The 121,896-nt window shown below is 39.7% G+C and overlaps 2 protein-coding genes across 2 annotated transcripts; one reads left to right on the forward strand and one right to left on the reverse strand.

Annotated features, from left to right (window-relative positions):
- The first annotated feature begins 1,832 nt into the window (after positions 1-1,832).
- Positions 1,833-57,833, forward strand: GAS6 (growth arrest specific 6). Its single transcript, XM_081326751.1, has 15 exons — positions 1,833-2,078; positions 2,936-3,108; positions 13,261-13,285; positions 15,153-15,215; positions 26,715-26,837; positions 27,701-27,823; positions 34,693-34,818; positions 38,920-39,041; positions 40,683-40,801; positions 46,754-46,943; positions 50,427-50,591; positions 52,827-52,995; positions 54,185-54,357; positions 54,659-54,887; positions 57,608-57,833. The coding sequence occupies exons 1-15, from the start codon at positions 2,012-2,014 to the stop codon at positions 57,754-57,756; spliced, it is 2,016 nt and encodes a 671-aa protein (XP_081182877.1). The 5' UTR covers positions 1,833-2,011; the 3' UTR covers positions 57,757-57,833.
- TMEM255B (transmembrane protein 255B) lies at positions 57,547-114,726 on the reverse strand. Its single transcript, XM_081326758.1, has 11 exons — positions 114,582-114,726; positions 105,562-105,704; positions 101,100-101,162; positions 93,838-93,927; positions 72,720-72,800; positions 69,299-69,384; positions 67,276-67,435; positions 64,236-64,379; positions 63,204-63,358; positions 62,057-62,136; positions 57,547-57,765 (listed from the first exon to the last, which is right to left on the reverse strand). The coding sequence occupies exons 1-11, from the start codon at positions 114,637-114,639 to the stop codon at positions 57,719-57,721; spliced, it is 1,107 nt and encodes a 368-aa protein (XP_081182884.1). The 5' UTR covers positions 114,640-114,726; the 3' UTR covers positions 57,547-57,718.
- Between the last annotated feature and the right edge of the window lie 7,170 nt (positions 114,727-121,896).

Consider the following 121,896-nt stretch of genomic DNA (forward strand, 5'->3'; position numbering starts at 1 on the left):
ATGTAGGATTTCCTGGCACCTGGATAGGAAATGCAATTAAAAAAACCAAAGTAACAAGATCCAGATTGGAATGTTTCTAAAGCAAATTGTGATTCTTTCCCAAAATGTGTTGCAATTGGCATTGCATTTTTTTAAAAAATAGTTTAGAGAACTCTCAAATAAGTCAATATATGGTCAGTATATGCAGTACCATTTAAAATTCCTTTTTAAAGAATTATTCTTATTGGATTGCTTTTCCACCAGTTTAGGATAAACAAACTAGACCAAGTACAAATGATTATTAAAGTGAATTGTTCAACTTGAGTGAATGTTTTTTGCAGAATCCCCAAAAGGACATGCAAGTCAATTCTTTATTCTGAAGCAAGTCCAGTTAAGTAAAAGCAGAACCAAAATAAGTATACAACCACTCAACTATAATGCTAAAAACTAGAACAATGACAATCTGCCTCACAAAAATGGCTACATAGTTGATTAAAGATTGTAAAGAATTTGCAGAACAACTTTATCATCCTTCAATGCTTGTGTTGGTTGTCTGCCATTTACATTGTTTTGCAAAACTGGCATGCCTTTCAAATTGAGATCCATCCCATTGCAAATAACTACATATGCCTGGAGGGCACATTTAACTAAAAGAAAGATCTCTTTCTTCTCAAACCTTGCAGAAGAAGCAAGTGGGTACTACTAAACTACAGAGGAGTCTACCAAAAAAATTGTCACATTCCATAGGCCAGTAAAATTCCATTGATAATATCTTGCTCCAAGCCATTTTTGAGAAGTGGTATTTATGAACATAACTTTGCTCAATAAATCAAATATAAAAGCTTTATTTGAAGCATAGTCTCATTATGTTCAAAACATTAAAAATGCTTATCACTGAGGAACTAGATAAAACATTTCTTTTATTGTTTACAAAGAACACCCTGTAATATTCATAGACATAACTGTTTGTTACATTTACATCCTGATTTTCACTAGGATCTCAAAATGATTTACACTGTGATGTCTTTTCTGTTCATCCCTGCAACAACCCCTGCAACAACCCCACAACGTAAATTGAGCTGACAGAACAATTGTCCCAAAGTCCCTCAGCAAGTTCTCATGGCTGAAGGTGGACTTGAACCCAGGTCTTCCCCAACCTATTTAACACTTTAATCATGACCGAAGGGGTGAGGGATGAGATTCTGTTGTGAAGCACTATTATGTCTCAAATATCTCAAAACTCCATCTATAGAGGCCAGGGATTGACTGAGTGAAGTGAGATGACTAAGTGAAATGACCATTCCAATTTTGGGTGGTAACATGGATAAGGGTTGGAAAGCTGCCCTCCATCAGCTACATTAATCTGCCATCAGGTGTGGTGATAGGTGTCTTATTGTTACCCTAGGGATATAATGGGGAGATGCATATTCTTTCCGAACAGAATTATGCAAAGTGGCATAATTTTCCCTGCATGCTCATAATTGGGATTTTCAGGCAGAAGAATCCCTACATTCGAGGGCATTTGCTCCATGCATGGAATTGCATCCATGCATGATTATCAGGTAGCAAGTAACAGCTGTCAAACACGTCGAGGCAGCAAGCAACGTCTGTGTGCACACCCTTTACATACAATAAATAACCCTTTACAGGAATTTGGGAGGTGCAGATGTGTGTGGTTGCTTTCAGAGAGTTTCGGCCCCGGAGGGCACGGCCGTCGCTGGGTTCGTCCTTCAACGTCCCTCCGGGGCCTGCCTCTCTCTTCCTCTGACCTCCATCCTCGCCGCGTTCAGCAGCCAGCCAGTTCTCGGGCGCTGAGGGCGCGGGAAGCACTAGGTGTGTCGCTGGAGCTCCAAGCCTGCGAACTTTCCGCCTTGATTGGCTCAACAGCACAAGCGACTCCCCCACGGGGTTCGGCAGAAGCCGCGCTGCCTCCAACAGGAGCGGCGCTCCCTCCTCCGCTACCAGACCGCCCCGCTCCTCTCGGCCAGTCAGAGGGCGCAGCCCGAGGCTCGGCCGCCGCCGCCGCCGCATCATGCAGCTGCCGCCGGCTGCCGCTGCTGCCCTCTTGCTCGTCCTGCTGGCTGCGGACTCCTCGCAGAGTGAGTAGTGGGGCTTCCTCCGCTGGCTGCTTTTCCCTCCTCTTCTTTCCCCTCCCCGAGGAAGGAAACCCCTCTCCGCTGCCCTTCCTCGTAGTCGCGGAGGAGTTCGCCCTCTTCCCCTGAATGGATGGAGAGGCGCGTTAAAATACCCCAAAGCCCACGAGGATAACATCGCGTTTGCGTTTCTGTGGGCCGGGAAAGAGCCCGCCGACAGCCCCCTTGGCGCTCCCCAGCCTTTGCCTCTTAAGGTCAGGGCGTCCTAAAGCCCGTTTTCCCGCGGGCGACCAACCGGCAGCTTCCCGTCCAGGGCACCTGCCTCGTGGCGCTACTTTTCGGCCAAAGGTTCTCTGTCTCCCCGCTCCCAGACCCCTTTTCCCGGCAAGCTTTCCCGCTTTTCTCTTTGCCCGCCCAAGGGTCGGGGGCGACCTTCGTCTCCCTCGCTCTTCGGCTTCTGCAGCTTTGTTCTTGGCAGCGGGCGGGCGAGAGGCGCGGGGATGCCCTTGTTTGCGAGGTAAACGGCGGCGGCGGCGGCGGCGCCGCGGCGGCGGCATTGTTTGGCTTCTCTTGTGGCGGGCGCGGAAATGGTGTGGGGAAGCCGCGGAGCTGAAGATGGAACCCAGAGCCGGAGGGTTTCAAAGCGGTCCGAGGATTTTACGGACGGCGGAGTTCGTGACGGCCCCGGAGGACTCTTTGAAAGGGGAAATATCCGCGCACGCTGACAGGAGGGCGAGGGAGGGAGGGAGGGAGCCGGCGACTTTGCCGGGGAGGCGCGCGGCCGCGTCCTTCTGCCAAGGGAGCCCAGGATTAATGGCTTCCCCCCCCCTCTTCCCCTCCTATTTCTTTGGGGGCTCCTCCAGCTGTGGTGTTCGACAAAAGCCGGGAAGAGGCTTCCCAGTTCCTTCGCCAGAGGCACCGCCGAGCCTATCAGATCTTCGAGGAGACCAAGCAAGGCCATCTGGAGAGAGAGTGCGTGGAGGAACTCTGCAACCATGAAGAAGCCCGAGAAGTGTTTGAGAACGACCCTGAGACGGTGAGAGAAGTCCAAAAAAGTGTCGGGGATCATTGTTGGTTTTTTTTTAAAGGAAGAACAGCGTGAAGTCATCCTAAACTAAAGCATCAGAATGGGAATGAGGACGCCAGGTGTTTGCACAGCTGGAGAAGTTGCTTGGATGAACAGTCATTAGACAAATAACTTAAACCACGCCCTTCCCTTGACAAATCCATTCTATTTGGATTGTGAGGCCGAGCAAACGAGAATAGTGAAATGCTGGGAGGGGAATAGCTTATATGGAGATAAGTCAGGATCCTTCTCTTAGAAAAGATCCCTTGGGTGTTTGATGTGTGTTTGTGCACGTGCTTTCTTTTGTGGACAAGTTAAATCCTACCGCAGAAAAAATACATTTACTAGATTCAGGGTTATTGGATAACTAAGGAGAATCTGAAATTTACACAGCTCAATTTGAATATTCTTTGGTGCCTGACAGTTCACTGATTTTTTAAAACTCTTGCAAGCAAGGTTTTGTTGAATAAATCACTTGAATAAACAGTATAAAGCCATCTTATTTAGAAGAGTATTCAATGTGCTTATTTAATTAGAAAATTATGCTAACTTGGATCAGCGGTTTTATTGGTTGATAAATGTAAACAGTTTCTGAGTTAACTCATATCAGCAAATGAATACTTTTTAAAAACTACTGTGTTTAGTGAGAGGATAATATTTATCTAAGTCTACAGCTGTTTTGTGCTAGAAGTCTTGGTAGCATAAAAGTAATTATAAATAAACATTTCATTTTATGTATTCTAGTTTTCTGATGTTTGCAACTTTGGGATGTATTATTCTGAAAAGACTCTTATAGACAAGGATTATCTGGTATTAGTTTAGGGAATAAATGTTTTGAGAGAAAGACAGACCAGTTATTTTTCAACAGGGCTGCATTCATGTTAATGATTTGAATGGGGTGGACAGGTTGAGAGTTATGTAGGTCAAAAGTACTGAAAATGAGAGGGACTTGGCTTTTTTTCTCTTAGAAGAGTTAATTTTATATATTTAAGGAAATACATGCCTTAACATATTCCCTGATTAAGTTCACAGCATAGTGTACCCTTTTACCAGCATAGCAAATAGTTGCAAAGTAGTAGCAAATTTTGGTTGGTGATATCTCTTTTAAACTTTTGGCTTATAGCTTCAGATAAAGTCAAGGATGTTTGGGAAGAACAAAAATGAACAAGTTGTTCTCTCCAATTCTCTATTGTTTAAAGCTTATAAACAGCAAACAGCATTCCATATTCCAGTTGTTTAAACTGATAGGTTCTCATAGATGTTCTCATAAATTATTATTACTCCTTTTAAATATTAATATTAAATGTATTCACATTTAATCAATATAAGCTTTGCTGAAATGATTTCTTGCCAGTGGAGAAGTTCCCCCAAAGTGAAAAAGATAATCCAAGGTCACCAGAGGGTTATATATAAAGTTTTAGTAAAACTTTTTCTTTTAATCCAAAAGTGAGCCTGCCGAAAAAGTATGTGACTGGATTGTGTTGTTACACTGCAAATAGGGAAGAAATGTTTTATCTTCTGCAGTGTCATTTATCTAAAGTGTTACTATGGAATGTTTGATTTTTCTGTGACAGGTTTTTTTTATAAATGCTGTTTTATATTTGTGCTCTTACTTTCCTCCAGTTTTGAAAAATCTCTGTAAAGTTGTATAGTTTATGAAGACGAATGGAGTGGGGAAAAAAGTGATGGTTTTCTGAGGAAGAAGAAAGGGTAGTGGCGGGCCAAGATAAAGGATCTTTCAAATATGGTGATCAGATGGTGATGTAGCATACCTGAAGCAATAGTGATTTTGTCTAATGTAAACAGATCTCTGTTTGCATAATGGGGTTTCCCTTTGTTCTCCATCTCTTCCTGCCCTGCACTATATGTCATCTAGCCAAAAGAGATTAGCAATGGACAGGTTTCATACATAAATCTATAGACCAATAATACTATTCATCTAAAAAGGATATTGGAATTCCATGTAATTATCACAACACTAACCTTGCTGAGTACAGTACTAGATAGGAACTCTCCTTGGAAGGTCACAAAAAATATCAAGATAAAACTGGTGGAAATATCCTGGAATTTATTTCTAGTATCTGGAGATATGTTGGACATTTCATTCATCATTTGAATTTTAGTAGCTACATTCGTAGCAGAAAGATCTATTAAAAACAATAGTAAAAATATTGCTAGTTTTCTATCAGTAAAATTTATTTTTAATTTAAGTTATTTTTTTAAAAAATAATGTGAAATATGGTGCCCTAGACATCAAGAATATTGCTGGGATGTTTGCAGTATAAACACTGCAATACCTGGGCAGGCATGGTTATTTCATTTCTCTCAGCTAATCGGGTTTGTGAATGATTTTCAAATATGGTTTAACAAAGAGATGAGCAATACAATAATTCCTAAGATCTCCTGGTAGCCTTCTTTAGTTTCTCCAGGGTCCAACTGATTATCATTACCATATGGTCAAAAAGAAAGAAATCACACATTTTATGCTGCCATTAATGGAATGAATTTAAACTGGCCATTGATAACAATAGGAGGAAGTTAATTATCTGCATTAGATTGCTGGAAGATGGAGAAAGATGTGGAGGTATACATGTGAATATAAATTGCTATGTGTTCATTTATGGCTTGACCTTGCAACATAAATTTATTGCTGCAAGAAACTGAACTAATTCTGTTTGACTGGGCTTATCTTAGTATTCCCAGGATCTCATTTGGGGTCAAAATTAATATGTAGAAATATATAAGAAATAACAAAAAAATTGGATTATGTGTGATTCTAACATTGGTCCACATTTTTGGTAGTTATGGAGGATGTAAGCTTGTAGCTTTATTTTTTGTCTTGACTCAAGACAGTTTTTCCAGGTGTTGTTAAACAGTTCCAGAGAGATTAGTTAATAATATTGGAATTATAGCTGAGTAACATCTGCAGGTCTGTTCCTCACTCTTGTTTTATAGCACTTAAATGTTCTTATTTTAAAGCAGAAATGGCATTTTAAAATAATCTCTGTGTAAATATGTAGTTTTGTCTATGCTTGATCAAAATGTAGAATGTTAGCTTTTACCTTATCATACAAACAATATGTACAGGGGTTGAAGAATTTATATTTGCTGTGTGATTGTACAAAAGAGATTTGTTTGTGACTTTAAAATTCTGATGAGAATTTTGAAAAGCCATGACATATGTACAGTGTAGTCTGTATATGCCATGTTGTATAAATGTACAAAGCAGGTGTACACAGCAAATATTAGGGTTCAGGCCATTGGGAAATTTTAAGAGATCACTAGACAACCTGTGACCCATTGGATCATTCTTCTTTACACATATAAAAGAGAGCCCTGGTGAAGCCTTCCCCCCCCCCCCTAAAGCAGGCATCCAGGTTGCTGCCTCAGTTTTCCCTCACTGGCCACCATTGTTAAAAGAATTCAAATTTTGGCCTCAGTTCCAAAGCTGCCAATGGCCGCTCGCTAGTCGAGCCTTCCCTCCAGTTGATGCGGTGCAGAAGTTAGAGAGAGGTGGGAAAGAGGGTGGGGTGTTCTGTTCCCCTCTTCCATTCTGCCAAGCAACCCATGGTTTCTAGGAAGTATGGTCAGAAGGCCTGGTGGTGAAGCAGCCACAACTTTGCCAAATTTCAATTGCACAGGAGTCAGATTTTGGGTCCATTCTGTAAATTAGCCATTTAGATTCAAAAATTGTTGCTCTGTCATGTACCATTTTGCCCAGTTAAAAATTTCAAAATATCAAGAATTTTAATAGTGTATAGATTTTGATGTGACAAAAATATTTGTTTTCTGTCGCTTGATAGAGAACTTTTAGAGAGCTTTGAGAAGGAACAAGAAAATATGTTTGATGCAGTACAAATAACCCATAATTCAAAGTTCTATATTTAGAACTGTCATTTTAAAAGTGCTGAGTAACCTTCTTGTATTATTCAGCATCTACAGTAACTTTATATAAATGCTGGGTTAATTTATATAAGGTTCATGTCTATCCTCAGTCATAGAGGTTTACTGGATGGATTTTTGACCAGTCATGATCTCTCAGTGCAGCCTGCCTTATTGGGGGATTGTTCAGAAACAGGAGGGAATGCTATGTTTTTTATATTATTTTTTTTGCTCTTGGTGGGAATGTGGAATGTAGAACTAATAAGTATAATTTTGAGGAGTTTTGGTTGCTATCTTGCTATGATTAATGACGCTGTCCTTCTGGCACAGATTCAAGAGTTTTTTAATTGGTATTATTTTATATGCTTTGATCCTGTAGAGAAACTAGTTAAGTAAAAGACTCTAAAGAAAATGTAGCAAGAAATAATGCTAAAACAAAGATTGACTTTAAAAACATGATACCCCAGTCAAGGTCTACATAAGGAGTGAGATAGGAGAAAGAAAATTTAAGTTAATAAGAGATGTGCCTGTAAAGATGCAAATGCTTGAATTTCAGATATTAATTCATTTTAAATAAGCGACCAATTTGGCTATAGCTTCTACACGTATGTAATATTCCCTAGATGTGACACTGACACACACACACACACACACACACCTACCTACCTTTGAGTCAGTGTTGACTCCTGGTGACTGCCTGGACTAGTCCCTGCAATTTTCTTGACAAGATTTTTGGGAGTGGTTTGTCATTGCCTCCTTCAGGAAAGTGATTGGCCCAGGGTAACCTAGCTGGCTTTGGGCCTAGGGCAGGAACAGAACTCACCAATGTCTGGTTTTTAGCCCAGTGCCAGAGTTGCTTTGGAAAGTGAGTTGGATGGCACCTAGATTTAACAAAAAATAAATTGGTCTGTGACTGTAACTTGAAAAGTGTAATTATGATTTGTTAACTTTGTTCAGAAATCTTAGAATCCATTAGGATCTCTTAAACTGGCCACTTATATCAGTTTAATATGTTATCAGAAAGCTTGTGTATTTGGCACTGATTGATTATATTTTTCTTGCACAGATGTCTATTAGTAAGAACAGACTAGATTAAAATGTGTTTTTTGCTTAACATAGTTTGTGTGGCTCTGAAAATGAAAAATCTGCCTATGAAATGAAGATAATAGTTATCTATTATGACTCAGTAGTTGTTTCAGCCTACCAAACACAGTTGGATCATGAGAGAGTAGAAATGTCTTGGTTATAAAGCTGAATGTGATATGAACATAAACATTACTATAAACTAGGTCAGGTGAAGCTACAAACAAAATTGACTTTTCAATCTGATCTTGGAGGAATAGTTTGTTTTATAGTACATGCTGAAGTTCAGCAGTTCTTTTCCTGTGTTTGTCATTATTTTAGAACTCTTGCCATGTATTTTATTTGTGAGCCACCTAATGCTCAAAATCCAGCAATCTTAGTTAATCGAAGTTTCTAGTGTAGACTGGTCTTGACAACTTAGTTATGAATACTTCCTTGACATAAGCAACAAATCCTAAGCTTCTTTTTACAAATCTGATTTGGAAAAAAACTACAAGTAATCCTCACTTAATAACCATTAGTTCAGCAACCATTTAAAATTGTGAAGGCACTACATCTTTGGTGGCGAATCTATGGCACGCGTGCCACAGGTGGCACGCAGAGCCCTCTCTGTGAGCATGCACACCATCACCCCAGTCCTAGGCCTTCAGCTGGGTTTTATAAAACCTTTTTGCTTTAGGCCTCCACCACCATGTGCCAAAAAAAAAAGTTCAATCAATTTCAACTTCTTGCGGGGAAAAAAAGATCTCGCAAAGTTGGAGTTGATTGATTGAACTTTTTAGTACCACCTAGTCTGGCATTACTACCACAGCCATGCCCATACAATGGGCCACACCTACCCAATGGGCCACACCCACCAATGGGCCACGCCCACCAGGCACCCAACGATATATAAATGGGTTTTGGGTTGCAGTTTGGGCACTCAGTCTGTAAAACGTTCGCCATCACTGCACTACATGAATGGTAGATATGACCAGTTATATCCACTGCAGCATTCTCACAGTCATGTGATCAAAATGGATACTTAGCAACCAGACTGCATTTATGACCACAACATGTACTTCAACTTCCGCATCTGCCTATCTCCCCGCCCCGCTCCCCCCATAGCTGCCCTTTTGGCCACCTTGCATTTTGCTGCTGCTGCTACTAACTACACCTGCTAACCTTCCTCTGATTTCTCACCCTTGATCCAGGCAGTGGGCAAGGGCATGACCCCAGGATTAATGCACTGAGCATGAATGGTGGCAGGGCTTCATTTGCCAGGCCTGGCTAGAGAGGGGGCAGCAGGAATGAGGTGATGGAGAAGACGGGGCAGGTGGCGCTGTTGGCAGTGTGCAATGGCTCACAAAGGCCTTGTGACTTAGAATGCTCCTTAGAAATAGCATTCAGGGATGTCTAGGTAGCCAACCATGTGATTTTAAAAGAGAGACTCAAGCTGTTTAATTCTCTTTTTCAATATATAATTCTTTGCTTGTTTTAAATAAACGTAATTATTTAGAAAACATAAAAACTTAATTTAAGCATTTATAATTTCATTACTTTGTACAGGTAATGCTCGACTTACAACTGTTCATTTAGTGACAATTCAAAGTTACAATGGCACTGAAAAAAGTGACTTATGACCATTTTTCACACTTACAACCATTGCAGCATCCCCATGATCACGTGATCAAAATTCAGGCACTTGACAACCAGCTCATGTTTATGACGGTTCCAATGTCCCGAAGTCATGTGATCACCTTTTGTAGCTTTCTGAGAAGCAAAGTCAATAGAAAATCCAGATTCACTTAACAACCATATTGCTAACTTAACAACTGCAGTAGTTTACTTAACAACTGAGGCAAGAAGGGTCACAAAATGGAGCAAAATTCACTTTACAAATGTCTCACTTAACAACCAAAATTTTGGGTTAAATTGTCGTAAGTCAAGAACTACCTGTAACAGGAATTATATGTTAGAAAAAAAGTCAATTTATATATACATAATCTTTTGACAATCACTTGTGTTAGACTATATTTCCCATGACTTCCATCCAAATGGCCATTTGAAATGAGATTTATATTTGGTGGAGCAGTGGGCTAATGCCTCCTTAAGTAACACCAGCTGCCTGCAATTAGTGCAGGTTCGCATCCCACCAGGCTCAAGGTTGACTCAGCCTTCCATCCTTCCGAGGTAGGTAAAATGAGGACCCAGATTGTTGGGGGCAATAAGCTGACTTTGTAATAATGCCGCTGGGGGGGGCGAAAGCCCTAATAAGCAGGCATATACATAGAATGAAGGCTATTGCTAAGCACATTGATTTGTGCTTAGAGTGTAAGCCGCCCTGAGTCTTCGGAGAAGGGCGGGATATAAATGGGATTAAAATAAAATAAATAAAATAAATAAATAATGCAAAATATCTGGAAAACGCCTTTATGAAATATATGCTTTGGGGTACATAGATTAGATCATGAACATAAATTATTGACTGTACGTATACTTCTACTTTTATTAATTATATTTATCTAAATTGAAATTATAGCCTATCTTCTTATATTAGAATTTGACTCCTGTCTTTTTTATTTGTGGTTAAAATCTATGGAGGCTGTTTGTAATTGGAAAAAAACCCATTTAGAATAAGTTATAAATTTTTGCACATAACTTCCAGTTTGCCTTCATAGATTGGCTACCTTTCTGGTACTCAGGACAGCTCTAACCTATAAATAAACTACATATTTATGTTTTGGGAAAATGCACTTTCTTCAAAATCTTTGGAAACTAAATAATAAGCTTTATTATTTGATCTTGCTTGATTTCATATTTATAAATGTTGGGTTGGTTGTAGAACACTTAATTTAAAATGAACATAGGATAAAATTAAATCCTCCTTCCCTCCAACTTCTGATTTTTTTTCAAATATTCGGCCAAAATAATGGATAATCTTGTAATGTTAAATGTTAGCACTTCTGTTTCATGTCAGTAAGTACTTGGTTCCTTTTGTGTAAACGAAATAGAAACATTAATGCATTGACCTTCTGAAGCTTGAGTAAATGGAAATATATAAGCAGAAAAGGCCTGTTTCTATTTCCAAGTCTTTTTCTTCTTTTTCTGCTAAACTAAATAAGATCTGTTTTAATATGCAAAAAATTTATACCTACAAATGAAGTTCTTTGGAAATGATTAATGGACTGAAGGAAAAGAAGTAATCAGATGTATTAAATACCATAATGTATGCATGTGCAGAATATCCATTCTATCTTGATTTTTTTCTTTGAGGGACATTGGTAGTTGTCCTGTGTACCACTATATGTTACCCCCCGTCAATAGGGCTCGCAACTTGGGCGTCCTCTTGGATTCATGGCTCAATTTTGAAGATCATATAGGAGCCGTGACCAGGGGGGGCTTTTGCCCAGCTTTGGTGCGCCAGTTGCGGCCCTATCTGGACCAAGATGCCCTACGCACAGTCACCCATGCGCTTGTGACCTCCCGGCTAGACTACTGCAACGCTCTCTACATGGGGCTGCCCTTGAGGACCACTCGGAGGCTTCAGCTGGTGCAGAATGTAGCTGCGCGAGTTGTTATGGGAGTTTCCCGATACTCCCGTGTAACACCTCTTCTCCATGAGCTGCATTGGCTTCCGGTTGCCCTCCAGGTGAGATTCAAGGTGCTGGTAATGACCTATAAAGCTCTAAATGGCTTGGGTCCGGATTATCTAAGGGAACACCTGCTGCCGGCATCAACTTCCCATCATCCTGTGCGCTCCCACAGGGAGGGCCTTCTTAGGGTACCGCCAGTTAAGGAATGCCGGCGGGTTATTCCCAGGGGAAGGGCATTCTCTGTGGGCGCGCCGGCCCTTTGGAACCAGCTTCCCACAGAGCTTAGGACCACCCCCGACCTTCGCTCATTTCGTAGGGACTTGAAAACTTGGTTTTTTGAGCTGTCTGGCCCAGACTGAGGGGTTTTAATTATTTAATTAATGGGGTTTTAGTTAAGTTCAGGGATTAATTTAATCTTAGTTTTAATCGATTTTAATTGTATGTGATGTATTTTAACTTTTAATTTTCCCTGTAAACCGCCCTGAGTCCTACGGGAATAGGGCGGTATATAAATTTAAATAATTAATAAATAAATAAATAAATAAATAAATAAATAAATACCACAATTGTCTATCTATCACCAATTCCTTACTACCTAGTTTTCTACTCTCATTTACAGTGTAGCATCTATCTGGCATGACACCCATGACACGGTGTTAAGTATTGCGATAGTAATTCTGTCACATGCAGGTTCACATTGTGAAAGTCATTATGTGCAGTTGTTTTTATTGCTAGTGCGATCCTATATCTTTTTAATTTCCAAAAGAGAAAAATAATGTACAAGTTGGGTTTTGAATTTATCAGAACTTTGTTCCACGATCAGTTCTACATTCCTTAAAGGCATGGGCATTTCATCTTTTTTGCTTATTTGGTCTGTTATTTGGAATCATTACTCACTGTAAGGTGCATTACTTTTAGTATCAGCTTCTTTCCTGGGATGTATTCTGGGAGCTGTTATTAACATTAATAACAGTCTTCAGTGGAATCAGTGATTTGCCCCAAAGTTTGAACTAAGAATTACAGTATAAACCCATATTTTAAGGAAGAACTCAACTGTCCTAATGATGGTAACATATGCTGACTTAAGCATTTATAATTTTGCTTAAAAACTGAAACTTAACTTTCTTTTCCTAACTATGGGGATTGTTCCAGATTTTGCAGCTGGAGAATTTAAGGTCAAATAGCAGAACGAGAAACTGAATTTTGACTACTCACTTCCTTCCTCTAATATTGCTGTTGTCACCAATATGTTTTTGAAACTGCAGTGGATCACTCATAACCTCTGTTTTCAAGCGGGCAGCTCAAGTTTCCTTAATCAGCAGATTTACTGATGAGTAAGCAGTATAAACCTGGATGTTTACTTATGAGTATTCAGCCGTTAACCTTCAGTAATGTGACTCAGGGCTCTATAAAAGAAAAAATACTTTGTTTAATGATAAAGGGATCAATAGGATGAGCAAGTACTAAACAACACATTCAAATTGTATTGCTCCATTATTAAACTGTTAGCCTTTATTTTGATCTTGTCATTTTAGATTAAATGTGTCTTTTGAATAAATATTTGCTTTTGTTTTTCTCACAGGATTATTTTTACCCGAAATATTTGGGTGAGTTGCAGTTACACTCTATTTATGTATGATAATGTTGTTTTGCTTTCAGGGATAATCTGTATGCATGTTAATCTGCCATAGAGATCAGCTTTTACATGATCTTTAGCAATGACCCGGACAGCATTCCCCTTCTTTAAAAAAATAAAGAAATCTTGTAAGATTGTCATATTTCATGCAACTTCAATGACTTTTTAAATTGTGTTTACTTGGATCCTCATAAAATATATAGCATCATGGTGTCCTAGACACTCCCTGATTTTCTAAGAATCACTTGAAAGCTTGAAAATTATCAAAACACACTATTTGATTAGTCACTTCCATAGTTTGGTTATTTTTAAAAATTCCTTCAAACATATTCTATAATTTTTCATTTCAAAAAATCATACAAGTATCACAGATACCCTGGTGCGTGTAGCATTGTTGATCCTTGCTTTCTTCAACAGTCTTGATTTTCTTATTATAAAAGCAAGTGCATTCCATATATTCAGAAAGAAAGCAATTTTATTTGGATATAATCCTAACCATTAACTGTAATTCAAATACCTATGTCTTAAAACAGGAATGTCAAGTGATGTGTCACGACGTATCGTGACTTTTTTGCCATTGCCGGCAATGGGGTGGGCGTGGTTTCACTATGATGCATCCGGCCCGCAGGCTGGCAGTTTGACACCCCTGTCTTAAAATATATACTAGAATGGTTACTTGTAAATCTTCTTTATCTCTATATAGTACATTTTAAGTGTTCCTGTCTTGCTCAGTCCTTCTTTAACTCGACATAAAGCATGTTTGTTTGTTTATTTAGAAAATTTGTAACTCATTCACATTGACTCCTAGTGGCTTATGAAATAAATAAATAAATGAAACGTTCCTGAAAGGGAATTTTTGTAAGTGTTTGCTTAGTAGTAGAATGCTTACTATGCTGAAAAATTGAAGTGGGAAAGAAGGGAAAAGGTATAATTCACGCATTATTTTCATAGAAATATGAAATAAATATTTCATTACAGTGAAACCACTTTTTAACATACTTACTTAGCGAAGGTGTTGATAGTAAATTTTATGCCTGCATATTTTTCATATCCTAATCAAATTTATTAAAATAGGAATATATAGTCTGAATAATTTCTTAGGTTTTGTGGAAACATATCTGATCTTTACAAATCTGTTTTTTTAATTTTATGAAAATATTTAAGGTGAATAAAATATTCAGTTTTGATAATCCATATGACTCTTCCAAGTGAATTCTTAGTTTTGCTTTTTCTGAGCTGGACAACTCTTTAAATACCAAGTATACAACATCTGATAAAAGAATAATATGTCAAGTGCCGGGGAAATCAGAAGATAAAGGCAGTTCAAATGAATATAATGATTTATTGCAAGCTTAAGTTCTCTACAAAAATCTGAACTACTAACAGTCAAGGGAAATGAGCAGGAATAAGAAGGCATTCAAATGGGCTGGATTGAGATCTCTTGCGGGTGTGCAGGAACTTATGACTTATGACCAGTGGTGGGATTCAAATATATGAACAACCAGTTCTCTGTGTGGATGTTGTTTCCGGAAGTCCATTCTGGGCCTGGGCAACAAAAAATTAGCTACGGGTTCTGCTGAAGTGGTGCAAACTGGCTGAATCCCACCACTGCTTATGACGCATTTGATCCCTCCCTCGTGCTCTGCCTGGTAATCTCCTACATAATATTAGAGAATAGAATTATATTCTAAATTAAAAGTATATTTTAGATGTATAGATATATTTATACGAATATGAATAATTCAGTAGAAAAGCAAACATGCTGAGTATAGAATGGGGGATTAGAAATCAATCCATTTTGGCATATGGCTTAATAATACTTTTTGCATTTTCTTTAGACTGTATTCGGGACTATGGGTCACCAGCTGCAAGAAATCCAAGTTTGCATACATGTGTGCATAGTAAGCATTTTTCATCTTTCTACCTTTTAGGCATTTGTAACATCTCTGTGTGGGTCTAGCATGGATTTGCTCGAGCCCACTTTTAATAATTTATAGTATCTGTTCTTCCTGCCATTTTCACTTAGGAGAGTTTGTACGTGATGCTAAATACAGTAGTGGACAAATTGTACAAGAATTGTACAAGAGTGAATCTTTTAACCCCTACTTTTCCCATTTTCTTTCCCTCAGTGGTACCTGCTACATCCGTACACAATGCTAAACTGTGATTTTAAAATATTTTGCTAGAATTTCAAAAGAAACAGTAAAATATAAATGTAAACGAATAACATTGTGGCTTACCCCCCATTTTAAGTTGAGCATTGTATTTCAGAGGCACTAGATGCTCTATTTTATTAAGCTTAATATACTGTATTTCAGTGTTTGATATAAACTATGAATTATTATTTTCTTAATCATGGTTTGCAGTTGGATGTTACAAAAGACTACAGCTTAGATCAGTGTTTCTCAACCTTCACAACTTTAATATCTTAAAGTTGCCATGGATGAGTTAGATTAATTAGATGGTTTTGGACAACTTGGTGAATCATAATATAATGCACAGCAAGACCCTTGTGTATAATATTACATTTCAGGACCATTGTGTATAATATTACTTAAATGTTTAGATGCTGAAATAAAAGATTCAGGGACATGGTGTACAATAACAGTATGAATCACAGAAGAGTGCAGAATGTCTTAAATAGTAATTGGTGATTGTGCTAACTGACAGTCTGTATATGCTTCTGTACAAGCAAAGTTGTAAAGCTTGTGTGAAGATAATCCAAGCTAGAGTGTCAGGAAAAGACATGCAGAGTGGGTATTATACAAGGCAAAAAACAGAGTAGACCTATGGGAAGCCAAGGAAGTAATAGCAGAGGAAAGAACTAGGGAAGACACTAGTGAAAGTAAAGTTAAACGAATTCCCTGTTGTGGAAATTTGAAACAGAAATGCAGAGATGCACCAAAGAAAAGTCTAAAATCAATTTCAAAATGTGAATGGAAATATATAATTTATTTATAAAAGACTCATAATATTTCAAAGTAAATGGTTTTGAGTGTAGATTTCAGTTCTCTTGAGCAGGGCTTTTCAACTGGTTGTATGTGTACCACCTGTGGTACTTTGTCATGTGGCAGGTGATACTCGACTGCTAGCCAAGTGTAGCAGGGGAGGGGAATGAGCCCAAGCGACCCAAGCCTGAGGGAGAGGCAGCTGCAGCTGCAGGACTGTCTGGACTCGGCAGAAGCCCTAGGAGCCGGCAGGGCTCCAGCTGATTGGCTCCAGCTGACTGGCGCTTCTGGAAGCAGCATGGAGGTGAACTGAAGAAAAAGGGGGAGGGTGGAGAGGAGAGGCTATAAAAGGAGGTGGTTTGGGCAGGAAAGGGAAAAAAAAGACAACAGGGAAAAAGAATGAGAAGTCAGCCGGCAGGGAGGAAACAGGGACAGAGAAGAAACAGCAACTATTGTTGGAAGAAAAGGTCGCCTGGTTCATTTTCTCCAGCCAGGAGAATGCAAACAGTGCTGATGAAATGAAAAGCTGGCATGTTGGAAAGGAGGTGGGTTTATTTAGTTCTGGATCACCTGGCAGCTTGATTGGGTTACCATAAGGATTTTTGTACAGTTTTTACAACATTTTGTAATTCAGAGGCTCCTTTGTGTGCTTTGGTTATTGGAATATTTTAGTCTGTATTTTAGGCTAGCAATGAGTCCAAAGTGTTGACTTCCGTAGGTTTAATCCCTTTAAACAAGTGTAATTAGTTTTACCCCATTATCTTGAGTTTGTCTATGGCAGACATGTCAAATGTATCAAGCCGCTTTTGCCATTGCCGGCAGTGGGGTGGGCGCAACCTCTGGATGACGCATCCGGCCCATGGGCTGGCAGTTTGACACCCCTGGTTTATGGCTTTTAGAAAGTTTTCTTTGAAGGTAAACAGGTTTAATTTTAAAGCTAAAGCTTTTCACAATTGCTGGAGCCTTTCAGTCTATGATTGCAACATTGTGACACGTGACATGCCTGAGGCAGCTTAAAGAGAAAAAAAAAACCTGGAGTTTATGTGTTTATTTTGTGAGCCTTTCTTGCTTTGCACTTGATTCCTGTGTCTTTAAGGGTACAGGGAAGGGATGGGTGTGTGTGCATTCTTACTACACTGTGGAAGGAGAGCTAAGAAGGGCCAATAAGCTAGCTCAGGGGTTTACAAATTTAGCTAAGACCTGTGGACTTCAACTCCCAGAATTCTTCATCCAGCCATGGTGGCTGAGGAATTCTGGGAGTTGAAGTTCACAAGTCTTAAAAGTGCGAAGTCTGAAGACCCATGAGCTAGCTGGTAGTGGTGCGTATTAATAAACATGGATAAATTCATCATACATTTGTCAGTGCAAAGGGAAAGTGATTCAGCAAAGGAACAGCCACCGAAGAAATGAACACTGGTATTTTTTTACTTTTTTCCTACAGTTTGTAATAGTTTATTAGATTATAGAATAAAATACAAAAATACAAAAGCAAATAGTAGGGCACAGTGGGGAAGAAAAAGTGGGGGAAAGTGAGGGGGAGTAGGGAAAAAGAACAGAGTTCCTCTGTTGCAGTAGAAGGAATCATTAACATTGAACCTCAACTTTTTACTTTTCCATAATATTATAAACTAGCCATTTCTATAACAACAAATGAATCTAATCAGTAAAACCCCAAATCCAGCCCCCCCTTTTTTTTAGTCATCAAGTTTTTGACACCTTGCTAAGCTGTGGTGGTACTCAAATATTGTCATGTCCTAAAAGTGGTACAATCTGTGAAAAGGTTGAAAAGCCCTGAGTCTTTGAGTCTTGAGTGTCCTTTCAGGATTAAAGAATTCAGAGCCATTGTGAATATTAAAAGAAGATTGTTTTGAAGAGAGGGAAGGACTTCAGTCCTCTGAGTACTTATTTGAAATATCAAATTGAATTTTGTAGGACATCACTTTGAACACAAGGTTGTGAGCTCAAAACAGGTAAAACATGAACAGAAAGTAAAATAGAGAAGTGATACAGTAGTTCTATCATGAGTTTTAAATACTATTTTAAAAGAGGAAACTGATAGATAATATTAGATAATTAGATAATTCAATGGAAATAATGGAAATTCCTTTTTTAAATCGACACACATTTTAGTATCAAAATTAAGTAGACTTGAAGAAAAAGATTGGAAATTGTGTAAAACTTTAAAATGGAAACATACAATAGAACATTTTAAAGCTATTATTTATAAGACATGGTACATGCTTCAAAAGTGTCCCAAGGTTCTATAATTGCTGGATACAAAACCATTTTAGTCCAGTGTAGAAATTCCAAGTTCAGATTTCTGCAAACCTCAGAGTGACCTAGGTTGTTCCCTATTCTGTCTTTTATCGGTTTAGTATTGGCAAAAGCTAATGCTAGTTCTCCTTGCCATTATTTCACTTACTACTGTTCAAAAAAATTGAACTCAGAAGGAGAAATACATAATAATAATAAACCTTTATTGTCAAAGTACAACATGTGTACATTGAGATTAGCTGAGCCTCCCCCCCGTGCTCCCTCCCCCAACACACAGTGACAACAAACCCTCCATCTACCACACCATGTGAACCAACTACACCACACACCAGCCTCCCAAGTCAATTCTGCATAAGTTCACAGAGATAATATCCCATTCAAACAGCCCACAGATAAAAGCTGTTTTTCAGCCTGTTGGTACAGCTGGCTATACTCCTATATCTCCTACCCGATGGTAGGAGAGTAAAGAGATACCGTCCAGGGTGTGAGTCATCCCTGAGAATTTTCCTCACTCTTCCAAGGCAACGAGCCCTAGCGATGTCATCCAGTGGTGTCAGGGGACAGCCTACAATGTCTTGTGCTGTGCTCACTACCCTCTGTAATACTTTCCTGTCCACGGCTGTCAGACCAGCATACCAAATCACAATACCATATGAGAGGACGCTCTCTATGGTAGACCGGTAAAAGAGGGTCATAAGGCGTTGTTCTACCCTGTTCTTCCGCAAGACCCTAAGAAAGTGAAGCCTCTGTTGGGCTTTTCTAGCCACCTGGGTTGTGTTAACTTTCCAGGTCAGATCTTCACAGAGGTAGACTCCCAGAAATTTAAAGGAGGAAACAGTCCTCCCCGATGTAAAGTGGGGCAGGTTCCTCCTTTTTTCTCTGGAAGTCTAACACCATCTCTTTCGTCTTGCCGATGTTTAGGTGCAAGTTGTTGTTACTACACCATATGGATAGTTTTTGTACTTCCACCCTGTATGCTGTCTCATCCCCACCTGTAATAAGACCCACCACAGTTGTATCATCTGTGAACTTGATTATCGCAGTGGATGGGTCAAATGATACACAATCATATGTGTATAAAGAGTACAGGTAGGGGCTAAGCACACAGCCCTGTGGCGTGCCGGTGCAAAGCTTCAGGGAGGTAGACAAAGCAGACCCGACCCTCACTGTTTGTAACCGGTCCCTAAGAAAGTCTTGAATCCAATCGCAGATGGCGGGGGAGAATTTCAAGTCAGTCAGCTTCTCGATGAGAATGCTCGGCAAAATGGTGTTGAAAGCCGAGCTGTAGTCAACAAAAAGCATCCTGACATAACTTTCAGGTTTTCGAGATGACTTGCTACAGAGCGTAAAGCAGTAGCTATGGCATCGTCTGTCAACCTATTTCCCCTGTAGGCAAATTGATGTTTATCAAGGTCCAGTGGGAGGCATGTCCTAAGATGTTGGAGAACCAATCTTTCGAAGCATTTCATGACTACAGACGTTAATGCAATAGGTCTGTAGTCATTCAGGCACTCAACTGCAGTTTTCTTGGGGACTGGGACAATGGTAGCTGCTTTCAAGCATGATGGTACACATGCCATTTGCAAGGAGATGTTAAAAATCCTTGTCAGGACCCCTGCTAATTGGTCGGCACAATTCCTGACCACTATCCCCAGCACCCCGTCTGGCCTGCGGCTTTGCTGGGATTCACAGCCTTCAATACAGCTCTCACTTGGTGTTCACACAGGGTGAGTGGCTGAGAGTCAGAAAGCCGGCCAGCAGAGGCTACGGGGTCTGGTCTTTTAACCTCATAGCGGGTGAAGAAGGTATTCAGCTCCTCAGCCAACGAGGCATCGGTGTTTGCCATGCTCCTCGTGCTGCCCTTATAGTTGGTTAAGTGCTGCAGTCCGTGCCATACTTGCCTCGGATCGTTATCTGCTAAGTGGTTCTTCACCTTTTGTTTGTATTGTTTTGCCATCCTAATGCCTCTTCTGAGGTTTGCCCTGGCCTCTCTGTATGCGTCCCTGTCCCCTGCCTTAAAGGCAGAATCCCGGGCTCTCAGGAGTGTTCGTATCTCTGTAGTCATCCAGGGTTTACACTTCCTGTAAACTCTAATGCACTTATCCGTTGTTACACTATCAGTGCATGTTCTAATATAAGCGAGTACAGCATCTGTATATGAATTTAGATCTTGTTCTTCAAATTAACAACTAATTTCAGATGTTGCAAATGTTATGTGTGATAATCTGTGATTATCAGCAATCAGTGAATTAATAAAGGAGAATATTTGTAGCATAGGATTGAAATGAGTGGTTTTTGGTGTTCTTTGAGCTTGCTTTTTTCTTGCAGACATTTCATTACTAAACTAGGTAACATCATCAGTAGAGGAGTTAGTAAGGAGTGAGATTTGCTCTCAGTTTATGTTGCCCTGTCAGTGTTGGTGGGGGTGGTTTTAGAGGCTCTTTGGTTGAGCTGTGTACTATTGGCTTGTTTGGCTGTTTCTTGATTGGGGTATTATTTACTTTATTTGTTAGAGTGATGTTAATCTTGGAGTTAATCTATGAACAACAGAAAAAGGAAACAGAGCATCTATACAACACATTCTAACAAAATGGATATCCACACAACTTTATCAAAAAGTGCCTCACCACTCAACCCAATACAGCACAACTAACTCAGACCCTAAAAAGAATAACACTACCACAAGCCACAACAGACTACTACAGCCACATAGAATCAGCGTAGCACGCAAGCCAACTAAAGTCCTTCCAAACATCCTAACCAAACTGAAAGACCCAGCAGCCCCAGAATTGAAAAAACAGGATCATCTACAACATACAGTGTAATGACTGCAACAACCACTATGTAGGACAAGCAGGCAGAATACTGGCAAAACGCATCCATGAATACCAACTAGTAGTTAGAAGACATGATGAAAACTCTTTTAATTTTACAACATATGGACAGACTTAACTATAGTTTCAGTTGTGAAACTATGACTATTCTAGTCCAAATGAAGTCCAAAAACACCAGGGAATTTCTATAAGCCTGGCACTCTGACCGATTAGCCATCAATAGACAAATAGACATAAATAATATCTATAGACTATGCAAAAAAAGACAATAAGCCAAAAGGGGAACAAAGAGACCTAAGTACCTGTCTACCAGCAGTCAGCACCCAGGTGAGCAAGATTAACATCAAATAAACAATATCCCAATCAAGAAATTGCCAAACAAGCCAACAGCAACAACCTCTAAGAGCACCCCCACTAACCCTGACAGGGTAAACCAGTAGAATATAAACTGAGAGCAAACTCCACTCTTTACTAGCTAGCATTAATATGTTACCTAGTTTGGGTAATGAAATGTTTGCAAGAAAACAACCAAGCTGAGAGAGAACCAAAGACCCCTCAATCTGTAAATTATTGAGTTGGTTTGAAAGTGTAGCAAACACCTGTGATGGGAACCTGTAAGGACCATTACATGAGATGTTGAACAATGGCTCCCTTGCACAATTAAAAGAGCATTTCAGTCAATCTGTATTACTTGATTCCTTTATCATAGATATCATTTCTTGGTACGTTTCTGCACAAGATCAAGGTACTGCATGGCATCTCCAATTTTTTCTGGTTGACAATGAAACTCTACTACATACAAGTGTTATACAATTAAATTTCTTCATCTGATTTTTTGTTTATGTCGATGCAATTAACACCCTAAACCTATCCTAAGACATTATTTATTATGTTGCACATTATATTTATTTCACCAGTTGTACAGTGCATCATATTCAAAGGCAACAAAGGAATTCTTCAGGTAACACCTACCTACCCATCTGTGGTGGGGTGGCAAATGATGACTTGCCCATTCTGACATCATCACACAACACTGCAAATATATGCATGTATTCAAGACATGAAGATGCAAGTATGTAGAGGCGATATTGGCTTGATGACATCTTGTGCAGGTTATGATTTTGTATCATTGCATTTTGCCACCTTGTTTCTCTGCATGTCTAAAGTAGATGCACAGGGATTGCCTAGCTTTTCTTTGCAGCTGTTGTGTGTTTCCATGAAAAAACATGTTTGGTTTAAGCAGTTGTAGACTGGTGCTTGTACTGTATGCCCATTTGCATTCTGAAGTACCCCTTTGCCTTCAAATCTACAGCGCTATGCAACTTTTCCATTATTGGCATATGGAGGCCAGGTGGAATATGCAATTCTTATAATGATCTTGTGAGGTACTTAGGCTGGGAGAATGTGGCTTGACTCCACGGTATGGGGAAAAAATGGGTTCAATATTCCAAATGCATCACAGAGTACACTGGATTTCATTTAAGGTTATACAAATATTGTAAACCACTCCATCCCACCCCAACTCATACTAAATGTTTGTATGATCATGCAAACCCATTCTGAATTGTGCCTTGGTCCCAAAGCTGTTTACTGAGAAACAAATCTTCATATTTGGGGGCAACTGCTGCTGATACACTTTGGAATATATTTCCCTGTAATTGAAGATGTTAGAAAGCACTGTAGAAGCATTATATAATTAAGCACAGGACAGCCAGATTTTCAGTAAAATGATCAGGAAGTTGTATGTTTCAAGATGTGAATAGTTGACAATGATTTCCAGTATTTTTGTTTATGGAGGACATTCAAGATCCTAGTATGATGAACATGATATGGGTTTGCTTATGATAATTATTTCCATCTGAAGAATAAACAATATCAAATGTTTCTGATGCATTGTCTGAACAAACTAGAGAAAAGTCAGTAAGGCAACTGGGGATGATATAGTACATCTCTAATTTTCCACTTTCTGGATCTTTCTTTACAAAATTTTGCAGGCAGAAATATTGTTTGAAACTTTTGCTTATATGAGACTGAAAAACAGAACCAAAAGGATACTTGAAAGACAAAGTATATCTAAAAGTTGTCAAATGAAATGTATAATATTTATACTGCTTTTCCTGAGTGTTCCGTTGTTTCACATGTTTTGGTAATCTTAACAACACCCTGCAAAGATTTTCCTATGAAAACAGTCTTGGGAAGGCTATATTCCTGAAAGGTGGATTAGAATAGAACAGAAAAGAATAGAATTAAAGCCATGCTCAGTTGCCTTAAGCAAGCTACTATCTCAATCTGTTACAGAAGTATATGTCTTACTCAGTGCTTTTTTTGTAAAAGAAAAAGGTGCCGGAACTCACACATGTCATACAACCCACTTTGCCTAGCCTACAAGGTTCCATCCCAAAAAGGTGCCGGAACTCCGTTCTGGGCGTTCTATGACAAAAAAAGCCCTGGTCTTACTTAGAACTTTAAACGTAACAGCTTGCCCACAGCAGTGTTGTAATTTCCTGGATACTTTTGAATCTAACTGAGAAAAATAGCAAAATGCATATTTAATATTTATATTATGAAAAGAGAAACACTGAAAGTCTGATTTGAACTTTATAATAACATAAAAATGAGAACTGCTTATTTACATGCAGAAAATATATCCTGTCTGCCCTGTATAGTGTGGTTCAAGTACTAGTTTTTTCTTAGATAGAATTGGCACTAGAGATTAGTTTTTTATTCAATATACTTTTGCCTCTTTAGGATGCATTACAACTAATGTAATAATTTGAGATGTTTTGTAATGTTCCATGACCAGTCTATATTTTGCTAATATGGATACTTGGGAACATAATTCACTAAAGGAGAAAGCAAATAATAGTTATTATAAAATTATTGTGTTAATTGACTTCATTTCCTGTTTGAAACATGAACACTAAACAACAATATGCAGTGTGGAAATATACTGCATAATATAACATTATAGTTTTCAGGAAAAATCATTCTTTTTCCCCAGTAGTTGGTTTGCCTGCAGAGCAAAAATATCAAATGCATCAAAAAATTGAAAGCCCCATCAGGCCTGTTCTCATATTGAGTACGAGAATAAAAAATAATTGCATTTGAAGGAAAAATGCTCTCATTTACTTTCCTCTTATATAGCATTTACCACCCTTAGCAATTTAAAGATATGTGGACTTCACCTCTCAGAATTCCTTAGCCAGTATTACAATCTTTAATTGAGAAACACTGCTCTTTTGCAGGAACAGTGTTAATTTGCCAAGTCACCAATATAAGGCAATACCTACCATCAGTGCTTTTTTTGTAAAAGAAAAAGGTGCCGGAACTCACACACGTCATACAACCTGCCTTGCCTACCCTACAAGGTTCCATCCAAAAAAGGTGCCGGAACTCCGTTCTGAGCGTTCTGTGAGAAAAAAAGCCCTGCCTACCATTGATCTATTGTTTTCTACCAACAAACAAAAATCTCAGCAACTACAAAATAAAATTCTACCCGCTAAGCAAGATTTTCAGGCAGGATTTTTAAATGGTATTTTCTTGGTGAGTGTGATCTATAATGGGATCACAGGAATGGTTTATGTATACATCTGGTTCACCTTCACAATGTTAAATGTTCTTTTATTCAGTTTTTGCCAGCTTCTTTTTCATGAGCTTGCTTACTTCAGAAAGAGAAAGGACAATGTATTTTGTTACCTTGTCTTTATGTTAGCTTTTATTAGTACTTAGCATTTATATTGACCTTATCAAGCAGTACTATTTCTGGGTTTCAAGATAAAAATATTGTAGTTGTGCTGCTTTTGGTAGAGGGTACTAACGCAGCATTCTTAAGAATTATGAGTTTTGCCTTGCTCAACATCAGAATGTTTTGCTATGATAGAAGATGGCTGCTTTACTCCAGAATAAGGATTCCAAGTCTGATCAGACTTGGGGAGTATAAACTGACCATCTTCTTTGAGGTAGCCATATGATAGTTAAATTCAAAAAGAAATTTTTGAAAAAGAAGTGTAAATAGCTATTCTAATGTTCATCTTGCTGCCCTTATTATTTATCAGGCAATCACCATGTATAAGTAAAAAATAAAATGTTGGGATATCTCTATGTGTGCAGACATAATGGTATGTGAGAAGGACACTGGGAAGCAAGGGGAACAGATGCTACCTAGAGAACAATCAGATGGGGATGGGGGGAGTGCATTTTCAGGCATCCCCAAAGAGCTTTTTCCCAAAAGGCAACTGGACTTTGTTTTTTCCTTGAAGACGTTTTGTTTCTCATCCAAGAAGCTTCTTCAGCTCTGAAGAAGACATTTTCAGGCATCATTATTGATAAAGAATTTCCTCAATAATTTTCCCTCAGAAATTGTCTTTCTTTTTCTGTCTGCTATGCCTATCTTAGCCAAATCTTTATTATGATCATAGATCAGCATAGCGAGGGTGGAATATAAACAGTTGATCATAATGTTTTATTGCTTTAGCAAAAAGATATGTAAGAATTAGCTAGCTTGTTTAGGAAAGATTTATGGGTTGGGAGTAAAGAGCCTAGTACACTATTATATATTTTGTGCATTTACCTGTTTTAACATATGTTTGTATATGCCATACAGTCAGATCTGTTTTAGCATATGTTTATGCCTGCCATACATGCAGTCATGAGGGAGAAAAGGGTGCTTTTATGTATCTATGCAGGCACTTGGGAATCTCTGCATTTTTTGATGTATATGTGGATGTATAGTCATTCAGTGGGCTAATCTGCACCTCTGTGAAACATATAGACTTAGTGCAAAAAGGGTCATTGTCCTGTGTTAAATATCATTCTCTTTTATTTATCAAATTTAACATTCGATTGGCACGTATGTATGTATAGAGTTCAACATGTTGGACCCCTATACAAACAAAATATATAATAGCTTTAGGGGGTTCTAGTAAGATAGTAACTTTAGCTGTGTTGATAGTGTTTTTCTCTTGCCTAAAATTAACAATTGTAGTCTCAGGGTTTCGTTTCTTTTTTTGGAGGGGGAAAAAACCAGAAAACTGTTTCTTAGAAAGCTGGTTTCAAAGTTAAAATGAGGAAGGTAAATTGAGAAATATTTTCCATTCTTTTTTTTTTAAATGCACAATGGTCTCCAGAACAAAAATTCATTTATCTTGCTAAGTTAGACCTTTTCTGTAATTGGGCACATAGCCTAGAAAACAACATTATAGAATGATACAATTCTACCAATGTTATTCCTCCTATATAAGAGAATAATGCCTTCTCAGGATTACTTTGAAGAGTAATGCCAATCTCATTGTTCTGAACAATATGATTCAAGATAAACATTTTACAAGGTTTTTTTCTGCCCTAGATTTACCAGATCAATGTTCTCCTGACCCGTGTCACAGAGATGGTACTATAAAATGTGAAGATCTGAAAGGTGGATATCTTTGCCACTGCAAGAGGGGCTGGGAAGGCGAGACATGTGATAAAGGTAAGTCTAGGTCTGAGCTGCTTGTACCAGTAAATCTCACCTTACAATCACATTTGAGCCCAAAATTTCTGTTGCTAAGCAAGACAGTTGTTAAGTGAGTTTTTCCTCATTTTACGACTTTTGTTACCATAATTGTTAAATGAATCACTGCAGTTCTTAAGTTAGTAACATTGTTAAGTGCATCTGGCTTCCCCAATGACTTTGTGTGTCAGAAAGTTGCAAAAGGTGATCACATGAGCCTGGGACACTGCAACCGTCATGAATGTGAGTCAGTTGCCAAGCATCTGAATTTTGGTCACATGAGCTGGGTATGTTGCAATGATCATAAGTGTGAAAAACAGTAATAAGTCACTTTTTTCAATGCCATTATAACTTTGAACAGTCACTAAACAAACTGTTGTAAGTTGAGGACGACCTGTACGTCTATAATTCTGACTGTTGGATGGAGAAAAATATAGTTTATTTAGAGAACACTGATTTTTTATATATATAAAAGGTTCAATCTTTGTAATCTCCAGATGGAGATTGACAGAGTTATTCTATGAACTCTTGCTGCTCACCATAACAGAGACTGTAAGTAGTAAATGGGCCTATTAAAATAGAATAACATAAGGCTTGATTGAAAGAGATTCTGCGTAGCTTATTGCTCGGGTCAGCCTAAAAAGAAGCTTGCAAATAACTGCATAAATAAGTAAATTTAAACATTATATACTGACTTGAAAATTAAACCAGAGATGATAAAATCTTGCATATACAACATGTGTAATTTAATAAAATGATACATACGAAGAGATGAATGTCTTGTTTCACATTCTTCTGTTGGAGTTTGTTTGGATACTGAAACTGTCTTTTTCCACTTCTAGATATTAATGAATGTGCAGATCACAATGGCGGATGTAAACAGATCTGTTATAACAAACCAGGCAGCTATCACTGCTCATGTTACACTGGCTATGCTCTTATGAGTGACAGTAAATCATGCGAAGGTAAGCTATGAAATACACAAGAATAATATGAAATCCAACTTTGGCATTCCATGAACTAGCCTGTTTTGAATCTAATTTGATCTGCTCCAGTTCTTTTTTCCTGCTTTCTCTTTCTCTTTTTTGGTCTTGATGCCAACCCCTAGTTTGCCAGTTGAAGCTCTGTGGCAAGTTATGATTGCTGGATCTTTTGACATGTTCTATCAACAACACTTTATGAGAAGGTTACTGCACAAATTCTGTAAGAGTGAGTGAAAGCTACATGCCTCTGCTGAGTCTATTGTTCCAATATTATATAAAAGGGTAGATATCTTGATGAAAGTAAATAATGGCATTTTGAGGATTAACATGTCTATTGTGGATATGTTCTAAGTGAATTTATGAGCCAGCAATCAAATTATTCTAATCTAGATAAAACTTATAAACCACAATAACCATGAGCTACTTGCTATCTTGATTAGCATAAATAACTCTGAATGCTAAACTGAGCAGTTGTTATTGCTTCTAACTTTCTCACAACTGCGGTTTAAGATTTCAATAGGAACAGCCAGGAATGCATGCCTAAGCATGTCTGCAGTCATACCACAGAACTATCCAACCCCATAGCAAAAGAGTGATTCACAAAGGATTGGCATATTATGCCAAAATGCTCCAGCCAACAGCCTCCTTCTTTAGCTAAAAAGCAATATTTGGCAAAGTAGCATATATAGTTTTTGTTAGTTTCATTACATTGCATTGTATTAGAGAATGACCTCGTGTATACAAGAAGTGTGCAGTCACCTGAGAGAAAATAATGTCTAGAGTTTATTCATCTCAGAAATGTTCTCATGACAAGTGGCCAATAACAATGGGTATGTTTTCTGTAATTTAAATTATAGTGCTTCAGCCTGTTGAACAGAATATTAATGTTCTGCATACTGGAAGTCAGTAAAGAATAAAATGACAATAATGCTGCCTGGACAGAGATTGTGGAGGGGAGAGAGAAAAGGTTAAAGGAAGAAAAGAGCTGTACAGTAGCGGCAAACTAACTGAAGCTGTTGCTGAGAAACCACATTCTGCAAAGGCTGAGATATGTGCTTGAGGCACCATTTTGTTTTGGGGCATCCAGCTTTTGGAGCTTGAAGTATTTGCAAGACAATTTTTTTGTTTCACATTTTCTTTTGAACATACCTCATTAGGGCTATTTTATCAGCAGGTTAAGCAGACTTGGCTGGATAGTTCCAGGAAGGATTGCATCCTTGCATTATACATGGTGTCTACTTTTTGTTCCATGGAATCTTCATTAGTGTCACCTAGTTATAAATATCCTCTTGTGAGACAATTTATTGCAATGTTTCTCAACTTGGCAGCTTTAAGATATGTGGACTTCAATTCCCAGAATTCCCCAGCCAGTAATTTTCTTTTTTTGTTTTTATCCTGCCTGTTATTTTTACAAATAACTCAAGGTGACGAACATACCCAGCACACATTTCTCCTCCTATTTTCCCCATAACAACAACCCTGTGAAGTGGGTTGGGTAAGAGAGTGACTGGCTCAAAGTCACCTAGCGGGCTTTCATGTGTAACGCAGGATTAGAACTCATTGTCTCCAATGGACCAAATTAGTTGTCAGTAATGTTGAAGTCCATACACTTTAAAGTTGCCAAGGTTGAGAAACACTGAGTTATTGAAAGAGTAATGACTCAACTGTAAACATTCCTGGAGGATACTGATTATCTACATCTATTTTAGTTTTGTTTTACAATGAGAAGCAGCATACCAACATTTTAACAATTAAAAAAAACAAATAGCAGTTTTTCATAATGTCAGCTAGCGTAGTTGCAATTCCAATACATCTGGAAAATTTTGGCTGTGATTTTTTTCTCCAAGCTTGTTTTAATATAATTCCTGAATGTTTGATTACCAAACTAAGTAACATCAGCAGCAGGATTTTCTTGTGCTATTCTCTTTAGCTCATTAAGTGTCTTGTATCTATATGGGGAGGGAGCTATAAACATATTTTATAGCTTATTTGTGGAAAAGCAGCTGGCAAAGGAGATTAAAATGGACAAACAGTGTGAGTAGAGAAAGAGATAGGCATTAAGGATGTGCAGCACTTTGGAAATAGTTTTAAAAATGTTCCTCACAACATGGGTATGAACATAATACATGTCTGTAGCACATGAAAGTAGCCTAGTCCTTTACTGGAATCAAGGATAAAATTTGCAGACAGATGCTATGGTTGCATCCCCATTACTTTGAATTACCTTTTATTAATTCTGAAGTGCTACCCAGGCCTACTGAGTATATCTCCTTTTGCAAATCCTCTCGTTTAAATTGCCCTTTCTCAAAATATTTTGTGGGGAGGAGAGGTGAAAAATGACACTTTCTTGTGTTGGTATAATTATTCATTTGTTTTCTAAATTTACATTCTGCCTTTCCTCCAAGTTTGCCGGGTGATGAGATGAGATGAGATAATAACCTTTATTGTCATTTTTTTTACTGTGAGCACACTGGCATAGATTAAAAATGAAATTCTGTTGCTTGCTCTCAATTGTAGCACTCTTGGCTATTGTTTTTCCATCACAATAACAGTTTGGGTTAAAAGAGAGCAATTGGCCCCATATTACCTAAAGAGCTTCCATAGCTGAGAGCAGACTAGGAAGCTGCATCCTGTTAGCTCTAATCCAACATTTTACTCTCAACACCATGATGAAATCCACTTAGAAATTCTGATTTGAATTTAGTAAACTGTTTTAACAAAGTGTATTCATGTTAAAAGGGACGCGGTGGCTCAATGGGTTAGGACGCTGAGCTTGTCGATCAGAAGGTCGGCAGTTTGGCGGGTTGAATCCTGAGTGCCGCGTAACAGAGTGAGCGCCTGTTACTCGTCCCAGCTTCTGCCAACCTAGCAGTTCGAAAGCACGTAAAAATGCAAGTAGAAAAATAGGGACCACTACGGTGGGAAGGTAACAGCGTTCCATGCACCTTTGGCGTCTAGTCATGCCGGCCACATGACCACGGAGACATCCTCAGACAAGCGCTGTCTCTTCGGCTTTGAAACGGAGATGAGCACCGGCCCCTAGAGTTGGAAACGACTAGCACGCATGTGCGGGGGAACGTTTACCTTTACCTTATTCATGTTAAACCTGAATTATAATGCACAAGTTGGACCTTAGTATTTCTGCTTCTGGAATTCTGATATTGTGCTTTCCAAGTATATCAAGGCAGAGCATTTTACATCTTCATTAACATGACTCTGTATCAAAGACTGAAGATCAAATTTCTACATTTTTTTACCTCCAAATAATCACACTGTTTTTAGGCATCTTGGAGGTACCTTCCATCTGAGGTGGAAAATTTCTTTTGTTTCTTATTATGCTTGCAAGATGCTCTTCTTTTAATAATTAGATAGGTTGAGAGCCCCCTGCTCCAAAATCACTGTAACTTCATGAACAATTAGAATCTGTATTTAGATAACTTGGAATAGAATCAGCATATTTGGGCAGATCCAGATGGGAAATACTCTTCAGGTAGTCCTCGACTTACAACAGTTCATTTAGTGACAATTCAAAGTTACAACGGCACTAAAAACAGTGACTTATGACCATTTGTCACACTTACAACCTTTGCAGTATCCCCATGATCATGTGATCAAAATTCGGATGCTTGGCAACTGACTGATATTTATGACAATTGCAGTGTCCTGGGGTCATATATTTAGTCTTTGTTACCATCTGACAAGCCAAGTCAGTGGAGAAGCCAGATTCACTTAACAACCATGTGACTAACTTAACAATTCCAGTGATCCACTTAACAATTTTGATGAGCAAGATCATAAAATGGGCATACTTAGCAGATGGCTCGCTTAGCAGCAGAAAGTTTAGGCTCAATTGTGGTCATAAGTCAAGGACTACCTGTACTATGTCTTTGTGTGCGTATGTGTGTGGTGTGTGTGTGCGTGTGTGTGTTTGTGCTTTGAGTAAGTCTTGACTCTGACAACTGCCTGAACTAGTTCCTGCAATTTTCTTGGAAAGATCTCCTTTCTATTGCTGAGAGAGAGATGACTCAAGGTCATCCTTTGTGTCTAAGGTAGGACTAGAAATCAGAGTCTCCTGGATTCTAGCTACTGCCCTAATTATTTCACACACCAGCTCTCTATGTCATATTTACTTACAATGTAAAAATTTGAAATTTAGAAAGTTCGATTTACCTCAAGGGGTGGAGGGCTGTTTCAATATGGCTACATTTCCTGCAACTGCTCAGTATCAAAAGCACATTTCTCCTAACCCAATTATATTGTCATTAAGAAAATTGTAAATATTTTTTTTTTTTTATTTTTTTTTTTAATTCCATTTATATCCCGCCCTTCTCCGAAGACTCAGGGCGGCTTACAAGCTTAGCAGTAGCCTTCATTCTATGTATACGCCTGCTTATTAGGGCTTTCACACACACCCCAAGCGGCATTATTACAAAGTCAGCTTAATTGCCCCCAACAATCTGGGTCCTCATTTTACCTACCTCGGAAGGATGGAAGGCTGAGTCAACCTTGAGCCTGGTGGGATGCGAACCTGCACTAATTGTAGGCAGCTGGTGTTACTTAAGGAGGCATTAGCCCACTGCTCCACCAAGGCTCTTTATTGCTTATGAAGACCTAAAACATAACTTGCTTGGGGGAGATGAATGTGTGTATGCCTCTGTATGAAGATGATATTGTGTGGCTGCCTGAAAATCCAAATCATTTGCAACCAATTGTATATTACAACTAAAAGAATGGAAATTAATGTAGCAAAGTTCAAGGATATTGCGTTCGATAAGGAACAATTGCAAATAATATATAAACGGTGAAAATAAAACAAGTAGATTAATTTCTGTATCTTGGTAGGTTTACTAAAGACCAGGAAAAGATACAGAAGTTTTAAGACATGCAAAAATTGGTAGAAAAAAAGCACATTACGAGGGAGGAATGTTTGTTAAAGTAAATGAAAATGTATAGAAGTGGAAAAATGCCTCTAGTAAGAGTGTGCTTCCACTCATTTTTGTTATTGAATTGAAAATTGGATGTTTCAGAAGAAACAGAAAAATTAAATGCATTGGGAATGGGGTGTTTAAGAAATAGCCTGCCATGCAGCATTCTAACCACTATGGCACCATGACTCAATGTGTGGTATAACAGGGAAAAATAGGATGAAGAATGAATAATTGTGAAAGGAATATGCACTGAATGCAAAACTGAATGATGAGTATAAAAAGAAGCAAAAGAGAGACAGGTAGTCTTTGACTCACAATCACTATTGAGCCCAAATTTTCTATTGCTAAGCAAAGCACTTGTTAAGTTAAGTTTTGCCCCACTTTACCACTTTTTTGCCACAGTTGTTAAGCAAATCACTGCAACCATTAAGCAAATCTGACTCCCTCCATTGACTTTGTCGAAAGCCAGCTGGGAAGGTTACAAATAGTGATTACATGGCCCTGGGCAACTGTCATAAAAAATTTCAAGCACCTGAATTTTATTCACGTGACCATGGGAATGCTGCAGGGGTCATAAATGTGAAAATTTTATTTATTTATTTATTTTAATTCCATTTATATCCCGCCCTTCTCCGAAGACTCAGGGCGGCTTACAAGCTTAGCAGTAGCCTTCATTCTATGTATATGCCTGCTTATTAGGGCTTTCACACACACCCCAAGCGGCATTATTACAAAGTCAGCTTAATTGCCCCCAACAATCTGGGTCCTCATTTTACCTACCTCGGAAGGATGGAAGGCTGAGTCAACCTTGAGCCTGGTGGGACGCGAACCTGCACTAATTGCAGGCAGCTGGTGTTACTTAAGGAGGCATCAGCCCACTGCTCCACCAAGGCTCTATTAAAAAGTCACTTTTTTCAATTCCATTGTAACTTCGAACAGTCACTAAAGGAATAGTTGTATTGATGTAGTTTGTCATACAGAGAATGAATGAAAATCAGAATTCCACAACCAACAGATGAAGGCAGTGTGAGTGAATGGGTTAAAAGGAAGGTGAAAGCTGAGAAAGTCACAGCAAGATAAAGTTGATGAGATCCTCAGAACATTCTTTAAGAAAACAGGCAGTATATGAAGCAGAGGACAAATCTGTCAGAAGCAAAGAGAATTTCTAAGTATAGAATGATATGGAATGATGTTGGTATCAACTAGTGTTGGTTATATTTCTTCTCTTTTTCTTCTCTGATGCCTTTAATTTCTTTGGTTTACTCCTTTTCTATGCTGTGCATAACATTGCTTAACCTAAAAGGGAATGGCCTGGTGGGTATGTATGGATGCAGCTATACTATTCTGCATGAAATTTGCTTTATACAGACTAGTTGCTGAAAAATGGGTGGTGCCATATGCTACTATCTACACTGCAAGATTTGACTGTGTATCCTCCATTCATTACATTTGATGCCTCATTTTCAGTATGCAGAAACAAATGTGCATGTAAACATGATCTATACACCTTGTTCCATTAAGGGAACTATGTACAAAAACCTCATTGTTGACTGAAATAAGCTTTTCCCAGCCAAACAGCTGGTAATTTCCTATCCTGTGATCCTTTTTGTCTCAAAACCCTGACCCCTTTCTAACATTGCTATCACACTTTTTCCTGTGATTCTCCTCCTTTCTGCTCCCATTCCCAGAGTTCATATTTTTAATAATTTTGTAGCATTTACCCAGAAGTGCTGTATATCTTGCAGAATACCAGCCTTTTGTTTCTGGGGAGGCTGAAGTCATTTCCTAATTCCATTATGCCATTATAACAATAGAAAGAGAATAAGTTGCAGACTTGGTATAACATGGAGGGACAGGCCTGTGAAACATTGTTGATAGTCTGATTATTATTGTTGATTGTCTTTACTTTTTGCTCTTTTTCAGATATAGATGAATGTGCTGCAACAGCAGGGATCTGTGGAGAAGCTCAGTGTAAAAATTTAGTAAGGTCTTATGCATGTGTTTGTGATACTGGTTATACTTATGATGAGGTCACGAAGACCTGCAAAGGTTAGTAGGTAGAATTAAATTCTATCATGAGAATTCTTACCCTCAATCAATGTATGCTGCTGCCTTCCCACTTTGCTGTTAATTTCCTATATACCTCTAGATGGCAAGTGGGTGTTGAAAAATGAGCAGATAGAATATTGAGTCAAGTTTGATGTTTTGAATGAAGATTGTATCAAGCATTATGATGAATATTTTTATAAGAATTTTTAAAAGGTACAATAAATGTATTGTCTAGCACTGATGATGTTACCTAGTTTGGGTAATGAAACATCTGCAAGAAAACAATCAAGTTCAGAGAGCATCAGAGGGGCCCCTCATTTCAACCCTGAGCTACAAATATTGTCCTTGAAATGTATTGTCATCCAATATATTTAAAAAATCATCTAATGACTGGGAAATTCACTAATTTCTTTATTTGCTTCTGGAGGCCAGCATTGAGAGAGCCCAACTTTATCAAAGGAAGGCATTCTTAAGTAGAAAATACAGTGCTCTGGTAATTGATTATTTTACTTAATCTGCTACCACTTTAGCTTTTTTGGCTATTGTAGTTCAGCAGTTTTAACTGAAGAGTTAAACTGTTTTAATAGAGCACAGAATAACTTGTCCCAGTAGACAGCATCTCTATAGGATTCCTGAACAGTTGAAAGGTGTGTTAAAATGGAATAGACAAGATGCTCCAGAAGTACCTGTAAGTGACTGGTGTTCTCCAGCCAGGATACGGGCGGCCTTGTCGATTTAATCTGGGAAGAGTTTGATCCTGTGACTCCTGAAGAAGTGGACAAGATCATGGGGAAGCTGAGCTCCACCACGTGTTTGTTGGACCCGTGTCCCTCCTGGCTGATTTATGCGGCTCGGGATGGGACACGAGGCTGGTTCCAGGCAGTGATTACTACTTCTTTGAGCGAGGGTAGCTTTCCCGCCGCCTTGAAGGAGGCGGTGGTGAGACCCCTCCTCAAGAAGCCTGCCTTGGACCCAGCAATATTAAACAACTTTCGTCCGGTCTCCAACCTTCGCTTCCTGGCGAAGGTTGTTGAGAGCGTGGTGGCGCAACAGCTCTCTTTGTTCTTGGACGAAGCTGATTATCTAGACCCGTTCCAATTGGGTTTCAGGCCCGGGTACAGCACGGAGACGGCATTGGTCGTGCTGGTGAATGATCTCTGGCGGGCTCGGGACAGGGGCTGCTCCTCTGTCCTAGTCCTTTTAGACCTCTCAGCGGCTTTTGATACCATCGACCATGGTATCCTGCTGCGACGTCTCAGGGGGTTGGGAGTGGGAGGCACAGTTCTCCAGTGGTTCTCCTCCTACCTCCTGGAACGTTCGCAGTCGGTGTTGGCAGGGGGGCAGAGATCGACCTTGAGACCTCTCACTTGTGGAGTTCCTCAGGGATCGGTTCTCTCGCCTCTCCTGTTCAACATCTACATGAAGCCGCTGGGTGAGATCATTCGTGGTTTTGGAGTTGGGTATCATCAATATGCTGATGATACCCAGCTTTTTATTTCGACCCCAAACCACCCCAGTGATGCCCTCGACGTGATGTCCCGTTGCCTGGAGGCGGTCCGGGTCTGGATGGGGAGGAACAGGCTTCGACTCAACCCTGACAAGACTGAGTGGCTGTTCGTGCCGGCATCCCGGGAAATTCCTATTATTCCATCTCTGGCCATGGGGGGTGAGCTATTACCCCCCGTAGATAGGGCTCGCAACTTGGGGGTCCTTCTAGATTCACAGCTCTCTTTGGAAGAGCATATTGGAGCTGTGACTAGGGGGGCCTTTGCCCAGGTTTGCCTGGTGCGCCAGTTGCGACCCTATCTAGACCGGGATGCCTTGCGTACAGTCACTCATGCGCTCGTGACCTCTCGTCTAGACTACTGTAATGCTCTCTACATGGGGCTGCCCTTGAGGTCCACCCGGAGACTTCAACTGGTGCAGAATGCAGCCGCGCGAGTTGTCTTGGGGGTTTCCCGATACTCCCATGTTACACCTTTGCTCCGCGAGCTGCATTGGTTACCAGTTGCTCTACGGGTGAAGTTCAAGGTGTTAGTGATGACTTACAAAGCCCTTCATGGCATGGGTCCGGATTACCTACGGCAGCACCTGGGGCTGGCGTCAACATCCCTCCGTCCAGTGCGCTCCCACAGAGAGGGCCTCCTCAGGGTGCCGCCGATCAAAGAATGCCGATTGGTGGCCCCCAGGGGGAGAGCGTTCTCTGTGGGCGCGCCAGACCTTTGGAACCGCTTACCGGTTGAGCTCCGGATGGCCCCCGAACTTCGCTCCTTCCGGCGCGATCTCAAAACCTTCTTTTTCGAACAAGCTGGCCTGGTCTGACGGGATGGGGTTGGGTTTTTATAAATAGTTTTAATTTTAATATGTATTAATTTTATGGGCATAATGGTTTAATGGCTTTTTAATTTTTGTATTCTGTTTTTATTATGTATTGCCCTGTTCACCGCCCTGAGTCCTTCGGGAGAAGGGCGGTATACAAATTAAATTATTAAATTATTAAATTAAATATTAATGCCAACTTCAAATGGGGGGAAACGGTGTTGCATAGACTTCCAGCAAATAAACCAAGTGGCAAAATTCAATGGGCATTCAATGCCCAGAGTTGATGCTTCTTGGATGGCCTAGATAGAGCCAAATATTTTTCACCTGCCAAAGGATATTGGCAAATTCCACTGGAACACCATTCAAAAAAGAAAACCACATTTGTTACTTCATAAGTTCACTTTTAATTAAGAGAATGTCATTTAATCTACATGGGGTACCCATTACTTTACAGTGTCTAGTGAACAAGATTTCATCGAGTCAAGGGGAATGATATGCTGCCTATCTAGATGATGACCTCATATACAGTACTGTGCAAAAGTGTTGGGCAGTTGTGCAAAAATGCTGTAAATTAAGAATGCTTTCAAAAATAGAAGTGTTAATAGTTTAGGATGGTCACACCAAATATTGATTTGATTTGGATTTCTTTTCTGTTCATTTACTTTCCATTTTGCTAATTGATAAAAATAAGCTGTTCAAAATTCTATTTCTGGAAGCATCCTTAATTTACAGCATTTTTTCACAATTCCCTGCACAGTACTGTATATCAGAACCTGGGAGGGACATCTTCAACATTTAAGGTTAATAATTGATAATTTAGGAAAACCTGGCCTAACCATAAACCCTGAAAAGTGCCATCTGGGATATCAAGAATCCTGATATAAGGAGTTTATGGTTGGAAACGGAGAAGTTAAACCAGAATATAGAAAGGCTGAAACCCTGAAACAAGTGGACGCCCCCAGAGCAAAGAAGTTTGTTCTAGCAGGGTATTGTCACAGGTTCATACCTCATTTTTCTATTGTGACTCAACTCCTCACAGACCTAATGAGAAACAACCCTCAAGGATAAAATTTCTAAACAGCACCAGGAAGTATTTGGAAAAATAAAAGACACATTGTGTGAGAAGCCAGTATTGAAAGGACAGGATTTTCCTCAACCCTCTGTTTTACAAATAGACATATCTAGCATAGGCTTAGGCACCATGCCACCCAAAATTATGAAGGAATGGACCACTCTATGATCTACCTCTCAAAGAAGCTCCTCCCCCCAAAACAAAAATATAACACCATTGAAAGAAAAGCCTATGCACTAAAACAGGCAATCAATGCTCTGCATGTATATTTGTGGGGTCAGGAATTCACCATAATGATTAACCACCAATCCCTCACGTGGCTGCAACAAATGAAATATGCCAATTCATGGTTAACCAGATGGTATCTCGCATTACAACCTTACCACTTCAGTATCATACATTGAGCAGAACAGCAAAATGTCATGACTGACTTCCTATTGTGGTGTGAGAAAAACACAGAAATGGCATTACTCTCATAAAAATAAAAAAACAATCAAAGATATTGATTATTTTTATTAAAAGGGATGAGGTAAGGGAGGAGAGAAGTGGCCCAGAAATGGAATGTTTTTTTGCAATGCCAAACTAAGTTCTCTAGAAAGAATAACATTTTGGATTTTTCTTCATGGTTGCTACTACTGTTTTAAAATATATCTAAGTCAAATACAGCAATTTAATTTTCTACTTTTCTTTTTATTGGTGTTGTATAGATGTGGATGAATGTGAACAGAACTTATGTGAGCAAACATGTGTTAATTCACAAGGAAGTTATACTTGCCACTGCAATGGAAAAGGCGGAATTAAACTCTCCAGTGATATGAATACTTGTGAGGTACTATTTTAATACTTCTATTCTGCAGGCAGATATACACAAATGGAGCCTCAAGTTTTATGGGATAGCAGTGTACAAAGTGAAAAGTTTAACTCATTCCCTTCTCTTGAGTCTGGAGAAGAATTTATTAAAATACTGTATGTCTATATAATAATACAAATTATAATACAAGACAGTGTTGCCTAACATGAATAGGGAAGATGCATGCTTAAAACTTTGGTTTTCAGTTCCATTCACACAGCATGTGTTGCTTGTTTATCTTGCCAAGTGAAATTTCTGATATGACCTTACAGGTTGCCTTCGACTTACAACTTACAACTTACAACAGCCTTAAAAACGATATTTTATAGCCTGTAAAGCACTTCTAGATGTTGTAAAAAGTCTCTCCACCCACCACTCCTTTGTCACATGATTACATTGGCAACCAGCTCGTATTTATGGTTGATTGTCAAGTGTCCCATGATTATGTAGGGAGAGGAAATCCTTCAGTGGGCTTCAGGAACAGATCTCAAATCCTGAAGATTCATTAGCTTCCTAGGGTAGAAAGCTAGTGAATGCCAGCATTCTGAAGGCTAGAAAGATTTGTGGGAAGGCTAGCAGATGTGATTGCTCTTGTATTTGTTGGAAGGCCCTTCTTCAATTTGTGCAGTTTGGAGAAAAAGTCTTCCAATGATCAACAGAATGGGACCCACTTGCAGGATGGTGCAAGGTGGTTTCAATAGGAAGGTTGTACCTTCATATCAACTGGGCAGGTCTACAGCTGCAGAAAAAGGCAATTTAATGACTCACATAAACACTTAACAACAGCAACTGGAAAACTGGGATTACGGGCATTGAGTGAAATGGTCACATAGTTGTCTCAGTTGATAACTGCTCTGCTCAGTTTCAATTGTGGTTTTAAGTCTAGGATTACCTACACAAAGTTGCCTTCAGTCAACAGACTCTCTGGGTCTTTCACTCCAAAGTTTTCTGTCTGCTGTTATTCAGCCTTTTTCACCAGAGATCCATCAAATGGACTAGTTTTATGGTCTTTTACATCAGAAAGATGTGCTATATGACTGAACAAAATAATAATATACAGATAACTCTTGGTTTACAACCACTCATTCAGCAACCATTCAAATTTGCAACAATGCTGAGTGAGTAGTATTACTTCTGGCCATTGCAGTGTCTCATAGTTATGTGGTTGCCATTTGTGACCTTTTTTGCCAACTGCCACAAGCAGAATTAATGGGGAAGCAGACGGGGTTGCAAAGGGTGACCATGTGACATTCTCACTTAATAACCCATACTGATTTTGCTTAACAGTGGCAATCAGGACTCCCAGAATTTCTATTGCTGTGGTGTGTAACATCTAAGTAGGGAAAAGATGGCTGTTTGATGGAGATGTTCACAGTGATGTTTTGGACACATCACTCATAGTAAAATGTGGTTGTGAAATCGACAGCTAAGCTGGATGCCTGGTTTACTATATCTGCTTTTCAGGACAGTTCAAAATCACTGAATGATGTAAATATAATTCATACACATATATGCACACACACATGCAAATACACACACACACACACACACACACATCTTTGTAATTGTTGATCTCAATCTAAGCAGAGTGTCTTGAAAAAACTTTTCTCCCTCCCCCAGGATATTCTGCCTTGTGTACCATTTGCTACTACAAAAAGTATTAAATCCCTCTATCTTGGAAGAATTTTTAGTGGGACACCTGTCATCAAACTATCCTTTAAAAGGAGACAACCCACAAGGTGAGAATTGCTTTTTAAAAGCAATTTAAATAATAATTTTCCCTCTTAAATGAATTTCATTTACCTTTCTTTGCAATTTGTCATCCTGGGCTGGAATTCTAAGATTTACTAAGGACCAATTGCCTAGTGATGCTTAGTTCTGAATAACAATTAAAATTATGCTCTTATTTTATGTCACTGGAATCCTTAAAGGAGTTCTTATGTATGCCAAGATGGGTAGTCTTTGGCTGCAGACCATTTGAGGTGTGAGAACTCTCCAGAGTTGCTGGGTTCAAATTTGGGGATTTGGGATTTTAAGAGCCATAGTAGGTATTCTTCATTTTGATCATCCTCCATGTCTTGAACTCCTCCCAGATAAGGAACTTTCCGTTTTGAGGCAGGGGTTGAAGGGTTAAAATACTGATTGTGTCTCTTATGTATGGGCACTAACTTTGCTAGTTGACGGTATAAAACATTGTTCATCAATGTACACATCTTTGAACATCAACATTGTCCTTTGTAAGTTCCAGGTTCTTCTTTTCATCTTTTCCTTTGTGCATATCAGAATCTTAACTAAGAAATACCAGAAAACCTCTTTACAAGCTCTTTCTGTATATAACACACATGACAGATAAGGGATAAAAGAACAATGCATCTGGCTTGGTCTGGTGCTGTGCACACTATTATCTATATCAGTGGCTTGCAATCCACTGAATACAGTTCTTATGAGAGGGACAGGAATAGGTTACTCCATGATCGGAAAACCTATAGTGCATGGTCAGCAATATATGTGCAAGCTTCCTTTCTGAAGGTTTCCTACAGCAAATAGTAATTGAAGAAATGTCAGCAGTCATATGAATGTTTCGGTGGCAGAAGCAGCAGGTCATGTGTCTTGTCAACAAATGGTTATAGTTCTTGGAAAAAAATAACACATTTTCCAGCGATGATAAGACAGTGTGTTGCGTAAGAATTGTTTGCAGAACAAGGAGAGATTGGGAACTCTCTCTCCCTTTTCAGCTACCTCTCTTGCCTACCAGGCTAACAACTTTCACTAGAACGCACAATAAGTGTGTCGTTCATTTTCTTGTTTCAGAGTAATTTCTTCTTCAAATGATGCCACAGACATCACAAGTACCGTATATACTTGAGTATAAGCCGACTCGAGTATAAGCCGAGACCCCCAATTTCACCCCCCAAAACTGGAAAAAGTTATTGACTCGAGTATAAGCCGATCCGCCGTTCTGCAAGCCTGAATACACAGGAATACCCTGTGTGGCCGCGGCTCGTCGGCAGGTCTCCGTTCCTCCTGCCGACCTTTGGGGAGGTTTGGGCGCCTCCCCAAACCTCCCCAAACGTCGGCAGGTCTCCGTTCCTCCTGCCGACCTTTGGGGAGGTTTGGGCGCCTCCCCAAACCTCCCCAAACCTCGGCAGGTCTCCGTTCCTCCTGCCGACCTTTGGGGAGGTTTGGGCGCCTCCCCAAACCTCCCCAAACCTCGGCAAGTCTCCGTTCCTCCTGCCGACCTTTGGGGAGGTTTGGGCGCCTCCCCAAACCTCGGCAGGTCTCCGTTCCTCCGCGCAGACCTGCCGACCTTTGGGGAGGTTTGGGCGCCTCCCCAAACGTCCCCAAACCTCGGCAGGTCTCCGTTCCTGTTTGGGGAGGTTTGGGCGCCTCCCCAAACCTCCCCAAACCTCGGCAGGTCTCCGTTCCTCCGCGCAGACCTGCCGACGTTTGGGGAGGTTTGGGCGCCTCCCCAAACCTCCCCAAACCTCGGCAGGTCTCCGTTCCTGTTTGGGGAGGTTTGGGCGCCTCCCCAAACCTCCCCAAACCTCGGCAGGTCTCCGTTCCTCCGCGCAGACCTGCCGACCTTTGGGGAGGTTTGGGCGCCTCCCCAAACGTCCCCAAACCTCGGCAGGTCTCCGTTCCTGTTTGGGGAGGTTTGGGCGCCTCCCCAAACCTCCCCAAACCTCGGCAGGTCTCCGTTCCTCCGCGCAGACCTGCCGACCTTTGGGGAGGTTTGGGCGCCTCCCCAAACGTCCCCAAACCTCGGCAGGTCTCCGTTCCTGTTTGGGGAGGTTTGGGCGCCTCCCCAAACCTCCCCAAACCTCGGCAGGTCTCCGTTCCTCCGCGCAGACCTGCCGACCTTTGGGGAGGTTTGGGCGCCTCCCCAAACGTCCCCAAACCTCGGCAGGTCTCCGTTCCTGTTTGGGGAGGTTTGGGCGCCTCCCCAAACCTCCCCAAACCTCGGCAGGTCTCCGTTCCTCCGCGCAGACCTGCCGACCTTTGGGGAGGTTTGGGCGCCTCCCCAAACGTCCCCAAACCTCGGCAGGTCTCCGTTCCTGTTTGGGGAGGTTTGGGCGCCTCCCCAAACCTCCCCAAACCTCGGCAGGTCTCCGTTCCTCCGCGCAGACCTGCCGACCTTTGGGGAGGTTTGGGCGCCTCCCCAAACGTCCCCAAACCTCGGCAGGTCTCCGTTCCTGTTTGGGGAGGTTTGGGCGCCTCCCCAAACCTCCCCAAACCTCGGCAGGTCTCCGTTCCTCCGCGCAGACCTGCCGACCTTTGGGGAGGTTTGGGCGCCTCCCCAAACGTCCCCAAACCTCGGCAGGTCTCCGTTCCTGTTTGGGGAGGTTTGGGCGCCTCCCCAAACCTCCCCAAACCTCGGCAGGTCTCCGTTCCTCCGCGCAGACCTGCCGACCTTTGGGGAGGTTTGGGCGCCTCCCCAAACGTCCCCAAACCTCGGCAGGTCTCCGTTCCTGTTTGGGGAGGTTTGGGCGCCTCCCCAAACCTCCCCAAACCTCGGCAGGTCTCCGTTCCTCCGCGCAGACCTGCCGACGTTTGGGGAGGTTTGGGGAGGCGCCCAAACCTCCCCAAAGGTCGGCAGGAAGAACGGAGACCTGCCGAGGTTTGGGGAGGTTTGGGGAGGCGCCCAAACCTCCCCAAAGGTCGGCAGGTCTGCGCGGAGGAACGGAGACCTGCCGAGGTTTGGGGACGTTTGGGGAGGCGCCCAAACCTCCCCAAACAGGAACGGAGACCTGCCGAGGTTTGGGGACGTTTGGGGAGGCGCCCAAACCTCCCCAAAGGTCGGCAGGTCTGCGCGGAGGAACGGAGACCTGCCGAGGTTTGGGGAGGTTTGGGGAGGCGCCCAAACCTCCCCAAACAGGAACGGAGACCTGCCGAGGTTTGGGGACGTTTGGGGAGGCGCCCAAACCTCCCCAAAGGTCGGCAGGTCTGCGCGGAGGAACGGAGACCTGCCGAGGTTTGGGGAGGCGCCCAAACCTCCCCAAACAGGAACGGAGACCTGCCGAGGTTTGGGGAGGTTTGGGGAGGCGCCCAAACCTCCCCAAAGGTCGGCAGGTCTGCGCGGAGGAACGGAGACCTGCCGAGGTTTGGGGACGTTTGGGGAGGCGCCCAAACCTCCCCAAACAGGAACGGAGACCTGCCGAGGTTTGGGGACGTTTGGGGAGGCGCCCAAACCTCCCCAAAGGTCGGCAGGTCTGCGCGGAGGAACGGAGACCTGCCGAGGTTTGGGGAGGTTTGGGGAGGCGCCCAAACCTCCCCAAACAGGAACGGAGACCTGCCGAGGTTTGGGGACGTTTGGGGAGGCGCCCAAACCTCCCCAAAGGTCGGCAGGTCTGCGCGGAGGAACGGAGACCTGCCGAGGTTTGGGGAGGTTTGGGGAGGCGCCCAAACCTCCCCAAACAGGAACGGAGACCTGCCGAGGTTTGGGGACGTTTGGGGAGGCGCCCAAACCTCCCCAAAGGTCGGCAGGTCTGCGCGGAGGAACGGAGACCTGCCGAGGTTTGGGGAGGCGCCCAAACCTCCCCAAACAGGAACGGAGACCTGCCGAGGTTTGGGGAGGCGCCCAAACCTCCCCAAAGGTCGGCAGGTCTGCGCGGAGGAACGGAGACCTGCCGAGGTTTGGGGAGGTTTGGGGAGGCGCCCAAACCTCCCCAAACAGGAACGGAGACCTGCCGAGGTTTGGGGACGTTTGGGGAGGCGCCCAAACCTCCCCAAAGGTCGGCAGGTCTGCGCGGAGGAACGGAGACCTGCCGAGGTTTGGGGAGGTTTGGGGAGGCGCCCAAACCTCCCCAAACAGGAACGGAGACCTGCCGAGGTTTGGGGAGGCGCCCAAACCTCCCCAAAGGTCGGCAGGAGGAACGGAAACCTGCCGAGGTTTGGGGAGGCGCCCAAACCTCCCCAAAGGTCGGCAGGAGGAACGGAGACCTGGGGAGGTTTGGGGAGGCGCCCAAACCTCCCCAAAGGTCGGCAGGAGGAACGGAGACCTGCCGAGGTTTGGGGAGGCGCCCAAACCTCCCCAAAGGTCGGCAGGAGGAACGGAGACCTGCCGAGGTTTGGGGAGGCGCCCAAACCTCCCCAAAGGTCGGCAGGAGGAACGGAGACCTGCCGACGTTTGGGGAGGTTTGGGGAGGCGCCCAAACCTCCCCAAACGTCGGCAGGTCTGCGCGGAGGAACGGAGACCTGCCGAGGTTTGGGGAGGCGCCCAAACCTCCCCAAACGTCGGCAAGTCTCCGTTCCTCCGCGCCCTGCCTGCCTGCTTCTTTCCGCTGCGGAAAGAAGCAGGCAGGCAAGGCGCGGAGTTTGGGGAGGTGCGCGCGCACCTCCCCAAACCTCCCCAAACTTCGGCAGGTCTCGGACGGCGGTGGCTTGGGAGAGGTGCGGGCGATCCCGGAAGCACCAAAGCCTCGGCCGCGCACAAGTCCTCGGTAAGTTTTTTTTGTTGACTGGAGTATAAGCCGAAGTGGAATTTTTCAGCCCAAAAAGTGGGCTGAAAAATTCGGCTTATACTCAAGTATATACGGTATACTAGCTTAGGAGTCAGTGAATTCTAGGGTTGGGATCAGCTAGAATGCAGTTATTGGGGAAGGAGGTATGGTGGTTGATTGAAATTTTCCATAATTTCCTGCCAAGACTATCGTCCTTAAAATATATCAATTTACACATGAAAATAATTGGTGCACCAAATGGCATCTATAGGTAGTCCTTGACTTACGACTAAATTGTGCCCAAAATTTCTGTTGCTCCACATGACAGTTGTTAAATGAGTTTTGCCCATTTTATGACCTTTGTTGCCACCATTGTTATGTGCAAGCTTCCTTTCTGAAGGTTTCCAACAGTAAAAAGTCATTGAAGAAATGTCAGCAGTCATATGAATGTTTTGGTGGCAGAAGCAGCAGGTCATGCAACAAAATCACTGCAGTTGTTAAGTTAGTAACATGGTTGTTAAGTGAATCTGGCTTCCCCATTGACTTTGGTAGTCAGAAGACCACAAAAAGTGAACATAGAACCCCAGGATACTGCAACCGTCATATATATGAACCAGTTGCCAAGCATCCAAATTTTGATCACGTGACCATAGGGATGCTGCAATGGTCATAAGTGAGAAAAATGGTCATAAGTCACTTTTTTCAGTGCCGTTGTAACTTCACAAAGTCACTAAACAAATGGTTGTAAGTGTAGGACTACCTATACTACAAACTATGGAGATGAAAAAAAAACACGACCAAATATACATCACTATATGAGAAGGAATAGCAGAGCCAGGGTGGGGTGAAAAGAAGGATCAGCCTAGAATCACTACTTGTCCACAGACGGAACTAAGTCCAACCCCCCTGGGCTGCCGTTGACTCTTACCTAACTCTAAGCAGGTGCGGACCTTAGTGGAGAAGATTCTTGTACATAGGCTTTTAGCCATAAATCAGTTAAATTGAAACATCACATGTGACATCACATGTAATCACAGTGCAAGACCTGACCTTTTGTACTTGCTGACTTTGAATGTTAATGCCCAATGCTTGGGGTTGGCCTGATGGTGTCCTGTTTCATCATCCCCAATGATTCTATGGCTGGTAGGTTTTTTTTAATCCTATGGTGGTAGTCTGAAAGTATAAGTGTCTGGAAAACAGGCTGTATTCCCTACTTAACTCTTTTTTTCCTTCTTATTCTCATGTGTCCAGACTTGAAGCTGAATTTGATTTTAGAACCTTCGATCCTGAAGGTATCCTTTTTTTTGCTGGAGGCCATCAAGACAGAACCTGGATAGTCTTGGCTTTGCGCAATGGACGGTTGGAGTTGCAACTCAAGTACAATGGAATCGGCCGGGTGACCAGCAGTGGCCCAATCATCAACCATGGCATGTGGCAGACAGTGGGTATAGTACAAGCTGTTATTCTCATGCCTTTAAGTCTCTTAAGCTAGACAAGTTCCATTGGTTTTAATTGGGTGGTAAACTTTATGCTGCATTGCTGGACTTTTTACTGCTTTTATTACAATTCTAAATTTTTTTTAAAATGATGCTAGTTGGGATTTTTATCTTGTCGACAATTTTATTTGTGATTCTAAATGGTACATCGCTTGGAATGATGTGTAGATATTTTTAAATAATACAATGACCTGTACTTTGCTCATAGTTAAAAATAGAATTCTTTATATTTAATAGAATAGAACGTTAGTTTTTAATTCTTAAATATATATTTTTATTTTTCTGCAATTTTGTGACATTAGTTAACTTTAAATTGTATTTGCCTCTGCAGTTGTCTTTAGAATTGTAGGTTAATGCTGAGGCAGGCAGGGTAGAGAGATGTAAAACTTGTCAAGCACCAATCCCATTATAGTGAATCTTTTTTAACTTATGAATTTTAGACGTGGAAAGGGAAAAGCCACTATCAGTTTAGCCAAATAATCAATTTACTTGCAAGAAGACGTAAATATGCCTTCCTACATAAAAGAAATAGCTATGATACTATCAAAGATACAATACTAAAGTCAAAACATGAATAATTGTAAGAGTTAAAATCCAGTTTAACTCTTTATATGTAGAAAAGCAGGAAAAGTGTAGGTTGATTTCAAATACATAATTTCCAACTAAGATGATTAAGAGGTTAGTAGTCTTGCAATTGTAGATACATCTGGAAGATACTGATTCCTCAACTGGAATTTGAAGCTGAGATTGCTTTTCTTGGCTTTATGGATGACTTATGTCAGGGATCCAAGAATGCACTCATCTAGTTCTCTTGGGTTACTTGAAAGCTTTTAATTCCCTATAGGATTGGGCCTTGAATTTAATAGTAATTGTGTTTGCTCCTGCCAGGACATGTTCAGAAAGTGATTTGGAAGACTACTGCCTATAGCAGTGGTGGCGAACCTATGGCACGGGTGCCAGAGGCGGCACTCAGAGTGCTCTCTGTGGGCACCCACGCCAAGCCCTGGAGGTGGCAACTGTCCCCCTTCAACCAGCTGCCTGCTAACTTGCCGAGGTCCCACGTGGCCGGATGCATCCCAGCATGGCTGGTTTCCCACCCCCCCTCCCTCCTGGCCTCACATGCTCTCCTTTTCCCAGGCACAACCCACTGCATTGCCTCCTCAGCTGTCGGCCGACATCCATCTTGGAGGCGGCTTCTTTGAACTGCTGGCAATGGGCTGCGGAGCCCCAGAGTGCGCCAGTCGAGGGGCCAGCAGGCTGTGGCTACTGACAGACACCGTCGGCCCCCATGTGCTCGCTGACTTCTATGTGTGAGGGCCGATGGTGTCAGGCAGCAGCCACCCCAGCTCTTGCCTTGCCCCATGGCAATGGCACCCCTGCCCTGCCTCGCCTTATCCCTCAGGACGAGACTCCTGCCTACCGCCACACCTACCAGAGACCCCCTGGATCTCCTCCAACCCTGCCCAACCCCCACAGTTGTCCCCACGAGCGGCACTGAGGTGACCATATCCACCTTGGCCACACCCACCCAATCTTCCATGACCACCACAGCCACACCCACCCAATAGGCCATGCCCACCTGGCACCCAGCAACAAATAAGTGGGTTTTGGGTTGCAGTTTGGGCACTCGGTCTCTAAAAGGTTTGCCATCACTGGCCTATAGTGACATACATCACTGTACAGATGACACTTCTCTAGTTTAGAGTGGGTTTTAATGTAATCTAATTTAAAATGTTTTATTCCCTTGACTGTCTTTGAGCCTGATAATGGGCTGGACGAATGCAGAGAAACTGAAATTAAATTCAGACAAAATGGAGAAGCCCTTGATTGATAGGCCTTCACATTCACCCTCTTGTAGATAAAATTGTATAGTTGTCCAAAAGAGCTGGAGTGCAAAAAGTGAAAGCTTCTTGATCTCCAGCTGTTTGTGAAATTTCAGATGATAAGGAATGTGCTTGAAGCTGGTGCATTAGTCATAATTGTTTGTAATGATTCTTGAACCAGTTCTGGTAGTAGTTTCCTGTGTTTTGGTAAGAATCATAAAATACTGTAATTGTACAAGCCTAATGACAACAGGCACAACAACCAGTCTTAGAATTGACAATGAAGATACTAAACTGGGAGACAGAGTCTGCCTTTCAAGATCTACTATCAATAGTAAAGAATAAGCAGTCAAGTCTTCTTGTTCTAGGCTATTTCTTGTATTTTTTCTTTATGATTACTTTTCATGAATTTCAGAATCTGATCTTTAATTATCAATATATGCAAAATAATGGATAACAAGAACTACTTGTACATATTTCAAAATTAATTTATTGCTATATGTGTATATGAACATTCTCTCTTGTAATCCTGTACATTTCTCAGAGAAATTCAAATGCGCACAATCTTAATCCCCCACCCTATCCATGGAAAGGATAAAAGAAGGGAGAATCCTTGTCTAAACATTATAAAAAGGTTTAAATTTACCAGGCAAACTGTTTCTGCAGAATATCCACTAATCTTTAAAAATATTCAAAGGCACCATTCTGTTCGCAGTCCTTTGCTTATTCCTTTCTGTATAATAGCTTCTTCTTATCAGCCATTCTCCTAGTTTTTAGGTAATTATTTAGGGGAAGATATTACTTGGGATAAATCTGGTAAATACATGAATCTATGGTCAAATGTCCCACCAGTTCTATACAGATAGCCCTTGACTTACAACAGTTCATTCAGAGTTACAACGGCACTGGAAAAAGTGACTGACCATTTTTCACACTTACAACTGTTGCAGCATCTCCTTGGTCACAAGATCAGAATTTGGATGCTTGGCAATTGGTTCATATTTATAACAATTCCTATGTCCCGGGGTGATGTGCTCACCTTTTGCAACCTTCTGACCAGCAAAGTTAATGGGGAAGCCAGATTCATTTAACAACTGGGTTATTAACAACTGCAATGATTCACTTAACAACAGTGGCAAGAAAAGTCGTAAAATGGGGCAAAACTCACAACAAATGTCTCATTTAGCACTATAGATTTGGGGCTCATTTGTGGTCATAAGTCAAGGACTACCTGGATATGATTGGAACATGAGAGAAAGCTATTTACTGATCATATGGTTTGTCTTGTTATTGTTAGCAAATATAAATGTATGTAAAATACTATCAGACTTTCAATTTTAATGTGTGGAGTCTCACTTGAAATGGCTTACAGAAACTGCTTTGTTAAGCCAGCTTTCCCTTTTGTTCCTTGCTTCACTTTTGAAATTACAATGTTGACCAATGTTGAGAAAAATAAATTATTGGGGTGTATGTATTTCTGAAGACAAGCCGGATTCATGGCCACCAGATGACTTGAAATTAACTCATTGAATAATATTGTTTTATATGGATGATGATTTTTTTTCATATTTCGCTCTTAATCCCTTTGTAATTATGTTCTGTTAGATATCAGTTGAAGAATTGGAAAGAAGTTTAATTATAAAAGTCAATAAGGATGCAGTTATGAGGATAGCTGTCTCAGGTGATTTGTTTACTCAAGACAGAGGACTTTATCAACTAAATCTAACTGTTGGAGGAGTTCCTTTCAAGACCCATCATCTTATCCATTCTGTAAGTTCATGGCATTCATTTTACATCTATAGTAGACCTGGGCAACTGGTGAAACAAGGGATAGATCTATCTTAGATTCAAAGTAAGGGAAAATAAATAGTCCCTGAGGGAAAAAATATAATACATTTTTTTTAAAAAAAAAACCCTCATAAGTCAGATCACTTTTAACCACAAGAGTAAATTTGTGCAGTAGAATACATACTCAAGAGAGCAGAATTACTCTCCACACTATAGAAATTGGCTTTTCTGCTCTTTTTATTTTTTTTTCTATTGTTCACTTATATCTATTTTTAGCTGGGAGCTCTAGGTCAACATACCCTATTAGCAAGTCTATTTACTCCTCTGCATTCTTTAGGGGTTCCCCCCCTATGCTTCCCTGCTGATAGCGTTTTGCAACTTTTATCAGAGCAAACTCTGTAAAGGTTCAGTACTTAATTTGCTGACTATATGGAATCTTACATTTTAACTTGTAATGCTATGCGTTCTTGAGAAACTTCTGACTGAAAATTATTTATGATTCATTTCATTTCTACATTTACTCCCTCTGGAAGAATGCAGAATGGTCTATACATGTCCAATCCAAATAATACACTGAATAAAATTACAAATAAAACCAACCACTCTAAAATACAGAAGATAGAGCAGTGATCGATTTCACAAAAGATGGAAAGATGGTTTTAGAAAATCAGGCTCACGGCAGTGAAAAAATTATATAATGTTCTTCAAATGGAGAGAAAGTGTATAAAACTAAAATGGCATCATTGGGAGGAAAAGTGCAACTCTTAGCCTAAGAAGTGATATCATGCTGCATTAAAATTTATTTTCTTACCTTACACGCCTTCCTGTTCATGAATCCTTCAGTCACTCTTCTAACAAACTGTTCTACCAGCTCTGCACCCAAGTTCTTCACTCAGAGGGATTCGCATTTTCATAGCCTGTAGACATAGTTCTGTTCCTCTGGTTATTCTCTCCATGCTTTGTGACACTGCAGCTTCTTATGAACCAATGAAAGCAGCAAGTGGCTATAGAGGAATGGACGCTTAAAAGTGTCAAATTTAGCAGAAATGGCTAAGATTTCTGCTTACTTGAAGGATCATTCACAAGAAAGATACATTTCGGTTTGGAGAAGATGGATAGATTATATTCAGAAAAAATATGGGACCAAAAATTTCCATTTAGCTTATGAGTAAATTCTAGATTGTTAAGTTTTTTTTTATTATTATTATTAGTTATAATAATATATATATTATACGGTATTATTATTGTATTAGTATAAGTTGGATACTTTTAGATTGTTTGTAATTATGTTATAGACGGGTTAAAGTGCATTATGTATTTGGTTATTTATATAGTTGGTTAATGTTAGTTAGATTATGATTATTTTATATTTGTAACCCTGTAATCAGCTTTGGGAAGTGGGGGAGGGGGAGGGGGGTTTGAGGGGTGGGTTGGGGATGGGATAATATTGTAACTTTTATAAAACTTTTCAATAAAAAAAAGAAAGCAGCAGGTGGCAAGGTGCCAGGAGGGACCACATGAGCCGCACCTGCCCTTCCTTTCCTTCCACTGCTTTTATTTATTTGGAAGAGGAGTCAACTGCTGCCATCTCTTCTCACCTGCCCAACCTGGTTGATGATCAAACATAGATGTTGTCCTCTGGCAGAGAAATGGCACCCTTTGGCTTAAAGCAGAACATCCTTATGTTACCTGTTACGTGAAGCAGTTTTGGTTGGCTTACGATAGCCAGCCAGTTTCTATCCACATCTTACAGTCATGATGCTATAAGATGAATTAAGTTTTACAGATGTCTTTCTCCAACCTGCTCTGAAGGTAAAATCTCTCAGGTTTTATCTTCTTATTGTAGGAAAAATGCTATCACGTTTCCCCCCCCCCCTGCTGTTCTCTTTTTTAGATGGATTGGATTGAGCACAGCATTCCAAATGCAGCTAAACTATAAACTTACATAAGTCTGTATGATCTATCTTTACCAAAAAAAAGGCCATTGAAGTAATGTAATACTACTGTATGTCCTGGCAGTGGTATCAAATCATGGTTGATTAAATCCTATGTTGTTTTATAATATATTATATTTATTCAGTGTAAATATAATTCAATATATTGAAGAGAGATTTGGGATTACTGAAAAGCATTGTTTTCTAAGTTAAAATTTTTGGATAAACCCCATTCCATTTTCATCAGCAGTTCAAGGAAAGGTAATTCCCTTTATCTTGTTAGATTAACCCTCGACTAGATGGATGTATGAGGGCTTGGAATTGGCTGAATAAGGAAGACATGACTATCCAAGATACGATCCGAACAAATGATAGGATGCAGTGCTTTGCAATTGCAGGAAGAGGCTCTTTCTATCCTGGCAAAGGATTTGCTATGTTTAATCTTAATTATGGTAAGTACTTGTTCTTAATTATTATACAAATGAAAGTTGTACAAGAAAATTAATATGTCTTCTAGGCATGGATGAAGAAGAAAAATTAATGGAACTATTGTAATATTTAAATAACTCTGAAAAAGCAAAACTCTTACAAAGGATATTGAATATATGTATAATGCACAATCTAATAGCTTTTAGGAAAGCACAGTAAATATAAGATGATTTACTTTTGTGGGTTGCAATGTGATATGCCTCTTTTCCTGCCAACATAACCTGGCAGACAATGCATGGCATGAGTCATTACTTTGGAGAGAAAATTCACTAGGGCCTAAAATGTAATTGTCATTTTTCCTCATGACATCTGGCAATGTTGAATGGATTCAGACTTCATAGATAGACATCTCTTGAGGCTGAATAATATACATACCTATTACAGGTGCAATTCAGATCTTCTCTGAGCAATAACATTGTTTTTAATTTCAATATTATGTTCAAATAGAAAGTAAAAGAGATGCTGAAAGAAGAGCATAGACTATGCAAATTACATCAGGTGCCAAAGTTTTATATTAGCCTTTCCCAATCATTTAGTGTAACATTTATCTTTTAATGAACTGGTTTGAATCTGTTTTCTTTCTCTGCCTTAGTTTTACTGGGTTTTTCAACTCCTTCAGGATTCTTTGCTATGAGAAATGGCAAAGAAATATTTTGCATAAATAGATAAAAACAAGATATAGAAATACAAAAAGCCAGCAAGCTCTCTGTACTATTACACACATAATAATGCACTGAGGTAAAAATAGAACTGAGAACAGCTTTATTTCTTTGTTCTATTTTGTTTTGATTAGAAACACAGAATTAATTCCTGCAGCTCAAGATATTGGATGATTAGGGACCCTAAAGACCCAGCAGATTGACCAGGTTCTTGCAATCCAGATGTCTTGGTGATTAAAAAGTATAATCTTGACTTTAACTAGTCAAAGCAATCACAGTGCTTTTTATGAAATTAACAAAAGAGCTGTTAAAAAGATGGAAATATTATTTTAATACAACATAGCAACATAACCATATACTTTTCTGACTGAAGAAATTTTGATTATGGCCATTTGTTCTTACCATGATTGAGAAAATCCTACCTACTGTTTGATTATTTGAAGTGTTAAAAATAGTAGAGTATGCACTTAGCCCTCTGTTTCTCTTTCTGTAGTTTATCCATTTGATATCAATGAAACCGGGAAGCAGTGGGAAGTGAAAGTAAATATTTTAATTCGTCCTGCCACAGATACTGGGGTGCTCTTTGCTCTTGTAAGCAATGAAGCAATAGTCCCTTTGTCAGTGGCTCTGATTGACTATCATTCCACAAAGAAGCTTAAGCAACAGGTAAACACAAATATGTAGTAAAATATTTCATGCATGTATGTGTAATTTTAACAAGGAGAAACTTTTAAATTATTGAACAGTTGCATAGATACTAATTCATATTAATAAATGCATTGTATTGTGATTAACTATAAAACTATATTTTCAAAGATTTCTGGGGAGTGGGAATAGAATACTTTAGAATGGTTGTCCACTGCAGTTTATCTGTCATAACATCTTCAGTGTTTAATATTTTTTAGAAATTCAGTAAGTCAGTGTTTCATTAACAGACATACTTTTTCTTTATGTCCTTGCTGTACAGTTTATTATCTTGGCAGTGAAGAACACTGTAGTTTGCAGGCTGGCAGTAAGCATTTGTGACAAACAAGAGCACTTGGTGGACATCTCCATCAGCAATAGTCAGATAGTTTTGACCATGGATGGGACTATAGGACAGAACGAACTAAGCCAGGCACAACTGGAAGATAACCTGTCTGTGTTAGATAATTACCTACAATCATCTGTAAAGACCTATGTGGGAGGACTGCCAGGTGAGTATTAAATGCTACTTCCAGAATGCATATGATCTGCTCATCAATAGAATAGGGGTCAACAAGGTGGTCTGTGAAAATAGGGACTTTTGCATCTTTTCTGTATGACTTTCTCAAGAACAAACCTTATTGACTTGTTTGCTTTTAATCACATTATAGTGTGTAGGTTGTATCCTTTGGGAAGATAAATGAAGCACAACTAAATCTGATTTTATTCTAATGAGGAAAAAATATATACCTCAGGCTGTCTTAGGCCTGGTATTTAATAAAGAGCCACAAAGATATAATTGAAAGTGAATATAATATAGCATACAATATGTATGTTGTTCATGGAAGAGCAAATAATTTTCCCTTGAACGTTTGTCCATTATATTAGAGCTAATGATAGAGTTCCCTTCAAGGCTAGCTATTGTTTTGTATAATTGTAGTACATGAATTCAGCCACATCAGATCATTTGGGATGCAGAGGCTGTTATTTAGCTGTTCATGCAATTAAACATATTCCACTAGCAAACATTATGATTTTCTTTTTATAATACCCAGGCAGTGCACTGCAAGTTATTTACAGGAAATAGTCCAGAAATCTATTACAATTGCTGGATGTGCAGAGGTCATAAAAATACCACTCCTGATGCTTAGAGATGCTTTCATATGGCTGTCATCAAATGATCAGTAGCTTCCACCACTGCCAAATATTTCAGTAGATATGTGATTATTTGGTATAGCTTATATAATGACTCAGAATTCTGAAATAGCTTACAAAACATTTTCAAAATCCATACATGTTGATGGTTTCTATAATCATTTGGATTAAGGCACATCTTAATCTTTATTACATTTGGTGACTCTTAGGGCTATGCAATCCTTTGGTGCAAACTGAGGAAAGGTCCTAAGGAAGGACATAGCTGCTTTAAATGGATTTTTTTATTATGGTTTTTATTTTATTTTCATTATTTTTCATTATCTATTTCATTATAGACTTGGTCTATTCATTATCATTCATTATTTTCATTATTTTATTATGGTTCATCACACAGCCAGATGTTGAGACTAGATTTAGCATTTTTGTCTGTCTATTGAGTCCTTTCCAAGGACCTGGGCTAAGCAGATGTGGATGTTTGATGGTGTTACAGATATTGTTGCAGGATGTAAGCTTTTCTGAGTAAAGTCACCTTTTGAAATTGACTGATGGTGAATTTGTCAGTGCCGATGGTATTCAAGCAGTGCTCCATTGTTTTGGGATTGCACCCAAGATGCCTCTTACCATTGGTATTACCTTTGCTCGCTTTTCGCCAAGCAATTTAACAACATACCACAAGGATGTAAAATTGAAGAGTGGCTAATATCTGGCAAAGCCTACCTGGTAATGAAATATAGGATCAGACAACTATAGGCCAATTACCTGTTTACCAACAACTTTCATATTACTAACTGGTTTTATACTAACTGATGCAAGAGTTTGCAGCAGTTTGTAGAGAAATCCTGCAGAAGTGGAATGCAATTGTCAACTGATATCTGCCTTTCCTTGTGTTTTCTGCCCCACCCCATCCAAGCATTAAATCACTCAGTTGTTTTTTCCCAGCTAATTTCTTCCTGATTCTTTCTGGATACCAGCCAAGGCCCATAGGAGAAACTACATTCCATATGTTTCAGGGAGAGAAGAGAGAATGCTATAATGTTTCATATGAAAAGTATAGGTTTTTTCTAATTTTGTACAAGGCATGTGGGGATGTGGGGGGAAGGAAGTAGGCCCAAGGGCTCTGGGGACCCTGAGACTAGCAAGCAGAGCATGTGGTATCTCGGGGTGAGGAAGGTCTTGAGAGGCCCATGGCAGATTTGTCAGTGCCTGCATTAGGCCTCTCAGGGCTTCTCCCACTCCAGAGGCACTCCATGCTCCACATAACAACATGCATGGTCGTTTGACCTCATCAGGGAGAGCAGGGGTGAGGGTCATTAACCAAGGTGATCCTACTTAACAACCATCACATGTCCTTTACGATCATAGGTCAAGGACTACCTGTTGGGCTAAAGCTTAATTGGCAGGTGAGATCAAAGGAAGCAAATGGCAAATGCATGTCCATTCATCATTTTACCAAAAACTGTGAACTTGCAGTGCTTCTGAGTCCAGTGAGGCAGTGGAGATAATTATACATCCCAGAGACTGATTATATAATACAGAGATGTTCACAGGGTGTGGTAAAAAAAGTCACGATGCTGTAACCAATGGGGGGAATCAAAGTTAGTCCTGTTTGTTATGTGTATTGTGTGTTAGCCTTTTGTCTAAGAGAAGTGTCATCTACCAGAAGGGACAAAGCTGGTAAGATAGGGAACGTATTTCAGTCCATTCCCCCACCCTTTTCTACATATGGGATACATGTACAAAGAGGCAGGGCTTGGATTATGATGCTGAATCCATCACCTGGGGAAGCTAAAGATTATTTTAAAAATTAAAGGGAAGATTTTGAAAGAAGTGTAAGAAAACATAATTCATTACAGGATATAAGTTCTGGTTCTTCCTTTGCACAGGTTGCTTTTTGTGAATATTTCCTTTCATAACGGGGGGGCAACTGCTCATATAGCCATTATAAGATACATGAACCACTTACACCATCAAAAAGGACAATTGTTCTATATATTTTGAAATTAAGAAGAATAAGGAGCCTGGTAGTAGTGTTTATTGAAGATGTCTTCCTTTGTTGTTTGTTTTAAAAACACCACAGATGTTCCTGTCACTTCAACTCCAGTTACTGCTTCCTACCATGGCTGCATGACAGTGAAAGTTAACAATCAAGCTCTGGATTTAGATGAGGCGCTCCAAAAGACCAATAACATCACCTCCCATTCGTGTCCTCCAGTAGAAATTGGTTAATAGATGCCACTGCAACACAGAGAATTTTTGTATTCAACATATGTGCATTTCAGTTATAAATTATTCAGACTTCCAGCACTGCGTGTATAGTTCCCGTGAACACTGAAGTTATGTAGGATCTACTGAGTTAATTATTGAAATATTTCTTTGCTTGAGAGGATTTAAAATATGTAATATATTTGTAAATAGTTGAGAAGACTAATGTTAATAACCAGAAGTTGCAAATTGTTGTCTGAGGTGAGTAGTTGAGAGACAGTTCATGGTTGCTGGTAAATTACTTTGTGTGGACTGGAAGATTAAAAATAATTCTGTATTTTTTTAATGCTGCTTCCTGACTTACAAAATATGAAAAAATAAAACTTTTTGTTGAATTATATGATGCAAGGACAGCATTTACTTTAGCTGAACGTGAGCAAGTGAGATTTTAACATTTTTTTTCCCTTTCAAAGCTTAAGCTTAGCAAATGTGTTTTTCTATCTAATTTAAACATAATATGTTTGGCTTTGGGTTTTAGAAAAATCTTTCACGGCAAACAGCAATTATGGAGGGAATAAGGGACATTTAAATCCACATGTTCAATAGTGGTTTCCATTCTCCTCTCTTGGTTCCTTTGGCTTTGTCAGAGGTATAATTTGTAATGGAAAATTAAGGCTTGTAAGCTAAAATCGTCATGCTAATGCTGTTGTCACTTTGGATACAGTACAAACATATGCAAAAGCATAGGATGAAATGCTCCACCTTTTTCCTTTGGCTTCAAAGGGTGGTATGGATTTTAAACCTGTTTTCCTGTTTATCTTTGGATAACCAGTTCCCTCAGCTCTCTGTTTCTCAGTAACAAATGTAGACTTGACTTTATCCAGAAGAGTAGAAGGATCATGAAATACAAAAAGAGTGTCTGTTCCAGCAGAAGCAGTTTAGGAACCGTTTCCTGACACTTGATAAGTGCGTCATTTAAAGGAAGGAAGACCCAGCATTTAAGTTCAATTTTAGCCTCTACAGTGCAGAACAGTCTCATCGGGGATGGCTATAGTCATGTTCTGGACTGAACAAGTTTAAACAGATGAGCTCCAGCCTGCTTCCAACTTCTTTCATTCTGGGAATAGGGTTCTCCATGCCTCAAGTATTCCCTTTCAGTCTTCCTTTTTTTCTTTTGCATGTACCCAGTGGTTTTCTAGGCTAACCTGGAATCCAATAAAAGCAAAACAGATGGCCTTATGAAGTCTTAATATGCTACAGATAACTACCCCATTAAGAAGTTAATTTGGAAAAAGTAACGAGCTTGGGCTGTCTTGAATTTTTATATAGCCCATGTCTATCCTGCTGTTCCTAAAAACTTACTGTTGTTTATTGAGATTATTTGTGTTATTTCAAAACATGTTTGCCTTTGTCTATGATTGGGAAAGCTATTTGCCCCAGGACCTTTGCCTTTCTATCCCAACATAACAACATTTCTTCAAATGTAGCCCACCAAAAGCTGAAAAAATATAGGAGTAAAGCAATATATTTTTTCTATGAGGGGGATAGTTACAAACTAGTATCATATAATTGCATTATGTCACTGTAACATTATCAGCAGCTTACTAATTGGATTGCTTGACAAACTATAGAATAGCAGTATTGCATTGGGGAAGAAAGAGGTAAAGCTTTTAAGAAAACATACATGTATATTTGTAGTAATATATGTGTAGCCCTCTGATTTATCACCAACTATTGGATGCTTTTTGAGGTTGGTTATCTTATTTATATCAAGTCATTTTGTGATGCTATTTTTTCCATATATAAGAAGAGGCCCACAAAAACATTTTTAAAGGATTTTATTTAAACACATGGCATTTATCCTGCATTCATTCATCTGTTCGTGTATTCTCGTTTCATGCACATACACAGACATGCCCACAAATATATATCACTGTATATTTTTTCTCCTTTCTCAGAAAATATAGAGAGCATAACTGTATGTGTCTATTGGAGATACACTGGTAATATTTTTCAACATGATTGGAAAAGCTACTGTGATTGAGAGCAAAAATCCTGTAGCCAACCTCCAACTGAGCTTGAAATTTCACCATATAGAGAATAGGAATTACTAATATCTAACCTTATTCTACTTTGCTGGTGTTCTAGAATTCCTATCTCCGAATTAGTTCTTGGATGATGTAGATGCGGAACAGAGATGTGAAACCAGGGAATTCAGTCTTTTGAGATGCTGACCTGGCTCAAATTTCAGTTATTATTTAAACTCTTGGTATACAAGATAACAAACCTTTCTAGTTTTTTTCATTATCTGCAAATACAGTACACAATGGCCTTGGTTAATTTACACACTCTGATCTACCCTTCAGCTGGTTGGGTTGATTTTAGCCATCTTTTGGAAGTGTCACAGTGCCTTTAATACTTCAGATATCTTTGAAGAATATCAGTCTGTACTCTGTAGTAGCTAAGTACTGTCACCAGAGTGCTAACAAGTTGGTATGGTTGAGGTTTTCTTCTTATAGACATTCTGCCCCAAATCTAGCTTGTTTTTTTCAGGTTTGTTACATTGGAGCAAGTATCATCATATAAAATACCTCACACATTATATCGGTTCCTGTCTAGTCCCAAGCAGATTCCAAGACTTTTATTAATCGTCTTACTTTAGGAACTAGACTACTGAAATTTCTTTTCCCAGGACTACACCCTGTCTAGGAATGGAGGTTGCCCTTTATTGGTTTGTTCAGTGTGGTCAGAAATATCTAAAAGCACTAAATTATTTAATTATAAAATAGTTTTAATTGTCCCAAATTACTTTATTCTAAAAATATTTCATTTGCCCCTTCATGCAATGGAATTGTTCTTACTCAGTTAAAAATATGTTTAAAGCAGATACTTTAAAAAAACAAGTCCCAGAATCCCCATTATATCAGGTCAAGCATGTTTGGAATCAATAGAATATTTGTAGTTCAGGGTTGAAACAAGGGGTCCTTAATGCTCTCTGAGCTTGTTTTTTTCTACCAATTAAGAAAACAACCTTTTCTTGTTCTGAAATGTTCCTGGTTGTAATAAGTTATATAAGGTTCTGAACTGACTGCATATCATAGAGCAGTGTTTCGCAACCTTGTGAACATTAAGATGTTGGACTTTAACTCCCAGAATTCCTTAGCGAAGTGGCTGGGGAATTCTGGGAGTTGATGTCCACACATCATAAAGTTCATAATATTGAGAAACACTGTCAGATAATTCAGCATTTTGAAACTTTAAAATATATGTTTACATTATGGTGTTAGGTATTATTATGCAAATTAAAAAGAGAAAAGCAAGCATATATATCCTCATTTAGACTATTTAGAGAAATATTACTGTAGATTATAAATATATAATAATATAAGAAGAATGGCTGGTAATACTACTATTGAGGATATTTGGGGAATACAATGCAAAATACATTTATTTCTTCAGGGCTATAATTTTAAATAACTTTTTTCCCAAGACCAATCCTTTTTATGTCAGATTGTGCATATATTTTCTTGGCCAGCTCTGTTTATTGCGGATAATGAAACAGAAGAGGATTTGGCAAGCCCTAATAACTTCCTAGGAGAGGTGTACTGAATAAGGCATCAGGCTGCAAAGTGGGAGAGTGTTGAGTTCTAGTCTGCCTCTGGCACAAACCCTGCTTGGTGATCAGGAGCCAGTTGCTTTTCTCATACCTAGGAAATGGCAAACCACTTCTGAAGGAAAACCTTTGCCAAGAAAACTGCAGGAACCTTTCCAGGAAGTTTCTGAGAATCAGACACAATTGAGTGGAAGGAAAGAAAACCCTACTATTGCTGTATCCCCTATGGCAGGGGTCCCCAACCTCCAGTCCGTGGACTGGCACCGGGCCACGGCATGCCAGAAACCAGGCCGCACAAACAAGCAAAGCCCCATCCATGGGATGCAGGCAGCACATAAAACCACGCCCCCTCGGGTCCACGGAAAAACCTCTCCCCACAGAACCAGACCCTGGTGCCTAAAAGGTTGGGGGCCTCTGCCCTATGGCCTTCTGAGACTTTGACAACATGAGTGTTTTTAAACTAGGAACAGGCAATGGGGAGAAGGAACTCTGTCCAGCCTTTTCAGAAGTTGTTGAACCCCAAATCCTCTTTCCCAACAGATTCTTTTTACAATGTCCTTTCTTATGCCCAATTATTAATTGGCTGAATCTGCAATATGCAGAAAGTAATAACTTTATTTCCAGCAGTATTAAGTCTTAAGCAACACAACTATTCAGACAAGGAGAACAAATTCAAATATTTAAAATATATTCCATGTTTCAATATAGTACCTTGGGGTGGGGAAGGAGAGGAACCTAGATCATAATCAAGGATTAGATTATTTATCCCTCCGTTTGATAAAATGCATACCCTGAAAATATGAAAAACATGTACATAATATTTTATTGTAAAATAACTACCACAATCTTTTGGAACATATCTTTACCCAAAAGAAGATATTGAATAAGCAGAAAAACAGAGAAACATCTCTTTTCCTAAGACAGTTGGCTATATATATGCTCAGAGATATCTAAATAAATTTAGGTAATTTTTTATTGGAGATAAATCAAATTGTCAACTTTGGATAATATGAAAAGATAGATAAACCTTACATTCCTATAAAAAATTGATGGGGGTTGTAATTAGAGAGTTAAAAACCACATATGAAACAAATATGCATCTGCCTTGCTAACCTATTGCAGGTGGTTGTAGGGATAATATTAGAATATTCTTATTTTGGTTTTGACTAACCTTATTTATTACTATACCTGATCCTGAATACAACTTAGTATAGTTCAGGATTAGGAAAATTGGGCAATTGGATTTGGTCTGCGTTTTAAAGGAAAAGTAACTGAATGCATATCTCAGATTGCATTATACTTTTGGGAGTCTGCTTTTCTCTGGATATTATAATAAAAATCTCATGTCACAAATTGCATACAAATATATAGGGAAAATACTTATAGAAATGACTTATTGAAAGGTGTATGAAAACAAATGCCATTTTTCTGCCATTTTTTCTTAATTAGAAGGAATTAATAGAAGTTATGTGACATGTAGATCAGTTTAAAGGTTTCCTTGGTAAATAAGAGTTAAGTCATACTATTTTTTAAAAAAATTATCTTAAGTTTAACCAGACATAAATCTCACATGCAGTCACTTGTGACTCTGTCAGAGAAGGTACCTCTTGGGGTAAAAATAAATCACTTGATATTGCTGGGAATAAGCCAGTAGCCAACTGACATTGATTTTATGGACTATTTGTTTACATTCACTCTGCCCATTTTCCATTCTGACACTGTGACTTAAAATGGGGAAATACAATGCCACACAAAATGACATGGAAGCTAACCAAGTCAGCACACATTGATCTCACTGCTAAAGCTATTTTTCTTTTCAAAAACAGGTTGATAATAATCTGTTGGCTACGGTACGTACGGTGGAGGCTTTTCACCTGACAAGAAATAGGCTGGTGTGTATAATGGAGGAGCATTAGGAGGCACCCCATGGTTACAGCTGGCCTGAGAAGATGGCTGGGGATCATCAGCTAAAGATACATCAGTAGACGAAGATGTTGGGAAATTGCTGCTAGGCTGTACCAAGACAAAGAGAAACCTTATAATGAATGAAGCTGAACTGTAAAACTGTATTTAAAACGTATGTTGATATATTTCATAATTTCTAAGCCCCAAATTCTGCAACATTTTACACACACACATGCACCTACTTCAACCTACAGTCATTCTCAAGTCTAAACCACAGGGTTTTTTAAATTTATTTTTTTTTTGATGTAGTGAACAAAAGGAAGGAGTGAGACACCTTTATATATAATGAAGCACAGTTTGAAAATATTTTTAAGTGGATAAATCTTTGCTTATTTTAATTATATCTTATTGTGATATTTAAATCCAGAATCCCAAGCTTCTGGTTAGTTTTGTGCTTGGCCCAATTGTCTATTGCCAGAAGCAATAAAGCAAACAAACAAGCATATGCTTATCTGCAGGAATGACTCTGTTTATTCTTGCTTTGTCCAAGGACCATTATTGCTAAAGTAACTCTTGGCTTAACACTATCTGTAAACATTGTCTGTGTTAGCCTTCAGTATCAACAAAACTCTGATTTATCTGCTCTGTTCTGATTCTTTGTCTGCACAAACCCATTTCTGTTGACTTTATATATCAGTGTTTTTCAAGACTGGCAACTTTAAGATGTGAGGACGTCAACTCCTAGAATTCCCAACCAGTCTATTCAAATGGTTAAGCTTGAGAAATGCTAATATAAATGTTAAGATATTCCTAATAACACACACATGAAAAGGTGCCCTTTTGTCCACCTGGTATTCACTGCATAGGCTTGGATTAGAGTAGCCAATATGCACCCATTGATTCACACACAAAATTCCCTATTATAAAAGCAATCCAGAATGCCACTGTGAACACCAAATGTATTGGCACCCCTCCTGTACTCTACCTGAAGGGGCAGATGATAGGTAGGATAATGAGGAACAGAAGCTGCTGAAGGACAAAATCCAGCATATGTCAAGATCTGCTGAGCAGGATTGTAAAGGATCTGTGGTGGTGGAGCAGAGCTGAAGGCAATTTGGGAAACAGGCACCTGCAGTGGCGAAAGACGAATCAATTTTACTTCCTCTCCACGTCTGATTTCAATACTGGATATTTTTTCCCTTGATACATTAATCATACCTTCCCAAATAATATGCCATTCCATTTATATAGATGGGCAAATGAAAGGTTTTTTAAAAGAGAAATAAATCTTTTTTTTTTTACCCCATTTAAAAATCCACTGTTTTGAAAACAAGCCTGCTTTTATTTGGAGCTTGTAAAATGAGCTACTAATGGGAATGGCAAGTTCTCTTTCCTAAGGCCACAAAAATTCACACAACACTACAGGGCAGCAAAGAGTTACGGCAAAACTTGATAGCTTTAAGATTCACTCTGGGAGGGGAATTCTGAAAGTCCAGCATCTTAAAGCTGCCAAGGTTGAAAAACAATGAGTTAGAAGGTTCTGTAGGCCAACATCTAGCAGAAAAATTCTGTTTCATTCAGGTGGCTTTTGAACATTTGTTTCTAGTTTATGGTAGAATTCAATCTTTTGTGTTCTATTCGTAGGGGCAAGAAGAAACATTCTTTTAAGACAATGCTTCAGGCATAGGTTAGGGAATTGCAACTGCAGTCAGATTTGGATATTACACTGGGAGCGGGATTGGCAACTGCTTTCTGCCAAGAGTGGATTTTTATATAAAAAGTCCAACTCAGCACTGCATGACTGCTTTAAGTTGCCTTTCTTTCAGTTGCCTAGCAAATCTTGATTTGTGTTTCCTAAACAGTCATTTATTTCCATGCCCCACTTTGGAAATATAAAATTGTCCACATTAATAATTGCATAAGAATTCAGTTACAAGCATAACTTTGTCAAACGTTTGAATAAAAGTGAAGTCTGATAGCTTGGTATACAATGCCAACCAAAAGTGTAAGATATTTCTGTAAGCAATCATGTTTTATTTAACATCACAACATTCATGTTAATTACATTGTTGGCACAGTCAGTTCTAGAAGATAGCAATTCAGGCATATTCCATGGAGGATAAAACATTATGACCAGCAGATAATTATGATGTAATCTTAAATTTTATTAGAACGGTATGTAAAATTGCCAAAAGGAAGCTCAAAAGGATATATATATATATACCTGTGTTTCCCCCAAAATAAGATCTATCCCGAAAATACGTCCTAGCTTGATTTTTGGGGGTGGGCCTAATATAATCCCTACCCTCAAAATAAGCCCTAGTTAAGTCCCCGCCCACACACCCGCCTCTTCCCTTTCACTCCCCTTCCGAGCCAGACTGTCATGGTGTCATTAAGGAATTAAGGAATTGTAACAATCACATGCCATTGTGTAATAGGGCTATGCAGTATTTGGAATTTGAAAGGAAAATACACATAGCCTTATTAGAAGTTTAATGTACTACATGCTTCTAACTAGCTGTCATCTTTGTGTAAATATGCTAAAATTAATAATGTGTTCTCTGCTGGTCATATTTTTAAAAAAAATAAGAAATGGCATGTGATTGTTACAATTCTTTAATTTTTTTTTCTAAAAAAAGGGAATTGCCCCAAAGGACTAAAAATCTTTGAGTTTTCCATAGAAAGTATTCATTCAAATGTCATGAATGCTGCAAAATAAAGATGAGAGGCATAATTTCAAACAGAAGAAGTTGAAGCTGGAGGGAAGATACAATATAAAGCTAATACACTGTTTTGTGCCTGACCTGTTGTTTTTTTTTACTCCTTGTCCCCCAACCCCAGCAGAGAAATTACTTAAACAAGCTATCACTTTCTGAGCAGCTTTTCTTTACAGGATAGCACTTCCCTTAAAAATGCTAATTGCAACAACACTGCCCCACCACCCTTTTGCCGCTATCTGAAATAATCAGTTTCACACTAATGCTTTCTTTGGCCTCCTGAGCTACTCACAGAAAACAAACCAGACAAAGAACAGCACTAGCGCATTGCTTTGTTTTCAAGATATATTCCTCACTGTTTGACTGCTTACTCTCTTGTAATCCCTTCCTCTCCAATGAATGTGCAGTCTTTCTTGCTAATTATCCCAACACTGGGATGAGCATTAGAAAGGGGAAGTGAGGAAAATGGCTATATGTTTTGCCCCTTTATACAGTTTCTTTATGATTTGTGTTCCAGAAACCTTCCCCTCCATTTGGGCTCACTTGACTGTTTGGGGCCAAATCCTTGACCCCAAATGCTATGAGTATATTCAGTAAAACAAATATTAATAAACTTTTTTCAAGATTTATTATCATCCTGGCATCTCCCTTAATGTTTTCATTCTTAAGTATCCATCCTACAAATTATAAATCAAGCATTGATGCACAGATTATGGCAACACACGTGCAGCATCTCTAGGCTGTTATAAGATGACAAGATCCACCTCAAATTGTACTTCTTTCATTAGTCAAATTATAACTGATACTATTAACTATTTAATCAGTGACAGACAGAAATGAATCTTGCTTCATTTGGTTTTGGTTTCATGGGCAATTAATCCGATCTATGTAGTGTCTCATGAAATCTGTCTTTAAAAATTGATTTTAATGCATCCAGAACACAAGGAACTGATTGTGCTTGAAGAAAGTAACAACTAATCACATAGACATAGTGGACAAGAAAATAATATTAACACAGTCTATCCATGGTCACCAGGATTAGATTTAATTTTAAAGTGGCTTTATATTTATAATCCCTCCAGGGAGCTATAAGGTACACCCCATCAGCAACTCTTTAATTCAACCACATATTTTCCCTTGGTCACCTCAGCCATCCCAGGAAAACAGGCGTCTAAGGAGGGATGTACAAGTATAAAATGCATGCCATACTCACTCTGGGTTCAAGTCCAAAGTACTGCATATTGATATTTTATTTTGCCAGGACAACATGAACATGCTAGCATGGATCAATGTCCATCAATAGCTTACCACATCTTTAAAGGCTCCAAGTATGGCTGCTGTGATTATGCCAAGAAACAAGCCAATGATGTTCAAGACGGTGGATGACCAAAGCAGTCGATAGAGGTGAACCACATCCTGACAGCTGCTCACACCAAGGAATTCATAATAGCTGATAGAGTGTTCTGAGCTGGAAACAGGATATCAGAGCTTTAGCATGTGATGAAAAGCAAAATGGTGCCATTCCAATCTTGTCCCTTCTCTCTTATAGTAGTCGGACTGTACTAACTCCTTCTTTTCCTGCCCCTCCCTCTAACAATAGCACTTAGGATAAATTGACAAGAGGTCTAGGATTAAAAACTATAGCAAGGTGTGTTCTGTACCAGCCTGCTACCGGCCCTGCAGAAAAGGCAGGGACAACCCCTTTTACAAGAAGGCAAGAGGCTGGAATTACGCCTGCCAAATTTATTGCTACAAAAACAAACGGAACAAGACAAACCAAGAAACAGGAGCTTTAAGAAACAGGAACTATCCAAGCGGTTGCCTTCAGCAAACCAGCCCTCCCACACATTCCCCTTATACCGCCCTGAGTCCCTTGGGGAGAAGGGCGGTATAGAAATCAAATAAATAATAATAATAATAATAATATAGAGTTCAGGGCGTGGCTTCTCTCTGCCTCCTTCCGAGGAGCCCCATTGCCTTCCTCTGTTTACTCCTAATTGACTGCCTCCTGCGTCGGGCGTCCTTGAACAGGGCCAGCTGTGGGTCATCTTCATCTACGCTGTCAGGCTCACACAGCTGGGTCCCCGTGGTGACCAAGTGGGAGGGGCCTGGCTGAGGGCTCTCATCAGCAAGATCTTCAACCCCCTCAGCAAGGTCTTCAACACCCCCCACCTCCTCTGAGTCGTCCGACCCAACTGCTGAACCCACAGGCTGACCCTGAATCACAACAAGGTGCAAGATATCATGATTTTTTTTTCTAAGACAAATATAAAGAATGTGAAAACATTTGTAGTTTTAAGGAGGAATACACTTTTTAAAAAAATCCCTATTTTTACTCTGGAAAACATTGTATAGTAGTTGAATACTTGTTATTATTATGCTCTTGTGATCTCTTTTCTGGATTACTGAAATGCGCTCTACATGGGCTGCCCTTGAAGAGCACTTACAAGTTTCGTCTGGTGCAGAATGCAACAGTGCAAGTAGTAAATGCTGCCAGTTATTCAGTACATGCACCCCAATACTCTGTGAACTACAGTGGTTACCAATGTGCTTCCAGGTGTAATTCAAGGTACTGGTTGTCACTTTGAAAGCTCTTTGTGGTTTGGGACAGGGTACTTGAGGAACCATCTCTCCCCAATTGTTTCTATTCATCTGATCCGGTCAGGCAGGATGGGCATGCTTCAGCTCTTGTTGAATAGAGGATGCTAGTTGGCGAACCTAGAACACATGTCTTTTCTGGGGTAGTCCCCAGGAGATAAGGATGGCCCCAACCCTGCGGGCCTCTCCTGAGGCTCTGAAGACATGTTTCTGTCTGGGGTTTACAGGGTGCAGGGATCAGCATATTGGTTATGCTAGTGATTTTAGTTGTTTACATTTCAAGCCTCCCCTTGTTCAGGAGCTCATGGTGGCCTACATTTATCATCTATCTATCATCTACAGTGTCTATCCATCCATCTCTGTCTGTCTGTCTGTCTGTCTGTCTGTCTGTCTGTCTATCTATCTATCTATCTATCTATCTATCTATCTATCTATCTATCTATCTATCTATTATCTATTTATCATCTATCATCTAGCAAATGTATATGGCTGCACATCTCACAAAAAGCAACTCTGGGCAGCATACAACAAAGTTCCCTTCTGCTTCTCCATAGCTACCCTGTGATAGGTTGGTCTGAGGCAGCAGTCCTCAACCCTTCTGAATCCATGGACTTAGCTCCTGTGCATGTGCAAATGAAGCTTTACACACTCGTCCACCACTTGCAACATCTAGTTCCCAACGGGCCATAAACTGGTACTGGGGGTTGGGGACCCCAGCCTAAGACATACTTACTTTTCACAGTTATATAAATCACAGCAGTAACACGTATTACTTTTCACTTTCAGCTGGCATTTGTTATTTAAGGCATAACAGGTCACCTGTGTAAAGAGAAGGCAACTGATAATTATTAGTGCCACCCATTGCACCAGTCTATTGCTGAACCTCTTCTTATATGGATGGGCAACCAGGAACCGCCAAAAGCTCATAAAAAAAAGAGCTGCCAAATTTGCTTTCAGCGTGCTTGAATAGGGTTGTCCTTCACCAGAACAGAAAGGCCTTCTCTTGCCCCAGAGAAATCCCTTCCTCCTCCCACCAGGTAATATCCAAGATTAGCAAACCTGGCCAAGCTAGTCACCTGGGCCTCACTAATGTATCAAACATAGCTGATGAAAAGGCAGGGTTGCAGGACAATCTGGATTCTTAGATGATTTCACTGTTTATTTCTGGTTGAACTGTAACTCCCCAACATGTTTCCTGGCTGTATGCATGGCTGGTACTGTCCCTGAGGACACAGTTTATAATACCAACAGCATGGCAATGCCCCAAACACATAGAAAAGTCTGTTAATAAAGGTGTGCGTGTGTGTGTGTGTTTGAGATATTCTTGTATCTTGGTGACTGCTGGGCTAGCCTCTGCAGTTTTCTTGGCAAAATTTCAGAAGTGGTTTGCTGTTACCTTAGGAAGGAAAGAGAATGACTGATCTAGATCACCCAGCTGACTTTGTGCCTAAGACGGGACTAGAACTTACAGTCCCCCTGTTCTAGCCTGATGCTTTAACTCAGGGTCAACTTCAACTCCCAGACTTCTTAGTTGCTAAGGTTGAGAAATAATATTATCTTAAGCACTATACCAAACTGGCTCCTGATGAATAAAGCTGTTCAGAGAAGTTTGATATATGTGTATGATATACTGAAGGTAAGGGGACTTTGATCCACTGAAATCTGTGTGATAATAAGCTACCCAGGAATGGCTGGGCTCCCAACTATTGAACTATTGAATGCTAAACTGCCATTTCTTAGAGATGCTTTAAGCAGAATCCTGCCCTGAGAGGGCTTGGCCTGTTCAATTCTACAATTCTAAGAATCTATCATGCCATTACACAATTTATTATCATATATCCTTGAAACCGTTAACCCTTGCTTTTTAGGAAGGAAAAAAGAGATAGGAAGAATGAACACTATAATATTTTATTTCAGAACTGAGATATAATCATCAGCAATGCTGGCCAGAAAATCCTAAACTCCGGAGATGTTTCATTGAAGAAACAAGGATGCAGCTGAGGACCTTATTGGTAGGAGAAACAGTAGGGAAGAAATGAAGGGAAAGAGAATCATTTTTCCAGGAATGGAATCCTTCTCCTCCTCCATTTTTTTCTGGAATTAGTCCAAGATTGGAAGCAGTCTCTGTTTTCTGAAACATGACTGGGAAGCAGCAATTATTTCCAGAGCAAATAGGATTTCATTTCTTCATTGTTATTTCAGACTTAGATTTGGGTCCTTCTTCACTTGATAGGAATTCAACTGGGCTCCTACTGAGCTTAGTCTTGTAAGATCCAAAGTTTTGCTATAATTAATAATTATGATTCCTGTAAGTTCAAAGAAACTAAAAGAACAAGCAATGATGCTTATCTGGAGCTTTGCAATGTGCATTATTTGCATTTTCAGTTTTGCTTTATTTACTTTCTATTACAGTATTTCCTTCTATCTCCATTTTGCAACAGTAGCTTTGAAAACAATAGATATTTCGCAGACACTGCAAAGTCATTTCTGTGTGACAAAGTAGGAGGATAATAGAATAAGAAGGATGTGCAAAACATCAAATTCCATAAGAAAAATTAATTACATAAATGCATTGCATGGAGATAAGCAAGTTAGAATATATCTATGTAACTGCTTTTCTGCAAGTTATAGTTTTAAAAAGTCAAGATGGTAGTTGTGATGTCCAGACAAGGCATAGAAAAATTGGTACTGCATTCATCAGATTGTTGTAGCCACCATGTTGATTTTTTTCTTTTTTACAATCCTGAAAGGTTTAGGCAGAGAGCAAGAAAATTAAGAGCAATGATGGTGAATCAATAGCAGTAGAGAAACAGAAAATGTGAAATACCTTCAAATACATTCTGAGTTTTGATGTCAGACTTAAGGGCTCCTCAGACAAAACCCACTGGCTGCCCAGCCAAAATGAGTAGGAACAATAAGGGAAATCGTCACTTTTCAGAATGGCAGATTCTGTTCATTGCACTGGTTTCCATATTTGTGAGTAATTAAGCATGCAACAAAAATTGTCTGAATAAAGTAAAAACCATAACACTGCTTGAGTTCAAAGGGGCAAAGTGATGTATCTTGTAGGGGAGAGACAAATGATGAAAGTAGCATTCCATCAGTGTGATGCAAGTTCCCAAGAATTCCAATTTTCAGGAATAGATGGTACTTAAAATCAATATTTAAAAGAGAGGAAAATAACAACAACAACAAAACCCCATAAAGAGCTATAACTATGAGATCTAGTTTAGTCTAGTGATAAGGTATCAGGCTAGAAAGCAGAAAACTGTGAATTCAAGACTTGCCTTAACCATGAAAGCCAGCTGGATAACTATGGGTCAGTCACTCTCTCTTGCAGTCCAACCCACTTCACAGGGTTGTTGAGTGGAAGAAATAGGAGGGGAGAATATGTTTGCTGCCTTGAGCTATTTGTAAAAATAGTAAAGGCAAACAAATAAACTTCAACAGTAGGGTGTAGACAGAGAATTAAAAATCAGTATATGTAGAATTCCCTTGCTTTTTCCAACAGTATAGAAGCAGAATATGTTTTTCAAAGTAAACACGTTAAAGAGGCCTTAATTTTATTTCTCAGAAAACAGCAGTTCATTGAATAGGTTAAGTTTAGATTCTCTCCTGGGCTTGTTTTCCTCCCCACATCCTACTTTTGTTTTGTTTATGTGGATGGTTTCTTTATTCAATAGGCTGGAAGTATACTCTGCCAAAACAAAACAACAACAAAACTCCTGAGATTAACAGGAACCAAAATTTTACTTCAGCCCCAGGATTGTGCCTGTCCTTGGCTGAAGACCGGATAGAATCTGCAGACATTCTTGGATTTCGTCAGGTTATTACAATTAAAAGTTGAGGTTTGGGGGCCAATATCATCAGCTATTAAGGTAGCTTGGGTACATCTGACAGAATGTCATTCCGCACAAACATCCGCAGGAAAAGAGCAATGGCATTTTCCAACAAATCATTTATGTAACAAGAATGGAATGAACTTCAGTTCCAAAGCAAATATTCTTGCCTCACATACAATAGCATTTCTATGCTGCCAGAATACAGAAAATAAACCTCCAGTGATTGAGTGCTGAGATTAAAAAAGTCACCTTGTAAGTCACCTTTCCATGTACTGTAGAAAGCTAGATCTTAATCTAACAATAATAGCTTACCTCTGTCTGGTAGGCATCAAATAAATATCCGATTCCACTTGTATAATACTGGCACCTTTTAGTATATAAAGGTCTAGGCTCCTAGAAGAAGAAAAACAAGAAAAATGAAAAAGAATTAAAAATGTCCTTTAAGTTACATTACAGATCTATCTTTACTTTCCCTACGCAGCTAAGCTCTGTGAGGCTTTAAGTGAAATCCAGATACAATCCAGATAATTTTGAACTTTGTCAACTATTTCCTCTTCAGCATGCATTGATTTGCTTGGAAATTAATTATAGAGTTGACTCAATTTAACAGAACAGAATAACAAGAGTTAGAAGGGACCTTGGAGGTCTTCTAGTCCAACTCTCTGCGCAAGCAGGAGACCCTATACCATTCTGGACAAAATAATAATAATAATAATAATAATAATAATAATAATAATAATAATAATAATAAGAAGAAGAAGAAGAAGAAGAAGAAGAAGAAGAAGAAGAAGAAGAAGAAGAAGAAGAAGAAGAAGAAGAAGAAGAAGAAGAAGAAGAAGAAGAAGAAGAAGAAGTTGGAAGGGACATTGGAGGTCATCTAGTCCAACCCCCTGCTAAGGCAGGAAACCCTATACCATTTCAGACAAATGGCTGTCCAGTCTCTTCTTAAAAACTTCCAGTGTTGGAGTATTTACCACTTCTGGAGGCAGGTTGTTCCACTGGTTAGTTGTTCTAACTGTCAGGAAATTTCTCCTTAGTTCTAGGTTGCTTCTCTCCTTGACTAGTTTCCATCCATTGCTTCTGTGACTGTCCAATCTCTTCTTAAAAACCCCCAGTTTTGTCAGGAAATTTTATTTTTGAAAAAATAATTGTGTACATGTTTAAAATAGAAGTAAGTTATACAATGGACCATGCATTAATGTTTGGAAGGTTATAGCAACACATACTTGGATCAGATTTCTCAGGTCGTAAAAAAGAAAGGAAAAGTTTTAAAATGACTGTTCTGTGCCATTACCACTTAATGGCACAATGAATTAGTTCACTACCCTTCTCCCATTAAATTCTTCCAAATCTCTGGAGCAGTTCTGACGGTGCTTCAACACAGGAGGCAGGAATTAAGAATCTTTCTCATTGACAGAGTAGCACCCAAGAAGAGAAAAATATCGTGGGATCTGCCCTCAAGTTATTTTTCTGAAATGTTTGGTGGTTTGTAATCTTCCCTTTGAGCCCTTTGGCAATTAATAGTGTTTTAATCTATGTAAGATACTGTAGCATCTCTTATGCTATCACATCAAGGGTATTTTAAATTATATAGAAACCATTGTCTGCCAAAGCAGATAAAAGAACAAAAGGTCAGTTTCTGCTTTTGGCCCACAGCAGAAAGATAGCAAGCTCTCAAGTGTTGCATTTTTACATTCTCATTACTTGTTTCTGAGCAAGCCAGTCTTCTTTACCACAGGGCCTTTCAACTCAAGTAACATTTCGAAGGGAGCAGTTTGATAAAATGTAGAGTAGAGTTACAGTATATAAATATCCCTATTATTGAGTTATTTTGGAAGGTCTGCATTTATGAACCAGAACTAACACTGATCCCTTTTGGCTTTGGGAAATTGTAGAAGACTAGTCAAGTATGTTAGAAATCTATGATTACTGAAACTTAAATCTATAGTCAACATAAAAGATGTAGATAAAAAGGAAACAGGTAAACAATAGCAGATACAATTCCATCGTAGCTGTTTTTGTTAAACCACTATTATGCCTTGGAGTGTTGACCAAGACATTTTAATGTTTACAAAGAAAAGATATAAAACTACAGCAATTATAAAAGAAACTGGATAAAATAGAAATAAACCTAACCCCAGCATATATGAAAGCCAAACGTTAAAGTGCTCAATTATTAATATCCATTATTAGTTATTCTATTTTATTTTTGTTTGATAGATTTTTAGTTTTTGAATTATGAAAATTAGCAGCTACTGAAATCTCTTTACACTGAAAACCAAAATATGATAATACATTAAGTAACCATAAATATATTTATGTCCTTGAGTGGAATTAGGCTTGTCCAAGAAATAAAACCTGACATGGCCATTGTTTTAATGGCTCAAACAGAAGATGGTCCATTTCAGTCTCTGAAAGACAAATTTCACCCCAGATTCCTTGGAAGAATCATTGTATAGTTTCTATGAACATTTCTAATTGTGAAAAAATATTGATAGATGTGCAAGTCCTCAGTGTCTTTTATTTAGAAAGTGATCATTTCTGATTTCAGATTTGTTTTGTGACATTAAAATCATTGCCAGCTTTTTAACAAGAACACCTTAATTTCCATCCAGTTTGGTTGACAATTTCCATGAATATGATATTAGGCATTTTCTCTGTAAAGTATCAGAGAGAAAGATTTGGATGTTCAAAACATACAAAGAAATGGTTCTGAGTATTAAGGAAATTAAAAACAGGATACAATCATTGATTAGAATATATGGAAGTGAATCCAACATAGCATTAAGCATGTTGTGTATAATCATGCAAAAAGCTTACTTCTGTCTCTTTTACTCAGTAAATTCACATCCCTCCAAAGAGAATACTGAATTGAGGCACCTGCTACTTCTCTTTTCTAAGAATGCCTTTTCAGTACACTGTGTTTCCCCAAAAATAAGACCCAGTGGTGGGATTCAGCCAGCTGGCACCAGTTCAGCAGAACTGGTAGTTAATCTTTTGTTGCCCAGGCCCAGAATGGACTTCTAGACTTCTGGTTGTTCACGTATTTGAATCCCACCACTGGGCACCAGGACATATTTGCAGGGGGTTCTTTTCCATGGTTTCACTTTGTGGCGGCGGCACTAACAGACTCACCCAGCTGGCCCATTTCTTCTGTTACCTTAAGATAATCAGTTCCATCCTACTTGGAGTGAGAGTAGTAGATATACATATGTAGCTTTTCTTCTCACTAATCACTATGCAACATGTTTGCATCTGTTAGGCTACTGTCTCTTAAACAGCTTTCAAAGAGTATGGGGAGACATCAACCTCAACTTTATTTGCAACCATATCGAGGACCACTGCATTATGGTCTTGAAAGAGAACTATGTGAGTGCCTTTTTCCCTAGAATATTTTTCCTTTGATAAGCAATATTTGGTGGATGTGATGCACCAAAAGGTAGTAGGACAGAAATCAATTATTGTCAGCAACTGCAAAAGTTAATTTCTGTACTTAGATGTTCAGTGAGGATAAGTAAGTGATGGCAGAGCACAAACTATTCCTGAATATTCAACCAGTTCTTAGGGTTCGTTTCATCACTATTAGTAGAGGGCTTCTGAGCTTCATATTGGAAAAATAAATTATCATTTCAGAAAATCTGGTCCTTCAAAAAACAAATAATATAGAAGACTGTAAGAAGTGTCTTACTGTATTTTTCTCTTCCACTCTATATTGCAAATATCTATTCTGAGAAAGAGTTATATTTTCCAAAGACCAAAAGTTGACACAGTTCTAACAATATCATAAGCAATGCATAGCTTGAAGCACATTTTATTGTGGACTAATGGAAATAAAGCTCCTCTTTCTGCTGGTGGTGATAAAAAAATGATCCTTCCCTCTTCTGAACTCAACAGGTTCACCGTCTGGTAGAACAGAGGTCCCCAACCTTTTGGGCACCAGGGACCGGCTCCATGGAGAGAGGTTTTTCCACAGACCAGAGTGTGCATGGTTTTGTGTACTGCCTGCATCTCACAGATGGGGCTTTGCTTGTTTGAGAGGCCCGGTTTCTGGCATGCCGCGGCCCAGTACTGGTCCATGGACTGCAGGTTGGGGACCCCTGTGCTAGAAGACTTCCTATTTTCAGAGGGAGAAAATCCCTAGCCTCATAATCTGTATACAGAAGTAAGTTGGAGGGAAAGGACGTAAGTTATAGTTACATTATGAAGCAGGGCAAGCAAATAAAGTTCCCTATTGTGCACATGGTAATTAGAAGTGGACACTGTATCTGTGGTTTTTGAAATACTTGGGGATATAGCTGGCAAGAATGTGGTGCTCTATTGTAGCTTCAGGAATAAGTGGAGGACAGTGATTGGGCTGAGTTTCCTTGATATACTTTAATCATCTTTTTCAACAGCATAACAGCTACTATTGTTGACAAAAGAAAGACAAAAGACATTATGTTTGTTAATATTATAACAATTTTGATCATTTCTTCCACATACTCTATTTAATGTCAATGCTGCAAACATTGACATGTTTTTGCACTGACAATATAAGAGATAGCCTGTTATTTTAATTGCTTCATTTGGGAGGGAGGAATCACCGGAAGTTGTTATAAGATTGCAAAAAGCCGTGTACAGAATGGGAAGTGAATCCTCATATGTAAAACTAATTGGATAATGTGATTTATGACGTGTAGATAAGGGCGGGGATTGTGTGTGTGTTATGATGGGTTTGAGGGGAGGAGATTTCAGATTCTGGCATCCCTTCAGGAGTGCCAATGTTTCGTTTCATTACTAAGACTTTTTAGATAAATAATATGCCTGCAACTTGTTTGATTTGTCTTATTCATCGGAACCAAGACATTTAATAGAATAGAATAGAGCTGGAAGGGACCTTGGAGGTCTTCTAGTCCAGCTCCCTGCTCAAGCAGGAGGTCCTATACCATCTCAGTCAGATGATTGTCCAGTCTCTTTTTAAAAACTTCCAGCTTTGGAGCGACCATGATTTCTGGAGGTAAGCTGTTCCATTGGTTGATTGTCCTCACTGTCAGGAAGTTTCTCCTTAATTCCAGGTTGCTTCTCTCTTTGATAAGCTTCCAAACATTGTTTCTTGTCCTTCCTTTGGTGCTCTGGTAAACAACCTGTCCCCCTCTGCCTTGTGGCAGCCCCTCAGATACTAGAACACTGCTATCATGTCTCCCCCTATTTCTTCTTTTCTTTAGACTAGCCAAACCCAAATTCTGCAGCCGTTCTTCATACGTTTTAGTCTCCAGGCCTTTGATCATCTTAGTTGCTCTTCTCTGAATTTTTTCCAGTCTCTCAACATCATTTTTGTGATATGGTGACCAAAATTGGCTGCAGTATTCAAAGTGTGGTCTCACTAGGGCTTTATAAAGTGCTACTAATGCTTTGCGTGATCTTGATTCTATGCCTCTGTTTATACAACACAAGATTGTATTAGCTTTTGGTTGCTGCTGCACACTGCCTTTGGTTTTTCCTGCCTAAGCGTAGGACTTTGCTTTTCTCCACATTGAAACTCATTTTGTTGGATAGGGCCCATTGTTCAAGTTTGTCAAGATCTTTTTGGATCCTGAGTTTGTCTTCTGGTGTGTTGGCTACTCCTGACAGTTTGGTGTCACCTGCAAATTTGATGAGTTCCCCTTCAATTCCCTCATCTAAGTCATTTATGAAGATATTAAAGAGTACTAGCCCTAAGACGGATCCTTATGGCACCCCACTGCTTGGCTTACTAGTATCTGTCCCTTTTTTTAGGCTATGTGTGTAAAAAATAAATTGGCAGATCTGCCGGCAAAACCACTGTGGTGGTTTAGCCCCCAGATAAACAACCGTTCTACCATTAACAGCACCTGCCGAATGGAAGACTTGAGCTATAAAGGTTGCTGCATGGCCAAGTTGCTATTATTGCCACATCAGCTCCAAAATTAGTCAATTCAATTGCTTTTTTAAAAACAAAACTCAAGTTTTTAACTATTTAATATCAGTCTGAACATGACATTTTAAAACTTTATTGCATATTAGAGTCTGTGTGCCCTCTAGACGAAGTAACAGGACCCTCTGGGCAAAGTACCAGTTTCAAGGAAGAGATCACAAAACATAAATTGACTAGCTGCTGTAAAACATTTTTATTCTTGCAGATTTTAGCTTCATTGGTACTGTGTAGCAAAGAGCATCTGCCATTTTATCCATTTTTCATATACCTTGGGCAGAGACTCTTAAAATGAGATTTTGTTATTTAGCTTCGACCTATAGGTTTTAATTTGATTTCTTAAATATGAATATGCTTTTGGTATACATATTCCAGGCACACACCCTGGATATGTGAGAAAATCAACATGCAATTATACTTCAATCTACCAAGTAACACTAATGCATAATAGCTACAATCTGTTAATTAAAATACATTTGATAGGAAGTGAAACATCTACAGCCTGTAAACATCATTTCAGTGTTATTTTGGTAGCTCTAAAATATAAAAACCAGGTCATGGTTAAAACAAAAGAATACTAATGAAATTGAGATGAAAGAGTCTAGTAATTTAGATACTTTGGTTTAATTGATACACGGTTAATTTCGTAAGAAGGGAATAATGCTTCTTAATTTTTCATATTCATAAACAGTGAATATATACAATTTGCAATGCTTTATCTATATATTTTAGCATTAAATAATATATTATGTACCAAAAAATAATCTAGTATTTTTCATACAGAACTATATAATGCTCCATTCTTTTTCAGATCAAGGGTGAGGAATCTGTGGCTCTAAAATTGCATGTCACCCTGAGCTTAATTTCAAACCTTCAGTTCAGGTTTCTGGAAAGAGTAGTTTTTTTCTCTTCCACTGCTTGCTGTTTGGGGAAAATGGAAGGCAATATCTTCATGTCAGAGTGAAGAAAAAAATGAGTTTGTCTGTGAGATAATAGTATCCCCACTTCTGGTTAACTTTAAGAGAATTGATATTTTGCCTGAAGGAAGGAATGTTGCATTTGAAAGACGCTTCCCTATTTCTGCCTGGATGATCATGGGTCTAGAAAAGACTTTAGTGGACATCACCTGAATCATGCATGGAATTTTACACATCGTCCAGGTGACATTATCTTCTACTGGTTAATTTTCCTGTGCTCTCCATGGTTTCTGTTTCCCGTCCTTAAGGAAGAAGAAATACTTCAAAGGCTGCACTGTGGCTTTGATTAGTATTACCAGGACCTCATTAGGAAGGGAGAACTTTCAAGGAGTTCCGGTTTTGCGTTGCAGTGAGACGGGACACAGGAAGGCAGAGCTCTGCCTTCCACGCCTAATTTTGCCCTGCTGGGGGCCCTGAAAAGGGCCTAAAGTCAACCTGAAGAGGTGATGAATTAGGAGGGGTGCCTTGTTGATCACGGAGAGATGGCGGTCTCTCTGTTTGATCCAAGGAAAGCCCTTTAAACTGGCAGGGGAAAGACCGACCACACTTCTGTGTGTTTTTGCTGACAACCAAAGAACAAAAGCTTTAATTAGCACACTATAAACAGCATATTTGGACTGGGTGAGAATATTGATCCTTTCTTTACTATTTTACAACTGAATTTCCTGGGAAAGGCTCCCAAGAAGCTTAAAACCTCCAGCTTTCACAAAAATATAAAGAAAATTCTTGGGTGATTTAATTGCCCTATCCTGGAAAGCTGCTTTGCAAGGAAAGAAAGCAAGAGTTAGACTTAAAAAACAGAGGATTTGATCTATCAGAGGAGGCTGTTTAATATATTTGTTCGAATATGATTAAAAGAACAGATGACCCTTAGATATAACTAGATTTTTATAATGGAAGATATGATTTAGAATTAAAATAGCATTTTTTTCTTCTGATATGGGAAATTTGAAAATAAGAGGAGGATTGGTAAGAACAATTTTTTAGCTATATAAATGTAACTAATATTGAGAAAATCATAACTGACAAAGATACTTTAAATATTGATGGGAAATCAAACTTTAATAAGAGCACAAAAAACAGGATATTGACTTATGAATTGATATTATTGTTATTTCTATAATATTAGTAAAATATGATGAAGATGTTTATACCTAATTTTGTTTATCAGTAGTATTAAGAATTGTAATTGTTTAATGAGGGGAAAAGGGAAAAATATGGGGAAGAAATAAAGATTAAGGAAAAAATACTGGATTGTGCAGTACAATAGATTTATATTGAAGAAGTTAATGTTAAATATGTGAACACAGACAACATGTTGTTTACTAAGCTTTAAAGATTGTAATTTTAAAAAATTAATAAAACCTATAAAAAGGAAGGTAGATCTTTCAGATTTTAAACATTCTGATCCCCTTTGTCTTCCAGTTATAAATTGCAAGTTACAGTCTGTTCATATTAACTTGTCCATTTTCTAAGCAAAGGTCAACTTGCTTGCTTGTTAATGATTGCCTATTTTTAATTGAAATACTGGACTTGACACTTAATAGCTGCTTTCAGTTAAGCCAAAGGAAGCTAGTAAAAAATATAGCCTACTTCAAGATAGGTTATGAATCATAGCAAAAGAACAGCCAACATTCCACCCAGCTTTTACATTTTAAACTGCTTTAAAATTTAACCTATCCCCAATAAAATAGAATGAATAAAGCAGATTAAATATTTTAAAGAAAAATTAAATTACAGTTTGGAAGCCTACTGTTACTGGTAAATTAAATCAGTTAATGTTTTTAAAAGCTACTGTGACTACAAATTAATGACTTGCTAAGAAAAGAAATAATAAAAATAATTTACAAGGATTTTGTATCATCACCAGTAAAAAGAGAAAATACACTGAACATTTTCCTTTACAGCAGCTTGTTAACTCAATTGATATGGTTATATATTATTGAAATTCACCTTCCTATTACCTTATTATTTATGAAGGAAATTGTTTTGCACCTTTAGAGAAAGGTGATAAGGCTTTTTTTCTGATGCCATTGGCTTTCTAAAATACATTAATAAATTAAAGAAAGAATGGGCACGTATGAACAAGCCAGATAAAATCTGATTTTTAAAATTATTTTTTTTCTAAAACAAAATTACCAATTAGATGATGCCTGCATGTCACTGACTTAAATTTCCATTTTGTTTTATGCTGTAGATCAGGGGTGTCCACCCTTGGCCACTTTAAGACCTATGGACTTCAACTCCCAGAATTCTCCAGTCAACAGTTTGGGGACCCTTTGGGGTGCTGTGAAAAAAATCACTGAGACACTGACAGTGACGTGAACTAAGATATTTTGGGAACCTTTACTATAGATGTTATTTAAAAAGGGGGGGGAAAGAGTTATTTTGGGACACTTGCTATTATTGCAAAATAAATCCACCAGATGGCAACATAATATTCACTCTTTCTTATAAAGGACAAATTTTTAAGAAGCGTTTTGTACTGATTGCACCACATTAAATTTTTTCTGAACAGTCAGAAAGTAACTCATTCTGATTACTATTGGTTTAAGAAAGAAAATCTATCTAATAGGCTTTACTAGCTTTCATGTGCAAATCTGTACTTTTGCAGCAAACAACATATTTTATTTTATTATAAAAAGGTCTACAAAGTTTCAATAACCAGACTCACTTATATTTTGACAAATTCATGTAATCAGATTACTGATAGAAGAGAATACTTGCAGCTTGGGGTTGAACTGTGGGGTCTTTGGTGCTGTCTGAGTTTGGTGGGTTTTTTTTATGGTTTCATTATCAAACTAGGTAACATCATTGGTGGTAGATTGCGCTCCCTTCTAGCACTGATGATGTTATCTAGTTTGGTAATGAAATGTCTGCAAAAAAAACCACCAAGCCCAGAGAGCACCTAGGACCCTACAATCACAAGATTATTGTTTGAATGGGGAAATGCCATATTCTAGTGTTGTAGCTAATTAAGCCATTTAGATCTTTTTAGGCCTGAAAGAAGCAAGGATGCACGAGACTGACACTCCCAAGTGGCAGGCAATGGGAAGATTCTTGGAATCAATAAAACTCCAATACTGGTAGTCCTCAATTTATGACCACAATTGAGCCAAAAAATTATGTGGCTAAGTGAGAAATTTGGGCTTTTGCCCATTTTATGATTTTTTTTCTTGCCACATTTGTTAAGTGAATCACTGCAGTTGTTAAATTAGTAACATGGTTGTTAAGTGAATCTGGTTTCCCCATTGACATGGTTTGTCAGAAAGTCACAAAAAGGAATCACATGACTCCAGAACACTGCAACCATCATAAATATGACTCAGTTGTCATGCATCCAAATGTAAATCATGTGACCATGGGGGTGCTGCAAGAGTCTTAAGTGTGAAAAATGGTCATACATCACTATTTTCAGTGCTGTTGAACAACCACTAAACAAACTGTTTACAGGTCGAAGACTAACTGTATGAAGTATGCACCTCATCATACCTGCTTGTTGATTCAACAGAACAATATCAAGTGCCCTAGCCACCATTTCCTCTCTAAGATAGCCACACTACATTTTCTTTGGTCTGTTGGGTGCAGTCAGTAATTAATAGGATTTGCACTAAACAGTGCTGCATTGGTTCAGAACAGTTTACACTGTAGCTTCATGGTCCACGATGGTGAGTGATGAGAGCCTCACTCATCTCAGGATCTGCTCAGGAAGGGAAAGAGTTAGAAGCTCTTGCTGAGGAAAGCAAGTTGGGTGGGTTTGGAAACCCCCTAGAGCAGGGGTCCCCAACCCCTGGTCCGTGGACCAGTACCGGGTCACGGCATGCCAGCAACTGGGCTGCACAAACAAGCAAAGCCCCATCCATGGGATGCAAGCAGTAAAACAAAACCCTCCAGTCCATGGAAAAACCTCTCTCCATGTAACCGGCCCCTGGTGCCCAAGAGGTTGGGGAACTCTGCCCTAGAGTGTTAATATTCATAGAAGTTTGAAAAACTGACCATTAAATAATGTAATGGTCGTATGTGTGAGAATTGGTTGTATTTTTTCTCAGTGCCATTGTAACTTCAAACAGCTGTTAAATGAATGGTTGTAAGTCAAAGTCTACCCAGATTATTTTTAATATTATCCCCAGATCCTACACTGTGTTCTGTTTAAATTTTTTACTTATTCTGCTTCTCTCCCCATCTTTGCCTAAGAACCCAATAATAAGCCTGGATTGAAGTTTAGTATTCAGAAGGAATTTAGCTATTTTGATGCTGCTTTGGATTAATTAAGGAGAGAAGCAACCTAGAACTAAGGAGGAATTTCCTGACAGAACAATTAATCAGTGGGATGACTTGCCTCTAGAAGTTGTGGCTGCTCCAACACTGGAGGTTTTTAAGAAGAGATTCGACAACCATTTGTCTGAAATGGTGGGGTTTCCTGCTTGAGCAGAGGGTTGGACTAGAAGACCTCCAAGTTCCCTTCCAACTCTGCTATTCTGTTTACCAGACTATGCATTTTATTTTTAAAAATTGGTTTTTTCCCCTCCTTTTCTAACTAAAGAGCTGTTGTCTGTCAGTTTTATCTTGTACACAGGCAACAAGCGAGACATAGTCCTAATAGCTGAGACATGTCAAACACAAGGCCTGGGGGCCGGATCTGGCCTGCGAAGTAGTTTCATGTGGCCCACAAAGCCATCCTGACTTTGCCCTGGTTCCCATCATGGCTAAGGAGAGCAAGCACAGCAGCAGCAGCCTTGAGCAGGAGGTAAGTGCAGCTGGGCACCCCCTTGGGGAAGTGGGACTGGGCTTAGTGCTGTGGGTGCTTGAGGGCTGGGTTGGGCATTTGACCTCTGTGCCACCGTCCAGCCCCCCCCCCAGCATGGCCTGAGAGGAACAGTGAGGTTCTTCTAGTGGACCATGCCTTGGCACTTGTCCCGGTCCCAACTCCTTCTGCCAGAGACCCTCAGATCTGTCCCACTCCTGCCCAGGCCCCCATAGGCACCCTTGACACGAACGATGTAGAGCTGGCCAAGCCCACCCAGTAGGCCACACCCACTCCAGCCATGCCCACCCAGTAGGCCACCCCCCCACCCTCCCCGAAGGTAACCACAATGCTGATGTGGCCCTCAATGAAATTGAGTTTGACACCCCTGTAGCTCATGAATGTTGTATGTAAAGTTATAAATAGGTCAGATATGTCTTCTTTTTATATCAGCTGTACAGTGTGAAAGAAATATCATGCCCAGATGCCTAGTTTTAGAGACCCCATTGCAGATATTTGGGGATGGAATAGAAGCATGTAGCATTCAAAAGAAAATGGAGGTTGTCTTTGTCCTCCCTAGTTTCTGTAAAAATACATTGCCTTGATAATGTGTGAAAGGAAAGCAAACAGTGAAAGTGAGGTACAGCTTCACATGAGGCCCTGAAAATGCAGTGTAATCTGAGGTTTACGTGTCTAAGTGCTGCTTTTTCTTAATTTGGGGGAAGTGTGTGTGTGTGTGTGTGTGTGTGTGTGTGTGTGTGTTATGAACAGAGAGAAAGAGACTGAGAGATCAGTACTGTTGTCACTGGTTAATGCCAAAAATACTACCAGAACAGTGATTTTGCTTGTAGAAATGTAAATTTCATAGCATAAACATTAATTTAGGTCTCACAGACTGGTCAATGTGAATGCCAAACAGTGGTTTCCTAGCAGAAACTTCATTCTGCAAATGGCTGCCCAATTTGCAAAAAACAGTGTTTCTGTCCCATAAACAATGGTTTGTTAGGGGCCAAATCTTTGGATGCAGGATACAGATTCAGGCCTGGGAGAAGCAACTACAGCAACTAATGAACCCTTCCCAGGTCCACTGCAGTGGGCAAGCAACAGCAAGTAAACTTTGTGTGGATTGTGCTGCTTTACATAAGTGAACGCCTTTCCAATGATTTTTTTTAAATCTTAAAATATGACAGCCTCAGCTACTAAACTCTGATTCAGCAGATCACATTGCCTTTTCTGTAGTAGCAGAAATAAAGAGGTTACAAATTCTTGAGATCATTGAGGAATGGTGGGCTATAACTGCATACCTACATATTGATTACAGTGTTCTTCTTGGGATACGCATCTTTACACAAAAGGAATATGAAGTAAAGGCAGAAGAAACAGAAGGCAGGGATAACTGCAAAAGATTTAACCAAATCTAATTTATACTAATACCCATAGAAAGTAAAGAAGATGACCTTGACGGAATTAAGCCAAATTCATTTCCAGAGGAAGGAGGCAGAGAGTATGTCTCAAGCCCAAAACAATCTGAGAGGAGGAGGAAATACTTCAGACAGACATCTCCTACATTTCACAGGAGTTTACTAAGGTGAGGGGGTGAGTAAAGATTCTGTGGCAAGATTCTGTTTCAGTAGTCCATCCCAATAAAGGTACAAGCAGACTTCAGTTAACGACCATTTGTTCAGAGACTGTTTGAAGTTATGACGGTGCCAAACAAAGAGCCTTACTTCTGATCTTTGAAGTTGGGGCTGCCTCAGCATCCCCTCATGTGACTGAAGTTCAGGAGCTTGGCAACCAATCCACAATTACATTGCAGCCTCTTGCAGTCATGTGATCACCATATTTGATCTCTGCTGCTGACTTCTGACAAACCAACAGTAACTGGGGTTCATGTGACACTGCACCCAACAATGGCACAATATTTACCTAACAACTGCAATTAGAAGTGCCAGAACTGGCATTGTAGATGAGCACAGTGATGTGACATTATACTTTTTTACTGTTGCTAAGCAATGGAATTCTTGGTCCCAGTTACCATTAACTGAGGACCACTTTGCTGGAATCTCTTTCTTCGTCTGCTCACCATACCTTCCTATCTTTGCAAACATACATGATTCTTTTTTATATAATATTTTGTTAATTTTCCAATTTTACATCTGAGTATTTAAAAAGCAACGTGGGTTAATCAATAGTTCAATAACAAAATCTTTAATGCAAATCTCAGGTTACAACATCAGATATTTCTTCTCTTTTTCCCTTAACATTTACTGTCTCGTATTCAAACTAGTACATTTCTAATTATATCAACTCAATAAAGACATCATTATTACATTTATCATTATTTTTTTAGCTTATACATATGTTAATTACATTCAGTCTTCATAAGCAATCCATAGCCTGTTATTAATTTTTACATAATTTTTAATTTCTCATCAATATTCCAATTTAACCTTTGATATCCATAATTTTCAGACTTTGGATAACCAAGATTTCCCTTATCTCACTTCATAACAAACTACAATGTCCAAAATACACATTTTATCTATTTAAATATAATCTTGTTCTATTTCCTAAAAGTTATCTATTTCCCACCATATTAACTCATCTACTTAATAATACAATATCCCCTTTAATAAATCAAAACCATTATATATATTGCCTGGGTTAATCAATAATCTCAACATATTCATGATAATTAATTTTCTTTTCCCTTTTAGATCTAATTTTTCAATATTAGACAAATCAAATCCTTATTTTCAACTGATTTACAGCTATTTTAAATCTAATAAGCAAAATTCCCCTTATCTCAACATCTCCTTTAACCCTCTAATTGACAATATAAAATCCCTTCTAATGAATCAAAACCCCAATTTTTTCAACCTTATTCTAGCTTTCTTCCTTTGCCAACTAGGCTTCCATATTAGTGCTTTTAGATCATCAAATAAATCTCCCTCTATTCTTATATATGTTATTTGAATTAAAGGAGACCATTTGATTGCCAGTTTTCTGGAAGGACTAGCCCATTTCTATTCATTAGATTGTTGCCTTCTTATTCCAGTCCCCCATGTTTGATCTGATATATTTGTCTTCAATTCAATCTGTTCTTCTTTCTCAAATTTCTTCTGATTTGTATAGAAAGCCATTTCCATTTTCAGTGTTGTCACTTCCTTGTCTGGGTTTTCCATCAGCTGTACTTGTTGGTCAATTGAGTCCTCTGTCTTAATATTTGATTGTTCCACTTCTTCTGTTATCTTCTGCATTGTTGGTTCTTTGGTTGTAGTCAAAGTTTGGCTTTGTGGATCTAAGCTGGCGTCTTGATCTTTTATTTTAGGTCTCATTTTATCACAAGCTGAAAGAATAGTTTCATGTATTGCTTTCAACATGGAAAGAATCTTTTCCTGGTCTTCATCCATCTCTTTCACAAATTTGTAAATAGTTTTTCTAGTAAAAGTTGTTTGTTAAGCAAAAGTCAGTAAAGGTTTACATTCACAGTTCAAGTAGGCCAATTTTACCGCCCAGCTGTTCTCTGACAATTGAGTCTCTCACAGATGATGCCAAGGTCAGAAAAGTCTTATCTATGTTCTGGGCTTTAAGCAAAGTCTCTTTTTAGGAAATAACAAATTGCCATACCATGTTTCACCACAAGATGTCACTGGTGCCATTTAAGGTTTTTTTTAAGTCCTGAATTTTTCTAATTCTTTTTCCAGTTTTATTTCTTTTTTGTAGATAAAAACAAGAGTCACCAGTAAAAATAGGAAAATTTTTGGTCCCCAAGTTTCAGGAACATATGAATCCAATTAGATTGAAATTGTTCTTTTTAATGCTTTGATCCCCCTGGGTAGTCAGATGCCGCTATTCTTACAGGGTGGAATACAAATTCCCTTCCTTCTCTCCTCACAGGAGGAAGATAATTCAAAGAGCTTTTACAGGAAGAAGGTACTTAGGGTAAAGAGAAGATAAGATCTCACCCAGTTTCATCCGCGTTGCTTTCAAAGTGCTCGGTAGTAGGTTTGACTTCGGCTCTCAGCAGCTTAGTGACGAACTATATTACTATGGCCGGTCTTTTTCCCACCGGTTTGAAGAGCTGCCTCAGATCAAGCGGGGGTCCTCTCCTTGCTCATCACCCCTACAAGGCGAATTTCAACCCTTTCCAGGGTCCCCCAGTGGGATAAAACCAGAAGCTAGAGATGAAGCTTGCCTCCATGCGTCCTCCCAGGCTGCAATGGCCACAAACACACATGATTCTACCATAGGCTGATTCATACACTGCTTTTTGTTTTTTACTACTCATGTCTTACCCAAACACAACTTTTTCAGTTTTCTTTTTGATTCCCACCCACCCATTCTTCCATATTTTTACATAAAAGCTAAACTAAACTGTTACAGACTCAATGGAGCCTTCTTACAAACAGGTCTGGGCAGCCCTAGGACACATCAGAACTTGTGTTATGCTTAGACCAGCCTATTATTAAACCAGCTTAAGAAAATCCTGTTCAGACTGAAACATTGTGGCAACAGCTTGCAAACTATTCAGTCCAGCTACAGGCCACCATGAACTCACTTTGAGACTGTTGGGCTTTCCCAGTTTTCTGTTATATAAAGCAGCCACCTTCCCTCCTGTTGGGGACAGTTGTGGAGGAATCTTACCGGATATATAGTATGCATGTGTATATGAATACACCCATGCATATCTTTATACACAAAGTTAAACTGAACTTATACAATTAAAGCATCAACATAATATACATGCAGTTTTTAAAATATCACTTCTTATTCTGTTTTTAATGTCTTTTTGTGAGGGCTATAATAACTCAGCTATAAAATTTATCTTGTGTACAGAAGGTTTCTGGTTCAAGATGTGGCAGAAACTTTTTTTTCTTTTCCTGAGCTTCCTACTTTTCCCAGTGCTTTTTCCCCCCTACCAGGTTCTTCCAAATGAGCAACCTTCCATTTACAAAGTAAGAGTTATAGTCTTTGTGATATTGCAGCATCCATGGGAAGAGAAGCTCTGAAAGGTATAACAGACTATACTAAGCACTGAATCAGTTTGAAGGGGTATTTCTGGGTCTGTAAAGTAGCCCACTGCTGGGGTTTACCTGCAACAAATGGATAGGAACATGACATAACGTGGAAATGTGTACTTGGGAAGTGAAGCAGAAAAGCATATTCTGAGGTAACTCTGATGATGGGTTGAGGATTAAAGGAAGCAATGTCCTTTTCCACTTTCCAGAAGTGGTTGTTGGTTTGTTTAGGCAATGGAGGGACTGGGTGGTGCAGATAGCCTTTAGGTTTTGGAAGGAATTATATCCTTATATCCCTTATTTCTTGACCCTGTTTGAGTAAACGCCATACAATGAAGACATTCAACTAGCATCCCACCTGGTTTAGTCCTTGCCTTTATTATTGATTATACATTTATGCACATTTATTCTAGTATAAAATCTACAATGAAACAATTCTGTGCTATTCATTCTTTTATAAAATAGCAGACTGCTTAAATATTGCAATACAATCATTCTCTACTCAAATGTCACCTACCTCATTCAAGCTATCAGTGCCTTCCCTCCTGGCTTAGTTTACCCTCTTTAGTTTCTTTTGAAAGTTCATATTACCTTTACTTGTATTCTGCCTCTCTCGCTGTGGCAGCCAAGTTTTCCATATACGTTTCCAATGGCATAATAAATGCACAGTATAGCTCTATGTGAACTGTTCTCCATTTCATTGGCTACCCAATTATGCATTTATCAATTATTGAAGAGGTATCACTTGGAAAAAAATTCTCTTTTCTTTTAAGAAGGGTGACGCTGGGTGCAGAAGAGAAATTGATTTGTTTTGCTTGTTGTGGAAGGGCATTTGTTTGCAGCATGTAAGGACCAGTGGCCCTGCTATGTAACAATATATGTGAAAACAACATAATTCATGTATAATAGGTTCCTGTAATTTTCCCTTTATCTGCACTAACATCATTATAAGCTACTTTCAGCTGTATTTATTTCATCTGATTTAGGCATTTCAGTCATTTTTAAAGGTGAACAGTGGGTTCAAATACGCAGATGCTTGATGGAAACAAAAGCAAATTACAAGTACTATAATTCTGAAATAAAACAGGAATATATTAAACCAAGCCACCTTTACATCCATTTCTAATTTTTTTAAGTGCTTTTCTTAAGTGAAGTGTTTTTCTTCTGAACTGGACAAATCATCGTACAGACATAGAAACAGACAAAGACACATGCAGATATTTTCTTTCTGCTATTTGTCATTTTTGAACATAGAAAGGATTGACTTCTAATTCATCATCTTTAAAAAATAAAACTGAAAGCACTTATCACTGAGATGAAAAGATACTAAACTTGTATTAGTCTTGATATTCTTTAAAAAAAATCAAGGCATTTTTCATTCCAGCTCTTGCCAAAAGAAATCAGAGTAAAGTGCCAAGTTATGTCTCTCCCCAGTGGCATAGCGTGGGTTGTCAGCACCTGGGGCAAGGCAAGTAATTTGTGCCCCCTAACCGCACCGCACGCCTGGCACCCCCCCACCTCCACAGTGGACAGCGACCCGGCGGCTCGGATCGGATTCGCACAGCCAGCACTGCAGTGAGAGAGAGTGAGTGAGCCAGGCAGGGGCAGAGAGCTGCAAGTGCGAGCGCGCCCCCCCCAGATGTTGTGCCCGGTGCGGCCGGCCCCCCTGCACCCCCCACGCTACGCCACTGTCTCTCCCCAAGGTTAAAAGGGTTCATAGTTCACTTGACATTAAAGGTAAAAGGTAAAGGTTCCCCCGCACATGCATGTTAGTTGTTTCCAACTCTAGGGGCTGGTGCTCATCTCCGTTTCAAAGCCGAAGAGCCAGCGCTTGTCCGAGGACGTCTCCGTGGTCATGTGGCCGGCATGATTAGACGCCAAAGGCGCACGGAACGCTGTTACCTTCCCACCGTAGTGGTCCCTATTTTTCTACTTGCATTTTTACCTGCTTTTGAACTGCTAGGTTGGCAGAAGCTGGGATGAGTAACAGGCGCTATCAGGGTTTTCAAATTGGGTTCTGTGGACCCCTAGGGTGTAATAAAATTTGAGTGGGATCTGTAGGACTAAAAGAAGAAAAAAACCTCTCTGAAAATGATGGAGGGTTTTCCTCCCTTGGTCTCTAATGGAAAACTCTCCACAAGAGGAGAAAAAAAATCTGTAAGGGGTTAAAGAAAAACTGTCCATAAATGACTAAGATGAAAAACTATAAAAAAATATCTCTTTGCAAGGAACACATAATTTTTCTCCTTTAGTTCTTTGCAGATTTTTTTTAATAACCAATGTCAGCTAGCATTCAAAAGCCCATCCCTCCCTGGTCAGAGATTTTGGGGAGAATTTTTTAAAAATAATTTTTATTGAATATTATAGTTAAGTTAAAAAAAATAAATCTAAGCCAAAATAAAGAAAAAAGGAGAAGGAAAGCAATAAAAAGGAGAAAAAAGGAAAAGAAACAGAAAACAGAAAAAAGCTAAGGAAGAAACCTCCAACCTTCTTCACTATAGTTATAAATATATTTAAAGCTATTTCTCCCCTTCAAAATTATATGATTCCCTTCCTCCCATTTTCTGCTCTTATTAATCAATAAATTCAGAATTCATCATTTATCCCAGATTTTATGGTCGGAGGCATGAGGAGAAAGGTTCCACAGTCTGGAAAAGTCTGAAACCCCCCACATTATGCGGTCATGTTATTTTATATTTTTCAAAAAATTGTAGGACTTTCCTCACATATACCTCTTTGTAGTATTAATCAGGGGAACTGGACATCTACTGTAAGAAAATCTATGTTTTGTCATGGTATAAGTAGCTCTTTTTTCTCCCAGCTCCAACTATTCATTTCATGGTATGTGTCATGAGTTTTCCTTTTGATAAACGTACACAAGTGGGACTACAGGGACAGAAAAGATATAGCTTTGTTTTGCTTATCTCTAAACTGCACTATATCTAGCAGAGTTTCTCTGGAATCTCAGCCATCCATTCCTATTACAATCCAAGACTAAACATGGAAGATGACATGCCAAGGTATTCCCAAAGATGCTTTTCCATGAGGCAACTGGATTTTCTTGTTTTTCTTTGAAGACATTTCACTTCCCATCCAAGAAGCTTCTTCAACTCTGACTGGATGGTGGGGAGCTGAAGAAGCTTCTTGGACGACAAGCGAAATGTCTTCAAAGAAAAACAAGGAAGTCCAGTTGCCTCATGGAAAAGCATCTTTGGGATAACTATGACCTGGATGACTGAGAATCTCCATAGACATGCCAAGGTATTCATGATTTTTTATTATGGTATGAAGAGCAACTCTAAATGAGGTGATTCCTTTTGCTCCCACTGATTACATAATCTGTGTTTACATCATTGGTCAAGCAAATAAACCCTAAGCTCTTATCAAGGCTAAGCAAGGATAGGCCAGGTAGTTTATACAAACTCAAGCAAGGTTTGCTGAGACAGGCAGCTGGTGTAATGCATTCCAGCAAGACAACCATCATTGCAGATGGGTGCGATTTATCTGACAATATTGAATTGGGTGAAGGCTGAATGGCAAGCAATCAAAAGCAAGGAACCATGTTTGTCTTGTTGGATCAGCAAAGGAAGTATGTTTCGGATCCCTTTAATATTTGAAAATCACATTTAACAGTTAAAAATATACCCTAAGTGTTCAGAATCAAAAATCCATGTCTGCCTTATTGGACCAGTTACCCTTCAGTCTTAGTGGACATGGGCTCTGTTTTAATGAATCATTAAAGGTAAAGGTAAAGGTTCCCCCGCACATGCGTGCTAGTCGTTTCCAGCTCTAGGGGCCGGTGCTCATCTCCGTTTCAAAGCTGAAGAGCCAGCGCTTGTCTGAGCACGTCTCCATGGTCATGTGGCCGGCATGACTAGACGCCAAAGGCGCACGGAACGCTGTTACCTTCCCACTGTAGTGGTCCCTATTTTTCTACTTGCATTTTTACATGTTTTCGAACTGCTAGGTTGGCAGAAGCTGGGACGAGTAACAGGCGCTCACTCTGCTATGTGGCACTCGGGATTTGACCCACCAAACTGCCGACCTTCTGATCGACAAGCTCAGCGTCCTAACCCACTGAGCCACCGCATCCCTTAAATGAATCATTAGGAAACTCCTAATATTGTTTTTCTTCATGCAAAACCAACAAATGTCTCACTTTGAAGGAGTTCTTAAACAGCATTTTAGAACATTTTCATCAGTTGCCTTTCATTTCCCCGTACCTGTCCCATTGGTTCTTTTTGAACTGAAATTCTGATCCATACTGTTTAGGCTCGGAGGTATCCCGACAGTATGGCAAAATAAATAAATAAGTCAAGGTGGCAGCCAGGGTGGAAGTGATCAAAGCTATATTTTTTATATCCAATCCACTTGAAAAACAAGCAGAGCTTGAATCACACTGTTGTACCTGCCGTATTGACTTTTTGTCCTGCCGACCCTCCTGCTTATGCTTCAACTTTTACCAAGGACAATTAGTGGTTTAGATTCATCATGCTTTGAAAACTTGGTTTTTCAAAATTATAGTGTATATGCGTAATTCGTTGCCATTATTTCGAACTTTTGTAAGGGGTGTGAGAATATATCAGAAGCATACTAGGGGTGCGGGGTATAGAAAAGGTTGGGAACCACTGCCTTATGATGATCTAATTAGCTAAATGTCTAGATTTTTAACACAGCATGAAGAAGTTGTTGGTTACACAGGTCTCATAAGCAGTTTAATGTTAACAAGGAGGAAGAATACACAAAAGCACATACTTACTATGTGACGTGCTGCAAACACACCATCAACAATTGCACAACAGAAAGCTGCTACCACTCCAAAGCTGATGAACACGATGGATGCTATCAGCTAAAAAGAGAAATCAGGGAACTTAGGAAATAGAATTGCTTGCACATGCTATAAACTTTGAACATATGTGCTGTGCTGTGCTGTGCTGTGCAACACATGTAAAACACCCCTTTATGTCATAAAATACACAGTCCTGCTAAATAAGACTATTGGTAGTTAAGTATATACCAGTATATACCAGACAGATGCATGGCAGGAAATAAATATGTAGCTGATCTTACTGTGCATAAAATGGACACTAAATGATGATTCAATGATTCTAAGTAAATGTTTTCCATTGGTGCATTAGTTCACGGGTGTCAAACTCGCCACGTCACGTGACGTGTCACGACGTATCGCGACTCTTTTTGCATTGCCAGCAATGGAATGGGCGTGGTTTCGGTATGATGAAACCACCCCGCAGGCTGGCAGTTTGACATCCCTGCACTAGGTGAATGAAAAAGTTTCACTGGATAAAACTGACAAGTGACTTGTTCAGCATTAATTATCTAGTCTATAAAAGAAAAATAAGACGGAGCTAGGCTTAACCAACTTATAACAGTTTCCTCCATCCAGCAAGCATCTGCTTGCACATGGCAAAGAACTGGATAAACTGGATAGTTTTGACATGATTATGTACTATTTATCACTCCATCCTACAGGCAGAAGACCATAATTTTTAATGTTTCACTATGTAGAAATGTGACTGCATGGAGAATACTGCATTGAGCACAGTAACTGGAACAGGTTTTCTGAAGGGGGAGGCATTTGTTCTTTAATTAAAATGTTCCACTACCCTGCATGTCATCTGAAATAATGCAGCCTACTTTATACCTCATGAGTGATCTTGGTTATGAAGTGATATGCTTATTTTTTTTCCCTAAAGATTGCTTTCCTAAAGATTTTCCTAAAGAATATTGAATTAAGGTTAATATTGAAGGAAGCATTCTGCTATAAAAGGATTTATATCATAACCCTCAATCTCTGATTAGTCTATCCAGATAATGCCTCCATTCATTTGTACAAAGCCTCTCAATGTTTGGATAACTAGATTTTGTGTAGGGAAACAATATAATATAGTATAGTCCCCTACGGTTGAGAAGCAAAAAACAAACAAATAAACAAATTTACAAGGGTATTTGTAAACTGGAGTTCCCAGTCTTCTGCTTGATCTGGTACCATTATCAGACTGTTTACAAGTGGCAGGTAGACTCATGATAATCGTTTAATGTACTGTACTATTTTGCCCTGTCTTTTTAGGGAACTAAGGGTGCATATACAGCATAAAATGAAATACATTGTGTCTTGCCTGGTTGCCCCTCTGCAGCTATTAAGGCAGCTTATCATTGCAATAGGCACCAAGACATACAATTTATGCTCTATTCTCTCCAAAGGTTGGTGCCATGATAAGAGCCTGGATGTAATTGAGACTTCACTCAAGAAATGTCTCATTACAGGTTACGATTATATCACAGGTACTGGATGTTCATTATTCATTTATATCTATTTGAGCTGCAGCACTTACGATGATTACAATGGATTTCTAATGAGAAAAAGCTTTGTAATAACCTAGCTGCAACTTCACCTCTTGTGGAGGAGGAAACTTAATTATTTTTTTCTGAAAAGCCTCAAAGCATTCTGTTCATCCAGAGGGACAAAAAATTATGAAAAAAGTTGATTATTCAAGTGAATTCTAATAAATAATTTGAAGATATTTCAGCAAAATTAACTAGCTCAATATATTTAAAAATGGCATTGAAAGAAAAAAAAGAAAAGAAAGAGAATCTCCTTAAATGGTTGTTAAAAGAAGGATCAAAGAAAGGTCAACTTTACTCATTGACCATGATTAAGCAACTCTGATTTTGGGATTCAAAGAGGATACACTCAAGATTAAAACATTTGGAACACTTCCTTCCTATAAAATTTAAAGATCAGGAGGAAAGTATTAATTTACTCTCCTATTTTGACCTACCCTGAAAAAACAGTTGCTGTGTTAAGGCAACAATTTTACTAATTTCTGAATCCAGCTTTCCATATTGGAAAAATGCTAAACTGGATTTATTAATAAACAAAGTATCTTGAATTGTCAAAAAGAAACTAGCAGTTCTATTTCTCACAGTTCTTAACAGTGTTCCTCATCCTTGGCAGCTTAAAGATGTAAGGACTTCAAGTCCCAGAGTTCCCTAGACAGTCAAGTCAACACATTTTCACACTGCTAAGGTTGAGAAAAACTGGCAGGTAAGGTAAGGTAAGGTAAGGTAAGGTAAGGTAAGGTAAGGTAAGGTAAGGTAATGAGCCTTGGTGGAGCAATGGGCTAATGCCTCCTTAAGTAACACCAGCTGCCTGCAATTAGTGCAGGTTCGCATCCCACCAGGCTCAAGGTTGACTCAGCCTTCCATCCTTCCGAGGTAGGTAAAATGAGGACCCAGATTGTTGGGGGCAATAAGCTGACTTTGTAATAATGCCGCTTGGGGTGTGTGTGAAAGCCCTAACAAGCAGGCATATGCATAGAATGAAGGCTACTGCTAAGCTTGTAAGCTGCCCTGAGTCTTCGGGGAAGGGTGGGATATAAATGTAATAAAAATAAAAAAATAAAAAATAAGATAGCCATTATTGTCATTTTTTTACTGTGGGCACAATGGTACACATCAAAAATGAAATTTAGTAGCCCGCTCTCAAAGTGAAACACAAACATGACACACACCTAAACATACTATATACAACACATGCATAGACCCTAACCCCTACATATACATAACAAATAAATATTAAAAACTGTCCATCTTGAATATATAACGGAAGGAGGAAGCTTGAGAGTTCACAAGGTTAATGCTGCATGGAATGAAACTATGGCGGAATCTGGATGTTCTGCTACGGATACCACGAAGCCTCCTCCAAGAAGGTAACAAGGAAAACAGGTTGTGAAAAGGATGTGTAATCTTACGGACCCTGCTCAAACGTATATATTTGTTTATCATTTACTAGCACCAAGAGAAGTGTATGCTTGGTGTTAACAACTATGGGAAAGAAAAGCTTGGCAACAGTTTATGAATTATATTTTTTTTGCTCACAACTTTAGATTACAGGCAGTCCTCGATTTACAACAGTTCATTTAGTGTCAGTTCAAAGTTACAATGGCACTGAAAAAAGTGACTTATGACCATCACAGTTATCGTCACAGTTACAGTTACGACCTTTGCAGCATCCCCAAGATCATGTGATCAAAATTCAGATGCTTGGCAAGTGGTTCATACTTAAGATTGTTATTGTGTCCCAAAGTCATGTGATAACTTTTTGCGACCCTCTGACAAGCAAAGTCAATGGGGAAGCTGGATTCACTTTACAGATGTGTTACTAGCTTAATAACTGTAGTGATTCACTAAACAACTGTGACAAGAAAGGTTGTAAAATGGAGCAAAACTCACTTAACAAATGTCTCACTTAACAAGAGCAATTTTGGGCTTGATTATGGCCATAAGGACTATCTGTATGCCAGTTTGCTGCATTACTTGACACTGCAAAGATATTTAATACTGCATTTTAAAATATACTCTACAAATGAATAAGTTCAAACTTAGAAGGATAATGTACAGGCTGAAGCATGTCACCTGTGTCATCAACCCTCTGTTAATCTGTAGACAGAATTTATAACCAGCATTGTTGTGTAATAGAAGCCCCTGATCTTGTGGGAGAAAGCCCAACATGCCGAACCTAGAAGAAATCAGTGCTTGCTGCTCAGCCCAGTTGAACCGGATTTGTGCCTGTTATGCATCTGTTCCCCTTTTGCCTGAATAATACCTGGGATTATGATAGCTGGCTCAGGACTGAACTTTTTTTTTGCAGAATTTAATGTTTTGCCAACACAATGGTTCTGCCTCTTAATCTATAATCCACTGAAATCATGAATATTCTGAATTATGCTTCTGTCTTCTAGAATATTGCCTGTCTTGGCCTGTCTTGTGTTATTTACAAATTTGATAAGAATTCCTTTCATTTTTCTCAGCTGCCCCTCTTCCCCCACATGGACATTTCCTTAAGCTCCCCTTAATATTTGTGGTAAATGGTATCGCCCAACACATGAATATACTGTTTGTCTTATTCTAGTAGCATAAGCAGGGCTTTTCTTCTCATAGAACACTCAGAACGGAGTTCTGGCACCTTTTTTGGATGGAACCTTATAGGGTAGGCAAGGCGGGTTGTATGACATGTGTGAGTTCCGGCACCTTTTTCTTTTACAAAAAAAGCACTGAGCATAAGGGACTACATAGTGACTGTCTTCTTATTATATTCTCATATAAACTTAATGAGGTAGGTTAAACAGAGTAATGATGATTGGCAATCAGTCCCACTGGTTAGATCAGACCAAGAAATCAACTTCAAAGGAAGGCTAATACTACTTTTATTGAGATTGATTATAATAGAATCTGGAATGTCTGATTGTATTGCACCTGTTGCTCCTTCTTGTAGTTCATTGAATTAGGGAAGTTCTGTTTCAGCCACTTCCTAACATAATCTAGACCAGTGTTTCTCAAGCTTGTCAACTTTAAGATATATCAACTTCAATTCCCAGAATTCCTCAGCCAGCATAACTCTCACTCTCAGATTGCCCCTAGTCATATAATACCACCATACAAGGCTGGCTGGGAAATTCTGGAAGTTGAAGTGCACATATCTTAAAGCTGTCAAGGTTGAGAAACCCCAATCTAGATGTTCTAGACATAGAAAATGCTTGACCCCCTTGTTATCTTGAGAACAGAATTTAGATATCTCCATCAAGATAATCTTCCCTACTTTCTACAGTGGCTCATTCTCCAGTAGCTGAAAGAAAACCTTGAGGATCTTCCCATTCTTTAATCGAACTGGGTCTTGTTGAGCTGAGAAGGGCCACAATAAAAAGTGTCCCCAAAGTTACCTCTTTCACTTGGAAGAGACTTAAGGATAACAAACATTAAATTATCTGTAATGATCTTGAACCATCATAGTCAAGTTTCTAAAACTTATTTCTTTAGCTTAAATCAGACCAATAATTAAGGACCATGTCTTGGTTCTCCAAATTGTACACTCTTAGCAATTTTGAAATATCATATTGCCCATCAAAATGTTTTAGGTTAGGAAAACTAATGAGATTCACCTATCAAATATTACATCTGACAGAATAAAATTGCATGTGCACCTTAAAAATGGTATAATGAAAATTGTGTAATTGCATGGGCATTGTTTAATGACAGCAAAGACTGGAGGGTATAAGTCCTCCAATCTTCCATTTATGAAAACCGTCAATACTCCAGGATAATGCTGCCATTTCTTCTTATATATTCCATTTTCACTTGTATCAAAGCAACCTTTTCAACAGATAGATCTTTATCAAATGCAGCTATATCCCATCATGCAATGGTATGCAAGTTTTTAAATCATTGGTACTCATCAGGCAAAATTAAAGCAAAAAAAAAGGGACATGATTTTGGAAGGAAAATAATGTCTATTATTAACTGTGAAATTTGCACTTAAGTCTTACAGCAAGTAGCTCATGCTATTATGCTGTACCCCTTTCCTAGTCTAATTGAACTATCAGTCTATCAGGTTCTGTTCTCAAGCTGAACTAAGACTGTGCCAAGAGTTGGACCATTTAACATGTTGCTACTTATAAAAAACCATATCCTTCCCTTTCCCATTGCATATTGATTTAACCATCACAACACTAACTTTGAAAGATGCTCTGCATGTTCAGAGCATACAAGTATTCTAGGAATTAATTATATAATATGATGTGTACAAAGCACCAATCTCTTATTTCAACAGGCAACAAAAGTAGAAGAACCCTAACTCTCCCTCATAGTTGTAGAACCCCATTCTACAAATGGAATCTAGTGAGAAGAAGCTAGAAGAAAGAAACAGCATTAGCATTATTTTAATTTAGTAATTTGCATAGCACCCAACTCTCAATGACTCTAGGTATTAACAAATGGATTTCACTATCACAAAATAAAGTGAGGGCTTAAACTCAGTTTTTAAAAGAAATTAGACATATGAAATCATGCCTCGTAATCAAAACAACTAAACACCTAGCCAAGATAGTTAAATTGTTGTCTATTAATGACTTCCAGCTAGGACTGTTAATAACTTGGGGAGAACCTTTCACATTGGATAATAATGATGATGATGATGATGATGATGATGATGATGATGATGATGGAAGGGACCTTGGAGGTCATCTAGTCTAACCCCCTGCTCAGGCAGGAAACCCTATACTATCTCAGACAAATGGCTGTCCAAACTCTTCTTAAAGACTTCCAGTGTTGGAGCATTCACAGCTTCTGGAGGCAAGTTGTTCCACTAATTAATTGTTCTAACTGTCAGGAAGTTTCTCCTTAGTTCTAGGTTGCTTCTCTCTTTGATTAGTTTCCATCCATTGCTTGTCTCCCTCTTCTTTGTGGCAACCCGAGATATTGGAACACTGCTATCATGTCCCCCCTCGTCCTTCTCTTCATAAAACTAGACATACCCAATTCCAGCAACCGTTCCTTGTATGTTTTAGTCTCCAGTCCCCTAATCATCTTTGTTGCTCTTCTGTACTCTTTCTAGAGTCTCAACATGTTTTCTACATTGTGGTGACCAAAACTGGATGCAGTATTCCAAGTGTGGCCTTACCAAGGCATTGTAAAGTGGTATTAACACTTCACGTGCTCTTCATTCTATCCCTCTGTTAATGCAGCCTAGCACTGTGTTGGCTTTTTTGGCAACTGCAGCACACTGCTGGCTCATATTTAAGTGATTGTCCACTAGGACTCCGAGATCCCTCTCACAGTTACTACTACTGAGCAAGGTACCTCCTATACTAAACCTGTGTATTTGGTTTTTCTTGCCTAAATGTAGAACCTTACTTTTTTCACCATTGAATTGCATTTTGTTAGATAGCGCCCAGTGTTCAAGTCTGGGATCAAACAAGGAGAAAAGTGTTGGATGAATTGTAAATCAGAATATGCTGTATCAGGTTGAACTCTACACTTACGCCACATAAAAGAAACATGAATAAAATAGACAATAATAAAATTAAGCTCTAAAGAAGACTTTAATGAGTAGTGCTTATCCTGAGTGCTTTATTTTATTCTTATATGTTGGGAGAAACAGAATGAAAAACAGATCACCAAATCAATGTTCTGATTTTTAAATTGCACTGTTTATTATTTGCTTACCATTTGCTTTCGATTCTCTACCAGATGGATACCAATAATCCCTAGGAAGGATCCAAAGCCAAGCTATGGCAAGAAGCAAATCCACAAAAAACAGGACAAGTTAGCTACATTTATAAAATGTCATTCATTTTAAATAAGCAGAAAAGCAGAAAATGAAAAGTGCCATTCCAGGTAAATTGAGAACCTACCTCACATATACAGTGTTATCTATAAGATCCTTCATAAAAGAAAAATAACAGTTTGCAATTAAAAAGTTTATCAAGAGTCTAACAAGCTTCTAGGAAACACACAAGATGGATCAGCTTAGAATACATCATTTCCTTAATTATTTATAAAAGGCATTTCCTTATAATAACTTAAATGGGTTCAGTTAATTCTGTCTGTCTGTCTGTCTGTCTATCTATCTGTCTGTCTACCTACCTATCTATCTATCTATCTATCTATCTATCTATCTATCTATCATCTATCTATCTATCTATCTATCTATCTATCTATCTATCTATCTATCTATCTATCTATCTATCTATCTATCTATCTATCTATCTATATCCACCCATCCACCCACCCATCCATCCATCTCCAACTATGTATAATAAGTATGGTGAGAAACAACTGTAATTTAGGAAAAGAAAGGAGAAAAAGAAGAAGCCTGTCTTCAAGAAATAGAATTGAAAACAAAGAACTGGACCATGAACAAAATACATTATTTTTATTCATTCAGCAGAAAGGCCTGGTTACTTACAGGGCTTCTATTGATAGCAGAAAGCTGTGGATAACAAAATTAATAATAACCAAACTTTCTGTGGCCATTGGGGATTTAAATGCTGGGGTCTACGGTCATTCTGAGAACTTCTTCTCTATAATGGTCCATGCTATGCAACAATATTTCCTTGTTTAGTTGCAGCAGGTCTCATGGGGCAGCTTGACAGTGAGACTCTACATGGTTCTTTCACAGTAGCTGGCCTTCTTCTTTGTAACATACTGCTTGGGTGACAGTGGAAGGACTCGCTCTATTTTGGACCATATGGCTCATGTTAGCTGTGCCAATTTGTGGGGAGTTTTGAAGATACTGCTAGAAAAATACTAGTGCAGCCTGAAACCCACTCAGGACAATCAGAATATCAGACAACAGATAGTGGTGGTATTTATCAGCACAACCACTGCAAGTGGGTAGCACCAGACTCTAGCAGTGGAATTCAGAGGTCCTTCTACCAAGTTCACAGAAGAGCCATGCCTAGCAGGGAAGCCATTCTGAGCCACATGGCATGAACACAGCAACTCCTTCCATCACTAATAAAATTAGTGCTCTGAAGACAATCTGCTGCCAGGAGGAAATGACATGTAGACTTGGTTCAGTGACCCAAATCCTCTTAAGCAGAGTGGGCAAACACAGTGATATTGCACAGATGTTCTAACCCTAATTCTAACTCTTACAAAAGAAAACACAGAATAGGTAGATGTAATCGAACAGTAAAGTACCAAGATCAGATAGTTGGGTCAAGAAATTATTTTTATTTTCTCTCTAAAACACACATGCACGTATATGCACACATATACACAAAACATGGAGCCCAATGCACATTCCCAGGACAGGAAAATGATCACCAGAATGCTGCCACTGAGGAAACTATTTTTTAAGGAATTCCTTCATGGATTATTCTCACTTCCAGATTCACAAGAGTGTGCCTAGCCTAAAAAATAGTAGAGCAGGCACTCAAAAGAGTACCTAAAATATTGATGATTTCTGCTTATTAGGCACATACCAATACCTTAAATGGGTCCAATAAATCACACACAGCTTTGAGCATCTGCTGCTTCCAATCCATCCTGAAGGGCAATCCTGCCTAGAGTGTATTTCAGGAATTTGGCACTGAGACTTTTATACTGTAGATAACTCATGCCAAGGTTCCCGCCCAAGATTAACTGCCAAAACTGAAGCATTCCCAGTCATGTTTCCATAAAGTCCTATACATTGTATCTTGCCCAAACTACATGCCAGCGTTTTCAATATAAGGGATGAACTTTTCCATTCTTTCATGCTTTTTTCATTTTTTTGAGTCAGACATGGCTCCTGGTAACCACGTGCAGTCTTCTAGGCCAGAGCCCCCCAACCTTTAGGGCAGTGTTTTTCAATCACTAGTGTGCCGCGATATGTTGCCTGGTGTGCCGTGGGAAGAATTGAAAAACACTGACCTAGGAGACAGCGGTGAGAGGAGGAGGAGGAGGAGGAGGAGGAGGAGGAGGAGGAGGAGGAGGAGAAACAGCCACGGGCGGAGCGGCGCTGCAAGACTCTCTGGCGGGGAGCCTTGGCTAAGCTGACGGCCCTACTTCGCTGGAAGCAAAAGCCCGGGAAAAGAAGTGGACTCGACCTCTCTAGGCACCAGGGCTCTACGGCAGCGTAGCTCCGCCCCCTTCTCTGGCTTCGGAAGGTCTCTTGCTGAAGAGAGAGAAGCTGGGGAGAGGCGACCGGCTCGCTTATCGGAAGAGGACGGACGGGCGGCCAGCCCGGCTCGCCTGAGCTGTCGCGTGGTTGGTTGCCTGCAACGTTCAAAAAAGCTCTTCTTCCCCAGCACGCGCCGCTTACTCCTTACTCCCCGCGCGGCTGAGGATGCGAGACTCCCGCCTGGTCGGCTGCCTGGTTGCTCGCCGCAACCCCTCGCCCCAGCCCGAAATAGAGGGATCTGACCGCTTCGCTCTTGGAGGCTTCGCTTGCGTCTGAAAAATTACATGGCTGATTTTTTTTTAACCTGTCCTTTTGATACGTTGCATAATAAAATGTCCTTTGGACCAAAGCAATTAAAAACCTTTGGGGTTCCCCCCCCTCTGGAGTGAAGTACTTTTGATGGTAAAGGTGAGAAAGAAAGAAAAAAGGAAGGGAAAAAAGGAGAAAGGGGGAAGGGGAAAAGGGAGGGAGAAAGAAAAGAAAGGAGAATAGAAAAGAAAGAGAGAGAGAGGAAGGGAGGAAGGAAGGAAGGAAAAAAAGCAGGAAGAAAAATTAAAAAGAAATGCAAGTAGCTTCCAGTTTCCACAACAAGTAGAAAGCAAGAAATTGAGAGAGGGAGGGAAAGAAAGTGGGAGAGAGAAAGGCAGGAAAGAAAGGAAGGAAGATAGAAAGAAAGAAAGAGAAAAGAAAGAGAGAAAAAGAAAGAAAGAGAAAAGAAAGAAAGAAAGAAAGAAAGAAAGAAAGAAAGAGAAAGAAAGAAAGAAAGAAAGAAAGAAAGAAAGAAAGAAAGAAAGAAAGAAAGAAAGAAAGAAAGAAAGAAAGAAAGAAAGAAAGAAAAATGAAGGAGAAAAATGCAGAAAGAAAAATTAAAAAGAAATGCAAGTAGCTTCCAATTTCCACAACAAGTAGAAAGCAAGAAATTGAGAGAGGGAGGGAAAGAAAGTGGGAGAGAGAAAGGAAGGAAGGAAGATAAAGAAAGAAAAGAGAGGGAGGGAAGAGAGGGAAGGAAGGAAGAAAGAAAAGAAGGGAAAAAAGAAAATACAGTAAGATAAATTAAAAAGAAATGCAAGCTTTCCTTTTCCTTCACAGCAAAAACAAACAAACAAAAGCCCCAAAATAAAATAAAATAAAATAAAGAGGCTAATAATAATAATAATAATAATAATAATAATAATAATAATAAGAATAATAAGAATAAGAAGAAGAAGAAGAAGAAGAAGAAGAAGAAGAAGAAGAAGAAGAAGAAGAAGAAGAAGAAGAAGAAGAAGAAGAAGAAGTTGGAAGGGACCTTGGAGGTCATCTAGTCCAACCCCTTGAGAACACAGGCCATCCTCGACTTACAACCATTCGTGTAGCGACCGTGGGGAGGTCCAACGGTGTGGAAAACGGTGGAGTGCCTCGTGATTTTTTTCATGAAACAAGTGTGCCTTTGCCCAAAAAAGGTTGAAAAACACTGCTTTAGGGCACCAGGGACCAGTTCCGTGGAGAGAGGGTTTTCCTTGAACCGGAGGGGGGCGCTGCCTGCATCACGCAGATGAGGCTTTGCTTGTTTGTGCGGCCCCATTGCTGGCATGCGGCGGCCTGAAGCCAGTCCACAGACCAGGGGTTGGGGACCGCTGCTCTAGGCAACGTGTTTGGAAATAATGTGTAGTTCTTTTTCCTAGGTCTGAGAGAAGATGACTAGCCTAAAATTACCCAGCTGACTTCCATGCCTGAAGCAGGACTGGAACTCAGGTTTTTCTACTGTCCAGTGCTATAACCCAACGGAGCCTAGGCTCTTTCATACCTACATCCACACTTTCTATTAAGTTAAACTTGGTTGAACTAGGTTTATTGTTAAATTGCACAAAACCTGCACAGGGCAGATATATAGATAGTCTTTGACATAATAACCACAATTGGAAGTAGAATTTCTATCATAAGTCAAACCAGACCCAATTTTTCTGACCATTTTTACATTTCTGGTCCCTTATTTGATGCAATATGAATACTGGAAAATGCAGTGATTGATAGACTTACTATTATTCCTGGATAATAGCCTCCCACAGTTACATTTTCAGTTCTTGTAGTTGCTGCAAGGCCTATGGTCAGTATGAAAACAGACACCACCAAAAGGGCAACTGTGAACCAAAGAGATGTTTTCTTTCTTTTTGTGAAGTGCCCTGTGAAAAAACACACATTGTAAATGCATATTAAAAATATACTAATCTCAAAAAAGAGGTGAGTCTGTTTTATTCACACACAACCCTCTTAGCAAGAAACCTGACGTCAAGCTTCTTGATAGTCTTGTCCAGTTTGTTGAGAATTATTCTGCTGATAGATAAATAGACAGAGTCTTGATGGACAGACACTTTTAAATATTTTTTGAATATTCTTTTCATTTGGAAATAATTAAAATATGATACACGGAAAACCCAAGATAGTTGGATGGTGGGGAAAGCGTGTTTCACAGGTTTTGTATAAGTGAGTTAATTTTCAGATACTTGAGGTAAACCTAGTTTTAAGAAGAAGAATTAGAATACATTTTTAAAAATAACAATATTTGCTCTGACATTTTAAACTTGCAAACTTTCTTTGGAAAAAAGGACCCACTGTGTCACTAGGACGTACTTCTCAAATATTTATTATCAGAGTATTAGCATTTAGAATGTGAAAGGAAGCCATTTAAGCATTACATCTGGGTGTGCAGATTAAATTTGACTTCATTCTTTCTTTAAAACTGGGGGGGGGGAACAGCTGGGGTGGCAAATTAAATAAAATTATGGCTGGGGAGGTCTTTAAACCCTCTATGTTTGTCATTGAAAATGTGTAAAATGTTAGGAACCCATAGATGCATAAGTAATAAAACCATTATCAGGTTCATTTATGTTATTTGACAGACTGGAAAAAACTTAAGAAAAGTTAACTCCCTACAACCACTGTTTTCCTATTATAGGCAGTGCTTTTTTTGTAAAAGAAAAAGGTGCCGGAACTCACACACGTCATACAACCCGCCTTGCCTACCCTACAAGGTTCCATCCAAAAAAGGTGCCGGAACTCCGTTCTGAGCGTTCTATGAGAAAAAAAGCCCTGATTATAGGTATCCTTTTCCAAGTTGTTTTTCCTTTCTATGAATTAGAAAATTACTGCCTACCTTTACAAGGAATATTTAGTCAGGCTCTTACGAAACTAGCGTTTCACCTAAGGAGAAGCAGGAATTCTGGTGATAAACAAGAGTTGGGTTGTATTCTGAAAAGATCTCCTTAGACGATTTTAGCATGCAAGGTTTTCAGTTAATGCTATTTACCAAAAGATGACATTTTCTTCAAGAGACTGAGAAAACTGAAGCTGAATTCCAAAGCAAAAAAAAAAATAATACCTTCAGATATCGGGTGAAATCCTTCACACATTAAAGATAAAATAACTATGCTGAAAAGCAAAAGCTGACCTTTCATTTTCCTCTCTAAATCAATACTTTGCCCTGCAAATTATCACATTCGTATTCTGATTACATCCACGAAGATTCTCAGTCCATTATAATTCACAAGACTGGCTTTGTATGATTATAAAGCGAGTATGTTTGCAAGTTCTTAAAAATAAGCAAAATATCTTCTATCAGAGCTTGTGATGAATTGTTGCTAATGTTGAAAGACATGGAAAGAAAAGATGGTTCATCCTATGGTAATGAGTTAAATAGTCAACGGCCTGTTTATTCCCAATTGACTTTTGCAATAAATGCATAATGGATTTTTTGGAATAGAAGTAGTTCAGGTTTATTATACATTTGCATTGATACCTTACTATTAATTTCCCACAGGCTGGGACACTTGACCTCTTACTATGGATGAGTGTACCACCAAAGTAAATCCAGCACCCATCTGTAGCTTTCTTCTTGTACAGTATGAGCCCAAATGCATGTTCCTCTTATCTTTTCTGAATTGCTTTGATTGCAGGTCTTTTTTGAGATTTTTTTTCTACTCGAAAGTGGGATAAAGGTCTTAACCTCTGTTTATGACAGGAAAGCAAACTCCAAACCAGAGAAAGGCAAGGCCAACACAATTTGCAGTGCAAAGTAGCAGTGCCAGTTCCATCTGCAAGTTTCCGCCTTTGGGGGTGCTATGCAAAATCGCAATGCCCGTCAGTAGCAAAGAGACAAAGCTTTCATCACAACATAACAATGCTGCTTTTGACAATCTGACACCCTCTCCCCAGCAGATGTCCATGCAAACTCAGGTGATTTCATGCCTGATTTGTATTCATGTGTGTAGATTAAAAAAAAATGAAACTGAAACGTGATATTCCTGATGCTCAGTGTTATTTCACGCAAGAGGAATTTTTATGCAGAATTACTTCCATATAGCAAGCCCACATCACAGCTGTCTTACAAATGCAAAAAATACACAGAGATTTAGGCAACCAGTACACCTCTAAGCTTCATAGGAAAGGAAAGGAAATATCATAGATTAAGGTAAAAGGGTACAGCACACCCAGCTAAGTGTCATGCTTCAAAGCCACTAGGGAAAAGTATGAGCAGGATGTACCTAACCTCTACTTTCTGGACACTTTACTAGCTTCAGATTCCCTCTGTTTGCAAGTTGGGCTCTTTTCCTTGCAGCAAAAAAAAACAAAAACCAATGGAAGGAGATAATTTAAAGAAAAGATCGATCAGAACTTTCCTTCCCTTTTGTTGATGCTCTTTGAAGACCTGTTCCTTTATTTGTATCTCTGAGCTGATGGAGATGGAAAGAGAGAGGTGAGGGCAGAGGTGAATGCACAGTGAGGCCAGAAAAAACTCAAGATGGCAGCCACAGCATGCAATAAAAGACATCGCCATTTTTATGGTTGGGGTTTCAATCACATGGCTGTGACTCCAATCTTGACTTTTCCAGGGCCCTTCCATGTGACAGCCTTGGATAAGATGAAGGCTTAGGTAATAGTTGGATAATATCTGGATAATAGTTATTTCAATGAGTCTCCATGTGTAAGAGACAAAGGAACTTTCTATCTTCTTTTTCCCTCCTAGTCAAGATACAGCTTAGACAGAAGTGAGGATTTTCTGTTCTCATATATTTCTCGACCATTCTAGCTAATATTTATATTAGCAATGAATGTCTGCTAATATTCACCAACAGTGGGGCTAAGCTCATACCATTCATCCACGACAACTATGTTTTGAACTTCTATTTTAATGGGATGTTGCATTCTTTCAGCACTCTGCTTGTGGCTAGGAACACATCTTCAAACAAGGGCACCTATTGAATTTAAGTCTCTGAATGCTGCCTTTTATGCAGTAACTTGTCTTGCAACCAACAGAAAACACTCAATGAGGCAGAAACAAAACAAAGTACAGACACCCACAACAAATTAAAGCACAATTAAAAAGTAATTAAAACACATTAAAACTCAGTGATATTCACAACAAAACAATCCAAAGGTTCTTTGCTCAAGACCTCAACTTCTCTAAAGTGAGTTTTGAGCAAAGCTTAACGTACCATGAGATTCAGCTTCTTCTATTTTCCTTTATTATTTTGTACTTACATCCTAGGTCTGCAGTCCCAAAGACTTTTACAGAGATAGACCAGCAGCAAAGTTTGGCAGGCCAGTTCAGACATATATTGTCACATCAGATTCAAATCTTAATTTTCTTTTGTAAACATGCACAAGATGTGTAAAAAACATAAAATACAGAAAGTGTACTTTATGAAATACAAAAAGTAGATGATGCGTTATAAAAGGTTATCCTAGTGGGGCATAACAAAGTCAGTTCTATTGAAAATAGTGGAGTTTAAACGCTAATGGTACAACTGGGCAGCAGAGTTTCTAAAAGAATTTTGTTTTTACCAATATTACACATTAAATAGCAAATATATGGCAGTAAAAAGTCACATCATCTGAATTTTCTAAGGTAGCAAATTATTATTGCCAAATTATTAATTATTATAAATGGCTTACATGCTGTAAGAGATATAAAACTTTTTTTCAACAATTACTTCCTCTAATTATGTGCTTATCTTATGCAAAGGGCAGAAACTAATAACCAGGTTCTGCTTCAAACCTCAGTACAATAATCTGTACAAATGTGAGATCTTTGTTTATTAAGCATGTATGTAATAGAATTATTTCTTGTATATGATGCCTGTTTGCTTCTTGAATTTTAAGGTAAAAGAACACTAATTTGATTTTGTCAATAATTTAACAATCGTACTATATCACTATGACAATATTGCTTTGGGAATCCATTGTTTTACTAGTATAAGATTGAATAATGGTTTAAAATAACAAGGTGCTCATCTGTATTTTTAATGACTAAAGACAAATGACTTTCACAGAAAGAATTTATGTGAAAGATTTTTATTCCTTTTGTGGTAGATGTTAATTCAGTAACCACTTCACAATAAAGTAATTGAGACACTTTATTTTACAAAGTTAAATTATATTAGCTACAATTAATATTTGGAAAGCCATAAAGAGTTAGTTTGGTGAGGTAGTTAAGACACCAGTCTAGAAACAGGGAGATTGTTAGTTATCCAAGAATCAGACATGAATAAATAAACTTGAATAAAAAACTTTAATTTATACAAATATATTTTCCATTCGTTTTTACTAATCTTATTATTTCTAAAAAGCAATACGATTATCATTGAGGAAAAAATATCAACCGTATTATCTAAATAGTATTGTGAGATTACAGGTAGTCTTTGACTTAAAACAATTCATTTAGTGACCATTCAAAGTTACAACTGCACTGAAAAAAGTGACTTATGAACACTTTTCACACTTATGGCCATTGCAGAATCCCATGATCCCATGATCAAAATTCAGATGCTTGGCAACTGACTCATATTTATGACAGTTGAAGTGTCCTGGGATCATGTGATCACTTTTCACAAACTTCTGACGAGCAAAGTCCATTTAGTAACCATGTTACTAAATTAACAACTGCAGTGATTCACTAAACAACTATGGCAAGAAAGGTGATAAAATGGGTCAAAATTTACTTAACAACTGTCTTACTTAGCAACAGAAATTTTGGGCTCAATTGTGGTCGTAAGTTGAGGACTACCTATACTGTAAGAGAATATTAACAATAAGTTCTCCTTGACTGCTGGTGACTTCACACACGTCAATGCAGATTTAGTGGCAATGGTCCAAAATGGTTTTCCATTGCTTTCTCCTAAATTTTTGTTTTTGCTTCCTAACCAACAATCCTGGTATTTCTGGGCAGTTTCCCATCTAAATAGCAACCACATCTGACATTGGCTAGGTGTTAAGCTAAGTTGCCCATGTGTTGCCACCCATAAACATTTAAATCTAACACATTAATGAAGCAGAAAATCATAATTTTATATATACTGCAACTCTGCAGTAAGAACTTTCTAATTCTTCTCACATTTCTCCCTCTCGCAAGTAGAATAATGCTCCATTTTAAAGAATACTTCATTGGAAATAAGTTCTCTGAAAACCACTGGTAGCAATTTTCATATGCCTAATTTCAAAATTAAGATAATTTGGGAGGAAATTCCATTATTGTCAGTACAATGATAATTGAACAAAGATTATCCAACTAAAGACTGAATTTAACTGGAGGCGTTCCAGAGAGAATACTTTATGCCTGTTCTTTCCTCTTTCAGATTCTCATAATGTTAGACATTGTAGGTCGTATTTTACTGCCATCTAACATAGTAATAAGAAAGTAAAATTTCACTAAATGTGGAGCAATTTAAGTAATTAAATCTACTAGTAGCTTTGTACAATAAAATAGTAAATATGCAGCACAATCTTTTAGGAAGATTATTTATTCTACAAGGAAAACTATACAGCAGGATCTAACCACAGGTGGTCCTAAATTTAGCGATTCTTTGAAGTTACAGTGGCCCTCCCTTGGGTATTTATGACCCGATACTAAAATTTCAATGGCCCCTGCCCCCCCCCCCCCGTCACGTCACCACATTGTGGACACAATCAGTCCACATTTACAGTTGTTTGCATTGTCCACAATCACATTTTTGCTAAAAACTTGCATTTATTTCTGGTTTTCAGCAAAACTAGCCCATCCTGGACAGTGGGTTTGTTTAATGCCCGCCACACAAAAGGTTGTAAAATCAGGTTGGTTATGTTGGTGACCTGCTTTGTGACTCTCACAATGTATGACAGTAATGGGCAGATTTCATTATGGTTGTCAGTGGAGAACTACTTGTATCTATTTGGAATTCCAATTTGGAAAAAAAAGAGGAAGCTTCACTCCTTATAAATGGGTTTTAAAGTTGTTAACTGCAGCTGGGTTATGTTTTTCTTTCTAAAATGTGAATAATTATGAACTGCCCATTGATGCTTTTTCTGCTAGAAATACACTTTCTACATAGTGTGAGATAATACTAAACAAATAGCAAAGATGCATTCTGCATAAGATTCAAATATTTCTTGGTTATATTATACTGAAATTCTTAATATTGTGATTTCTTATTTTATCTGTTGAAAACACCATTCTGTCTAAATAACGTACTTTCTTCCTGTGCTTTGCACTCAATGGTGTCAGTGAATTCACAAGATGGAAATTCTTGTGTAAACACTGCTTAGGTACAACCTGGCTTTCATTTCCAGAAGCAAGAGTGTGGAAGACTGTTAGATGTTTCTCTCTCTCTCTCTCTCTCTCTCTCTCTCTCTGTGTGTGTGTGTGTGTGTGTGTGTGTGCGTGTGCGTGTGCGTGTGCTTGTGTGTGTGTGTGTGTGTGTGTGTGTGTGTGTGTGATTTGTAAACAGAAGTCCTAGTGAGAATTCTGGTTCTGTAATTTTAATTTTTGCTCAATTACTTTAAATCAGAGCTGAGACCTGCTTCCTTAGTTATTCATTTCCAGGCCTGCTTGTTGCTACATAGTGCTGATGTGGATATATGAAGTTCATACAACATCCTTAGGCATTATTATTACTATTATTAAAGATTTAATCTTCAATTTGATTCACAGTCTGCGACTGGTAAAAAATGTAACAGTTAAGTCTGAACCAAAGATCTAAGAGTTGTTATGGTAGCGTCTGATATAGGCAGTTTTTCCATGTATCTGGGCAGCCCTTTGGGTATTGCTCCAAGGGCTCCTATTACTACTGGTACAACCATTGATTTCTTCCTCCATAATTGCAAATCTTCCTCCAAATGTGCAAATTACAATATTTTGTTATTTTTTCTAGCTGTTTCTTCTCAATTCGTACATCACCTGCTATTGCAATGAACTAGATTTTTCTCTTTTCCACAATTGTGATATCAGGCATGTTACGGGCTAGATGTCTGTACATTGTATGGCATTGTTACATTAGCCAGGAGAGCACAATGCTATTGCAGAGTAGTAGTTTGGCTGCCAAGTTACCAGCTCTGCTGTAGGAAACACTTATGCACTTCCCAAGGTGCATCATAGGAGGGTGAGCTGGCTTCACACCAGAAAGAAAGATGAGCGGCTCTTTCTGCAGTGTCATCCAAGGCCCCCTCTCTCCCCGAAGCCATCCTGCAAATTGATGTCACAACTGGGAAGGTTCAGAGCCTGCAGGAAACTGACTTCCTGCACAGTGCACCAACTCATCTCCCCACTGAAGTGGTACTTATTTATCTACCTGCATACAACAAGCTTTCAAAATGTTAGGTGGACAGAAGCTGAGGTGAATAACAGGAGCTCATCCCACCACACAGTGTTAGTCATGAAGCCACTAAGCCATTGTGCCTCTATCCATAGATAGCTGACAAATGACTCAAAAGGCTATTCCCATGCTTTTTGTTTGAATGCTATGCATTTCTCTTGAATATATACCTGGAGCTTCATCTAACTTTAGGGAAATAGACACCGTTTGCTATATAGGGAGCTGCACCAGGATAGAGATGGGTTCATTAAAAGACAGATAGACAAACAGATAAATAAATGATAGAAGGAAGAGAGAGAGAGAGAGAGAGAGAGAGAGAGAGAGAGAGAGAATATCATGGGTAAAAATATGAACTATGCTTTTACTGTAAAAGTTCCCTGAAATCTGAGTTTTTCAAATCTGATCAGAATATTTTTTCTTAAATAATCAGGCGTTTAACCATGTCACAATAGTCAATAAAGGACTATTGAAATGGTAAAGAAGCAAAATCCCTAAGTACTGAAAATCTTAGTTTGAAAGCTGTTCTAATAGCTAGCTTTCCCAAATTTATCATACAACACACTGATTGGTTATAATAACCAACAAGGTTTCTTCACAGTGTCTAGACACTTTTAGAAAATACTTGTATTTCTTTAATCCTCTAAGCAGCTGACATCCAAACCTTCATGAGGACCCCACAAGGAATGATGTTTTATAGCATATTTTTCTTTCTATAGATATTTTGAGATGAGGTTATGTACAGCACTGGCTTTTCATGGCAGAAATTACAGTCCGGTGACATGATCTTTCTTTAACTAGAAGGAAAGAGGCATATATCTTTGGCAGGGGAGCTCATAAGCAAGACTTCTCAAACTCTAATGAATGGGACAACTCCAAAAGTTAAGATACCATTAGATACTGAAGTAATTGAGATGGAGGAGATAAATAAAACCATATTATAATGCATAAAGTTTTGAGGGGTGTATGAAAGTAATGTGTGTGTGTGTGTGTGTGTGTGTGTGTGTGTGTGTGATCTACGAGACTTCCTTTTATAAAAATATTTACTTGAAAATGAAACGGAACTTAAAGTGCAGCCTTACTACTGGTAATAGGCTGCCTCAAATATTTGCAAGCTAAAGTGAATCGGGGCCAACTCGGTGCTCACCTTCTGAACACGAATCTCGTGGTCGTGTGAAGTCGCCTCGGGAAAAGAGCCCGAGAGCGTCCTTGAATAGTTTTTGGATAACTGTAGCTGGATCTGGGGGAGGTGAGGAGAGGGGGAGGGAAGGGTCCACAGTGTGTAAAATCTCACGTAAGCGACCACAAAAGGAAACAACTCCCACGCTAACGTCCTCACCCCATAAATCGTTTGCCCAGTCAGAAGCAAAGGAGGGGGGGCGCTCCGAAACCTCAAAGCCGCGAGGAAATGGCCCGCCGGGTTCGGCCGTCTGCACTTACCTGCGGGGTCCAACATAGCTAAAGGCTCGGTAGAGGCAGGGGCAACGGAAGGCTGCATCCGCCCAGCGACGGTGGGACCCGGCCGGCAGGACACAGAGCCCGTCCCCGGACATCGACCGACCGGTCCTGCGAAGATAAGGCGGGAGTCGCAGGAGGCAGGACAGAGGAGGCGCCGCCGGAGCCTGAGGGAGGAGCGAAGGTGGCCTTTCGAGGTGACCGAGGGCGACCCGAGCCTCCTCGGAGCAGAGGCTCCCCTCCAGAAAGAAGAGCATCTGCCTTCGCCCTGAAACGAAGGCAGCCCTTTCTTCCGACAGGTGCAAGCATGGAAACATCTCTGTGTGTGGGGGTGTGTGTGCGCGCACGCGTGTGTGTTCATTATCACACTTTTATCAAATCCTTAACACTTAAAAGCCAGCCGAAACAAGACAAAACATACCTGCACACCCATGAGAATATTTTATCTGGGCAGCAGCTCTGATTTCAGAAAATACCTTTTATCAGCAGAGCATCTTCATTTCAACACCCAAACCTCTCTGAAGGGATCAGCCTGTCCCCATTTTGCTTGTTTTGGCACACAGGTGACTCTTATCAAAACCCTCAGCAGTAGCTACTTTCTATGGCAGAGGTCCCCAACTCCCGGGCTGTGGACCAGTACCAGTCTGTGGCATGCCAGCAACCGGTCCGCACAAACAAACAAAGCCCCATCCGCAGGATGCAGGCAGCACATAAAACCATGGCCTTTCCAGTCTGCGGAAAAACCTCTCTCCACGGAACTGGTGCCCAAAAGGTTAGGGACCTCTGTTTTGTGGTACTAACCCTTTTGGCAAAAGTTTATATTTGCCAACTTTTCAGCCCGTGATATCTCTCTCCCCACACCTCTCTCTCAGTGCATTGGAATCCTGGCAGTTGACTGGACAAATCCTTGAGATATTCTTGGCAAAAAAATTCTGAAGTGGTTTCCCCTTGCCTTCTTCCTAGGATTCCTAAAGTGAGAGAGGGACTGGCCTACGGTCATGCAGTTGGCTTCATGCTTAAGGTAAGACTAGAAGTCTAGAATTCATGGTCTCCTGGTTTCTAGCCTGGTACCTTAACCACTACACCAAATTGGCTCTAAGTCAGTGATTGGAGGTATTGATAAAAGCCAAAAGATCCACAGGAAGCATATTCCCCAATGTATTCTAGGCATCTATATTCTGAAAATATGACCCACTCTCACTTTTGATCTGTCACACTCAACAGGCATCAAGCATGCCTGATGCAAAAATAAACTTGACACTTCCTTAAGAAACATATTCTGTGCCACGTTCAGGACTTGAAATGGCTAGAATGGTAGCTTTTTAAGAAAGCAAACCAGATAAAAGATCAGGTTGAACTGGCATAGAGTCATAGTATTTCCTTTGCTTTAATAATGGAAATAATTTAATCCCAAGGTGCTGAATTTTAATCCCAGCTTCTGCCAACCTAGCAGTTCGAAAGCACATAAAAAATGCAAGTAGAAAAATAGGGACCACTATGGTGGGAAGGCAACAGTGTTCCGTGTGCCTTTGGTGTCTAGTCATGCCGGGCACATGACCACGGAGACGTCCTCGGACAAGCGCTGGCTCTTCGGCTTTGAAACGGAGATGAGCACCGGCCCCTAGAGTTGGAAACGAGTAGCATGCATGTGCGGGGAAACCTTTACCTTTACCTTTTATGGGAGGTAAATATTGTTTTTCATTCTAAAAATTTACAGCTTCATTTCTTAACATTAAAGCTAAACCTTGGGTATATTTTCACAGCAGCCAAGTGAAAAAATCATTAATAAGAAAGTTGTATGCCTTCTTCCTCCCTCTTTCTTTCCTGTTTTGGTATGTTCTTTCCTGCCTTCTTTCCTCCCTCCCTCCCTCTTTCCTTCCTGTTTTGGTTCCTTCTTTCCTTCTCTCTCTCTCTCTCTCTCTCTCTCTCTCTCTCTCTCTCTCTCTCTCTCTCTCTCTCTCTCTCTCTCTCTCTCTCTCTCTCTTTCTTTTAAATTGCTATTAAATTGAATTATATTATAGAAAGCTTCTAGGGTCAGGAAATTACTACAGTTAATCTTCTATTACTAGAGATGCTAAGAGATCTGGAGGGGGTGTTCCCATTCTTTTGGAAATACAGGGTAGTATCCACACCACTCAAATACTTTGGCAACCTAATGAGAAGGAAGGACTCACTGGAGAAGAGCCTAATGCTGGGAAAGGTTGAGGGCAAGAGAAGAAGGGGACGACAGAGAATGAGGTGGCTGGATGGAGTTACTGAAGCAGTAGGTGTGAGCCTAAATGGACTCCAGAAGATGGTAGAGGACAGGAAGGCCTGGAGGAACGTTGTCCATGGGGTCGTGATGGGTTGGATACGACTTTGCAACTAACAACAAACAACAACATCCACACCACATACCAGGTATTGCTGGTGACCTACAATGAGAGTATAGGTTTCCCCATTAAACAGGAGGGAAAAGCTTCTCCTTCTTACCTGGGAGTCCCCCATCACATGAATCCACATTGGTGGACATTTCTCCCGCTATCTGGGAAATCCTGAAATATATGGGCCTCAACTGTTAGGACATCAACAGCTTCATTAAGAAAGCAGAGTGGTGGAGACTACTATGTGGACAGAGCAAATTTTGGGGGAAAGCACATAAAAGACACTAACTGGATGTGCCTTATGGGTTATGTAGTAGCAATATATTCTAAAAGATTTTTATGTCAGTACACTCATCCATGAAGTATCTAACTCTGACCTCTCCAGATGTCTATTAGCACAACTGAAGAGGTAGACAAGCTTTCTCTGTCTTATGACATATATTAACTTGGGGCTTTCTCTGCATTTCTCTTTCAATTTTTGGAGGAGAACTCAGGCAACCCTTTGGCAATAGAGATCCATGGTAAGTGCCTAGTAAATGTACATTATATTTTTAAAAATTATTTCCAATTCAACAGAATGTTGAAAGAAATTACCTTAAGGAGCTTGGGATGTTGACCATCTGTCTCTTCCAAAAGAGATAGGAAAAACTCTTTCAAAAGAGAATACAATGGGATCAAATTTTGTGTTGGAAAAGAAGGAAGAAATACAAAAATGAGTTTAAAAAATAGTCCACATCCAATGGGATACAGGGAAACAAATATCTAGGGGAATTGTGGGATCAAGAAACAGTTGCTGGCATCACAAAAATGCTCCCAGCTACTCTATTCTAAGGTCTTTCTTTGGTAATGACCTGGAGAGAAACTGTGTTTAAGAAACTGGAAAGAATCATGTTCCTTATGCTCTCCCTACCATGTTTATTTAAAAGAAAATTTCCACCCCAGTTGTGATACTATTAGATAAAGTTGTTCATGCTGCAGAGAAAGATGGAATCATATTAACACATGTAGAATTCTTTGTGCCAGCACAGGAAGGAGACAAGTTTAATCATAAGATTTACTCCAAATAATATTCTTCAGTTGGGGCATAATTAGAGTGAACATGAGTTTCTAAAATTGCTGGAGAAATTGAAAATAAAATAGAAGTTAATCTTCTGTAGTTACTTAGACTGAGGTTGAGAAAAACTAATGGTGACAAATTCTTGGAGGGGCAAGGATATGGCATGGCTTTACTAAATGTATCAGAAAACATGAATGTTATATTCAAGAGACGAGGTAATGAAAAAGTAAACACAGATGAAGTCATCCTAGCTTTCTATTCTCCTCAAATTTTTTTTAGCAAAACCAAATATATCTTATGCCAGCATCTCTCAACCTGAACAATTTTAAGATATGTGGATTTCAACTCCCAGAATGCTCCAGCTGGCTGACTGAAGAATTCTGGAAGTTGAAAGCCATGCATCTTAAAGTTGCTCAGGTTGAGAAACATTATCTTATGGCAAGTCCGTTACAGAAATAATTTATTTGCTGAGCTTAGACTTCTGCTAATATAAACAGAATCATGCAACACTTAATCAAGCAGAATAAATTTTGCTATGGAGGAAAAGGAAAATGGAGACGAATGTAAAAAAGTGCTATGCTAATCGCCAGTGACAGTTTGAGATAGTGAACTTTTGTTCATTTAGTCAATAGGTACAGATCCAATTTGATAGCATGTAAACTATTCCAAATCAGTTCACCTGAGCTATCAATATATTTATAATAAATAACTGTAAGTGTTTCAAAGGACCTTAAAATCCTTTGAAGGGGACCGAATTCAACCCTCTGCCCAGGACAAGATTCTGCTCCTAAAGCATTCCCAACAGGAGGCCATCCCGTCACTCTTTAAATACCTCCAGTGAAGGAAAGCCCACTATCTATTTGACATTTAGGTTATGCCGTCCCCCGGATTCAATCTACAAAAGATGTTTCAGAGCACATGGGATACAGCTATCCTAAGCTGTTTCACGCAGGTGTTATGCTTGCACACTGACATGCTCTGGAACACCTTTTGGAGAATGAAATGCTGTACAGCTCTATTACATACTATACTTTCACATCCAAACAAGTAGCTGGCCCACATTTTTTTGCCCAAGATGGCGGCGACCACAAGCGGCGTTCGCTGAGCTCTGCGGTGAGCCAACACAATGGGGGACTGGGGGGCTCACGAAAGCCCAGCCGAAGGGCATATTCGGAGGGGGGGTGTAGGAACAACAGGCTAGCACCGTTTCGCGGTGTGGAGCCTTTCCCCCCCCCAGAGAAGTAGCAGCGGCAGCGGCAGCAGCTGGGCGGCCTGTAGCCTGCCGCCGATCAGCTGGTGCTCTGGATCAGCTGTCGGGCGCTGTGCTGGCTAGAACTGATCGCTCTCTCTCCCTTCCTCGGGCGCTGGGGAAGCTTCCTCAGACTGAGATGACTTCGGCAGCCTAGGATCCTGCTGCGGACCCCTGGATGATTCATCAGGCGCCTGAACTCGGTTGGAGGGCGCCGTTTGCACCCGCGTGGATCTCTCTGCTCCTGACTGTTGCTCCTGGCCTTTCCGCTTATAAAATGGCTGCGGATTCCCGTTTCGGCGTGGAGGCTATGGGGGAGACTTTTCTGTCTCCTTTTTCTCAGAGGACGATGGAGATTTGGCTGCTTGAATCTGAGCACTTGACATTTATGACTGAACTCCCTGCTGCCCTAGGAATGGATTTAGCGTGTTTGGATGGTCTTTGCTTGTTACTTTCCAAGATGGATTGGAGGCTGGAACAGGATTTGGGACATTTTTTCTCCTGTTCCCGTGACCTCCCTATGATGTTCCGGAACGAGTCTGGGACAGGCCGTGGTGAGAGGGCGGCCCTGGACTGGCTATCAATCCCCTGCCGGTGTGAGAGACTAGCAGGGGGGATTTCTGCTCCCCCAGCAATGCTGCCCTTATCCATCCCAGGCTGGATCTCATGGCTAGGTGAGAGGACAGTCATGGGCTCTTGTCTGGACCGGCTCAGGTGAGAGCAGAGCCGGACTGGCAGACTGATGGATGAAGACACGTTCCGGACTTAATGTTTTTACATCTGAACTAACATCATCTTAATAACATCTGACCCCATCTGTGAACAATGGCTCATATGGACAGTTCTATCTCATGTCTCGAGTACAATACTCTAGATCGGACTTGTACACCCTCAGGGGGGTTTCTCCCTCCTGGATACGACCAGCCTCCCTTTCTAACACTCCCCTTGATGACGGGCCCAATTGCTGGGACCCCGAGAGGTGGCTGGGCTTAACTAGGGGCCTCGAGTTGAGACGTGCTAAGAGGCCCCTGATAAAATTTTTAGCCGGTTATTTTAAAAGGTTAGGGAGGGGGAGGGGTAGGAGGGTGGGGAGGGAATTTTTAACCGGCACTCAGTCTGGGCCTGTTAGGGGTCCTGACGGGACGGGGTTGGGGGAGGTGGCTGCTGGTTCTATGAATGTTGGGGTGGGGCTTCAAATCCCCACGACGATAGGGAATGGCAGCAGGTGGTTGCACGGAGGGCCATATCAACACCCGGGATCGCGCCCCCGCTATCTTCGAGCGGTGGCGCGCTCCGACCCTCCGGTTAGCACCCTCTTACCCGGGGATGAGGGTGATCAGGTCCCTGAGCTCAGGCTGGTCTATTTTAACGCCAAATCCATCGTTAACAAAGCTCCCCTCATTCATGATTTGATCGAGGAATGTGCGGATCTGGTGTGCATTTCGGAAACTTGGTTGGGCTCGGAGGGAGGGGTGCCTCTGACCGAGTTATGCCCTCCAGGTTTCCGGGTGCTACACCAGCCACGGGCTCAAGGCAGGGGTGGTGGGGTGGCAGTGGTTGTTCGGGAGACTCTGTGCCCGCGGGAGGCCACCATTGTCCAGATGGCCGGGAGTGAATCCCTCCTCCTGAGATGTGGTCCTCGGGCTCAGTTGGGCTTGTTGCTCACATACCTGGCGCCCGGCTGTGTGGCAACAGCCCTGCCCGAGCTGCTCGACACTCTCTCAGGGCTGGCGGTGGAGTTCCCCAGGCTTATAGTCCTGGGTGACTTCAACCTGCCGTCACTGGGAGGGTCGTCTGAGTTAGCTCGGGAGTTCATGGCCTGCATGACGGCCATGGGCCTGACCCAAGTTATTGAGGGCCCGACTCATGTGGGGGATCATACTCTCGACCTGGTGTTCCTATCTGGACAGTGGTTGGATGATCTGGGAGGGGGTTCACCAACCATCACCCCCCTGTCATGGTCAGATCATTACCTCCTGCGGCTGGTTTTCCGTTATGCCACCCCCCACCGCTGGGCTGCGGAACCGACCAGGTGGTTCCGCCCCAGGCGCCTAATGGACCTGGAACGGTTCCAGAGGGCGCTTGGGCCTATACCCATCACCCTTACCCACAGCCCAGTCGATGCTCTGGTGGATGCCTGGGAAAGGGCGGCCGCCGGGGCACTTGACTGCGTTGTACCCTTGCGACTTCTGACCCGGCGCAGATCCCGCCGGGCTCCATGGTTCTCTGTGGAGCTCCGGGAGATGAAGCGTCGGAGACGAGGTCTAGAGAGCGGTTGGAGGTCCAGCCGATCCGAATCTGACCGATTGCAGTTAAGAACCTTTATAAGGTCTTATCTTGCAGCGATAAGGACGGCGAAGTCTAACTACTTTGCTGCCCTTATCCCGTCCGCAGATAATTGCCCGGCCGCCGTGTTTAGGGTAACTCGCTCCCTCCTTAATCAGGAGGTGAGGGAGGATCCCTTGCGGGGACGAGCCGAGGAGTTTAGTCATCATCTGGCGGACAAAATCGCTCAGATCCGGACCGGTCTGGACTCTGACTGGGCAGAGTCTGATGTGGAGGAATCGGACGGTCTTGAGCATGTTATCTGGACTGAGTTCGACCCTGTTTCCCCTGATGATGTGGACAGGA

This window comes from Vipera berus (assembly GCF_964194415.1).
Source record: "Vipera berus genome assembly, chromosome: 4".
NCBI classification, from domain to species: Eukaryota; Metazoa; Chordata; class Lepidosauria; order Squamata; family Viperidae; genus Vipera; species Vipera berus.

Excerpts from the sequence above, each read along its gene's own strand:
- GAS6 (XM_081326751.1), top strand. The coding sequence starts at position 2,012 with ATGCAGCTGCCGCCGGCTGCCGCTGCTGCCCTCTTGCTCGTCCTGCTG. Across the intron at positions 2,079-2,935 it reads GGCTGCGGACTCCTCGCAGA|CTGTGGTGTTCGACAAAAGC; the intron begins GTGAGTAGTGGG and ends GGGCTCCTCCAG. Across the intron at positions 15,216-26,714 it reads TTTGCATACATGTGTGCATA|ATTTACCAGATCAATGTTCT; the intron begins GTAAGCATTTTT and ends TTTCTGCCCTAG.
- TMEM255B (XM_081326758.1), bottom strand. The coding sequence starts at position 114,639 with ATGCAGCCTTCCGTTGCCCCTGCCTCTACCGAGCCTTTAGCTATGTTG. Across the intron at positions 64,380-67,275 it reads TTGGAGCCTTTAAAGATGTG|GTGCCTGTTTCCCAAATTGC; the intron begins GTAAGCTATTGA and ends TCGCCACTGCAG. Across the intron at positions 57,766-62,056 it reads CTCTCCTTCCCCACCCCAAG|TGGCATCTATTAACCAATTT; the intron begins GTACTATATTGA and ends TCTGTGTTGCAG.